This window comes from Heterocephalus glaber, unplaced genomic scaffold (assembly GCF_053883595.1).
Source record: "Heterocephalus glaber isolate CG9 unplaced genomic scaffold, H.glaber_assembly_v1.0 deba00001608, whole genome shotgun sequence".
Lineage (NCBI taxonomy): Eukaryota > Metazoa > Chordata > Mammalia > Rodentia > Bathyergidae > Heterocephalus > Heterocephalus glaber.
The window spans coordinates 33,685,092-33,812,220 of NW_028258379.1; the positions used below are offsets into that span (position 1 = coordinate 33,685,092).

Below are 127,129 nucleotides of genomic sequence, written 5' to 3' on the forward strand. Positions count from 1 at the left end.
GAGAGACTATGTAAAGGTGCAAATTTCCAATGATGAATGTCATTATATTGTATACCTAAAATGTACCAATGATTAGAATGAATAATCGAAAATGTAAAATAGGAAGAAAAGGTCCAAAGGGGTAGGGGTAGTGGGAGGGGCAGGGGAAAGGAACGAAGGGAAAGGAAAAATGCTGAGAAATGGAAAAAATGGAAATAAAGTCTTTGTAAATAGGGAAGGGTGGAGGGGGTGAATGGAGGGCTAGGAATGGGGAAAAAATAAGAAGCAAGATGCATTATGTAAAGGTACGATTCCCAATGAGAAATGCAATTGTGTTGTATACCTAAAATGTACCAACAAAAGAATTTAATTAAAAAAATTAAAGGTGATATCTCCTTTAGTTTATTACAAACTTCTGTAGGGAAAGGTCCACTTTAATATCTAATACTCTCCATAGTAACTGGCAAAGTACCTTGAAAATAATAACTGAAAAATAATTGTGTTGTATACCTACAATGTACCAATAAAAGAATTTAATAATAAAAAAAAAAAAAAGACAAGCTCCAGAGACCAGCAGGGAACACAACCGCAGGCTCAGGGCTCCGTGTCACACTGGCTGCAGCTGCACCTTGGCTGAGGTGGAGCAGCCCTCTGCCCCCGCAGTGTGCCCAAAGGCTCTCACTGTGGGCACAAGAGCAGAGAAAAGGAGCTTTTGAACCCGAGGTGGAGGCAGGACTCCCAGGAGCTAAGGCACCCGCAGGGGTCTGGAGCCTGCTCCCCGCCTCGTCCCAGCAGTGACTTCAAAGAGAGGCTGCCCAGGAAGATGGGCAACTAGGGAGTGACCCCCAGAGCAACTCAGAGCCCCCAAGCCTGGCCCTGCTCTTTGGTTCCCATGCTGTCTAGGTCATTTCGGGAAGTTTGGGGGATTTGTTCCCCCACAAATTGTCCTGGCTTCATCAATATAGCACCACTGTGCAGTAAATGAGCACACTTGTTCCAGAGGCCTCTGCTTTGGTTTCAAAAATATATGATGAATAGAGGGCTTGCATGGCAAAGTAGGTTGCTGACAGAAACAATCCAGATATTGCATTAATTACACCCAGAGAGGGTGTGTGGCTGTGTGTGGCTTTCTGGCTTCTGTGTGGTGTCCCTGCTGAATGTCCTCTGAGGTTGATCTGGTAGGGGGTGTCCACGTGCTTCACACGGGGCATGTGTTCCCATCACCAGGCCCTTGCTGATGCTGTCACACTGACTAAAAGGCTCTGCCTGAGATACCATGTGGCACAGTGGAAAGTGCACTGACCTGAGATCCTGGGGACGGGTCCTTAGCTCGGTGTCCCTGGACAGGCACTTCCTGTGTCAGCCAGAGTTGAGGGAATGCAAGTGACAGAACCCAGTGGGACTGAGTCATGCGGGAAAGGGCAGGCTCGGCAGGGTCTAGGGAGTGAAAGGAAGAGAAGCAGCTGTCTGGAGGCAGGGTAAGCCTGCTGCGCAGTGGAGTGGTCTGGGAGCAGACACCCATAGGAGAGTTCCCTGCTCCACTGTTATCTTCCTTGGGCAAATCAGCCTCTGGCATTTACTGCTTCCATTCCTCTGCTAGAGGTGGAAACTCAGATTCAGAGAGTGCCTTCGATGGGCGGAGCTGCATTCCAGTTCGCTCCTTGGCTGGAGGAGGTGGCACTTTGACTGACAGTTTCCCAGGGTGGCCCATCACCGGAAGAGGCAGTTCCCCCAAAGAACTTGGGGTACTCTCATCAGGAGTGTGAATGGAGGTTGGGTGGGAGAAACCTACACTTCCCCTCTGGAGGCTCAGGCTCCCCCTCTGAAGGTGGACACAGTGGTACCCATCTCTGCAGTCCGTGTGGGACCACAGAGCAGCTGTGCAGAGCAGCTGTGCACCTGTGAATGATGCCCCAGGCCAACAGCCCTGCAGTTGGAGCAGGGTAGGAACCGATGTTTGTGGCTGCCTGTCTGAGCCGGAAGGTGCTTCCTTCCTAGGGAGGGAGAGGGACATTCAGACACCGCTTCCCATCTGATCTTCACAAGCAGCCTGTTGCCCACACAGGAAGCCACCTCAGAGGAGCTCGACTGTCCCATGGCCGTGGACGCTGTGGCATCCACCTCAGATACCTCAGGTATGGGTCCTGAAGACACGGTGGCAGTCACATTTCAGGGGCTGAGGCATATTCCCAGAGAGGCACTGTGTCCCTCACGTGGCCCCCTGTGGAATTCCTCCGCCTGCTCTCTGCCCCCGGGCTACACACATGGTTCTGCTTTTCCCCTGAAAGAGCATCACCTGCATTCACTTGAAGTCGTTTGACAGTGAACAAGGGACCAGATGCTGGGACACGGCTTCCCCCTCACTCTCCTAGAGAGGAATAAGGATTTAATTTTTGCTTTTCTTAAAAAATAATAGTTCTGAGGGCAGGAGGATGTGTGAAATCCAAGGGAAATCACAGGCAATGTGCAGAGAACTCTTGGTTCCCAGATGCCTGACAGGTGACCTCAGAAAACCAGCCCTGCTCACAGGTAGGAACTGCCAGAAACCCTTTGTAGCCAGGGACATTGTGGAGCAGAATTAGCAAGACCCCTGCCTTGTCACCTGGGACCTGTCACTGTGTTTGGCAGCATTTAAGAAACAGTCCCCATCACTGCCAGTTAAGAGGAACATCAATTTTAATAGAGAGGTATTGTCAAAGTTCAGCCGCATGGCCTCAGTGGAAAAGGTCACCCTTCCTCGGAGCATATGCATTCCTCTTCCCCCCCAAGTCAGGCAGGGGTGTGCGGAAGGGAGCAGCTGCTTTCACCACTGAGTGGCAACCTCCTCACTCACAGGCCTGGGAAAGAGGCTTTAGACTGTTGTGGAACTGACGCTCTAAAATAAAAAAACTGAGAAAGATGACCACCTCTCACCGAACCTCAAATCCCCCTCCTGTTGTGTGCTTCCTTGGGCTATTTCGTGACTATGTACATTTTTAGCAGGTGAGCACACTTGGTGCATGCAAATCGCAAGCCGTGAAACCCTAGAGAACAGGGGCATTTGATGGGAAATCAGGTCTCTGCCAATCTTTACCAAGATGCGCTGATGCTGTGGGGAGGAAGACACCAGCTCATGCAGCCCTGGTGCCGGGCGGGACTGTCTCCTGCACCTCCCATGTGTGGCAGCTGGTGCGCGGCTGCTGGGAACACTTCCAGGTGGCCTCTCCACCAGCCTCTGCTGGACTCTTCACATCTTGGCCTCAGAGCCCCACGTGCCACAAAAGCAGACAGAAGTCCACGTGCACAAGTGCTCGCCAAGCCCATGTGCGCGTGACCTTCGCTGCTGTCCCTTGGCCAAAGCCAGTCCCACGGTGGACGCAGAGTGAAGGAACGAGCGGTGACTGCAGGTGACCGCCATCCCCCAGCACCCCGCCCTGTCTCCACTCTCCCCCAGAACAGCTTCTGGTTTGATGGTCCCGAGCTCCTGACCTCCCTCCATGGCACTCAGCACACCTGGGCTCATCTGCATAATGAATGTCCATGTGTCTGTCCTCTTTCTCTGCCACTGCCCTGGGGCGCTGCACAGTGGCTGGCACAAGGCAGCTGCTCTGAGGAGCCCTGGTGAGGGAAGTGGGAAGAAGGAAAAAAGGAGCACAGAGAGGGAGCGAGGGAAGAAGGCCTGTGGAACGCCAAGGGACTTCTCTGACACAGCACAAACATCTGGGCAGAACATCTGGGCAAACCCACTGTCCTCACTTTAGCTTCTGCCACTGGGCTCCTCCTGCTCCCTCTGTCACCTTCCCACCACCCCTCTTTGCTCGCCCAGCCCTAGGTCCCCTCATCTGCCGCTCAAGGCACCCTCAGTTCAAGCACCTTCCTGCCCCTTCCTCCTGAGTGTCGCATGACTCACAAAGACCACCCCCTCATGAGCATGTCCCCCATCATCCCAGCTGAACACCCCACCTGTCCCTCCGGGGATCCAGGACAGGTGTATGGAAATTTCCAACTAACAGGTGAGACTCGGGACTCCAGGAAGCTTTGTGTCCATGGTCACTCCAAGTCCTACCAGGAAGAGGTGGAGCTGGCACACCCCGAGGGCCAACAGCACACGCAACTGCCACAGTCCAGTTGGCCTGCAGGGAAGGTCTCCACCCCTCCCTGGAGTAGGTGGGCTCACAGAGCCTGTAGGGGAGTGCTTTGAATGACCAACCCCATTCTGGGGTTCAGGCACTGCAGGGCCATATTGGACCTGGGCACTGGCAGAGGGAGGGCAGCTGGCAGGACAGAGGAAAAGCCTGTCTTCTCCCGCCTTCCAGAGTGACTGAGCCCCAGGACAGGCGATGCTCCGGTGGGCAGGGAGTGGGTGTGTCTTGTTTAGGGGAGATGAGCCCTATTCTCAAAGGAGAAGGGGCTCCTAAAGTCTCAGGCGAGTCAGGTAGGTCAGCTGGCAATCAGGGAGCCAGTGTCCCTGCGGTCAGGCCCAGTCCTCCTACTGCCTTCGCAGCCCCACCTCCTTGTATAGCTGCCTTCCAGAGCTTTTGACCCACCCAGGGAAGACAACCAACTGACCAGTGAGAGGGCAAGGGCCCAAATTCAGGCCCAGGAGGGAGGGGACTGGCAGGAGCAGATGGGGCTCAGCCCGACCCAGGAGGACCTTTCATCCCACACTAAGACTCTTTAGAACCTCACTTCCGTCTGCCTTCAGATAGGATCCTAAGAGCTTTGTGAGCCCACCCTAACTAGTAGAACTGTACTGCAGGCTTGCTGACTCCCATTGTAGAAAAAGAATTTTCGGGATGCAAAAGAGTTATTTGGCAGAAATGTAAAGGATATGTTCAAAGAAACAGAGCATGGGCCCTCCAGAGAGAGAGCGACCTTATGATCCAAAGCTGGTTTATTTATGGGTTCCTGGGGTGTCTTCAAGATGGGTGATCCAGGCTGTGTGCTCCTGCTGTTGGTCACGGTGACCATCTGGTGTCACCCACCTGGCCGGCGATGTCGGCATGCAAACCATTTCCATGTGTGCTGAAGTCGAGGTCTGCTACTCATGAATAACTGTGGCTTCCTTGAGGGCGGAGGTGTCACCCAATTTACAAACTTGCTGTGCCTTTAAGACTCTTAGAAATTTTTTTGTTTTGTTTTTAGTTCTCTGGAAGGAAAAAAAAAAGCTTAAGAAACTTTCATGTTCCAAAGCTGAAGTTTTTCTTAAAAGCACAATTTAAAAATTCTGATTCATCCTTATCCCCTTTCTCCCTGTCTTTATCATTTCTGTCCTACCTCACCTCGACCCTGCCTGATGTGGATGGGTGTGCTGAGTAGCTGTGACCAGCACCCTGGACCTGAAGTGACATCATCAGGAATCCTGCTCCACAGAAGAGCTGGCTCAGAAATAGCTTGCTAAGTTGGCTCCAGAGGGTCTGGCACAGATGCTGCATGCACATTTGCTTTGTTAAGGTAAGCAGTACTTACACAATGTGGTTGGCCACCTGGACCATGCAGGGCCCTCTTCTCAGGTGAGCCAGGATGGACAGTCCTGCGGGCCCAGGGACCAAGCTCTGAGTGACACCAGCCCTCAGGGCTTGTCAGCTGCCCCAGCACACTGAGTGGCCCTTGCTGTGTGTGCCTGCTCTGTGCCGGGAAAGGGTCTGCAAGCCCCACGTCAAAAGGGCAGGAATTGAGGCCCCTTTGGGGTAAGTTGCTTCCCCAAGGCCTCAGGGAAGGAAGTGGAGAGTCAGGATTTGAACCCGTGCTGGCTGTTTGATTGCCGGTGTGGTGCTCCAAACACCAGGCAGCCTCCTTCCTGCAGGCCAGGCGCTGGGGGCCATGGGAAAAAGGCTTGGTGCAGTATTCCCTCCCAGCTCCCTACCCTTGCAACTGGGCAGTTCTGTGCCCATATTTCTGCTCACCTGCCTCACCCTTCCCTGCCCTTCCTCTCCACCAGGGCTCGCCAACCTCCCTCCACAAGCGAGCAGACTGGAGGGATGCACGCCAGCCTGGGGTGTCTTCCATTTGCTCTGGATTGGCCCAGTGCCCTTGCTCTGGTGACACTGGTCTTGTTCCGATGGCGCCCTCCCCCAGTGTGTTTCTAACTGGAGTGGTCCCACTTAGTAACTTTCACCCATTCAAAGGACCAAAGGTTGCTGCCACTGAACGGAGAGGTCAGACCTGGCTTCTGTGCAGCATCCGGTGTGAGTCCCATCGTGGCTGAACTGCAACTGAAGTGACCTCAGGACGCTACTGAACTTTTCTCTCCTTAGTTTCCTCACCAATAAAACTCAGAATGATAACAGTACTCCAAAAGGTTGCTGGACTAAGTGAGGTAATAAATGCAAAGCATGGACACAGTCCTGGGGAAATGACAGTTCTCCATGTCAGCACACAGGAAGACAAGAGATGCAATTAAATTCAATTAAACTGCACTGAGGCAGTGAGTGGCACTTCAGGGCCGGCCCAGGGATTTTATTTGCATCAAGCGCTGACTTTAAAAGAATCCTGCTCCAGATTATCAGCAACAGAGTTTGCTTTTGATTTCAAAAGGTGAAAAAATTTATACATATTTCTGCAAACATCTCGTCTAGGTAGTTTCTTTCTGCATAGTATCTTCTCCCCTCTACATCTTTATATTGCCAATATCTCACTCTTAATGGGGCAAAAAGTTTATCATTTGCTTCCCTGGAAAAGGTACACTCCTTAAATAGAATTCTCATATCGACCGAAATATTAGCCATGCTGTCTCCAGGGAGGCCGCCTTTGACTGTTCAAACCCTGGAGAAATGAAGGGTTGTATTTGTGGAAACTGCAGCATCCGGTGCTGTCTACTTAGGAAAGCAGAATTTTTAAACCACCCACCAACACCTCCACACTATAAAAGTTAATAAAATCTCTGAGAATACATTACTCTTTTACATTACAGGTACTCGCCCAAGTTCAGGAGCAGTTCTTCTTCCAAATGTGGTTCATCTCGTGCTGTGGAAATGATCTGGCTTTGGCCAAAGCCTGGGTTCTCCATATGCTGGTCTCTGTCCTCACACAATCCAACCAGGTGGAGTCTGGAGACCCCACTGTACCATGGCAGCAATGAGGTTAGGAATACAGCTGAGGCCGCACGGCTCAAAGGAGCCAAAGCAGGACTGGCCCCTCCACTCCTGTCCACCGCGCTGTGTCACAAGCCTCCATCCTTGTGCTGGCTCTTGGAGTCTTGTGTCTCAGCATCTACCATTCTCATGGCCCACGGGGTCCTGGGGGAAGGTGGCAAAGGGGGTGTAAAATTTAGCAGAAAGAAATCAGCAGTCAGGCCAAACCCTGACTCTTCCAGCACAGCAGAGGCCCTGTTGCTCTTTAGGAGTCCAGGGCTTGGGAGGATCAGGAGTTAGTCATGGGGAAAGCGTAAATGGACTTTATTCATGCTCGCAATGGACGCTGGTCAAGCACTGGTCAACATGAGTCCAACAGTTCCGCTTTCAAGGCATCTCTGGGAGGGTACAGCAAAGTGGGTGCTCTGGTTCGGATCTCAGGTGTCCCCCAAACACAGACAGGATGACCGGCTGTGCCCTGCCACATGTTCCTGTCAAGGCAACAGGGCCAACCAATCACAGACTCAGCTCGAAAACCACGAGCCCAGCCGTGTGCGTGATGGCACATGCCTGTAATCCCAGAACTCGGGAAGCTGAGGCAGGAGGAACATGATGAGTTGCAGGCCAGCATGGGGTACAAAGTGAGTTTGAGGCCAGCCTGAACTGCACAATGAGACCCTGTCTCAAAAAAGCCAATAATAATAATATTAATATGCCTGCCTCGCAAGCGCAAGGTCTTGAGTTCAATCCCGGTACAAAATAATAAAATAATAATAATAATAATAATAATAAAGCCATGCACCAAAATAAGCTTTCCTTCTCTCTAAGCTGAGTATCTCAGGTATCTGTAACAGTAAGAGAAAGGTGAGTGGGTGGCACATGGAAGTGTGTACTGGAAGCGGAGGTGTGCAGAGTGCTGCAGAATTCCTTAGCCTGCCTGGCTCCTGCACTTCCGGGCTGACAGGTACAGGCTGCATTGTACCACTCTCCTGTCACTGAGCCCTGCACAGCTCCCGACAGCCGGCCTCATGTTGCCCAAACCTTTCCACACCAGGACTAAAGGACAATGGTAGAGCCCTGTTCCAGTCCTGTTGGGAACCAGGCCACACTGGAGCATAGTCAGGCCATGAATGGATAGTCAACTGATGTTTGCTGAATGAATAAATGAGGAGTCTTTATGTCATAGTGCAGCCTAGTGACATCATAATGTAGAGTGCTCTACCCAGATGTTCTTGAAGAATGATTATTGGTCAACCTAGCTAGGATCCAATATAACCTTTTTTAGACAGGGTCTCACTATGTAGTTCAGGCTAGCTATGAACTCACTATGTAGCCCAGGCTGGCCTTGAACTCAGCACAATCCTCCTGCCTCCCAAGTGCTAGGATATCAGGTGTGCATACCATACTGGCCCCCATTATAACTTCTTTTTTTTTTTCGGTACTGGGGATTGAACTGAGGACCTTGCACTTGCAAGGCAGGTGTGGTGCCATGGAGTTAAATCCCTGGCCCCCCATTACAATTTCTTAATTGGGCATCATTTGAAATTCCTAAAGATGTTTACATGGTGATGAGTTATTATTTTAATGAAATAATACTTGAAAAATGTCACCTACACGTGCCTAATATGACTAATTCCACAGCTAAGCACCAGTCTGGGTGCAGAGTCGGTAGTGAGAACTTCAGGGCAAAGCCAGGTGGCCTTACGCTCCCATCCTGGACAGCTGACTTGGCAGATCTGACCCCTGCCTGCCTGGCCTTGGGGTTACGGCTGCGTGGAGAGGCAACGCCTCTGTCTCAGCCCATCACACTTCTGTCCAGACAGACACCGGGAGGGAACTCTGGGGTTCGCTTCTGTAGTTTCTATTAGTTCCTACAGTGGTCTGGGGGCAGAGATGTAAACCTCTATCCGGGCTTCCTGCCCAAACTCAGTCCTGTACACAAAGGCAGAAGAGCCCTGGGGCCAGGAGTTTCAAAGAGGTTCCGTCCTGTCTCTGACTCCAAGTCCCTCCCTCAGCCGAAATCAGATTTAAACAAGGTCAAGGATTCTAGAAGAACCCAGCAACTTTGTAAGCATGGTGTCTGGAAACCGCCATGAAGCCAAGGATTCGGGCAGCGTACTTTTCCTTCCCCAAAAAAACGTAAAAGAAGAGCACTGTTAGTCCACAAAGAGGCCAAATTCCCGAGTCCCTTGGAGTCAGACACCCCTCCCTCGCAGGCTGTGCACACCAGGAAGGGGACATGGGGGTTGGCATTTGCCTTCCCACTGCAAACATGGCTTGACCACTTCCCAGTTTACTTGGCCCTAGGACATGAGGATCAACTGGTGCTCATTTGGCCCCCACTTCCTAAGTTCAGGCCTAGAATTAGAGTCATTCATTCATGCATTTGTTCATCATGGAGGCGTCTATGTGCCAGGCTAGTACACCAAGTACACAAATGGAGACGTGTGAAAGACACAGCCTTGTTTTCACAGCCTTCTCCGTTTATGGAGGAACCATCAAGTATGCACAATGTGCAATGCGGACACGGGGCCCCAGGGTGAGATTGTATCTAACACCATGGAAGTGGTACCGGGAGGCATTCGGCTGGCCCGGGGTGTCTGAGAAGTTCTCCTGAGGTGGTTGTGATAGAGAAGGAATAAACTAGGCAAAGGTGAGAGGAGGAATCAGGGCATAGCATTCAAGGGGAACACATCAAGCAAAAACCTGGAGGTGACCTGATGTATTAGTCTACTTTCTGTTACTATAAGTAAGCATCAGAAGCTGGGTAACTTGTAAAGAAAAGAGGCTTATTTAGCTCACAGTTTTTGAGGTTTAAAGTCCAAACAGCACAGCACCAGCTCTGGCAAAGGCCCCCTGGCCACACTACATTCACAGTGGCTGGCATCCTAGTGGGGACACGTGGGATGAGACACATCTCGTGGGAGCCAGGAACCCAGAAAGCAGAAGCAGTGAGGTTTGATCTTTATATACCAATCCACTCTTCCAAGGACAACCAGAGACCTCTGAAAACGACTTTACTCTCTTCCAAGGGGAACATCCCCAGCAGACCCAAGATGTCCCAAACACCTTTCAGGGGTCCCACAGTCTCCCCAGTTGCCACTTGGGGGACCCAACTTCCAATACGTGAACGCTTGGGGTCTAAACACATCCAAACTGTAGCACTGCGTGGCCAGGACCTGCAGCAGCTGTTACTGAATCAAGTGGGAGCCAGGGCTGATGGGAGCCTCTGTGCCCCAGAGTTCAGTGAATCCATGTTGGGGTCCACCCTCGTGATCAGGGCTGGCCTCCATGCTCCTCTGAAAACCACCTGAAATTCTTTCCAGACCGCACCTGGCACACACTTGGTGCTCAATCAGTGGCGATGGTCATCCTCCCAGCCCAGGAGCTGCCACTGCCTGTGCGATGTGGCCTCCACCCCAGGAGGCTCTGTCAGTCATCATGGTGTCACACAGAGTGGCCTGTCCAGTGGCTCAAGCCCACAGCACAAGGTCTCAGCCAGGCTCTCTGCCTCCCACTTCCTGATGGACAGGAAGCTGTCTCTGCTCTTAGCTTCGTGAAGAGAATGATTTTCTGTGCAACTTTGGCCCACAGCAATTACAGAAAATAGACTGGAGTCTAAAAACAGGGAGGTGGCTAGCAGATGGGGCAAATTAAGGATGATGCCTGGCTGCAGGAGGAAGAGGCAGCCCTGCTCCTGGAGGGTGACAGGACCATGCTTTTAAGAACCAAGACAGTGACTGGACAGATCCCACCACGCCTCGGCTCCTGCCCTGGCCCCGGGGGTTCTGCTCCTCCTGAGGTCAGTCCCGTGCTGACCTCTGCCTCCACCCCAGGTCCTCCCCCAAGTTGGCTACCCCTTCCCGGAGCTCCTGTGGTGATTCCCACCCCCTCCTCCCCTAGGGTAACCTCACTCCTGGGTGACCAGCTAGCTCAGCACACCCTGACCACTTTTACCCTGTGGAGGAGCCATATTGAAAGCCATTTTCTAGAAAGGGACAGAGCCCTGAGCTCAGAACACGTGGCTGGCACCTCCTGCTCCTAGGTCACTTCTCTGCCTTGGGTAACTTCCACGTCTCCGGGCCTCCCTCTTTCCAGAGACACAGGAGTTGTGGGCCCCAAAGAAGATAAAACCCGGGACTTCTCAAGAGTTAACAGAAGGGAGGGGCCGAAAGGCCTATCCTTGCATTTTCCTGTCAGAGGACATCGGAGGTGAGGGAGGTACCGCAGCTCCTGGGAGTTGGGCTGTTTCTTACCCCTCTCAGAACCTGGGGTCACAACTGGGGCCGGAAATGGCTTCCACCATCCAGAACAAGGAAAAAGGCCATTCCTTCTCCACGAGGCCCCCACTTAGGAGCCCCCAACCCATCTCCAACCACTTGAGTTTGCCCCCACCCAGGCCACTGCCAGTGTCCCAGGCCTCCAGGGGTCAGGGCAGGGCTTGGGCACTGTCCCTCCGCGAAGAGCTGCTTTCCACGGGGTCCTAGGGGACCCGCGGATGGGGGGGCGGGGTCCATACCGCGACGGGAGCGAGGTGCTGGGGGCAGGACCAGACCTGGGGACCAGGTCCTGGGGCCCGGGCTGCGTCCCCCGGCCCACCGCCACCTGAAACATCACAATCCGGGGGCCGGGACCCAGCGCCCCAACAATCCCGCCGACGCACGAGGGGGAGGGAGAAAGTCCGCGGCTGTGGCCCCCTCCTCCAGCCCTTCGGCCTCCTCCGCCCGCCTCCTCCCGCCTCCTCCCGCCGCGGCCGCGCCCCCGCCCCCGCCCCCGCCCCCGCCCCCGCGTGGGGCACTGAGCGCAGGCCAGGCGCCCCCGCCCCCCCCCGCCGCAGCCCCGCCCCGCTCCGCCCCGCGGCGCCCTCGCCCGGTGCGAGCCGCTCGCGCCCGCCGCTCTTCAACCGCCGCCGCCGGCGCCCCGGCCCGCCGCCCGCGCTTCATGGCTGCGCAGGAATGGGACTGGTTCCAGCGCGAGGAGCTCATCGGGCAGATCAGCGACATCCGCGTGCAGAACCTGCAAGGTAGGCGGCCGGCCGAGGGAGCGCGGCCCCGGCCCGGCCCGGGCCCGACCTCCCCTCGTGCGGCCGCCCTCGGCGGGGCTGGGACACCGGCCCCCCGGCCCCGTCACTGGGCCCCCTCCGGTTTGGAGTGGCCCAGGGGGTGGGGCGGCGCACGTGCGTGCGAGTGCGCGCGCGCGAGTGTGTGTGTGTGTGTGTGTGTGTGTGTGCGCGCGTGTGCGTGCGTGTGTGTCTAGGGCTCCTCAGGGGGGCGTCGCCACCTCCCTCCAGCCACAGCAGCGACTTTGGAGAAGTTTGTGCTTGGGCCCATGGGGGCGGTGGCCCAGGTTAGGAGGGGAGGAAAAGTGCAGCTGTGTGCGTGTGTGCGTGTGTGTGTACACTTCCTGAGCACCTTTGCGGCTAGGGGCGTTGAAGGGGGCGCCCCTGGAAGTTGAGCTGGAGTTGGGGGCGCAGAGAAGTGGTGGGAGCCAAGGGACCTTCCTGTGCCCTGCAGGCTGAGGACTTCCGTGGAGTGGAGGGGCCAGGACCTCCCCTTCCTTACCCTGCCTGGCCAAGGGTGCACCTAAAGGAAGCTGCGACCGGGAGAAAGAGAAACCGGGGACCAGCGAGTCTGCCGCGGGCAGTGCCACGGAAGACGCTGTTTCTCTTGCAAAAGAGCGTGCTGGGTGCACACTTAGAAAGCACAGACTTTTGAAGCGGGGAAAACCCACCCGTGCCCCGAGTGCATTTCTGCCCGCTTTCCTCAGGGACTGCAGAAGCAGGCGAAGGTTACTTCTGGCCTCTTCACGTCCTTTGCCCCGTGCACGGGAGTTTCTCCGTCCCATTCCCCAGCGGGTTTGGGCTTCTGGAGGTTGAAGTGGCTGGAAACCAGCCAGGAGTCCGGCCAAGATGCAGTTGCTTCCCTGCTGGGGGCGGGGAAGCCTGGGGTGCAGGCTGGGGCCGGCCAGTGGTCGGGTTTAGACATTACACCTGATAGAATGTGGCCCGGAGCTCACGTGGACCTGCTCCGCCCAGGCTGGGCAAGGACATGCAGGCAGAGGTGACCTGCACAGGAGCGGGACTCGGGGTGGGCACTGGGGACTGAGTGTGCTTTGGGCCTCTCTGCTGTCTTCTGGCTGTGATTTGTGTCAAAGGAGAAGGGTTGGACTGGGCATGTGGAAAACTATCCCTTTTGACAATAAACTGAACCTCAGGTCTTGTTGCCAGAGAAGAATCAACATCGTATTTAGGGGTGGACATTAGTTTGGGCTGTCGGCGGGGCATGAGTGTGTGTGTGTGTGTGTGTGTGTGTGTGTCTGTCCATCCAGGGAGTCACCCAATATTTAATGAGCACATACTAACTAACGGGTGCTTGTTGCAACAAGTTCCTGCAGCATCAACTCCCAGCTGAAAAGCCAGGTGTTGTGAAGGGATATTCAGCCACATGAGCCTCTACTTTGACAGGATGGGGACAACTTGAGGTGGGTCCTGAAGGTTGAGGAGTTTATGAGTTACAATTTGAACATCACTGGGCTTTGCTGTAGAAAAAATAAAGTGTGTACATGTGCTATCATATGTATGTATTACATATGTGTATAATGAACACAGGTGTAAGCTCAACACACGTAGGTATGGGTCCACTCATGTAATTTCCACCATGTGGATTGCCAGCACCTTTGATGTTGCCTTGACTCCCTTCCCAGTCGGTTACGTCCCTTGTCCCCCAAGGTAACCACTGCTCTGATCCGTTTTGCCATGGGTTAGTTTGGCCTCTGGAAGTTGGTATCAAGTTGAGGGTGCAGTGTGTCTTCTTTAGATCCACACTTCTTGGGATGATGACGGATCTGTGTGCTGGTTGGCATCGAAGTTCCTCTTTCTTGCTGAGTTCCGGTCCAGTGTGTGTGGGCTGCTGTTGGGTGGTCTGTCCATCCACTGAGGGCCGAGTGGTCTGGAGGTGTCTTGAGGGGACTCAGCCCGGTCCATGTCCTCGGAGGGGGTCGGCCCTGTGGGGCTGCTGGGGCGAGCGGCTTGCTCTTTCTCCAGTGTTGTGGAGCACAGACTGGGAGCAGAGTGTGAGGTGGGAAGCTAACTTCTCCAACTTTTCCCTGGGTGCTCAACAGACACGTCCTCCCCTTGCTTCTGTGGCTCTCAGGAAGTCCCAGCTACAGGTTCAAGTTTCAGAGCATTTGCAAGACCAGCCGGGGGTGTGGGCCGGCTAGATGCATCTGGATGATCAGATGGGGGCCACTGGCGAATTCAGGTGGGTGACAACTAGGGAGGCAGGCCATGCCCAGGCCAGGGGCCGCTTCATAAGCTTTGCATTGACTCAGCACAGGTAGTAGAGGTCATGGTGGTGGCCGGCCAGGTAGAGTGGGAGTTCAGGAATCTGTAATCATGGGGATGCAGGAGGACTCAGGGCCTTGATCTGCAGGCAGCAGCTGCTGTCAGGGTCAGGCAGTCCTGATGCTTTACAGAAAGTCTGTCTTCTCTCCTGGTCCTGGACTCCTGGATGGGCAGATCTGGGGTCAGCAATGAGAGATGGCCCAGAGGTTATGGCCTCTGGAACATTGCATTTCTGGGAAGAGTGGTTTGGTAATAGACATGTGTCTTCCTGCCTTGTATCTGTCTATGCAAGCTGACTCGGACCTGTGCTGGCCTCTGCTCACTTGTTCATCCAGGGCTTTCGTCTGTCTCCCCCACAACTGTGGGGTTCTGGAGTCCGTGCAGCTGGGGTTGTGATTTGGGTGACCACCCTGCAAGGCGCGCTGGGATGAAGACCCCTGACTTGCCTGTGGGGGTCAGGTCAGCTGGACGAGAAGCATGGCCCAGGATACCTGTTGCTCTGTCACCCCCCTCCCCATGGGACACGCTGCAGACGGAGGTCTCGCAGGGATGGCCATAAGATGTTAGTAAGCAAAGGCTTTCCTGTCCCTCTGGGCACAGACTGCCCATGCCACCCTCACAAGATCCCTTGCAAGGAGATGGGGGCGGCCCAAGCTGCTGACCTTTTAAGAGAAGAGAAGATGGAACTGCAGGATGTTGGTGGCCTATGCCTGGTGGCCCCTGCCTGGTGGCCCCTGGTTCCTTGGAGCCATGTGGGGTGGAATTGAGCTTAGAGGTGTCCAGCAGCTGGTCTGTGCCTCAGCTCTGCTGGCTGTGGCGGGGAGGGCTGCAGCATCCTTCTGAGGCCAAGGCCACTTTGCTGCCCTCTCCCTCTTTGCTGAGTGCTCCACCTATTCCGGGCTCACTCTGCTGCAGGGTGGCAAATGGGGATCAGGCCAGGGTTTAGAAGATGCTCCTGTGCGTTAGGAGGCCCCAGATCCACACCCCTTCCCCGTCCGGCTTCACAGGTGTGGGCCCAGATCGTCACATCTTGGAGACACTGGAGGATGAAAAGCTGGTTGTAGTCGCTGTCCTTAAGAAGCAAAAAGCTGTGGTGGGCACCTGGCCAGACTGGGGCTCGGGTTGCCTGACTCTGGCAGCACAGGGATCAGCTCCGTTTTGGGCTTTTGAGGACGGATGCTCATTCTTGGCCTTCCTGTGCCAGCGCAGCTTGGCCAGGCTGGGCAGGTGGAGGTTCGGGTTTGGGTTGAGCTGGGGAGGGACAGAGAGATCCGCTCCTGGCCCATGGGCAGTGTCCATCAGCCCTGCTGGCTGCTGGTCCCCATGCCACATTCCCACCCTCAGGCTGAGTTTGCCCAGGTCATGGGCCTGTGAGTGGAGCTGGGATTGGAGCCCAGGCCATATGAGGAGCCTGTGAGTTGCCTGTCCTCGGCATACAGAGAAAGGGCTTTAAGTTCATGGCGAAGGGCCTCCCAGGGGAGGGCACATTGGACCTGGGCACACTTGATCACTGACTTCTGCATAGCCCTGTAGGGAGTCACTGGTTTGGCCCGAAGGCAGGCTCTGAGGCAGGACAGTGCTGAGTATTCCAGAAGGCTCTGCAATGGCCAAATTGTGTGTCCCCTCCCCCCTCCCCCATGGTGTCCCAGGCCCTCCTCATGCTGCTTGGACTCCACACTGATGGCTTGGTGCTTTGGGCCTTGCTTCACCTCCTCTGAGCCATCCATCCACCCCAGCCACCTAAATATGCCCCCTGTAAGCCTTCAGCAAGGTGCGTGGTCTGCAGCTGACCCTCCTGCCTGTGAGCTGGAGCACAGTGTGGTGACTGGGTCGTGCCTTGGTTCACTCAAGGAGCAGTAGTATTGTGGGCTTTGAATGCCATGATAAGAAATGGGTAGGGTTGCTTTGGCCTGGTGTCACGGCACCTGTGAGCTAAGTACCTAGAGCCCTCCCCTCTCAGCTGCTCGTGTCCCTGGCCGGAGAAGGGACGGAGCTGAGGAGGGGACCTTTCTGTCCCTCCTCCCCTGGTTCTTGGAGGTCAGACTGAATGCACTGGAGATTTCTTTTAAAACCCTTGAGAAAATCCAATACAGAGCTTCCCAGTCCTCAAGAAACTACGTGCTGGGCACTGCCCTGGGGCCTCATGCTGGGTTCTCGGGGATGAATCATCTTATGTGTGTATGTTCCTAGTAGGTCAGTCCCCGGCTTTGAGTTCGTGCCGGATTGCATGTAAAAAGTGGTGGGTTTGAGGCAGATCTTTCTTGGGGGCTTTGCACATAGAGCACTGTGGATATGAGAAACCACACACAAGATCAGGAAGCCAGGAGCCTGAGCCTGGGCCCTGCTTTGGTTGCTAACCTGCTTCGGGATCCTGGGATGCCCCTTTTACTTGCTGTTTCTGTTTTGTATTTGGAAAAGGAAAGAGTTGGGTTATCAGGGCTCAAACCCTCACCCTGAGAGGGTGATGTGAGGAGTGGCAGGGCCTGGGCAGACTGTGCCACCCGAAGCCATCTGCATTCTAGTCCCTGGCACATGGGAGGGGCTGGCCGCTGTGGGACTCTGGCTCCACTGAGCACTGCTGGCTGCATTCCCAGATTCTTGTGGCTGTCAAGTGCTGGAGACGCACTTCCACCTGTGCCTCTTGTGCAGAAAGGGCCACGGTTCCCAGCTTGGCTGTGAAAGTGCACATCGGCATGGGGTGGGCATCCTTTGATCGGGCTGCGTGGCAGTGAAAGTGCCCAGTGAGTTTAGTGACTGCCCAGGTCAGAGCAGACACAGGGCTTCACGGCTGTGCCTGTGCTGAGCAGCAAGATACCCAGCAAAGCTGTGCTATGAAGGGTTTGTCAGCAGGGAGACGGAAGCCCGAGGTCCCGCTGGCATGGACCTAGGAAGAGGTTTCACCACAAAATTGTCTGCTGGCAGCCAGGCGCCAGGTGGCCTCGACTCCATCCCAAGAGCCTTGAGCTGACCCGGCCGTGCAGCCTCATGGGTAGGTGCACATTGGACCAGACCCCCGCTCGGGGGAGGCGGTCTTTCGCCTCAGCGCCCCAGCTTTCCCGGACTGCCCTTGCTGACCTGTGCAACACTGGCCTTTCATTTCGGGGGCCCTGGACAAAGTCCTCCTGCCCAACAAGCCATAGGTCATGCCTGCCCCACGTCTGAGGGAGAGAGAAAAATAAAGTGATTGTCTTGCTGGTGATCAAATCATTAAAAGTGAACTCCCTGTTCCCATAGAAACCTCTTTTCCTGTCTGCTTCTTCATGCCGTTTTTTTTTAAGAGTGATAGATTGTGTCAGTCATGGAAGGAATTAGAAGCAGCTGATCAAAAATCATAAATAGGGCTTCAAAGAATCGTTGACAGCGTTTTTTTCCTTGCTAGTGCCTTTCCTTTCCATTTATTAATGTTCTCCTATCAGAGTAGGAATTCAAAAACGTCAGTCCACAGGCTAAAAGAGGACCACCACTCATTTTCTGTAAATAAAGTATTATTGGGCCATGGCCACACCCATTCATTTGCATGTTGTCTACGGCTGCTTTTGCACCAGGACAGAGAAGTACGAAGAAAACCAGAAATACTTATCACTTAGCCCCAGCCTTAGCAAAGATGGAGAAACTTAGTGAAGTACTCTCGGCCAAAGGGCGCACGTGTGTGTGTGTGTGTGTGTGTGTGTGTTTAATTTAGGTACTGGTCCAGTCCATTTCTTGGATAATCATTTTCACCAAGTTGGGTGGTCTGTCTTGGAAGTGACTCAGGAATGGAGGTCACCAAGATGCCCTTGAGGCTCAGAACAGAGGTGTTAGCTTTGCACTGCTGCCTGCCCACTGCTGCTGCCTGTGAATGTTGCCCAGGGAAAAGCTGGGTGAGGCCCTGGTGTCATACCAGCACCTCCGGGAGGCAGGGACACCTTTCTTACCACAGCAGGATGTGGATCCAGAGGTCCAAGCATCCAAGGCCTCGAGTTCCTGTAAGATGGTGGAGGTTGTACTTTCTAAACCCAGACTGGGGACATGTGGCAAGGAGGAACCATGTATGGGTACAGCAGCAGAGAATGCTTGCTGTATGTGGCACAGCCTGGCTTTGTTGTCAGAGGGCTGTGCCCGGGGTAGCTTCCGTGCCTCTGGTAGAAATGACAACATGGCCCTTGTTCTTTTGCCCTTCTTGAGCACTGGGATCTGCTACTTCTTGGAGATTATGTTCTAGAGCCCTCAAGGATGAGGAAAAGCCAAGGAGGAAGTAGGGGTTTGTAGAAGCTCTGGGATTGTTTTGGGGTAATCAGTACCCCTGACCCACTCAGCTCCTACAGAGCTCAGGTCCAACTGGAAGGACCCGCAGGGCCCAATGACATCACGCCCCAATCCAGCTTCCCTCTCCCGGGGGCTTCTCCATGCAGCCAGGAGCCTTTGTGATATTTATACACCTCACCTCTTTCAAACTATTTTTAATCCTCTCCTCTATGACATACTTAAAAAGCAGCATTCTGAGCCCTTCCTGAGCTGAGAACTGGGGCGTCCAGTGCAGAGGGGGCTCAGAAATGACCTCCCAGCCGGAGGTGGGGTGGGGTGGGGTGGGGTGGGGTGGGGTGGGGGGGTGGGAGGACATGAACCCACCTCCAGTCCCTACAGTCCTGGCCCTGGTCTGTCTGGGATCTCTCCAGCCTTGGCCTTTCCTTACTCCTCTTTACAGGCGTCCTCTGTGTGGGCCTTTGGAGTGCAGATGTCCCTGCTTCCATGCCTCTGGTCCGGTTTCTGCCCTTCAGCCTGAGATCTCTCTCACCATGTCCTCCTCTATAAGAGATCTCTGCTTGTGGGATAAAAACCCCTCTATTGCCCTTCCTGGAATGAACTGGGCTCCAGCTGCACTGGACGGCCCCCTCCACTCACTGTCATACCCTTTCCCATTGTGGGCCGGGGATTTAGCTCAGTGGTTTCTCTGCCTGCTGCGCAAGTGCAAGGACCCGAGTGCGATCCACAGTACCAAAGAAAACCCCCACAAAGTCAAGAATTGTCTTTATTGGTTGTAGGGCATTGATGTGATTATGGGGCTGGGGAGATGACCATAGTGCAGGATGCCCTTTGAAGTCTTCCCAGTGACCCCAATAGTGGAGATTATTATCTGTACCCCAAAACTAAGGCTGAGTGAGGCTGTCCTGAACACCAGGCAGCTGACCTAGAACCAGAACTGAATAGAGTCTGGGAAGATGATGGTGAGGCAGGGCAGTAAGAAGGGGACTGATGGGGACTTGAACTGGCGGGGAGGGCAAGACTTGGCCAGCGCTAGGTCAAGGACCAGCTGGAGAAGGTGCTTGACCTGATGCCCAGGAAGAAGCTTGGACACAGACGAAGGATAGGAGCAAGACATCAGCAGGTCCAGTGAGTGGGCCAGTTCTGCTGAGAGTCACTCAGGGGCCTCACGGTGCAGCAGAGTCAAGGGTGAATGCTCAACTGATGGTGCCCAGCGGGTGGTGGCCCACGCAGGTCTGAGGAGTGGGGACAGGGAGCCCATTATGAGGCGGAATTCCCATAACCTTGAATGCTGGCAGAAGTGACCACAGGCAGTCATAGGCCACCATCCTGTCACCTCATCCTGGGCTGTGTGATGGCAGTGGCAGATTCTAAAGCATTGTCATCTCTGTTGTCATTAAGTTCAATTCATGTCATTTAATTCTGAGGTTGGTGTTACATCCCCACTGTACAGATGCAGACACTGAGGCCCAGCCTGTCCTGCCTTTCAGCCTGACTCTGATCTAAAACAAAACAGAACTTGATAAGCTTCCAAATCAGAGTCAAAGGTCTGGTTGGGAGAGCAGACTGTTGCCCTGGGTGGCAATGTGTGTTGAGTTCTTCCGAGTACTGTGGCAAGTGCCTTCGAATGCATGTGGGGGACACAGGCTCTACAGTGCCACAGGTCCAGTGATGGACCAGCAGAGTAGGTGAGGAGAGGAAGGGGAGCAGCAGAAATCAGCTGCTACCCTTGGTTTTGTCCTTGGTGGGACTGGGGTAGACCAGAAGTCCCATGGGGTTGGACACTGGCCATTGTGGGTGTTCACTTCCTATCTACTGGATGCATGAATATGGAATCAAAGGCAGATGTGGGCCTTGGGCTCTGGCAGAACTGTCTTGGAGCCTTTTTTTTTAGTATTGTTTGGCTGTGGATAACTACACCTGATAGTTGACTTTTCAATGAAAAGAGATTAAAATCCCTACATCTCCTGGTTGTTAGAACATTCATTGAGTTCACATGCTTTCAACCATGTCTGTTTCTCCTTCCCCATCCTCAGGTTTGTATGAAAAACAGTGGCCCCATTCCCTGGAGGCTACAGCTTGCAAATGCTTTTAGCTGATGGTTTTTGGTGTTTTCTTCTATGTCTCTAAATACTATGCCTGTCTGGCTACATCTGAGTTTGGGGTTCTAGACTCTGGCTTATTTTCTTGCTATGGTAGGTAAGGATGTAGGTTTCCTCTTTACTTCTTTAACCTCAATTCTTCCTTCCTGTCCCATCCCACTTCCCAATATACAGTATTTCCCTCAGAGTTCGGGTAAGATCAGTAATTGAGCTTGCCCTGTTATGACTAGATTGGTGCTACTCAGAGCTTAGCTATGTCGTAAAGCATGATCACGTTCCCCCTCCTCTTCTGCTTTTTGTTTTCCTTGGGGTGGCTTCTGCTGATGTATGTGCTTATGGATTCATCCCCAAATGCTTATTATTCTAGATGTTGCACCAGGTGAATTCTCTCTGCCAGACCTCTCTTGGGCGAGTCGGGGCCTTCCACTGCCCCAGTCTGGGCATATTGCCCTCCACACTGGGGGCCTAGTTGTTCATCTGGTCTGTCAGTCACTCCTCTCTGCTGGGCTCATCAACTGCTTCCTTCTTGCTTGAAGACAGGAGCACATCCTTCCTGAGCAATGGTGTCTGGAGAACTTGAAGCTGAGGAAGTGCATTTATTCTCCTCTAATTCCTGATTGGTGCATTAGCACCAATTGGTTCATCAAGTTCAAGGCTGGAAATCATTTTCCGTTGTGTTTGGAAGGTCTTGCTCCAAGGTCTCCTAGTCTTAGGAGGATGAAGTCACTCCCCATCAACTCATGCAGCCTCCTCTGTTCTCCCTGGAAGTTCATAGGACCCTCTTTGTCCCCAGTGTCCTGAGCCTTCAAGGTGACCTGCCCTGGTCTCTTTTTGTCCCTTATGTCGAATGCTCAGTGAGATCTTTGCATCTAGAGAATGTCCTTCACTGGGACATTTTCCTGGATTATTCCATTACGATTTCTGTTCTTGCTTTTCTCTGACCTTCCAGAACTCCTTCAATTTGATATCAGTCCTCTTGGACTAATTTTCTTATCTTTTCTATTTCCTGTCTTTTTGTTTTTTGTTCTGCTGTCTGGGAGAATTTATCTATTTCATCTTCCGTGCTTTAATCTGTTGCGTTTTTAATTGGCAGGAGCTCTGGTTCTTGGGAAGTCTTCTCTGCCACGCTGACAGCAGTGATGGGCAGTGATGCCCAGGCTGGAGCATGGAGAAGCAATGGTAGACAGCAAGGAGCCAGGCTGCTGGGTCAGAAGCCCAGGCCTGCCACTTACCGACTCGTGGGTTTGGGGACATTGTTTAGCATCTTTCTTCTTCACTCACCTCACTGAGGAATGGGAAGCATGATGCTGCTGCCTGCCTCTGAGCTGTGATGGTTGCGTGAAGTCTGGAGGTGAAGGAGCAGAGCCTGGCACATGCTGCGGGTGGTGCTGAGTGTTCCTTCTTCCTGAAGAGCTGCATCTGTCCTTTGTCTGGTCTGGGGCTTTCACGTTAGAGATTTCTTTCTTTAGCTGCCTCATAGATCTTGGTTGTCTTCTCGTATTTAAGAATTAGGGACTAAAAACTGGATACCTCAAATGAACGGCCAGGTAGGAAGCTGGCGAGTGAGGGTCACAGTCACCCTGGCTTTGAAGACATAAAGTCTGACAGTACCTGTTGACTCTGTTCTGTTTTGGCCATGTCCAGGCAGAAGCCAGAGTGTGGGTTGCATCTGGAGGTGGGGCCCCCTGGGCGTGCACTGCAGAGCAGAGAATTTCTTCCAGTGAACACATCCCCTGCATTCTCCCCAGGCCTAGGGTCATGCATCAGGGCCAGAAGCTCCTCCCAGCTTGGCCAGTGGGGTTTTACCTCAACACTGTCACAAGCCAGTGTGCATTTGGTGTGATATTTGCAGCTGCAGCCTGGGCTGCGCATGGCACATAGACAGCGAGGGAGAGGAGAGCCCGGCTGCAGAAGGCGCGCTCGCTGGCTGGTTGGGTGGCTGGTGGTAGAGGCTGCCTGCTTGCTCTCAGAAACCTACCTGAGCCCTGAGCCACAGGCTGCCGGGGATACATGGCTCTGCCAGGCTTTTAAAGTCAGGCTTTTCTTCTGGCGGGATGAAAAAGTTCCCCTGCCCATCCGTCCATCAGACATGGCCAGGCTGACCTAATCCGATCTGCTAGAGTTGGGCTTGGGTCAGATTTCCCGGAAGGGGAGCTCCAGCGAATCCCGAGGAAGGAATCAGTACACAGCAGTGCTGCTCAAATGATGCCTTTTTATTTTGCAGCCCTCAGTGGATCCGTAAGAACAAAACCTGAGCAAACATGGCCTTTCTGTCTTTGCAGAAAGAGAAGGGGTTCGAAGCCAGGCCTGGACTTGGTTTTAGCTCCTTTCCCTGGTGGCTGCCAACTTCAGCCATCGTGCATGTCCTGGTGGTGCTGTGGTCTCTTGCATTTGCAATGTGAGTTTAAGAAGAGTGATGCCCTCCTGGTACTGTTCAGAGGATTCAGTGAAGTCAGGAATGTTGAACACATCTACTATAGTCAGGGCCTTTTGAATTCTTTAAAGGAAAAGATTTTGTTTTGGGTATAGTGGCTGATGTTTTGTAGGGGCTCAAATGAATGAGGTGAATCACTCAGTTACTGCTTGGGACTCGAGGTCTACACTCAGGAATCACGTTGTAGAGACTGTGTGGCAGTAGCTGACATCAAGTGATTTGTGTGGTCAGAGGCCTGGCATCCTTTGGAGGTGGGAGGGCTTAGGGGCTGGAGTGATGGATCCATTGGGAAGGTACCACAGAGCAGGACTTTGTGTCTGGTGGGGACTTGGTAGGTGGAGCTCTTCAGGGATGCCTTCTGGTGAGGGGGTTGCTGGTAGGAGCCCAGCAAGGTGCAGAGGTAAGAGCCCCCCTGCCAGCAGGTGGGGAGAGGGTCAGGGTATGGCGAGCAGTGATAACACCGTGACCTTTCGGACGCATTTTCCCCTGCATGGCTGTTTTTTCCAGCATGAGGCCAGCACTGCCCAGTGTGTAGCTGCAGAGGGGCCACTGCTGGTCTCGGAGCAAAATGGCCTTGTGGGGTGGGCTGTTCACCTGTGGCAATCAGAATCTCCCCAGCCATTCCACCTGGGTGACACCACTTGCTTGAGAGCTGGCAGAACAGTGTGCAAATGAAGTGCAAGGGTTGGCTCCACCCTGGCACCCAGGGTTATGGCAGCTACGTGTGCCCCTCACTCAAAGGGCCCTTTGATACGAAGCTCCAGAGCTGAGCTCTTGGAAAGCTAGTAGCTGATGTCATAGCTGTCCTATGAATTGTGTCCCTCATAAGTGCTCTCCAGTTGTGGGCAGAATCCCAGAAAGTGACACAATGACACATGATGTTCGGATGACTGCCAGAAGTTACAGAGTGCCTGTCAGGTGCAGATGTCTGACTGTTCCTTGTTTTGCAGACATGGCCCGTTGGAAAGCCCAGCTGGCCTCTGGCTGTTGAGTTGACCCCAGGCAGCAGTACCATAGGCAGGGATTTGCTGTGTCCGCCTGGGTTCCAGGCTGTGTTCACGGCATAGGAAATTAACCTGGTCTCTCCTCCGAGCCAGGCAGTCAGCCCCCTGGAGGCCACTTGGAGGAGGAGGCTAAACTGAAATGAGAATGGATGGAAGGAAAGGGATATTGCTTGTGGAGGGAGTGGCTGGCCCAGGGCTCTGTCATCTTGGGGCACCGGAAGCCCAGTCAGAGGTGTGAGCTCCTGCTGCATGGCACAGCTGGGGACAGGTGCTCCCAGCCGCTGATCACAGAGTGGGGGTCCCCTGTGTGCTTGGGTACTGCAGGGCGTGTGATTCTATTGCCATTGGCTTGTGTCCGCCCTCTCCGTTTTGTATTCTTTTTTCATAGTAAGTCTCGTTAATCATTCTTAAATATCACTTACATGTTCAAGTAGTGCCTTGGATGTAGATGGTTAAATAAAACATCGCTAAGATTAGTTTTGCCTGTTCCTTCAACTTTCAATACTATGACAACTGGAGGTGAACCAGTACACAGGAGGCCCACATTCTGCCTTGGTCCAGCAGGACAGGGTTTCCTATAGTCCCTCTCGGTGTCTGGGAGTGATGGGTTCCAGGACCCCTGGTGGATGCCAAAATCCTCAGATGCTCGGATCCCCAGTGAGATCTTTGCCTTTTAATGCTTGGGCAGGGTACCGGAACAAGGAGGGAGGGAGGGGAAAGAAACCCACCTGCTGTAGTGTCACCTGCCACCCTATGTGAAGGATGTCACCTTCTGAGTCTCAGGCGCCCCGTCTGTAAAGTGAGGGTGGCTGCTGCCGCCCCTCCCTGGGTCAGGGACTATAGCATTGACTTCCCCCGGGCTCAGGTCTGAGACCCTGAGGTTGAAAGTTCAGCATGGGGTGGAGGGTGTGTGGGCTGGGCTGGTGGCTAGGAGGACATAGCCATCACACGGGGCAGGCCGAGGGAGGGAAGGGAAGCTCTACCCTTCACTAGGACGGTCTCAAAACAGAGCCCTCACGCATGTGACCCATACGTGTTCTTCCCAGCCTGTTTTGCCATGTGTACCCCGGGGAAACCAGTGCCTGCTTTATTAGGGATGCACGCGAGGCCCTTGGCAGTGTGCGCTGGTGTAACCCTCAGGGGAGTTACCCGCTTGGCTAGCCATCTGCGCCAAGTACTGCTTTTTTATATAGTTACAGAAGTCACCTGACCACTTCTCTGGGCCACCACCCTGCAGGAGTGCTGCTGTTGCTTTTTCCTCCTTCCACTGGAGCACGTGGCCTTCCCTGTCTCCATCCCCGGCTGTCTCCTCCACACAGAGCAGACTTCGTGCTGGGGGGTGGCCCTCCCTGGACTCCTCCACCCTTGGCTTGGCGTCTCAGCTCTTGTCACTCCACTGTCACTGTGCCTTCGCTTGTTCGGACCCTGCAGGGTCTGGTCTTGGCCACCCCTTTGGTCCTGCACTAGCCCTGGCCCCACGGAGGCCATGAGATGGACACCCGCACCTCCATGGGCACCCACTCTGTGCAGCCATCCCGCCTTGGGCTGCAGTTTCCTCAGGATGGGTTGCTAGAGAAACCAGGGCTGGGATGAGGGTTTCACATCAACTTGTGACTTCAGTGTCACGGATCCCCAGAGGGCTGCTGTATGGAAGGCTTGGTTCCCAGTACAGCAATGTTCAGAGGTGGGGATTTGGGGAAGTGGTTGGATCATGAGGGTTCTGACCTCATCAATGGATTCATCCATTGTTGGGGCCATAATTTGATGGGCTCCTGGGAGGTATAAACAATTAGAAGGTGGGGCCCAGTTGAGGTATGGGGGTGTTCCTTGGGGACTCTATCTGGTCCCTGGTCCCTTTTCTGGCTCCCTGGCTTTCTCTGTCTCTCCCCTTTCTGGCTGCCGTGAGGTGAGCAACTTTCCTTTACCACCACACCCTTCTACCATGATGCTCCTACCTCACCACAGGCCTAAAGCCATGGAACCAGCAGACCATGGACTGAAACCATGAGCCGAAACAAACCTTTCTTGGTAGTGGCAGGACAGGTGTCTGGAATAGACAGGAGTCTCAGGGTGGTCACATGGTCTGGTTTCTGGGGACAGGGACCATCCCACGAGGTGTGGCCATGCCGAGCAGAGACAAGGAAAGGAGGCAAGGGTCTAACTGGGGAAGTGCCGCAGACTGAATGCAGACAGGCACAGCAACAGGTGGTAGTGAAGCCGAGGGCTGCATGGCCTGGAGCCCACAGCCTGGGCTCTGGTCCTGGCTCAGCTCCTGGGTAGCAAAACATGGGAGCCCTGTGTGCTGCAGGGAGGGGTCTCTGGGGGTGCCACGCATCAGAGACCCCTGACTTCAGGTTGGTGGTCATGAACTCAGGCGGATTCTGCCCCTGGCGAGCATTTGGCAATGTCTGGAGACCCTTGGTGCTGTTACAACTGCAGGATGCTTTTGTGGCCAGGGATGCTGCTTACCGTCCTGTAACACATCGGGCACCCCCCCCCCAGTGGAGAATGGTCCAGCCTGATGCCCGGTAAGTGCCTAGTGTGAGGACACTGTTGTTAGGACTCTGGGATCCCTCGGAGGGGTCATTGCTAAGGTGTCGGGGCTCCACCCCAAGGTCCAGCTCAGAAGAGGAGGCTGTCAGAGATGCCCTCTGCAGCGCTGACACATGCCAGGTCCTGCCTGAAGGGTTCTGTGTGCATTTCCAGGCCTTCTGGGGACAGGGGTGCTTTTTTAACTCCTCCATTTTCTACATGGAGAAACTGAGACTCAAGGAAAATGACTGCCCTGCACAGTGCCTGGAAACCTCCCCTGCTGATGGAGGGCTGATCTGGCTCTTGGGGACCTGCCCAGCTGTGGCCTCCAGGTCAGCAGGTTGGATGAGGTCAGTGCACTCCTCCCCGGCCCTGTCAGTCCTGGCTCTGCTGTGGGTCCTGGAGGGAGGAGAGGGGAGGTAGGGAAGGGCCCAGGCCTGGGGCAGGGACAGGGACCCAGGGGGGCACAGAGGGCTCTGCCCGGGACACCCGGCTCCCTGACCTCACCCCCTGCCAGACCAGCAGGCCGAGCTTAGGGCCCGGTGGCCCACAAGTCGGCCTTCATTTCCCCTTGTGTCCGCTTGGGTCCATGGAGCCCACAGAGCTGAAAGAGGCTCTGGGGTGAGATGGTTGTGCTGGGTTGGGGCATGGGTCCCCCTCCTCTGTGCAGCCTTTGGAGGACTAAAGCCAGCAGGGTCAGCAAGGAACCTGCTAGAAATGCAGATTCTCAGGCGCCCAGCTCCCCCCAAGCCGGAACGTCTGGGGCGGGGCCTGGACACCTCAGGCAGTGAGACCTCCCGGGGATCCCAGTGCCCCAAGTTCCTCATGCTGGGCCCTCACTGGGCATGAGTGCCTGGCATGTGGCGAGGCTTTGGGTCCTTCTGGGACTTTGCACAAGGGACTTCACCAGGGCGTGGGCATGGGAGCGTCCTGACTCAGAATCGGGTGTGGATTTACTACTGTGCGTGTGGCCCAGTCCAGGCCCACACCTCCAGAACCAGCACCGTGGCCCACTGAAGGGCCAGGGGTCATAGACCTGGATGTGCCCCTTTGGCTGGAGAGGGCCTGGGGAACACGGGGGTCTCTGGGCAGCCTGAGCCCTGCCCCCACGTCAGACCGTGTGCAGGAGGGCAGGGTGGTGTCCAGTTCCTTCGCTGTTGGGAATGTGTGGTGGGGGAGGTAACCAGATGGGTGGAAGGAAGGAAGGGAAGGAAAGAGGGAGGAAGGCTGGGTGCTGGAAGGATGGATGGATGGATGGGTGGGTGGGTGGGTGGTTAGATGGAAGAGTGATAGAAGGAAGGAGAGATGGAAAGATGGGTGGATGGATGCTGGAGGATCTAGGAGTGGCTTTCTATGAGGCATAGGACCAATGGAACCTGGTGGCAACCCAGAAGCTCCTGCTCGTTTCCCTGCAAAGATGCTTTGGGATGAGCAGAACCTGGATGACATCACCAGTCAGCCACCCTGGCTGAAACCTGAGCAGGTGCCTGCAGGTCTCTAGGCCCCTACGGGAGCCGGGCAGCTGTGCTCACCCTGTTTGCCTCCGCCCTTCTGTCCCTGCTTTGCGGAACAGGGAGGGCTCCCTGCTCAGCTCCTCCTGGGGACACTTGGGCCCGTGTTCAGGCCCCTGGTGTCCAGAGCCTGGGCGGAAGCCTCTCTTCCTTTGAAGATTGTGTGTTGGGAGTGTCACATTCCTGTCACCGAGGTCACCATCTCTGTGTGACTGCCTTCCCCTTTTGGGGATCCCAGGCTAGTGCTTGGGACCCTGGGAGTCTCCGTTTCCTGTACCAGTGTGGTCCCAGGGTTGCAGACGGGATGAGAGGGGCTACTCTTGGTTCTGTGACCAGTGAGTTACAAAGTCCTGTCTGAAATCTGCCCCTCCTAAAACCCCAGGAAGCCCACTGAGCCCCAGGTAGGAGATGTGCCTTGTAAACGAGACTTTACAGGCTCTTTGGAGCCCAGTAGAGTGAGACCAGGCCTGGAGGGGTGCAGGGCGGGGTGCAGGAGCTGCACTGACAGCCACCCTTTCACTTCGGCCCCCAGTGGTCCCCAGCCCACCTGGGAGCACACCAGCCTGCGTCCCTTGGCTTCCTCCGCCTCTGGAGAACATGCTTTGTTGTCAGTGCTCAGGCGAGGGGTGTTCAGGAGCTCAAGGCCTGGCATCAGATCTGGGGGTAACTCTGGATCTATCTCAGTAAGATTCGACTGTGAGTTTCAGAAAACCCACAACAGGGGCCGGGGATTTAGCTCAGTGGTTCCACCACCTACCTCGCAAGTGGAAGGTTCCGAGTTCGATCCCCGGTCCCAAAGAAAAAAGAAAACCCAGAACAGCAGTGTTGTATACAGAAGTGCATTTCTGTGCAGGCAGCCCAGAGCTGTGTGGCGTTTGTGTGCCACACAATCTGCAGGGATCCAGGCTCCTTTTGTACTGACATCCCCTGGCCTAGCTCTTGACCTCATGGTCCCAGATGGCTGCTAGAGCTCCGGCCATTACATTAGTGTTTTAGGCAGCAGGATGGAGGAAGGGACAATGAAGAAGGGTAAAGGGGTGAATGCTAGCTCTCTGTTTGTAGAAGCTTCAAGAAACCAATTCATGATATTTCTGCTTGTACCTGGTTGGCCTGAACTGTGTTAAAACTAACTATAAAGGAGACCAGAAAGTAGAGTTCAGTGATGCTCACCTAATAACAAGAATTTCTGTGTCTGTGGAGGAAAAAGAAAGGATTTTTGGAGTGGGGGAGGCAACCGAGACTTGCAATTCCCAGAGCAGGTTCTAGCCTCACTGGGGCCTAGTTTTCCCACCTGTAAATGGGCACACCCCTCCTTCCTCTCTGGCGCGCTTGGAAGTTAAATGAGATATTATACACATCATCCTGGGGATGCCGCGCATGGTCACTGTGTCTGGAGCCCAGCACTGCTTCCCCCACCACACACACACCCTCTCCAGCCTGTGGCGCACAGGGGTAAGGGACTCGCCCAGGGTCACGCCTAAGGTCTCACTGCCAGTGAGAAAGGACGCTTCCGTCCGTAGTGAGGGCACTGCGAACAGATGGGGGCAGGCCGTGCATCCACTGGGAGTGGTCCAGGTGGTCGGGGCGCTCCATGTGCCCCCATCCCCGCGTCGATCAGGACCCCGGGCAGGCACATCTGCTTGTGAAGCGTGGGAACTGCGGAGCATGGCGTCTGGGCGCCTGTGCACGGCCGGGATCTGCCTGGAGACAGCAGTTGTCAGGTCCCCTGTGCCTGCCCCTGGTCCCCAGCACGACCCCCGCCCCTCTCCGAACCGGGCCACTGTGCCCAGGCGCCGGCATGCTGCCCTGTCCCCTGCAGGCGCTGCGGCCCGGCCCCTGGGCAGGAGCCCGCAGTCCCCGCACCATCAGCCAGCTGCTGCCCGCACCTTTCCTCCGGTTCCCGCGGGAGGGGACAGCTGTGTGCCCGTCCACAAGCAGACGCCACGCCTGCTGCTTCCCTCTTTCCACCTGCATGCATTTTCTGATTTTCTACAAATAATATGTTGCATTTTTCCTAGTAAGAAAAACAAAGCTTTAAAAATGGGCTTCCAAGCTGGGTGTGGTGATGCATACCTATAATCCCAGCTACTTGTGAGGCTGAGGCAGGAGGATCTCTTGAGCTCAGAAGTCCCAGGATACCCTGCACAAGGTAGTGACTCTTCAAAAGTCCGTGTGTGTGTGTGTGTTGGGGGGGGGTCCCAACATTCTCCCTGATGCGGGAGAGCACTCCCATGTCCTTTGAAGTCCAGCCCAGGCCTGCATTTCCCGTGGACACACCCACCCCTGCAGAATGGAAATGGAATTTCTTAAAACTCGTGAATACTTTCCGTTACACGGGGCGCTGGCTCTGCGGGAACTCGCGTGCAAAGATCCCCCTGGAAACGCTGCCTGAGGAGCCTCAAGGACGCCGGGCCAGGGGCTGGAGCCTCGCACGGCTATCCCCTCTGAGGGCCGCTTTGCACTCTCTGACTGGACTTACGTGTCCGCTCTCATCTATAGGAGTGAGGCCTCTGCGCATGTGCGAGCCACGCCCAGGGCTGAGCCGCACTGAAAAGCCGCCGCCCCCGCCCCCCCCCCCCCCCCCAGCTCGCGCCCTGCAGGACTGATAGGACGGCCTGGCCGGACCGGACCTGTCTTTGAGGCCGCGCTGGGCACCTCCCTCCCGCCATCCCAGGCTTGGGGACCCCCGCCTGCCCGCACTGACACCCATGTCCCGCACCCTCGCCGCTGATGCCCTGCCCAGGAAGGGACGTGCTGGCCAAGACCTGGCCTAGGTCGGACTTCTCCAGCTCCTGCTCCCGTGGGTCCCCCTCGCCTGCCCTCCAGCCCTCCAGCACTTCTTATTTTTTTTTTTTTTTTTGAGACAAGGTCTCCCTAAGAGTTACTCATATTTCTCCTCTTAGCCTGGGTGCTCTTCAGCCCCAGAAAACTCCTACAAATCCACAGAGGCCACGCCCAAGTGTCCCTTCCTGGGAGAGCAGACTAGCAGGCGCCCTGCGTGCTTGGCCCTCTGTGGCCCTGCTGTCTGCTCCCTGGGGCCGGGGTGTCCTTTCCTACCTCTCTCCTCATCACTTCAGAGCAGGGGTAGACGGTACCCTTTCCAGTGTGTTGCCTCCTTCCTGGTGTCACAGCCGGGCCCCAGCCCCAGCCTGGCAGGGACGGCTCAGCCCCGGAGCTGGTGTGGTTTATCATTTCATTTCCCACCCGAGGGGTCTCGTGGGGGTCCTGTGTCAGGCACCTCTGCCCCGGAAGCAGCTCGTTCCTCTGCTGGGCCGAGCTCCAGGAAGGGGGAGGGAAGGAAGAATGAAAGAGGAGGGTTCCCTGATGTGCACCTCGCACTCTGCTCTGTCACCGCTTCTCTGTCCTGCGGCTGGGCTGCCACTGCACTGCCCTGCCTGCAGCTGGCTGGGCCTGCAGGACTGAACCCGCAGCGTCCTCAGTGGCCCAGCCTCACCCTGTGTAGGCCGTGCACGGATCTTTGTGCTGCCCTGAGCCAGTCTGTGCTGATTCACGAATATTTCTCCCTGCACCCAGCAAACCCCGGCTCCTGGGAGAGTTGGTGTCCTTCTTGGGCACAAGTGTATGAACGCCAGCCTACCCTGTGCCAGGCCACATGGGGTCCCAGAGCAGGGGGTGGGTGGGGGCCCCTGTGTCCCCAGGGTGTGCCAGGGGCAAGCTGTCCTCAGGCCCAGGACCTAAGCTGTTTCCGGTAAGGTGTTGGGAGATGGGAAATCAATATGGAGGTGGAGGGGCTTTTACCAGGACGCAGGGGTGGGTGGGGTCCTGGGCAGAGCTCCATCACCCCTGTGGTTTTGTGGTGCTGTTATTTTAAACCATTCTAGAAGAGGTTGGGAGCTCTCTGGGGACCTTTAAAAATAGCATCGCTTCTGGTTTTAAACATAGTATATGTCCACTGTCTAAAAGATGGAAAATATCAAAATAACAAGGAAGAAAATAAAAACCTTTGCGAATGACATCTGACAAACAGCATCTTGAGTGCATTTTCTTCCCCGACTCCTTCCCTGGGAATGTCTCGAGTTTCGCTGTGAGCAGTGTAGACAGTGCCAAGGGCGACCAGCTGGGTGACCCTGACACAGCTGCCTCTCTCTTCCCCGCCTCAGCCCCTCACCTGGGAAATGGGCCTAAAGTCAGGCCCCACCCCAGGTTTGCAGTGAGGCTCGGCCAGGTTGTGCGTGTGCCCATCAGGCCCCGGCCCCGTGCCAGGAGCAGTCAGTGTGCCATAAATGCCTGTCCTAGACCTTGCCTTTAGCAGTGTCAGCAGTTTGTGTGTGGCATCTGTACCCCACTTGTCTCACAGTACATTAAGCCCCCAGGTTTGCGTGGTTTCCGGTGTGGCCTGTGTACTGTTGTCATGGCTGCAGGAGGCTTCTCTCCCCATGGCGGCACTGACTTCTGAGAGCCATGAAAGTCATACCCGGCTTGCCACCCTTCGTGGTCCCTCCTGCTGTCCTCACCCTCCCAGAAGCGCACTGCTTCTCGTCCCATTTCTGGCGCTCTCTTACAATCCATCCTGGCTGCAGACATTCTGGTCGCACACCATGGGAATTCATTTCTGGGGCTCTGGCAGGGGCCCAGATTACCTGGCTGTCCCCAGCCAGCTTTGCCAGGGCATCTGGCCCGGCTGATGTTGATCTGCGGCAGTGCCATCCCCAGCCACACCTGCAGCAGGAGCTCTGGGGCTGGAGGCAGCTTGTCTAGCCAGCCGCATACCCAGGGAGGACTCGGAGTCTGGGTTCTTCCCTTTTTGGCACAGGTTGCCTGCAGGGGCCGTTACTAGGCTCAGAAGGGCAGCAGCTGCCAAGATGAGGATCCCGGGGGTGGAGAATCTGGGCGTGTGGCTCTGGTGGGACAGAATCCCGAAACAGGTGGCTTCCTGGATGGCGAGCCAAGCCCCAGATAGACAGGAAGCCTCACGCCTTCGCAGGTGGGCTACATTGTCACCCGTAACCATGGACACAGCCACCGCCTCCGTTTGGCCCTAGCCAGCTAAAGCCTTTTCCAAGGCGGTTCCTTTTTAAATTGTTCCTTGGAAGAAATTAAGATTTTGATGGAAGAGCTTGGTCAGGTGGGAGCCCAGCAAGAGCCCCGGAAGGGTGTTAATAACGACAGAACCAGCAGCTGGTGTTTGTTTCCACCCGGCCTAGCTTGTTTCCAAGTGGCATCCACACAGCCACCTGAGCCACCTGCCCGTGGTGAGCACTCGCTCTCTGCTCCAGCAGCATGGACTGAGCACCTACTGGGTGCCAGCACCCAGGTCAGATGGGGAGCCTGGAGACCCACGACACTCAGACACACAGCTCACAGCGCGGGAAGAAGGGCCCAGCTTCGTGCAGCACTGTAAGGAACTTCGTTATCCAGAAGTTCTGGAGCCAGGACCCCGATGCAGCTAGCTTCCCGGCCGCGCTGGTTCCTCCAGAGACAAGGACAGTCGCTTCCTGCCTTCTTTAGCTCCCAGAGGCTGCATTTATGCCTTGGCTACAGCCCTGTACTCGGCCTGCTTCTCTCCTGCCCCCCATCCCATCTGCAGGGCCCTGTGATGACATTTAGGGGCCACCCTGAGAACCAAGGGGATTCCATCTGTCTTAAGGCCCTTGGTGTAGTCACACCTGTGGAGTCCCTCTGGGCCTGGGAAGGGGACTTTCACAGATCCCGGGGATTAGGGGCTGGATGTCCTTGGGGGCGTTGCAGAAAGCACCATCCACTCAGAGCCTCAGCCCTGGGCTGACCTGTAGTGCCATCGCATTGTCATTGAGGGGACCAAACACTGGGATCCAGTGCACCCCAGAGCCCTTGGCCCCAACAGGTACAAAGAGGAGGAGCAGCCCTAAAGGAGAGGCATCTGGAATGCAAGGATTAAGGAGCTTTTCCGCTTCTGAAGGTTGCGCTGTTCTGAAGGTCGAGGATGGGACAGTTATCCTGCGATTGTGCAAGGTCACACTGTGTTTCGTGTCCCTGCACCTGTGAACCTGGTCCTGCAGGTGTTGCACGCTAGGACGCTGCCATGTAGGGTGGGCTTCGGCCTGGCAGGGACTTCAGAGGGGTGGTCTCCACAGGAAGCGCAGCACTGGGGGCTGACTTTGGGAGGAGCAGGGGTTGCTTCTGTCTTGCCTGGCTGCTGCCTTCCCTGGCATGAAGCCTTGAGTGGCTCCCCACTGCCTTCTCTCTGAACCCCAGACCTCTGCTTCGAGCATTCTGACAGTTAAGTGTGATACTCATCCAGGACAAGCGTGGGTCACAGGAGGCAGCCCAGGGGTTTTACTGAGTGCAGTGCACTAATGGTGAAGTGTGCCACACCCCACCCACACTTAAAGCACATGGTTTGGTCCATGTGGATGTGTGCACACAGTTACAAAACCACCACCCTGGTCCAGTCAGAGGGTAAGGCCCACCACTGTACTGATCCTACCTCTGTGGTCAGCATGATTGCTCTGGAACATGCTTTGAATAGCATTATGCAGTGTGGATTCTTTTGTGTCTTGGCTTCCTTTGCTGTACAGTATATCCACGAGGTGCACTCAGTTGGGGGTTTGTTCTTTTTTCACTGCTATGTAATATTCCTCTTGTGACTGTACCACCGGTTATCTGTCTTCTTGTAGGCGAACGATGGGATTACTTCCTGTTTGGGGCTATTATGAATGGTTCAGTTAAGAATATGCGTGGAAAAAAATAAAGAAAGAAAGAAAGAAAGAAAGAAGAATATGCTTGGAGCTGGATGCCATGGTGAACACCTATAATCCCAGCTACTCGAGAAGCTGAGGCAGGAGGTTCACTTGAGCCCACAAGTTCAAGACCAGCCTGGGCAATATAGTGAGACCTTGTCTCAAAAAAAAAAAAAATAGTTGGGCATCTCATTTGGCAGGCATAGCATCGTTTCTTCTGGTTCATAGTCGGCTAGAGTTGCTGCATGGAAAGTTCAGTGTGGCTCATTGTGTGGCTGCTGACTAATGTTTTTCTGAGCAGTGCCAATTTATGCTTCTGCCAGCCAAGCACTGGGACAAGCTCGGGCCTCATCCTGCACCCGTGAAGCCCTCAGGCACCAGACCTGCCGATCTGGTCCTAGCCAAGTCCCTTGACCTTCCCAACTCCACTTTCCCTTCTGCAAAACGGGCAGGAAATTCATCCTAAGTCACTGTGTCACTGCAGAGTCCCACAAACCACTGGGCCAGAAGCACTTGCAAACTGGTATGCCAGATTTTAGGCCACCACTCTCCTCAGCAGGGTGAGGCCCCAGGTCTCTCCGGGAGCCACACACAGTCAGCAGGCAGCAGCTGGTTCCAGGTTTGTCACTGACGCCAAGAGAAACAAGGAAGCTCTCTGGTCACACCAGTCACCCAGGAGCTGGGCTGGCAGGTGATGAGGACCCTTCCTCAACATGGAAGGCTGGAGAGAATTGTTTGTTTTTATTCTGTGTTTTTCTGCAGTGCTGGGATGGAACCTGGGTCTTCCCACCTGCTAGGTGAGCTCTCTACCACTGAGCTCACCTCCGACTGGGAGGTTTTCTCCATCTGCAAGCATAGTTGTGCATGCTCAAGTCTGTAGGATGTTGCTCTTTGCAGACAGGTAGAAGGAGGCTCAGGGTGGCTCCTGAGCACGGCTGGGTTCCTGGAAGGGGCAACCTGGCCCAGGAAGTGGCTTGGCCGTGGCCACTCAGTCTCTTTTTGTTAGTTGCTCATTCTGCCCCCGGATCCTAGACGTCACTTTTCACAGTGAGCGAGTGTCCGTCTGCCAAGTTGGGTCGACTCGTGGGGTCACGTGGAGAGCAGAGGCTGCACACGTGCGTGACCAGTGGGACCCAAGGACCCCTGCCTGGCTGCTGAGGAGCTGCTCTACCTCTTGCTTAGGCCTGCAAGCTTGCTGTTGTCTCTTCTAGAGGAATGGGGACCCCTGCTCCAGACTGGAGGTCTTCATGTGTTTCATTCACATTCATTTCATTTGAAGAAACAACATTCTTAGTTTGGAGGAAAAACATTTTTAACTGAGCTGAAGTTCATACATTAACCATGTAAAAGCGTAGCACTCAGGATGTTTGCCGTGTGCAGCCACCACCTTTGTCTAGTTTCAGAATCCATCACCCCAAAGAAGACTCTGAGCACCCAGCCCCGCCCCAGCCCCACCCCCAGCCCCTGGGAAGTGCCCATCTGCTTTCTGAGCCTGTGGATTGACCTGTTCCTGATATTTCATTAAAATGCAATCGATAACAGTGACCTTTGGTGGCTGACACCTCTTCTTTCTTTCTTTCTTTCTTTCATTTCGGTACCGGGGATCGAACTCGGGTCCTTGTGCTTTCGAGGCAGGCGGTGGAACCACTGAGCTAAATCCCCAGCCCCAATACCTCTTCTTTGAAAGAATGGTTTCAAGGTCAGGATTTGATCCCTGTTTATGGCTAAGTAATATTCCATTGTGTAAGTTTTTATATCTCTCCCCTTCATTCTACCAACTCCCTGGCTAGGAGTTGCTGTTTTGAACTGAATTCCAGACATGACATCATTTTACCCACAAATATTTGGCATGGACATTCTTTTTTGTTGTTGTTGTTTGTTTGTTTGTTTTTGGTACCAGGGATCGAACTCGGGTTCTTGTACTTGCACAGCAGGCAGCGAAACCACCGAGCTAAGTCCCCGGCCCTGGCATGGAAATTCCAAAAGGGAGTTGGGCATCACTGGGGAAGAAACTGAGGGTCTCATACACCCTAGCCAAGCACTCTACCCTTGAACTGCAGCCCCCAAACAAAACACTTTTTAAACCTGACTGCAACCTTATCATGCCTGGAGAACCCAGCACAAATCCTTCAGTGTCATCAGAGCGAATCAGGGCTCTCATTTCCCCACGAGTGGCTTTGGGTTTTGCTGTTGGTCAGTCAAGTCGGGGTGTTGGTTGCTTAGTCTGTCTTCACAGTGCTCAGAGGCACTTTCGGGGGGAGGGTTGGGAATTCTGCAGCTTACCCGGGTCAGGTGCCTGGCCCCTGCTTCTGGCAGTCCTTTTACTAACCGTGGCAAGCACCTGCTTGTTCCTGTCGGTGGCACCATGTGGCGAGTGTCCTGCAGTGGGGATGGTACTGAGCTAGATGGAGGGTGTGGACGTGAGTCTCACTGCAGAGCCCCACCTGCGACAGGGCTGCTGATAGAACCGCCGTCCGTTGTGACTGGCCTGAGTGGGAAACCAGGCACAGCTCAACGATATGGTCCCCAGCAGAGTCCGCCACTCCTCCACGTGACCGCAGGCTGCCTGGATGACAGTGCTGCTTGGCATCGAGGGACGGGGCCAGGCTCCATCTTGCTAGCCTGGGAAAAGATCCAAATTCCGGATCTGGAGTATGAGTTCTACCTGATTTGTGAAGTTGAAAAACCGTATGTTGGACCGTCCTGAGTCGGTGATGGTCTATGTGTGACCGTCTGTCCGAGTCCGCGTTCACCATCACACGTGAGATCTGACCCATCTGCCACCCTGGTTCCCCTGGGTCGGACTTGGATGTTGCCTGTCGTTGAGACTGTCCCTGGCCACTCTGTGTCCACCAGGGTTCTCAGCCTCAGCACTGTGGCTGTCTGGACAGGGTCACTGTGGTGCGGGCTGCCCTGTGCTCTGTAGATGTTTAGTAGCCCACCTGGCTGGTCTTCCTACTTGTAACAGCCAGAAATGTCTCCAGGAAGTCCCAGATGTCCCCGGAGACAGGGTCACCCCAGGTGGAGAGTGCCTGCCTGTCCCCTCCCACACCCTCCCTCCATCCACTTCTGGTCTTGTGGTTTTCTTAGTGCGCCCCAGGTCACAGCCTGTCTTCTATTTGTGTCCCGCTGGCCCCTGGCCTGTCCATACCAGACTTCCTTCTTCTGCAGGAGACCCATCTTCGCTGTGTCCCCAGGGCCTGGGCCATGGACTGGTGCATTGCTGGGCTCACAGATGTCAAATGAATGAGTGAGCATCTATCTCCTAAACACATCCTGCAGGACAAGCACAGGGCAGGGGAGGAGGAGGAAGGGGCCAGGACTTCCCTCAGGGAGCTGCACAGGGCTTTGTGTTTTGAGATAGGCTTCCTATGTACTTCAGGATGGCCTTGAGCTCACTGTACAGCCCAGGCGGGCCTTACCTTCAGCAATCCTCCTGCCTCAGCCTCCCAAGTGCTGGGATTACAAGTGTCCACTGGCGCTCCCAGCTTGCACAGGGCTCGTCGAGAGACAATCCTATGGGGCAGCCTGCTGTGAGTGGCCAGACCCTGGAGGCCCAAGGGATGCTTCCCTCCCTTTTTGTGGGCCAGGACAGGACGCAGCAGCTGCTGCTGGCCAGAGGAGCCAGCTCTCTGGGGCTGTCTGCTGCTGGCCGAAAGATCACATAACCACAGCCAGTTGTGGACCTGAAGCTGCTGTGCCCAGGCAAGGCAGTGATGAAATACGGACTGGCTTCATGGTGCCCGGGGCCAGGTAGCCCTGGGAAGTTTCTAAGGTGTGATTAGTGCAATGGATCTGATGGGAGGGAAAGATTAAAGCCAAGCATTTCCAGGCAAAGCAATGGAAAGAAAAAAAACGGGAGTGAGGACTGAAGGGTGCAGAGATCTGACATTAAACATTCCCAGGAGAAAGCAAGTGGGACGAGAAGGGAACAAGGGACAGGAGTCGAAGCGAAAGTATAATGGCGGGAAAAAGAAAATCCCAATAAGGGACAGCAGGACGCTGGTCAGTAAGCCAGAGCCCTGATAGTGAAGCAGGGAGGATGCAAAGGTCAGACTCTACCTGCCGTAAACACAGGGACTTGGGAGCTGAGGAACTGCAGCCCGAAGCCTGTGGAGGGGATGCAGGCCCAGCAGAGGAGCGGTCCTGTGGATGAGGGGTCCCAGCGCATCCTCTGCTGTCCACCCCGCAGCACGAGGCCTTCCGAGCCCCTGGCCGTTGTTGCTGCTGTCGACCTGGGCGCTGTGGAGCTCAGGGGTCGGAGCGAGCCCGAGGATATTTACCGAGCTGGGTCTGGCAAATGCTCCCCTTTCCCAGCCACCCTCTTCCACCTCCCATGGTGGTTTAAGAGGCTCCAGCTTGTTGATTCCCAAGTTCCAGCCCTGAGCAGGGAGGGCTGCGGATGAGCCCGTGGCTGCCTCCTCTGATCCCAAAGGTGCAGAGCCCTGAGTGTTACAGGGGGGCGAGCCCGTGTCAGAGGCGGGGGCTACCCTCGCGGACCATGGGCCGGCTGCAGAAGCCTGTGGAGACACAAATGCCACGTCGCCCTCCTTCCTGATGAGCGCAGGGCTGACACCCAGCTGGTGGACCCTGCGGCAGGGTGAGGGGAGATAACTCCAGATGTGCAGCCTCTGGCGTGTGGGGGAGTGGAGGGGATTGAACCAGCTGGCTTGCCCACTGCCCGCTGTGGGCCGGAGCCTCCTCGGAGCGGAGCAGTTCTGGGGACAGAAGTGCACGCTCTCCTCCTCCTGCCACCTCCAAGTCTTCTGCGCCTCCTCTGCCACTCTCCATTTGAGGTTCCTCTTTCTGGAATGTTCTGCCATCACCCTTTACAGGACTGGTCTTCAGGGAAAGAGTGGGGATGCACACGTGTTTGTTTGTAGATGTCTACAGATTGGTCTCAAGGAATCACACAAAGTGTGACAGCATTGCTTGCTTCTGGAGACAGAAACTGGGTGGCTGGGAAGAGGGATGAGGGGACTTTCTTTCCCTTTTCTTTCCCTTTTGTTACACTTTTTGAATTCTGAGCTATATGGGTAGTTATTGAAAAATGGCATTGAAATGAATGAACAAGGGAGGGTTTCTTTACCTCCCCCTGGAGCTTTCCTTGAGCAGTCAGTTTCCAAATGAGTCTGGGCATGTGTCCTCCCCTGGGCTGGGAGGTCCTTGCAGGCAGGGTCCACACCTGCCTGTTCTTAAGTGTCCAGCACGGGGCTCGCACACAGCCGGACTCAGCTACTTGGTGACTTGAGAAACAAGGAGCAAATGCACCCAGGGTACACAGCTGGGGTGCACTGGGTACTGAACATGACCCCTCCATCAAACCCCGTGGTTTGCACATTGCCCCAGGTGTCAGGTCTGTCCAGCAAGCTCTGTCTGCATGCCTGAACTGTCTAGCTCCCAGGACAGGGCCCTGCGCATAGTAGGTGCTCAGGAGAGAGCTGTTGGGCATGGGGCGAATGGCTGATTTCATCTCCAGATGTTCTGGGGCCCCCTTCTGTTCCAGGGCCTCACTGAGGCCCCAGTGTTTCTCTAACAGACTCCTTCCTCATCTGCTCCACAAGGAGCCCATCCACCTGTCTCCCTATCACTTCCCAGCCTCCGGCCTCCTGGCACACTCCCCTCCTGCTCAGCATCTGGCCTTCAGCCTTCCACCCTTCCTGTTTCGCCACCAACAAACTGAGAACCTGCTCTACCCAGGGGCAATTCCTGCTGGATCTTTTTCATTCCACACATTCCTCCATTCAGATACTTATTTTTTTCTCTAATACAGGGGAAAAGGGTAAATAAATTAGGCAACAGTTAGTTGCACCATAGAAAAGGCATAGCAATCAGAAAGTCAGGCTCTTGGAACACGTAATAACATAAATGACTGTTGGAAACATTCATGGAATGGAAAAAGCATTAACCAAGGACTGCGCACTGCAATTCCACGTATATGAAGTCCAAAAACAGGCAGATGTGATTGGTCAGAATAGTACACACCTTCAAAGGATGGGTGGATTTGGACCGCAATGGGCCAGGGAGAACCTTCTGGGAGATGCAGAGGTTTACATTCTTGGTCTGGGTGGAGTGATCTGTTCATACAGATGGAAATGTTTTGAGTTGTACATTTAACTGTTGCACATTTTACTGTTCTAAGTTATTTCTCAAATGGGAGAGATTTTGAAAGATCAGCTATACTTTATGCTGCCTGGAAGCATTTATTTTAAACATACCATTGGGAAGGTGGGCATTGTCACTTTAGTGGCTGTGTGGCATCCGGCTGCATGGATCATTGGGATCTTCAGACCCACTCAGATCCCCAGCAGAAAACCTTTCTGAAATGATGTTAGAGGAGAGAGGAACCCAGGGCTTTGGGTGTCATCTTCAAACCTCTCAGGAATGTGTTGTCTGCAGTCTGGTGGAGACAGCATGGCTGCTATTCTGGATCCAAATTGTTCCGAATAATTCGGTTCACTACAAGTAATTTACAAAACTAAGCCAGGCTTCACCAAAATTAAAAACTGTTGTGTTTCAAAGGACACCCTTCAGAAAGCAAAAAGACACAAATGAGAGAAAATACTTGCAAGTCATGTATCTAATAAGGAACTTGGTCCAGAGTTTATAAAGAATCTTGCAACTCAGTAATAATTTTTAAAACAACCAGTGTAAGAATGAGCCAGGGATTTAAGTAGAAATTTCTCCATACAAGATACACAAATGGGCCATGAGCATGGCTTTGATGAAGTGGTCGCCATTATGAGTTAGTAGGGAAACGAAAAAGAAACTGCAATGATATCCCACTTCATACCCACTGGGAGGACTAAAATAGAAAGCCAGGTAGTTATTAGCGTTGACAAGGATCTGGAGACTTAGGAACCTTAATACACTGCTGGAGGGAACCCAAAATAGTGTGGCTTCTTCGGAGACAGTCTGACAGTTCCTCCAAATGTCAAATGTACAGTTACCAGGCAGTCCAGAAATTCCACTCCTAGATGTATACCAAGAGAAATGAGAAATACACACACACACACACACACACACACACACACACACACACACACAGTACACAAAACGTTCATGGTTTCATAGCAGAATTATTCATAATAGCACCAAAGTGGACAGAACCCAACATCCATCAGCCAATGAATGAATAACTGTGGATATTATTCAGCACTATTCACACTGGAATATTACTCAGCAATGAAAATCAGTGAAGTGCTTTTGTAGCCCTTGACACGTGCCACAACATCAGTGACCTTCAAAAACATTTTGTGGGGCTGGGGATGTAGCTCAGTGACACCACACCTACCTGGCAAGCATAAGGTCCTGAGAATTTTTTTGGTAAGTGAAGGGAGGCAGTCTAACAGGCCACATATTATTTGATTCCACTGATATGAAATGTCTCAAATCTATGGAGACAGGAAGTATATTAGCGTTGGGCTGGGGCTGGAGAAAGGGAGGCTGGGAATGGGGAAGGACAGCTAATGTGTATAGCATTTCTTTTTGACGGTGGTGTTTTATATTGGATTGTAGTGGTGGTTGGGCAATGTAAGCATATTGTCTGCTGTGTAAATTATATCTCAGAGAGAATGAGGCACTTGGCAGAGATAAGGGGAAACAAATGATTTGTAATTGAATGACCTTAGAAACAGTGAGTGCTAAGGGGAGACGGTCCATGTACAGGCACAGTCCCTGGTGCATGCTGATGGCGTTTCCCCTCCCTGGCCAAGTTATTCCTCCTGTTTGGATTCTGTTTATTCATAGGGGACAGTTGAGGGATGCTGGCTGCTATAGCAGGTGAGTTTCTGAGTCCCAGCGATGTGATGCAGTAGAGGTTAAGTTCTTACAGAGACCCACACTGACCTCCTGCAGCCAGAAGATTGAGGTGGGCCGGTAGCGGAAGGGAAGGTGGGCCTGGCCGGAAGTGACACACACACCTTGGCCAGCATGCTGTCACGTGATCCCTTCCAGAGGCAGAAACGGGGATGCAGCCACCTCCCAGCAGAGTCCGCACACTGCAGAGGGAGCAGGCAGCTGGACTGACCAGAGACACATGTTGGGCCTTGGCCATGCAAGTTGGCAGAGCCTGTGGGCTGTGAGCAGTGGGTCACTTTATCTGGTGTGGTCACGAGGGCAAGATACGAACACAGACCACCATGATCTTTGCCACAAGTCATGGGTTGGGGTGGAGTCCTCCTTCCCCTTCTGACTTGGGTCAGGCCATATGACCACCTTTCAGTCCGAGGGGAGGTGTCTGTACTCTCCTGCATCAGGGGACGGTGGCCCTGGTCTAAAGCGGAGGGCGAGGTGGGCTGCTTTCTCCTGCGGCCCAGCGGGTCTCCAGTGGCCTGTGTGTGTGATGTCCCGTCGTACCAGGCGGTGACTGCTCCTGGCTTGCAGCTGCCGGGAGGCCTGTGCTCTGGCGCTGTTGCTATAGAGAAAATCTGATTACAGCTGACTCAGGCTCTTTAAGGCGATAGGCTTATTCTCCTCCATGCTGGAGAATGTCACGGGGAGGCCTCCCCTTCTGGCTGCTGCCAGCTGGTGGAAGGTAAATGTTCAACAGAGCTCTGTCTGTGCATGAAAAGAATGCCTTGTTCCTTCAGATCTCAACCAGTTGCTCGGAATATGACTCACCAGGAAGCGAGGAAGAGAAACTGATGCAGTTGGGGTAGTGGCAGATCAGTGCAGATGGAAGGTCTGGTCAAAGCCAGAGCTTTCTCCTCCCCTGGCTGCACTTCCGTGTGCTTCGGGTCCAGCCTGTGCCAGGGAGACAGCCAGTAGCCTGTGTGTACATAGATTTACTTTAAGGATTTGGCTTATGCTGTTGTGGAGGCAGGGTGTGTCCAGACTGTGTTAATCTGACCTACAAACTAGAATAATGTCTGACCAGTCCCTGGGAGCCAGGGCCTAGCCGGCTTGACACGTGAAGTCGGCCGTCCATGCTGTTTATTCTAAGTGTCGGTGGGCCCGAGGAGCGCACAGATGATGGGAGGCTGGATGTAGATCTTTGGTGCCAAGTTTTCCAGGGAGGGAACTGAGACCTCGGCGAGCCCCGGGGCCTTGAGAAAAGGCTGTCTTTTAGCTCCCTGTCCCGGCCGAGCATGGTGGCTCTGCGATCCTCCCTGGGCTTAAGTCAGGATGCTGTGAGGCACTGACTAGGGTGTGCACAGGCAGCCAGCTGCTGCGTGGATGGGCGGGACCTGGCATCTGGGCCTGAGTGAGAATTCATCGCCCCAGAGGCTGTGCTGGGAATGGGGCATTCGGTCTGGGACAGCAATGGTGCTGGTGACCGTGAGCCCAGCCTCCCGAACTCAGCGCACACTGGCTGCCTGGATTTGTCTGGGCTCTTTTCCAGCCCGGGCCCATTAAGACACTTGCTCATGAGCCCTTCGGGGAGGATGCCGCTCTCTCCCCTCTCCTGGAAACCGAGGCACAGCTCACAGGACACGCCCCAGGCCTCTCTCTTCCCCCAGCGCCCCACGTCACTTCTCGTGGCTGCTCCGGGCACTGTGGAGCCTGTGTCGCCCCCACGCTCACAGGTTCCTCCCTGAAACTGGTGGCGGTGGAGAGCAGATGCTTCTTTGCTCAGCCCCCTTTCTCATGGATGTGACCCCCTCTGCACTCTCATTGACGTCTGGGCCATGCATGCGCGTCCACTGGGCAGTAGGGCCATGCTTCCGGCTGAGCTCCACAGTCCTGGTCACTGCACAGCAGTTACAAGCTGGACCCTGAGGCCCAGCCTCGGGTTTGCTTCTGCATCCAGAAGGGCCAGCTGTGTGTCTTAGGGTGCCTTACCTGACTCCTTAAGTCTGACTTACACACTCAGAAAATGGGGGGAAGAGTCAGCTGACCTTGGGCTTACTGAGATCGGATACAACACTGTCTCTAAAGCCCTGAGCACCGTGCCCGCCGGGCACATAGCAGGTCCTTGAGAAGTGGCATCTATTTTTATTAGCATTTAATAGATGCCAAGTGGATCTTTCCCAGCTGACATGCTCGTTCTAGATTTCTTTCCAGGTCATCACTTGCTGTGCTGTCCTCTGGTCCCTGCAAAGTCTTTATTCCGTTTGCCTTTTGTGGAGAGAGGTGGAGTTGTTCTGTTGAGCAGAACAGCTGGGGGGAAAGTTAGGTTTTCAGTAGCGAGGCCTAGAACTGGGTTAACCATGGGGCAGGTACTGGGACCGGAGAAAGCATGGACCTAGAGTCTCCAGAGCCGGCACTGAGGACGGCTTTCATGCTTTTGAGCAGGTGATGACATTTGGTTGCTGGCTCTGCACATACTGTGGGAGCCACATGGAGAGTGCAGATTGATCTGCCAGGACAGTGGAGCCTTGGGGAGGGGTGAGGCGTGGACGCTGGCTGGGCCCCAGCGCCTGTTATCCTGCCTTTGATGCCGGCTCTCCTGAGCCCAGAGCCGGCTGTCAGGATCCATTCCGTCTCAGAGTGGAGCTGATGGACGTGCAGCGGCTGGGGCAGCACAAAGCTGGTGATGGCTTCCAGGTTCCTGCTGCAGGTGGGACAGGCTGTGGTCTCCCGTGTGACCTGCCTGGTGCAGCCCTCATGACCGACGGAAGGAGCCAGATGCTGGGGGCAGCTCAGCACGGCCAGAGTTGGAAGAGCTGCCCTGCCTGACAGTGCTCATGCGCCCAGCCGAGTCCCACTGCCAGGCCTGGGTCCCCAAGACTCTCAAACTTTGTGGACTGAAAGAGGAAGCTGTCATCACAGTGGACCCTTCTTGTTCCCGATTCCATGATTCATTTTTAACTTCAGAATCAACACTTGTGCAGCTTGTGTGCTCATCATGGACACGCACAGAACCGTAGAAAATTGGGCATGGGGACATGTCCATTCCTTAGCAGGGACCACAAGGGCAGCTAACGGGCCATGGCCTCGTGGGCCTAAATTCCGGTTCTCCTGCATCACCAGCGCTAGGGTGCAGGTGTTGCTCTAGAAATTCTGTGGGTAAGAAGAGTGAGTCTTGGGGAGTCTGCTGGCTTTTAGGGCTGCCGAAACAGAATGCCCTAGACTGGTGGTTTCAACAACAGACGTTTATCCTCCCAGAGCACTGGTAGCTGAGGTCTAAGACCAAGGCATCTGCAGAGTTGGTTCCTGCAGAGAGCTGTGAGGAACAGCTCTGTCCCAGCCGCTGTCCTGGGTTTGGAGACACATCGTCCTCAGAGGGCTCCTGAGGGTTTGTGCACACAGCCATCCTCAGAGGGGCTGTATCTGGGCCCTTTGCTCCTATGGGGTGGCAGGGGTGGAAAGGATTTGTGAGAAAGGAGGGACTAGAGCAGGGCCTTCCCTTTCCTGCAGGTAACCTTCTGTCCTTGACTGCAGGAAAGCTTCCTGTTCCAAACAGAAGCCCCTGAGTGCTGGGGATGCTGTCGATTCTATGACATGTACATAAAGGGAAGTGCTGAGGACAAAGAGAGAGATTTAGGGGCCAAATTCCAGCCCTGAAGCTTTCTAGCACATGGCCTTGAGTGTTTGCCCTGGGCTTCATTTGTTGCTTTGGTGAGATGGGGTCAGTAATGTTTCTGCATTAGGACCCTTTGTGGCAAGTGACAGTCCAGCCAGAACTTCCTGGAGAGGACTGCATCTGCCCAAGGACTTCCAGGGAGAGGTACAGAGCCAGCTGCTGCCAGGCAGGGGGACTACATTCCAGGAGAAGAGGCACCAGGGACTTGAGCACTGCCACCTCTCTCTCTCCTCTAGCATCTAAGTCTCTTTTATTCTGCAGATGGGTTTCCTCTTGAAGTAACCTCGGGTTCAAATCTCATGTCTTCACTCACAGGAGAGACTCCTGAGTTCAAAACTCCCTGGGTCCAGGATCCTGTGTGCCTGAGAGGGGTAGATTGTGGCTTAGAATGCGGAGTTGTAGTAGAACACGGTGGTGCGGCACCCCTGGGAGCCCTGAGACAGGGATGGGAAGCCAAGGAGGCAGTCTCCAAGAAAGGGAGCCTGACCGTGCAGCACTGAGAGACCTAGGCCGATACTCTGGAGCACTCTAACCAACTGCTTGACTCCAGAAATGTCAGCTTCCTTGTTCCCCCACCCCACAAGTAGTGAAAGTTATTGGAAAGAGAGGATTAATTTGAATTAATGAGGTCCAGTTCAGTATCTTAAGGACTTAGAAGGTAATTATTCTCTGAGCAGAACATTTCTACCTGTTGGGTCCATGTCAGAGAAGAGATTCATTCACCAAAGTTGGTGGCCTTTGCTACCACGAGAATGATGCAGGATCTGTTCTTCAAAGTGGAGAGAGAAGGCAAATGAACCAAAGCAATAACAAATCATTCCTCTTCTAGTATTCCTCATACTCAGCAATTGTTCCCTCAGATGAACAGTGTTGTGACAGTTCAGGGTGTCAACCTGGTTGGCTTGAGAGCCCCTGGGGGATTAGTTTCCGCCATGACATTCCTGCTTTGGAGCCAGTCGACTATGGACTAAATCCCCTGAAACCGTGAGCCAGATTAAAGCTCTCTTCCTTTAAGTTGTGGATGTCAAGTCCCAGCAAGAGGAAAGCTGACTAATACAAGTATGATTAATGGCCTCATTTTGTAGTTGGTGCAAAGGAACCTGCGGGGTGGCCTTCAAGGCTGTCTCACTGAGTGCCCTTCCTTCCCCAGCTATTCCTGAACCTTACCCTTCACCCCTGTCCCAGGGAGCTTTGGCTGAAGGAGGCCCAGGACATACCTGTCATTGTCAGCCACTTCCTGCCACTCTCACCATGAAGAATGCAGTCACGGGAGGATTCTCCCCCACTGTGGACACCCACTGCTGCCCGCCATCTGCAGACGCCCTGAGTCTCCAGTGTTGCGCAGTGCACCCTTCCCATTGTCCCCAGTGTCCCCATATCTGCTTCCCTGCAAGGTGTGGGCCAGGCCATGTGACTGCTGTGTGTCCTGTGTGTCGTTATTCAGCTTGCCTCCCAGATGAATACATTAAGTGACCTGAGGCCAGGAGCCACCTGGTTTGCTTCCAAGTGGTTTCTATGTCTTGCACAGCTCTAGTGAGTGCACATGCAGAGCAGTGGTGAGGGGTCCTCAGCCAGCATGGTGACCCCGGTCCCGGGCTGGGAGTGGGTAGGGCTTCACTAGGAGGGGTACAGTGTGCCCCAGGGGGTTCACAGAGGTGCTGAGTGTTGCTGAGGGTTAACCACTGCAGTTGTACATTGAGTCACAGGCCCGCTGCTTGCCATTTCCCCCACAAAGACTCATTGTCACCGACAAGACAAGGAGAGTCCATCCTGTGAGGTTTCATGAAGCCTGGTCACTTTGCTCCTTTGAGAGTAGAATGGGGTTCCCAGTGATGCTGGGAGTGGGTGGCAGGGAAGGGACCCGGCAACCGCCAGAGGGTGCCCTGGGGGAGGAAAATGTGTGGGTGTCATTTCCCTATAGCCACCCTGTAACCATCCTGTGCCCTGGTGGTTGGGAACACAGCTTGAGTTACAGGCCTGCCTTCCAGCTATTGGACTGCAGGCAAGTTCCTTAGCCTCGCTGTGCCTCTGTTTCTGCATTTGTAAAATGATGCAAGAATATGGCTGCTGGATGGGATTCAAATAATTAAGATTAAAGAAATAAGAGAAATAGAGCTGGGGCATAGCGCTCAAAAATGTTATCAGCAACACAATTAAAAGAGAGAGAGAGGACCTCATGTAAAAATACCACCCTGTACGCCTGTTAAGCAGTTCAGATACAGAGAAGCACTGCAGTAATAGGGCACTCAACCTTGGGCAGAGCAGAAAGCCTGCTTGCAGACGTGGGTGGGCCTGGAAAGGGATGTGGCTGCAGTCCAGAGAGGCAGGAGGAGGAGACTGATGGCAAAGCTGCCGGAGGAGGATGAGTTTGAGAGGCCAGTCGAGCAGAGCTCTGGGGCCTAAGCAACAGAAAGGAATTGTCTCACGTGACCTTCCGCAGACTGGAGTCTGGGATCAAGGTGCAGCGGGGCTGGTTTCCTCCAAGGCCCCTCTCTGTGGCCTGGGGATGGCCACCCTCTTGCTGTCTCTTTATGTGGCCATCCAGTGTGCACCTGGTGTTTCTGCATGTCCATGTTTGCTCCTCTGTGACCCCAGTTAGCCCAGTGGGACTTGGCATCTAGATCTGTCTGCGGGACACAGGTCAGCTCAAAGCTGTGAAGTTACATGTGGATGGGTGTGTCTCAGAATAGCACAGTGGACGCCAAGTAGCTGGTGGGGGCTTGAGTGTGTGTGTGTATGTGTGTGTGTGTGTGTGGGAGTGCACACGCACGTGCACCCATACAGCACCATTAAGCCCCAGGCAGCAGGGTGGCTTTCTGTACACATCTAATGTTTTGTGTAGACAAAATTGTGCATCAGCAAATGCCAAGCATGTGTCATGCTTAAATCATTCCCTGATACATCGATGTCACTAGAACCCTTGTGTTTCTGAGCAGCAGGGCTGTGGCACAGCCAGCTGCTCCTGCGGGTACTAAGTGCCGTGTGTCTCCAGTCTCTGGGTGCCCATGGCCCCAAGGCCATGGTGTTGTGGCTGTCCATGCATGTCATCCTCATGCTGCTCTCTGGAAAGCACATCTGTGATTGTTGCCTCTGCCGCATGGGTGGGGACACAGGTCAGGGCCTGAGGCTGCCGGGCAGAGGTCCTGCCCTGACCTTGTCCATCCCAACAGCAGGTTTCAAGTCCACCCTGTGTGAGACTCAGCTGGCAGCGAGATACCTACATGCAGATTCCCAGGCTTCTCTGGGGGGCATTTATTTGTATCCTGCCAGTGGGGCCTGGGTCTGAAAGCTGTGTTTTTTGTTTTTTGTTTTTTTGTTTGTGTTTTTTTTTGGTACTGGGGATTGAACTCGGGTCCTTGCGCTTGCACAGTAGGCACCGAAACCACTGAGCTAAATCCCTGGCCCCTGAAAGGTGTGATAATGAGCATCCCAAAACATTCTTTTTGGGGAGAGAGGTTTGAACCCAAGAACTTTGCACGGAGCTACTGCCCCAGCTCCTTTTTAAAAATTTTGAGACAGGATCTCACTACTTTGCCCAAGATGGGGTGGAACTTGTGATCCTCCTGCCTCAGCTTCCCAGAGTGTTGAGATTATAGGCGTCTGGCACTAGCCCTGCTTCTAGCACATTCTTACAGTGTGACAGGCAGTGTTAAGTGAGATCATCCTAGATCTTCTGCACATCAGTGAGCCTTGATCCACATTTGGAATTGTGATGACTAAAATATATAAAATGGCCTTTCCTGTGTGCAAAAGAGCTCCTTCCAGAAGGAACTTTCTCATCCCAAGCTGACCTCAGCACCCAGGAAGTAATGAAGACTCTCCTCAAAGTGTCTGGGCCTTGGAGTTGAATCCTGTGTTCTTGCTTCCTTTCGGCCATTCAGGGCAGGTCAGAACCTGGAGAGGTAAGCATTATGTGGTAAACTGAGGCATCCCTGAGGTCCTGCCTGGAAAGCACTCACTTTGTGCAGGCGTAAAGTCCCTTCCCCTATCTCCTTGTCTTTGCAGTTTGCGTGGGTGGGGTCACCGTGGGCATGGAGTGTGGAAGGCTTTGTATCGGCGATCTGTCCAGAGTCAGCTGGCTGCCCAGGCTGAGGCACAATCTCCACACAGACCAGCCTCATCTGACACCAACAGCAAGCTCACCGGGTTCCTAGAATCACCCTTGTGTTCAGTAATTTAGAGAGCTCCTAGAAGTGCTAAAAGCTCTGACACTCAGAGCCCATCACAGGGAAAAGCTACAATTGAGATCAGCCAGAGCAAGAGATACCTAGGGCAGAAATGGGCAGGATCTGGAGGAGAACACTTCCGCTGTCACTTCCCCATGGAATCTGGACGCTTCACCTCGCTGCACCACTGACGCAGGAAGCTCTCGGGTTCCACTGGGGCTTCATTACTGAGCATTACTGATCCATTGATGGTCCATGTGGCTGCGCTCTGTCTCAGGTCCCATATAGTCCCCCAAGATTCAAGGCCTCTTCCCTGGGTCACGTGGTTGGTCCTTCTGGTCTGGCCAGCCCCAAGACTGTCAGGTGCGGCCAGCCCCCCACTGAGATTGAGTGGTCAGAGACATCTCTTACCAGGCACGGCACAGATTGCCTCCTGGAAGCCAGGGGCAAAGCCTGGACCCCTCCATAGCCAGTCCAACTTCCTTGCTTTGACGACTGGGCAGGGGACTGTCAGGTGAGGGGCTGGGGTTGTCCACTCCCGTATGCTGCTGAGCGCCACTTCTAACACTGTCCACACTCGCTCTCGTTTCATCCTCGTGGCCCCCATGATGCTGTGGATTGTCATTGTCCCTACTTTGCAGGCTCGCCCACCATCAGGGAGCTAGCCTGCGGTGCTGGCCAGATCACCAGACTCCATACAGAACGCCTGCACCTGACCCCTTCCTCACCCTGGGCTGCTTCGGTTTTCAAGTTTTCAAAACATTAATTAGTGCTGCCCTCCTTCAGATGGCTGCTCAGCACCCTGGTGTGCCTTTGGTAATATCCGGCCCCTTGGAGAAGGAAGGACCACCCTGAAGACTCAGGTCCTGGGGCGAGAATCAGGGAGGGCTGGAGAAAGAGGCGCAAAGCCAGAGCGCAGCCTGGAGGGAAGTTATTTTTCAATCAAGTCAGGCTTTGCATCGCTAATCCTCCTCTGCAGGGGCTCAGGGCAGAAAATTCCTCTTGGCTTGAAAATGGCAAAGGCCTGGGTCTGGCCCGAAACCTGCATTTAGAACCCGGGCCTGCAGCTGTGAGAATGAGCTGAAGGGAAGGAATGTACCTCAGAAGACGGCCAGATCCCCAAAGGTCCTGGTGGCTCCTTAGGAAAGACATGACTGCACAGTGGGGAGGGACAGGGACATTGACAGACCTGTGCGACTCTGCTTCTCTGGGGACAGCTGATGTGCTACAACACTTGAAAGTATCTCCTTTTCCCTGTGTGGTCATGAGCACCCAGTTTCCTGTCTCTGTGAGCCTCAGTTTCCTCCTCTGTGAAATAGAGATAATACCCATCTTACAAGTACCCAGCACAGCGCACAGATCTTAATAAATACAAGTTCCTAGTTTTCACCCCTAAGAGTCCTAGATGACCTCTGGGATTGGATGCCAGGTCCTCCCCATTCTACAGTAAATGAGTTCTGCTTCTAAAATTGAAGACACTCAGAATCGGACAAGCAGGGAAACGTGTTTTAAAGAGCGCAAATACCTGTTGGCTAGGAGACAAGTCCCTTCTACTACAACTCTGGTTTTATTGGCTGTAGTAATACTGGTTGGCTGGTGAGAATATGGGATCCACTTCACAGCCAGAACAATTTGACCCCGTACACAAAACAAATATCAAATGCAGAGCCTTTCAAAATGCAAGATGGCAGACAGGAGTTTCACCGTCACCGTGGAAGAACTGCGAAGATGATCTTTGGCTTTCACTCCTCCCATACACATATGAGATCATCAAGTGCAGACGCCAAATGCATGAGCCTCATCCCATGGGAAATAACAAGTGCACTCAGGAAATCTCGAGGTTAGAGGAGGTGACGTCTGCTCCCCATGGTCCCTGGAACAGATTTCCTGTTCTGTCATTAAGGACCAGCCCCCTCCTAATGCCTTTTCAAGATCTCTGGGTCATTGCCACCTTTATGGGTGCGATGCATTCCACCCGCTCCTGCTCACCCTCCACACACAAACACTGGGCTCAACATCCTGAGATTTTTGTCAATCCCTCCACATTTCTCCAGACCCCAAGCAATATCCATATTTACGAGCTCTTTGTTTGCCTTAATCTCCTGCATTCATTCATTCTTTGCACCCCAAGGTTAGAGACAGGCTTCCTGGTTTAACAGGGTGACCTCCAATGCATTTAATCTGCAGAGGCTTAGAACCTGGAGGACACTCCAGGCTCTCCAGGATATGCAGTTGTTTCTGCCTTTCAACCCTGAAGCCAGTATTTACTGAAGTTGCATGGCTTTGTGACAGAACTGAGATGTTATGGAGGACATAAAGGAGAGAAGACTGGACAGGCAGCCTGGTGCCCACATTTGGCCTGCTGAGCCATCCTGTCTTGAGTCTTTCCTCTGGCTTCCTGAGTGAGTGCAGGTGAAAGAATTTTGCAGATTGTAAAGTGCTGCAGAAATGCAAGGGCCCCTGGGTGTTTATGTATAAAAATACTTGTTACTAGAGAAACAATTAAACCTAGACTAAATATACAGCAATAGGGATAAGGTAGGTTAATGTTCTGTTCGTTGTCACAAATGATGGGTCTTTAGTAACAAGAGGGTGTCTGTTGTGTTAGTTAGGACTGTGTTCAGCTCTAAGTAACCAGCATAAAATAGAAGGCCCAAGTTGGCAGGCTCCATTTCTGGAGCCCAGTAGGCCCATGGAGGAACCAGCGCCTTCTCTTTAGTCCTCATCCTCAGCAGCAGCTGCTGTGTTTTCCAGCCTCACAACTCCATTTGAGGAAGGCAGAGGGTTAAAGGAGCTGAGACACACACCAGCGTTCTCTGCACCCTTGTAAAGAGCACTATGGGAAGCCCTACCCTTTCATTTCTGTTTCTGCCTCATTGGCCCTTGTCTACCCTTAACTGCAAAGGAGGCTGGGGAATGTTCATGTTTACACTAGGAAGATCGCTGACCCCAAATTGGGATTTATTAGGGAGAAGTAGATATTGAGGAGGCAACCAGTAGTGTGCCACAGTCCACCCCATTAGCTGCCCAGCACCCTACCAACATTCCTGTACTCGTATCTGACCCACCTCCCTGCTAGGGCAGGAAAGCACAGAAGTCTCACTCTGTCCTTCAGAAGAGACTGTGCCGGTGTTCCCTCTAAGAGGGGCTGTGTCTGGTGCCTTAGTCTTGTGTCCTGATCTGAGCCAGAAAGCCAGGGAGCACTTTCTTGTACTTTGACCTCAAAGACAAGTCCCAGCAGAGCCAAGCGCAGCAGTGGAGAAGCAGGGAGGTAACTGCTGACAGCCGCTACATCTGCCTTTCAGGACGGGAACCAGTGGAGCCCACTACACGGAGTACTGCATTGCATGTGCAGCATGGTCAAAATATGTCAGGAAAGCAAGCAAAAACAAAAGCACGCAAAAGGAAGGATGGAAAGGAATAAGTTGTCTTACTATAATTTAATCCATGTGGCTTTTTTCTTTCTGTTGTATTTTCCAACTTTTTTCTGTTGTAGGCATTTTAATTTTATAGAGACGATTCCTTTGTCACATATTAATATGGAAACATTTTCCCATGGATGGTATTGAGAACAAAAAAACATTATAGCATGCACAGTGCATAGCAACTTTTTTGTGATAAAATTTAATGTTTCTATCAAATATATGCACAGTCAATGAAATATGCAGGCAAGCTTTTCAATTAGCAATAATCGCGCCTCGGATAAACCTCATTGGCTACGATACTGCCACTGCGTAAAGCTTAGGCAAGCTTTTAATAAGCAAGTGTGGGATGTACTGGTACAAGTACCCGATGATAAATGTAAATGTATTGTCTACCTAAAATGTACTAATAAAAGAATGTAAGGAAGGAAAAACAAAAAAAGCAAGTCTGGGGCTGGGGATCTAGCTCGGTGGTTCTGTCGCTTGCCTCTCAAGTGCAAGGTCCCGAGTTCGATCCCCGGTACCAAAATAAATAAATAAATAAAAATGAAAAACAAGTGTCTTTTGGACTGGAAGACAGATTTCTTTTCTTGCAGAAGTTGTGGGCAAAAACGGACTAAAATGTTCAAAGTTGTGAATAACCTGGTCTCTGAAAGCATGCATCCACCTGTGGAGGGACCCGTGAGGTGGCCTGCAGCACAGCAGAGGGCAGGGAAAGCCTTAGAATAAATAGTTCTGCTAATGGTTTTCGTCCAGGTTTATGGGGAGGTCTGCAAGCCGAGCTGTGCCTGAGCTCTGGTGTCCCAGGCAGGGTGAGGTCAGCAGGCTGAGCCACGTAATGGTTAAGGACCTGAGCTTCGGGGCCCAGCTGGGGTTGTCACTTACTAGGCCGCTGACTTCCTTCCTTACAGCACAGCTGTAAAATGGGGATCAGAAACACTTGGGTCAAGGACTCTGGTGTTGTTTTAAAACAGTCATTGGTTAATCTAAATTCCTCAATTCTTAGCATTTTTTATATTTCGGCATTTTCTATGTTTCTAGGTATTGATTTTAGTTATACTTTCATACTTTCAGGATTCAATTATTTTATTGTTTTTGAAACAGTTTGACTCAGCATCTAAATAACCCATGCAAGGGCTGGGGATTTAGCTCAGCGGTGCCACACCTACCTCACAAACGCAAGGTCCTGAGTTTGATCCCCAGTGCCAGAAAAACAGAAACAAAAGAAAAAACAAAACAACACAAAAAAACCAAATAAGAGCTGTACATTGCTGTGTGGCTCTGAGCCTATTTCCCTTCCTCTCTGTTTACTTACAGTTTGCTTGTTGGAGAAATTTGCAAGATTGCTTTTAGTTTTAACCAATGAAAGCCATGAGAGCAAAATTCAGCTAGAAAGCTGGGTTGGCTGTGGGGACTGGGGTGGAGTAGGCAGGGTCTCCTGTGCATGCCTCTGCCTCTCTCCCTCCCCACCCCTCGTCTCTGTGTCTCTGTCTCTTTTACTTTCTCATCCAGTCTTTTTGCTTCCAACTCAAGTGGCAGCAAATGGCCTTCACACTGCCCCCTCTGTGCAAGGGACCAGCCAGATGGAGGCCAGAATCAGTCCCCTTCTGAATTCCAGAGGAAGCATCTCAGGGCCCAGCCTGGATCCAGTGATTGACACATCTGCCTCTGGAGTGCCCTGTACTGCCCACATGGATGAGTGCAACGATAACACCTGTCTCCTAGGGTGCTGGGTTGGAGCAAAGGATGCCATCTGCCCTGGGTGGGGCACAGTGAGCCTGAAATACATGGCAGCTTTAGCATCCTAGGGCAGCTAGCTAGAGTCTGGAGTTAGGCAGATTGTTCCACGCACAGTGGTGCCCCATGGAGGGTGCTTCTTCTCTCCCCAAGGGCGCAGTGCCAAGGCAGGCGCTGCATGTGGCTACTGTGTGCACGTGGCACTCCTCATGGAGCTAGTCTTGTCTTCTTCATGCCTGAGCTGGGATACTGGCTGGGGAGAGGACCCTCCATGGTGAGGCCAGTGAGGGCCCTTGATCTTGGATTGACACACTGATGTAGCCATAGTGATCTGCCCAGCCAGGGATGAGGTTCAGAAGCCCCCTTGGGCCAGTGCAGTGCAGATGGGGCCCCACAGTGATCCTTGAGCATCACCATCCAGGCCCCAGGGCTCAGGCCTGTGAGTTCCGCCTGGCGTTGTCATGCACGTTGGCAGCACTGGAAGAACTGAGAGCTAGTGTCTGTCCCTGGAATACAAAGAGGGAAGGGACCTCATTCCAGAAAAGAGCTAGGGTGCGTGAGCCCTGCTTAGTTGTCGAATTGGCACAGCTCTGTGCCCTGGCTCGGGTTAGGCAGCCTGGTGTCTCTTGTTCTAAGAAGAAGTTTCCATGACACCTCCAGCTGCCGGAGAGTGTCACTCCTCTTGCCTTTCTCTGTCACAGGTGGCAGTCTGCGCCTCTCCTGCCCAGGAGTTTAATTCACACTGGTGCCACTTTTGCTGGCAGGGAGAAACTGCAAATGGGAATTCCTTTTAGGGTTCCTGTCACCACTTTCTTTGGAAGCAAACAGTAAGCACCTTGTCTTCCGCTGTCTGTCTCCCGTGTGGATCCCTTCTTGCTGTCTCCCTGGGGCCTGCTCTTCTGGACACAGTTAGTGATTACAGACACATCTTGGTTTGCCTAGGACTTCCCCAGCCTTAGCACTGTCCCTCAGTCCTGGGAGGCAGGGACAATTGGTCCCTTCCTGTAGGACTTCTTGTGCACATAAAAACCCTGAAACTGGAAGGGTGAAGGATGCCTGTGGGCTTTTTTTTTTTTTTTTTGGTACCAGGGATTGAACTTGGGACCTTGAGCTTGCAGGCAGGCAGTGGAACCACTGAGCTAAATCCCTAGCCTGGCTGTGGGCTTTTTAAAGACAGCTGTGCTTAAAAATGCAAATCAAGGCTGTTGTCATGCAAGGTTATGTGTGTTTGATTTCTTGTCAAAATAGCTGAGTGCAGGAGGCCCAGAGAATTGGGTCTGTCAGGCTCTGTTCACAAGGGGCAGCCCACCAGATCTGCCTTCGGCAGCCTACCCGGTCGAAGCAGAACAGCTTCCTGAGGAAGGCCTGTCCTGAGATGCCTGCTTGGAAGGGTTCAAGCAGCCCAGCATGGTGTCTCTTGTGCTGAGCCTAGACCGCCACCTGCTGGAGCATGGCTTCCTGCTCTGAGACTCAGTGTCCCCTGTCGGCACAGGAAGCATCATAGCTGGCCTGCCTAGGTTGTTGCAAGGATTAACAGGCTTCGTAAACACCACTCCCTCCCTCCCTCACCCCTCTCCTCTTTACCCAAGGGCTCAATTCTCACCCAGGACAGGTTGTAGCCTTGGTGAGATCTGCTGCCACAGCAAGCCCAGAGGTCTCTGACCTCAGTGAAAACTCCCTTCTCACTCAACAGTCCAATGGTGGCACTCCTCCTTGGGCAGCTGTACTGGTGACCCTTGTCCAGGAGAGACTTAGGATTCCAGACTCCTTCCCTCTGTGGTTCTGCCCTGCTCTGGCTCTTGGAATCACCTCCAGGAAGATGGTGTGGGAGCTCTGTACAGAGCCACGTCAGGAAGTGGCGTGCCTCCATTCCATTGGCCAGAACTCAGTCATGTGACTTCACCCAGCCACAAGGGAGGCTGGGAAATGTCATATGGCCACATGCCTAGGAAGAAAAGGAAATAGAATCTGACAGACACATAGTAGTTAGGCTCTGCCACAGAAAGTATAGTTTTCTAATTTATCATCTGTGAGACATCTCCCTGATAAATGAACATCTCTATTTTCAAGGCAAGATTCTATAAGGATGCTGTGGTTTGTTTTAAACAGAAAAGGGCTTTGGCTTCAAATGAACTTAGTTCACATGAAGTTAAATCAATTTCTTTATTACAGGACTTATCAGGCCCTTAAATATACTGATGATAAACGTTCATGAGAGGGGACAGAGTATCCCATAAGTACCAAACTTACTAGGCTCTTTTTTTTTTGAGAGGCATTTTAGAACTAGTGTTATGCAGAATATGGTTTGGAAAAGATTATTATAGAAGTAGCATTTGTCCTCAGAAGCCAGAGGACATTCATAAAAACATTGGCATGAGAAAAAAATCATCACAATTTGTTCTTCTCATAGGGCATGGTGGCACATGCCTGTAATCCCAACAGTTGGGAGGCTGAAGTAGAAGAACCATCATGAGTTTTGAGGCCAGCCTGGGCTACATACTGAGTTCAAGGTTGGCCTGAACTGCATAGCAAGACCCTTTCCCAAAAAACAAACGAACAAGCAAAAAATTGAGGTTCTCAGCATAGAGTTTAGTCCCCCCAGGATCCTTGTGTCGGAGGCCAAAAACTGAGCCCTCATAAAATGTGAATACTCTTCTTATCTCCTTTCCTTTCTTCCTTCCCTCCCTCCCTCCCTTCTGTCCTCCTTCCATTTCTTTTTTTTTTTATATATATATATCCTTTCCTCCATCCATCCTTTCTTTTCAGACCTGGCAAAGGGATCCCAGGAGGACAAGGTCCAGGTCTTATTGTTTATGGTGGAGTGTAGTCATCACTGTCCACTAGCGGGATGAGCACATGAGCAATTTCTACAGGACCGCCTAAATCTCTGTCTCGGTCATAGCTGGCCACTCAGGGCAGGCTGGCTGGTTTGAGCCTGTTGCCTTGGTCTGCCATTTGGACCCATGTTAAAATCCCTATTCCTCAGCTTAGGTTTTTATGGCTGGCTGGCGTCATCTGTCATAAATCAAGGTGGGCTGAGGTTTAGCACTGAGGTTAGACAGAATCACTCTCAGGCAAAACTAGTATGGCTTAAAACTTAATTTGGTGTGTAATTGGGACTAGCTCTTTAGAGCCCTGGGTTATGTGTTTTGGAGCAGCTGAGGGGGCGCAGTGGGGCAGGACATGGTATGTTAATTGGTGGCCTCTGGGACCTGTGAGAGAATTGGATCTGAGTCCCCAGATTGAATGAGCTTGGCAGTTTTATTTGAGTCTCTGTACTGGGGAGACCACCAATTTATGCTGGCTAAAATATTCACTCTTTGCCTCGATGCCCATGGGCACAGCCCTAGTCTCCGAAAGGGACAGAGAAGGTGGCAGAGGAGCCTGAGCGAGGGTGCCAGGGACTCTCCCAGGGCTAGCCCACCGCTGTTGCACACCCTTATCTGTCATGGTTCCATGCTGCTCGGCCTGTGGTCCCAAGGAGGGTTTTGCATTTTATTACCAAAGTCTCGATAAAAGGGACCTGGGTCAGAGCAAACATTTGGGGAGGAAAAACAAAGGAAATTAAATGCAAAATCGCAGCTGGTGAAAACCACATGGAGGCCTTGACATTAATACCACCAGAGCTGTGGGGGGAAGTAGCCCCCAGGAGTCGGAACCGAAGGACCTTGGCCTGGTATTGCTGAAGCCTGGCCCCTCTCCTTTTTAAAAAGAAATTGCCATTTAATTTGTTTCTGAGTTTTATTTCTCAAGTGGACCAGCATGGGGCCATGGAATGAAGTTGTGTTTCTGGGAGGTGTTGAAAGATGGGGAGAGGAGCGAAGCCGCTGGATGAGTGGGCCCGGCTGCACCAAGAGTAGGGCAAGGGCCTCTTCCTGAAGTGCAGGGGACCTCGGGAGCTGGCATCTTACGCACTGTCTGTGGGATGGGAGAAGGCAGTCAGCCCAAGCAGCTGGAGCGAGCCGGACAGGACGCTCAGCGGGAGGGGGGTCTGAGCCTCAAAGGAAAAGGAAGATGTTAGGCCAGGAAGGAGAATGAGGTTCCTGGACAGTGGAGAAAGTCAGCTCAGAACAGAGTGGGAAAGTACAAGTAGGTGTCTCGGGAGGTCACCCATGCAGTCACTGCTCGGTGTCCCGGGAATGGGTGCCAGGCCCCTTGTGTGAAATGGTGTAGAATTTGTGTAGAACCCACACAACTTCCTGTGTACACTGCCATTTCTAGATGACTTATAACGGCCAATACTTAATGGAAATTGTTGTCATACTGCATTGTTCAGATAAGAAATGAAAGTCTGTATGGATTCAGCACGTGCAATTTTTTTTCCCAAATGTTTTGATCTGGTTGAGTCCAAGGCTGCAGAGGCTGCAGCTGTAGAGGCCCAACTACCTGGAGGCACTTAGGCAAGAGATCCCTGGACCAGGGGGCATCAGAAGAGCCTCTAGTGACTGTCACCAGCGGGACTCTGCTGCCCCCCGTGCCAACGTGGCTCTCTGCAGTGCCGTGCCTTGTGGAAGCAACACCCGAGCATAGAGGCAGATGCTCATCGTGGTCTCACCAGCCCAAAACAGGAGTGAAGGCTGAAAAGAACAAAGCCTCCTCACACCCCACCTTCTTTGTCCTCCGATGACCCTCTAAAAGGGCAGCCACTCCCTCGCTGCCCGATGACTTTGCTATCCCAGTCCCGGCTTAGTGACCCCCACCACCACACACACACCGGGGGTCCAGATGGCATTCACCTTCCCTGCCACCCAAGCTCTGACCAGCTTTGAGGAGCAAACTCTGCAGCTACCGCGTCACCCTATAAAGAGGTTTGGCTCATGAGGATGGCTAAAGGCCGGTCAACGATAGGACCCAACTGTGTGTTTATGACATGCTGCAAGCTATAGGAGTGAATGAGTCTGTTTACTGAGTGCATTTGTCAGCTCACCAGTTGTTAGATGAAATACTCAACACCACAACTGAAGGAGGAGAGGGTTTGTTTGGCTCCCAGATTCAGGTACTCCAGTCCATGGTCACCTGGCTCCAAAGCAGGAACAGCATGGTGGAAGGAAGGGCATGGTGGAGCATAGCTGCTCACCTCATGGTGGCCAGGAAGCAGGGCAGGGGGACGGGCAGAGAAGAGGCCAGGGACCAGACAAAGACTCCAAGGTCCCACCTCTGTGGCCCACTCAGACACACCCAGAAGTGTGCTTTCCTAATCTCCTGGGCAGCTCTGGAGCCAACAAGAAGACAACTGAGCTTAGCTGTCACACTGAGCACCTTCTATGCCCCCAGCACACAGGCTTCAGCATTGCTCTGCAGCCCAAGGAGGGAAACCTTGTCTTCGTTTTACAGAAAACACAGTCTGGCTCAGGAAAGTTGAGTGATTTGTCGAAAATGAACAGGATTAGCAACTGTGACATTTATGAAGCCCATGGCACGTGCCCAGCCTCAGCTAAGGTCTTTGAATGCTTTGCCCCTTGCAGGCCCCATAACTGTCCTTTTCCCTCTTTCTCTGTCACCTGCCTGAGCACCCTCCCTACTGCCTGATGCCCTGAAGAATAACCGTGACCAGCACCCGTTCTCTGTGGCACGCTAAACCCCAAGGTGGCTTGGTAAGGCCAGCTCTGAAAATTCAATCCTCCCAACTCCATAAAGGAGGTCTGTGTACCTCCTTGTACAGATGAGGAAACTGAGGCCCTGAGAGCAAACTAGTCTCATCTCAGGCCACTCAGGATTGTTGGCAGAGCCCTCCAGTCCACTGAAACTTCTTTGTGTCCCATCGGAGGCTGTCCAAACTGGGGGATGACTTTGCAGTGTGAGGTCATCCCCTGAGTCCCCTGGAAGTTCTTCACCCTCAGCCCTGGGGCCATTCTGGGTCAGACAATTCTGGGTTATGAAAGATTGTCCTGAGCCTTTAGGGTGGAGTCTGAGATCTCCCCAGTGAGAAGATGAGGACCTCACCCGCCCCATCCATGGAGCAGGCTCTTCTTATTACAGAAAAGCATTTCAGGACTGCCAGGGAGAGGCAGAGAAAGGTTTATTAGAGTTAAGGTTGTACACACTCAGGACAGAGTTCGGGCCCTTGAGAGAGGCACTTTATGGCCTGGGGCTGGAAGCATTTGTGTGTTTCCTGATGTCCTCAAGACATCGAGGGTGTGTGTTCCTACTGTCGTTAGGTTACCCACTGTGGACTGGGCTAGAATGCAGATGATTTGGGTTTGCGTGTGTGAAGTTAGGGATCTGCAGCCCACTTTGTGCTGCTTCCTTGAGAATGGAGTTCTGGGGTTTGAGAATCTGTAATTTGGGAATTAAAAATGTGGGCTCAGTTACAGGTGACAGGCAGAGGCCCAGTACAGGCTTTTTGTATCTTTAAGACACTTGGGAAAAAAAATTTTTTTGTAGTGAGTTTCCTGGAAGGAAGAAAAGCAATATAACCTTGGATAATTTTGATTGTGTCTTGAAGCCGTGGTTTTCTTGAAAGTACAGTTGTACAGTTACAGCTTTGCCTGTCTCCTTTCTTCTTACCTGTACCTTGTCTGTCGCATCTCCGTAGAATGCTGAGGCACATCCTTGGCCTATACCCGAGAGCTGTCAGCAAGTCGTGACCATCTAAATCCGTCTCCAGATATTGTCACATGGTCCTCGGTGGCAGTCACCCTGGCTGAGAGCCAGCAGGTCCCTGGTCCTGGGGAATCCCAAGCTGTAGCGAGTGTCCTGGCATTGAGAATGGGAGAGGGAGCCAGGAGCTGGAGCGCCTCCTGGAGGTGCCCCCAGGGGACGTGTGACAGCGCAACTAGAGGGGCCACAGGTGATACAGGGGACCATCTGCCTGAGCCCAGGCAGCCGGAGTGTGAATCCTGGTGTTCTTCGGGTGGCCATGGTACTTAAGCGCCCCGGCCTCAGGCTCCTTACCTGTGAAATGGGGCAGCCCTAGGCCGGCTTTATGCACCTGTGGCAGGCTTACGAAAGCCAAAGCTTTTGCACAGGAAGTGGTGGTATCTGCTGGTGGCCCCCCGCCCCCCGCCCACTTCTTTCAGCCTTCACAGCACTGGTTGAGAAAGCAGGCTCCCTGGTTCCTGTCCCTCCTTTCCTGTAGCAGTGTTGGGGGCAGAGCAAAAGCAGCCTTTCTGTCCCCCAAGTGGCGCTGCAGCTCATACCCACCACTCTGGCCTGGTGGCAGGTCTGAGAACTGTGCTGGGGTCTCCACTAACCCTGCCTGACCCCTCACCCCCTCAGCCAAATCCTGCACCCTTACCGGGTGCTAAGGGGAGTGAGCAGCTGGAGATGAGGCCGCAGCCGGTCCCGTTCCCCTTGTCTCCTCTTCACTTCCCACACAGCAGCGTCTCTGAGGCTGGAATCAATGGCCCAAACTGGCCAGTCCAGGCTAGGCCTCCTCAGCCAAACGCCTCTCGGGAGAATCAGATCCGCCCAGCCTGGGAATTCAGTGACCGAAGCCACTCTGGAAGGTACCCATCATCCGGAAGAGCCTTGTGGACAAAGGACAGGAAATGACTTTCTTACCTGGTGCCCCGAAACGTTCCCCATCTGATCTGTCATTGATTAAACCTGAGCACCTCTCCCCATTTTATGGGCCATGGTGGGGCCAGGTCTGGCTCCAGACAGCCTGTCTTTCTCCACCCCAGGCTGACATGCCGCATCTGTGTCTCTGCCCTGCCCAAAGGTCACCCAGAAACAGCAAATTTCCCCCTCCTGCCAAGATGGTATTCAGGCTATGCCATCATTGACCACCATGCTGGGTAAATGCAGTTTCCCAGGCCTCTGTTTCAGAGAGTTTGAGTTGCATGTCTGGGGTGGAGCCCAGGAAGTAGCATTTTAATTGTCACCCCAGACATTCTTGATGTTAGTGATCAGTGGGCCACACTTTAGAAATAGAATCAGTCCTGATCACATTGAAATCTTGTGTGTGAGAACCTACAGGTGTCAGTTGTGTACACATGTGTTCCTGAATTGTGATGACATTTCAAGAGACGCTCGTTCCCTCTGTGCTTTCCTGTAGTATTATAATTTATTATAATGTGCATGTAATTTCTAATAAGCAGGTACAATACTACAGCTTTGTGCAAGGCAGGGAAGAACAGAACTATTACAGAAGAAATACTGTACAGGAAGTAGGTTTGGAGAAATGTGGACATACAGACAAAAGGCCACAAGTATACATGAATCAACTTCAACTCCCAGAGCCGGTGCCTGCCTCTCCATACTCCCCCGCCTGAGCCCGCCCTTGGGGGCTTGCAGAGGGAGAAATAGCCCACTTCCTATTTTCAAATGCTCTCTTCTTGGCGAAGCCAGAGCTGAAGTGGCACCTGGGAGTCTGGCCGGGTGGCGTCAAGCCAGAAAGCAGGCCTCCCTCCTTTCAGCCCCTGTCCCTGGACCCTGGGCCTGGTGTGCTCCCCCTCTGTGCCCCACCAGCTCTCTGACACCGTGGCTGGCCAGGCAGAGCCAGGATGGTGATTTTACAACATGGTTATTAATCTATTGCTGCCCAGTAAACCCACCCTGGCCTCGCAAATACTCCCCGAGAAGGCCAGACCCATCCAGAGAAAGGGTTTCCTACACCTTTACAACGTGATGGGAAAAAAGGGGCCGTTGGATTTATGGAAACTATATAAAGTTTATGGAGTCTTGGCAGGCCAGAGGAGGACCGTCTGCAGGGTGGGGGCGGGTATTCTAAAACAGAGAAGGCCACGCCAGAGCTGTGGCCCTCTGTGTCCAGACACCAGACGCCGCCCCGTGACCCAGGTGCACTGTGTGACCCTGGGGGCCAGGAACCCGGCTGGGGGAGCAGCTGCTGAGGATGCTTTTGGGGACGATCTCGGGGAATCTCTGTAACTTTGCTGTGAGAGAGGCATGGCTGTCCTCATTCTGTTGGGGAAACCGAGGCAAAGGTACTTTGGAAGGCGTGAGCTTGCCCAAGGTTGCAGCGTGAGCGGGATGTGGATGTTCCAGGGCAGCCTGGGGCTCTCATGGTGCCTCTCTCCGGCACACTGAGCGATGCGTCCCTTTTTAGGTCTGGAAATTGAGTCTTTGTAGTTGCAGTCTGAGCCTGCTCTGCTGTGTGTGATTTGCTCTCATGGCCCCCAGAGAGCCCCCAGTCATCACCTATGCATCGGGGCTGATGTGTGGGTGGGTTTGCCCAGCGGTGTTGGCTGGGCTAGAAGTGAAGCCAGCCAGAGGCTGGTGCTGAGTCACGGCAGGTTCGAACACACGGTCTCTGCGTTCTGGACCCCCAATGCCTCCATCTCCTGTGGATCCTCTTAGGGCCCTGGAAGTGCCGCAGGCCCCTCCTCCTGTCCGCAGCACCTTCGGCACTTCCAGTCCATTTCTCCTTGCGTGTGTGCCCTGCAGCATCTATGTGTTCTCTCTCCTGCTTGGCTGTGAATTCTTGGAGTGCAGATTCCATGAATGCTTAATTCTTCATTACTGATTTTGCCTACAGAGCCTGGCATAGTTCCCAGCATATAATAGTCACTGCATAAATATTAGCTGGAGGGATGGATGGATGGATGGATAAACGGACGGATGGATAGATGGATAAACAGATGGGTGGACAAGGGCGTGGACAGAAGAATGGGTGGGTGATGGGTGGATGAATGCTTGGGTGGGTCAGGTGTGTGTAGACCATCAGACATGCCCCTCCACATTCACACCCTTGAGTGCAGTTAAGGCAGCAGTCTGACCAGGTTCTCACAGGCTTTTACTAAATGCACTTCTGTTGCAGGGTGTATACTTTGCTGTCTCTGAGGCCAGATGGAGAAACCAGCCTACGTGTTTGAATGTGTGTGTAAATACTTTACAGTCCCCATAAACTTGCTTAAAGACGGGTGGGGGTGCAAGTATAAACTGGGGCAGCCTTTGGGGAGGGCAGTTTGGAAGTAGCTATTAAAATTTTAAATGTGCCTACCACTAAGACCCAGCAGTTCCACTCTGAGCTGTGAAGGGTAAGAAATGCATTCATGTTTTCTGCACAGAGAGCCAAGGGCCAGGGTGCTCGCGGGAGGGTGGCTGCTGCCGTGTCACTTGTAACGGTGAAAAGTCACACACAGCCTTTGCATCCACCAAGTGGGGGTGGTGACCCCAGACCCTGGAAGACACCGCAGTTGCCAGCGAGAATGAGGTAGATCCATCACTGCAGAGATGGGAAGATCTCAGGTGGGGACCAGGCTTCCGGAAGTCTGAGCCTGTGACTCGTGGGTCGGCACACGGCCCTCCTGCTACCTCCCAGCCCTGCCACCTTCTCGCCGTTCCTCTCTCCCCTTGCTCCCCACGAGGCAGTTTACTGAAATTAGATCTTTAACTCTTACATCTACTTGCCAGTGAGTGACCTTCCCTTTCAGAAAAGGAGAAAAATGAGAGAACAGCAGTTACGTGCACAATTACTGTCTGCCGACTTTTCAGTTAAAAAGATTGAAAGGCATAATATTAAAATGTGATTTACGCAGGCCAAGAAGAGAAAGCACTCTAGTTATGGAAAACTGTAGCTTTTTTCCCCTGCAGGAGATAAATTGGCTCTCACTCTCTTATTGCTAAAGAAGTGTGAAATGGCTTCGGGCCTCTGTGATATGTTCTTCCCGAATGTTAAAATCCAGACGGCATTGATTTGGGAGTCCTCTGACTCAGGCATTTCAGGGAAGCTTCCTGAGAGGTGTGGCAGCTCGAGGCCCTGGGCACCGTGACCTGTGCAGGGAGGAGGTCCAGGTCCCCGAGGGCCTTGAGACAGCTCCAGGCAGCGTGCTCGGAGGGGAGGGGTAGAAGCTATGCAGCCAGCGTCCCTGCTTGGCTGCGTATCGCTCTTCTCTCCGCACTTTCTTCATCTGAACAATACAGATGATAACCCTGCCCTGCCGAGTGCACAACCTCGGGCCAGTATGACATCTCCCGGGGCCTCAGTTGGCTGAGGGTTACCCGTCGCTGTGTCTGCCTCGGGTCACAGTGTAGATCACCTTCAGTAATGCATGGGCAAGGCCGAGCTTGGCTCCGGCCACACAGCGAGTGCTCCTGCCTCTTGCTAAACGCGCAAGTATTCCTGCCTGCCACAGACACCTTGGCCGTGATCAGGAGAGCTGGTGTTCAAACCCAGGCCTTCCATTTCCAGGGCGCCTGCGGATGTGGGAGCCCAGACCTGAGGGTGGCCCAGCTCCACCTCCCTGCAGCCGCCTGTGTCCTCTCAGCCGTTTTGCTCGCCTGTAGAGTAAGAGTTTCCGCTTGGCAGGGCTGTGGTAAGGTTTACAGATTCATAGACACAAACAGCCTCTTGCAGAGCAGAATGGGCTCCAGGGATGCAGTGGGGAAATGAAAGGAAAAAAGATTAAGGCCCTATATGTACATGTACCAACTCCCCCGCAATGAGTGTATTCACTATGTATCTCAAGCATGTTCTAATAAAAAAAGAAATTAAAAACAAAAGAAATAGCCTCAAATGGAGTTGGTGGATGGCAGGGGCCCTGCACAGTGAAAGCTCTTGGCTAAGGAGCCCTTTTGGGCAACGCTGGCCCCTGGACAAAGGGATCTTGGTTTACTATGTCCCCCCATTATGTCCTGGTTTATTAATTATGTCACCATGGCTCCACAGCAGGTGCCTGTAGAACTCTCCCTTCCTGGAAGATGCAAAGACTTACATGGCTCTACAAGATTAGCTACCCAGGAGGGATAAAATAGCCATTGTGCCGGGGACTGTGCTGTGCCTGGTGTGTGGGGTCCCCATGCTCAGCATGCAGATGGGACAGTGTGGGAGGCTGGCCTGAGGTGTCAGATTCGCTCTACCACGCGCGGCTCCTCTGAGAGCGCCACCATAATTCCCAATCCTTGGCCTCATCCCAGCCTGCCTCCCCACTCAGGGGAGCCTGCCCAGGTCCTGAGACCTTTCTTAACCACTAGGCAGCTACTGAGCCCTGCTGCCTGAACGCTCCCTGTGTGTGTGCGCGCACGCGCACGTGTGTTCATGCTCACACACCCGTAGGTTATGCAGGAGCTCTGGGCCTCTGCTAGGAAATGGGTTCAGGGTGCTGCAGGAGGCCTGGCCTGCCCCCTTCTGGGAAGGGCTCTGTGTTCTCACCCAGAACCCCCAGGGCTCTGTCTGACATCTACACAGCATCTCCCTGGGAAAGGGAGGGCTGGATTTTTTTGTTTTTTGTTTTTTGTTTTTTTTGTACTGGGGATTGAACTCGGGACCTTGCGCTTGGGAGGCAGGTGTCAGAGGACGGGATTTTATGTATACAACATCAGCTAACAGCTAACGACATTTCTTTGTTTTCAGTTGAGAGGGAAAATGTTCAGAAGAGGACTTTTACTCGATGGATAAATCTACATCTTGAAAAGGTAAGTGATGATTTGGGGATGAGTTAAGTGATACGTGTCTGTAACTGAGTCTAGAGCTCCTAGGATAGTGTGGAGGAGGTGGCTGTTTTGTTTTGGTTTTTGGTTTTTTGAGAAAAGATTTCACTGTGTAGTTCAGGCTGAACTCACTGTGTGGCTCAGGCTGGCTCAAACTCACAGTGATCCTCCTGCCTCAGCCTCCTGAGTGCTGGGACTACAGGTGGCTCTCTGGTTTTTGTTGGCATCGTCAGTTTAGCATTTCTGTACACCTTACTGCTGCTCCCATGTAGTACACTGCTCTCTGCCCTCCTGCGGTCATCAGCAAAGTTGAGGAAGGGGAGCTTCTTTCTTTAGGCAGGGACGCACAAGCAGATAGCGGAAGACATTGATGCTGAACAGCCCCACACTTCATAGATGAAAGATGGTCACTCTGCACCCCAAACCAGTCCCGGCACATCCTGGAGTCCCTAGCAGGCTCTGTTAAGAGGCACCTGTGCCACTGGACTGCTTTACACGAGAGCTCTGAACGTCTCTCGGCCAAACCAGATCCCCGTCCATCGAGTAACACCGCTGTTGATGGTAATAGTACCTGCCAGGGCTCCTTCCATCCCAGATGGTCCGAATTGCCCCTGTGCATTTAACTCATCGGCTCCTCTCTTCCCGTTTGTTTACTTGCTGTGTTTTGTGGCTGTGCCGTTTTGAGTTGCATTTTGTCTACAGGCTGCTCTTGCACACACCATACAAAAGGAGCAGCTGCAGAGGAGAGCAGAGCAGTGCCGAGCGGAGAGGAGAAGCAGCTCCGAGAGGGAGGACGGAGTGCAGCAGCAGAAACTGAAACCCTCCTCCCTGGGAAGGCTGGGCCCCAGGGCTGTGAGGACTCGGAAGTACCTGGGCTGTAGGACAAGAGGTGGATTTTCTCTTTGTGAGAAAGCTGCTTTATCAGGATTCATTTCACCACCTTTGCCTCTTCTTCCTCCTTGAGCACCTCCAGCTACACCAGCCAGCATCTCACTCCTTGTAGAAGCTGGTTACACCTCACTTTAGGGGTTTCCCGTATGTTTCTGTTCTCCTTTCTTTGGTACCGGGGATCAAACTCTGGACCTTGTGCTTTCTAGGCAGGCGCCAGAATCACTGAGCTAAATCCCCGGTCCCTCTGTTCTCCTTTTAAAATGTTAAGAGTTACTATTGGCTGCTCTTAGAGGAAATCATTGCAATCATTAGAAAGCAGAGAAAATAAATGGGATTTTTGGAAGAGGAGCTCTTGACCGAAATTCTGATTCACACAGTTCACCCTCAGGCTGGTGTATTTCCCAAGCAGGCACCTGACCCTCTGCCCACTGTGCCCCCTGCAGAATGGGTTAGCATGACGCTGTTTCGTAACCCACCAGTGTGTTGACCTCTTCAGATGAACAAAAGTACTCACAGTGCGTGAAGCATTGTCAATCATTTACCAGTTGGTTTGACTATTGGTACATTTTTGACTTTGCTCATAAAGTGAAGTGTTATTTTGGGGGGGAAAAAGAGGAGGGGGGAATCCAGTCCCTAAACTCAAGTTCACTGAAGTCTTAAATTAATGCCTGATGTATGTCAGGGTGGTTGGAAATTCCTACTGGGGAAATCAAGTAGAGCTGTGAAGCATTTCTTTCTTTCTTTTTTTAATTAAAAAAATAAATACAGAAAAGAACAGAGGGTCATATAGCAAATCCCCCACACTCACTCACCACCCAAAGTGAACCTCGGTTAGCATTTATCATTGCAAGGGTTTTCTCCTTGCCAAACTGCTGCCCCTTTCCCAGGGCAGGTGGGCAGCGCCAGCTCCAAAGATAAATCAGATAACACCTGGAGCTGCTGCGTAATAAACAGGGCCAAATTAACAGCCATGTTTCCAAGCCTGAAACTTTCAAGAACAGCCTTTCATGGGAAGGAAACCCAGGAACTCCTTGGTGAATTGGGCTTAACTGCAATTTGAAGGCTGTCAGGAATATTTACTGAGTCTCTGGGCTTCTGGAAAAATTCCCTAATTTACTGAAGGAGTTCGATCATGCAGAAAGCCCTGGGGGAGCTGTTGCTCGAGCCATACCGATCCCCTGAACGCTCAGCCAGAGTGTTTTGGCTGGAGCGGTTTCAATCCCTCCCCCGCTCCCGCCGCGTCCAGTGAGATGGCCCCTGGCCAGGCCCTGTGGAAGCCGTGTAGCTCCTGCAGGAATGGCCAATGAAAACCATACTTCAGGTCTGAGTCCAGAGCCAGGCCGGCCACGGTCGGGGTGGTAACGGGAAATTTTGTTAGTCCATTTATCAGGGGTATTTTGTCAGGGTCTCTCATTTTCTGCCTCGCATTAACGGGAATAACATTTCCGTAAGAGCCTGGTAACCCGATGCCTATGCCGCTGTGCTGTTCGCTGGGGTGGAATGTGCCCCAGGAGCTGCAGGAGTTTGCAAAGAAAATAGTTTGTCTTTTGGTTCAAAGACATTGCTGCCCTTGAAGCAAAGCCCTTTTCTGTGCACCTGTGGGTATAATCGCCCTGTATTTTGACTAACTGGGGGCACAGGGACTCGTATAAAGTGTAAGGAAACGCCACCTTCCTTAATAAAAAATAAAACACAGGCCCACCGAGGCTTCCCTGGGACAGAAGGAGGCTTTCCCAGAGGAAAAGGCAGCTGGATGCCAGGGCACTATGTTTCCAAGATTTTCCTCCTCCCTGGGTCTCTGGGTGGTTAGGGCTGCACAGCCCCAGGGACACTGCACCCCATCAGTCCTGTCTTCTGTGTGAATGCCCAGTCTTCCACTGCCCCAGGAGCAGATAGAGCATCCAGACCAGCTGCTCTAAGCCAGCCAAAGCCCCAGATCCAAAAAGTAGAGGGGGACTTTGCTCAGCATGGGAGTTCATGAAGAGTGCAATGTCTGGGTCCTGCTCTCCAGGGTTCAGTTGAGCCCCAACCATGCTGCGTGAGGGGAGTGATGATCAGGCAGGTATGGTCTGCAGAGCCTGGGGTGGGTTGGTGGGGAGGAAGCCCGCCAGTGCCCAAAGGCCAGAGTGTAACTGTCTCCCAGCCACACCATCGAACTGAGGATCTGGGTGCAACCGTGGTCAGCCAGTGTGGCCTGATACAGGAGGTGGCACTCTTCCAAAAAGCTACCTGACCAAGTGCTGGAGCCATCACCCAGCTTCTTTGAGACTCAGTTTCCCCAAATCTGAAGTGAAGGACTCACACTAGATAATTTCCTGTGAGCCCTAATGGAGTTATTTTATCCTGTGGAAGGCTATCAGGATATACCATTTCTTTCTATCCTTCAGCAAAAACTTGGATGTGATCTAGTCTTGGGGTCTGAAATCTCAAGGTCACTTACTCAGTTATCCCCCTGTGGCTGAATCTTTTGCACAACTCTCCTGCCAAGCGTCCATGTCCCTGCTGCCACTTGTCACATCCGGAAGATGGGCTTCCTGCCTCCCCTGAGGGGATGCCTGGAAGTTTCCTCTTTCACTGAAAGCAAATCTCTGACAGTTTGGGGGATTACACAGGGCACTTGTCAGCTCCTTTCTTTCCTCCTCTTCCACAGTGTGATCCACCTCTAGAAGTTACAGACCTCTTCGTTGATATACAAGATGGCAAAATCCTCATGGCTTTGTTAGAAGTCCTGTCCGGGCGGAATCTGGTATGTATATCACAGCAGGATTGGGAAGAAATAAAATGCAAAGGAAATCACTGCTGCAGGTGGCTTAGCTTTCTGTCTCTGACAAAATACCTGAGATAGACAACTCAAGGAAGAAAGGTTTATTTTGACTCCTACTTGCAGACATTGCAGTCCATGGCTGCTGGGCCCTGGGCCTTTGGGCTGTGACAAGTCAGATCATCATGCAGACAGCATGTAGCAATGTCACTGCTCACCTCATGGGGCCAGGAAGTAAAATGAGAGAGAGAGGAGAGGTCAGGTCCCCAATATACCCTTCAGGGTCACACCCCAGTGACGTCACTTCCTTCTCATAGGCTCCACCTCCTGAGGGTTCTGCTACCTCCTAATCCTCCCATAGGCTGGCAACCAGGCCTGTAGCCTATGGGCCTCAGGGACCATTTAAGACCAATACCATAAGAGTAGACATATATGTACACTCACACACACAGACATGATCCTGTCACGAGAACCACTGAAGGGTGACACTCCTTTATCAGTGACTCAGTGTGATAGAAACACGTAACTAAGCAGTATCTTCTTAAAAAGCAAATATATTTTGGTGAGTAAGAAAACAAATGCCCAATGTCTTTGGTGTGCCTGTGACGGGTAAAAATTGAAACTAGAAAATTAAAAGTTTAGCTAGCCTATCATTATATTAACTGTAATGATAGCTAAGGATCAGAAAGACTAAAGACAAAGGACTCTCTGCAACCAGATTCTGTTATCTGACCTGAGACCAGCTTGTCAGTAGTTGGCTTCTGGAATGTTCCTTTAGGTTTCAATGAAGTTGAATTACACCAGCTGGTGTTGACATTTGCTCCACTTTGGATGTGAGCCAAACCTCACAGTGATGCATATGTCTGCTACATGCAGATTGGTCCTTTTCTCCTCAGAGTCTGTGGTGGCACTGTTGACATTTTGGGTCAGATAGTTCTTTGCTGTGGGGAATTGTCCTGTGCATTGCAGGACCACGAACTGCTATTAGCTCCCTTCGGTGTGAATGTCCCACACATGGCCACACATTCCCTGAGGGGACAAAATGGTCCCACCCCAAATGCCAGTGGTGTCGAGGTTGAGAATCCTACTCTAGACTGAGGGTGTGGTTTGGGCTCAGTGACCCATCATGCCTGTACCGGTGCAGTACAGCTCCCACCATCGCCAGGCGGTAGCTCAGCCATGGCCTCTTCTGACCTGTTTTCAGCCGTTGAACCTCGAGAGCCCCACTTCTGTTCTCAGATCTGGTGTAGCCAGCTCTGATCTGATCGCTCCTCTCACCCTTCCTGCCATAGCTGTTAGCTACCCCAGGAAGGAGCTGCATAAATTGGGTGAGGAATTCTAGCGAAGGGTGAAACCATTGGCTCAGTAGAATAGCACTGGGTTTCTTAGCAGGTCAGAAAGAGCTAGCAGTTTGGTCCCCAAAAAGCTTCCTGAAAAAAGTATGACCCATTCCCTTGTTTTGTGCCCAGCAACTCAGGGTCCCTGCTTTGTTGCCAGAGCACTAGGGTGGCAGCCTACGTGCTCTTGGTGAGCATATGCTGGGAGCCCAGCCAAGAACAGGCCTCCACTTCCCTGCCAGCCCAGCCCTTCCCAGAGGAGCCTGACGGACTTCCCTGCAGGGGGAGTTTACTCCAGGGGCTCGAGTGTGTGTGTAGAGCTGACATTGTCAGAAGCTTCACTTCCTCAGCCCCTACCCCCTCGACCTGAGATAACTGTCCACAGAGCCCTTGGCCAGAACCCGAAACATCTGCTGCCGCAGGAGAGGGCCCAGATGATTTAGGAGCTGAGCCGGGATGAGGATAGGGAATGCTCGAAGCACTAACAAAAGCATCAGGCCAGCAAGGAGAGCAGGTCTCTGGAGAATGGCGTCTAACAAGCCAGGAGCTGGGCTGGAGTAAGAAATGGGACAAATTTGTCCCTTGGTAACCCATTTGGGTCCCTCCCCCATGCCCTAAGGCAGAGAGTTAAGTCCCAGGTACTGTAAATAAGGCAGACCTCCAAGGGCTCCTGATGTCACAGGCGCACGCACTGAGCTGCACGTGCACGGGTTTGGTTGGAGGCCAAGTGGGTTTTAGCCATGAGCCTCTAACTCTGTCCAGAAATTGATGTGAAAGAGATGAAGCAGAAGGACCTCGAGGCCTGCGGCACCCTGGGGCATTCCGAAGGGGCTGCGTGGGCTCAGCCGGCTGGTCTTGTTCTGTTGTTTTACAGCTGCATGAGTACAAATCCTCCTCGCATCGGATTTTTCGGTTGAACAACATAGCGAAAGCACTTTCTTTCCTGGAAGATAGCAATGTGAGTGTTTGAAATACATCTAACGAGCTAGTCTGGGAGGAGGAGGACTGGTTCAGGGTGAAGCGTGGGAAGGGCACCTAGCCAAATGGTCAAACTAACCTAGGCTTAAATGGACCGGAAATGGCTCAGAATCCGCCCATTAGGGAGAAGCCCCTCAATCCGCACCCTCCCCATACCAATCGGGGTCAGGGCTCCAGCCATGGTCAGTCCTGGAGGGGCCGGAGGTGCTAACTAGATCTTTGGAATGAGTTGACTTCCTCTTTTTGGGTCTTGGAGCAAGAGTGAAGTGGGGTGTAGGGTGTAAAGCTTTCTCTTGGGACTTAGAGAGGACATGAGCTTGATGTGCCAGGAGCCTCTGCAGTGCCCTCCCCTAGACAGGGCTGCCTAGGCTTTGCCGCTTTCTCTTCCATGTTTGGAACTCTGCTTTGTGTCCTTCCCGGGTGGCAGGAAGCAGCCCTGGGTGAAATTCCCAACCTCCTCTTCTTTAGACTCAGCAGTGCATCTGGGCTAAAGTCTTGCGCTCACCTGATGCTTCTGCATGTGCAGTAAAGCTTTTTCCTGAAGTGTGAGTCATTCAGGGTTCTTCATGGTGACGGAAGCAGACTGGCTGATTTCAGCAGAAAAGGAATTTGTTAAAGGGACACCAAGTAGCTCATGGATGACCTGAGAATCCGAGGACAGAACCCAGGGGTGCACTGTTCTTTGTAGCCAAAAAGTAGAAACAAACTAGAAGCTCATCCGCCAACCAGTGGCTCAAGAAAATGTGGTCTCTCCAGACCATGGAATATTACCTGGCCTTTAAAAAGGTGGACACTGATACATGCTACATCACAGATGAACCGTGAAGATCCTCTGCTAAGTGAAGAAAGACTGATGCACAGAACCACTGATTTCCGGGCATGGTGGTACACGCCTGTAATCCCAGCACTTGGGAGGCTGAGGTGGAGGATCACTTGGAATTCAAGGCCACCTTGGGCTACATAGTGAGTTCAAGGTGAGCCTGGACTACATAGCAAGAGGCTGTCTCAAAAACAAACAAGCAAAAAACCCACTTAAGGTGTGGTTCCACCCATGTGAAGTGCCCAGGGGCCTCAGTGTAGACACTGCCTTGGGGACAGTGCTACTCAGGACACAGAGGGGCAGCGAACTGAGTGCTGTTGATGGAGTGGGCAGGCGGTGGGAGCCTGAGCAGAGGGGGCCCCACCTGTGCAGCACTGGCTCGGGCTGAAGATGGCTCCGCTCCAGCTCTCTGGGTGGCGGAGGCCTCCTGAACCTCTGCTTAGACGGGACTGCAGAGGCAGGCATGGAAGCTGGAGCCGCCGTGCTCTCAGCACTGGGCTGTCCACGCTCCAGCAGAGGCTGTGGGTGTCACTGCCGCTCCAGAAAGGACCCCTTTCAGTGCACACGGGGAATGCTCTCTTTTCAGCAGTCTCACTGAGACATAATTGATGTTCTGTTCAGTTTGCCCATCAGTGGTTTTTAGTGTCTGCACAGACAGGTGTGGGCCCCCTGCAGTCGATCCTAGGACATTTTCATCACCTCTGAAAGAAGCCTGTACCTCGGGCCCGCATACTTTGTCCCACTGTCTTCCTCAGCACTGAGCTACCGCTCATCTACTTTCTGTCTCCAGAAATTTCCATTTCCCTGTTTCCAGAGAGGGCAAGGGGACAGCCTTGAGGACAGCATGGAGTCTTCAAGCAACTTCGTGGGGACTCCTTGCCCATCCTTCCTCCACAGCTGGCTTCGAAGCACTCCTGCTCTATGGCCGCCGTGCTGTACAGGTGGCGGGTGGACTGTCTCTCGCATGCATCACAAGCACCCAGGTGGTTGAGGCTTGTGTTCAGCAGCCATCCGGGTCACCTTACAGGCATCTTCCATGGGCCTGGGGCTGTGCCCAGCATAGGGGACAATCAGATGCCTTAGGAACACATCCAGGCCTTCAAGGTGCTTAGGCAATGACCTCACACGGACAGCGTGCTGCTCATGCATCCTCCAGGCCAGGAAGATGATCCTGCAGTGGCGAGAACCCACGCCTGGGCCCGGCAGGCTGGGGTGGGAGGGTGCTTCGCATGGGGACGAGCCTGCACAGGAGTATGACAAGGAGGAGCAGGGCCAGGGCTTCTGTCATCCAGGCACAGACCTTTCCCAAACTGTCTGCCGTGGACTGTGAACAGTGCTTCTCTCCCTTTGTTTGGTATTTAAGAATCTGGAAATACCCCAAGGGCGGGTACTTGTCAGCCTCGGGCCTCCTGTTGCCCGGTGTGCCAGGCAGGAAGGACACGCTGAGCCCACGGGAGGGAGACGGAAACAGGCCTTCATGGTGCCATCTTCTCTGTCCCAGCCACAGAACCCACAAAAGGCTTGGGAGCCCTCATTGGTGTCTCCTTGTCTGGCTGTCCCAGGCCTCGGTGGCTCTGCTGGGCAAGAGCACCCCAGACTTGGTGATGGGCCTCCGTGCTGCAGGTGTCAGGGCTGCCTGGGAGCCCCTCCTCTGCCCACAAGTGACACCATGGCGGCTGCCCCACAGGGTAGCAAGCCATGGCTCCCTCATCTATAAAATGGGCACATGGCGGGTTTAAATGATGGATGGCAGGCGGCAGATGCTCCCCAGGGGAACCTTTATGCTGAAGACCTCTCAGTTACCACCCAGAGGGGAGACAGACTCATCTCACAAACCAGTTGGTCCATAAGTTTCCAGCTGCAGAACCAGCTGAGTTAGGAGGAGGTCAAAGATGGTTTCCATGAAGCTCTCGACTTAAGTCTGGCTGTTAAAGTGCCAGCACACCACTGAAAAGGAAAAGTGATCAGGCCCCCAGGGCTTGGGCCTCCTGCTCCACACCTTCCCTCAGCCCAGCAATGGGGCTTCCTTCTGTAAGTGGCTGCTGCCCGCTCAGCCCTCCCCTTTCCCTCTCGAGATGGGCACTGTGATGTCCAAGGGATCCTCACCCGGCAGCTCTGGAACCTCAGCTCAGGGCTGTGGCTGTCCCTTGTCATTTGGGCTTCCTCCTCATGGAGTGAAGACAGGGATGATGGCGATAACTAGCTGCTTTGATCCCTGGGCTGGAATGTGTTCCATAAGCCACAGAAACAGGCAGCTATCAGAGACGGGGTTTCGCAAGTGATTCGTCATGTGGGACGTGTGCTTGTGACGCATGTGGATGGTGTACTGGACCTGAATTTGATCAGCTGTGTAGTTCACAACATTGACAACTTCCTTCCTGCCCTCCCATCTGCCAGTGATGACCCTGTGTTGTCTGAATTATATTCTTGGCATCAGCTCCCAAAACAGACTTCATCCAGGGAGCTTGGATGTCTCCCTCGATTAGGTAAGCCCAGTCTCATGATTGGTGCTGTCGGAAACCCGGGACACACTGATGGGATCAGAGACCCGAGTCAAACAATTCAGAAAGCCAGGATGGAAAGGCAGAGGGAAGAAGTGAAGAAGAAAGAAAAGATTTCGGATGAAATGTTCTTTTCGTTTTTTTCTTCCCTGAGTGTCCCAGGCTGAATTTTGTGGTGTGGATTTCAAAGTTTGTTGGGTGGGACTTACCTGGCTTCGCCTCCATCCCCTTCAAGAGTGGTTTGTTCACTTAGGCAGGGTTGTTCAACAAGAAGAGGTGCCCGAGACCCAGGTGGCCTGCAAAGCCTTCCTTGCGCTCTGGCCTTTTCCCTCCTTTCCAGGAAGGTTTGCAGAGCCCTGAGCCACTACTGAGATTTGTTTTCGGAGTGAAGTGATGACTTGGAGCAATAATCCTCTAACTCAGAGGGCCTGGGAACCAAGTTGTTAAGTGCAGATTGGGGGTGTGAGGGGGAATTTGCATTTCTGATCAACCCCAGGGGATGGTGCACTTGGCCTTAGGGATTTACCAAGGGCGGCACCCTACAGTGAACTGTTAAATAAGTGGGTAATTCCACAGGGTGTCCACAACAGGCACGGAATCTCAGGGTGTAAACCTCATCCCAGCTCACTCTTGCCCCTCAGTGGGCCGTGATGGCAGGTCCCAGCCTGTGTGTGTCCAGGGTGTGAAAATCTGCAGGTCTGACAGCCTTAATGCAGCACACAGATGGATGGCTGGGTACAACTGCTTCCTTGGAAGAGAACAACAGCAACCTCAGGAGCTACATAGTCCTGGGCGTGTTATATTTAACCTCTGGGAAATGTCCTCCCGAGCTTGAGGGATAATAGAAATACCCTCGTTATAGGCATGTGGTGAGGTTAAACTGACTTAATACTTGCAAGAGTTGAGCATAGTGTCTGCTCATGGTCAGCACAGTGTACATGTTTATTCAATGCACATTGGCACACTGGGTGTCCCTGAGAGGTGGCCTCGGGCAGTGTCAGGTGGCACAGGGTGGGTGAGAGAAACAGGGTTATGAAAAGACCATTAAATGCAGAAAGTTCTTCTCCTCAGGTAAAACTGGTTAGCATCGATGCAGCAGAAATAGCGGACGGCAACCCCTCTCTGGTTCTCGGGCTGATATGGAACATCATCCTCTTCTTCCAGGTAAAATCGCTCCCCTTCCATCCTACAAAGTCACCATCTCGAGTCTGCTTATGACCAAAAGAACAGCATGTGTCCAGAGCAAGGGAGACAGGAGACTTAGTTCCTGCAGCTTGACTTCTCACTAAAAAGGAACTGAGAATAGAAAAAGTGTGGCTCATTATTTAATGATTCCCCCAAGAGTAGAGATGAGCCACTCAAGGAATATTTACGGGGACTTTTGACTCAGGCTTGCATGTCACAGAAGCATTGGCATGGTATGTGGAGATGCAGATCCTGTTCTGAGTAAGCATTGAAATTTTTTTTTTTTTAAAGCTGTCTTTATCTCCAGGCCTCTGTTTCCATGTCTGTGAAATGGGAGCCATGCCTCTCGAGTGTGATCACCAAGAAAAGCCATGTTCGAGAGCTCCTGTTTTATACAGGATTCAAGGAAGTTTTTGTCTGTTATCAAACTTCCTGAGAGATGCTAGAGACGTCTGAAAATCGGAGCCTTAAGTCTATCCCAGATCTTCCTTCATTCATTTAGTAGATTAGATGTCTGTTATTTTCTGCAGTTCCAGGTGCTGGTCATATACCACAGCCCTGTTCTAGTAGCCCTCTAGGATCACAGACAAATGGACATGAGGCACGACAGAAAGGAGAATTCCCTGGAGGAAGTGATCAGAGCTAAGGTTTGAAGGATGAATAGGAGTCTGCTAGACCACTCCTTTTTGTACTTACTGTGCATATGAATTACCTGGGAATGGTGTTGAAATGTAGATTCTGATTCTCTAGGTAGGTCTAGGGTTTGGGGTCTGCATTTCTCACAAGCATCCCTGTGATGGCAGAAAGGGCCATCCAGGTAGCTGGAGCAGGAGAAGCAGGGTCCGTGGGGCTTGAAGGATCATGGTGCACTCTGGGATTGATAGGCAAGGAGGCAAGAGGGGCAGGTTCAGTCAGTCAGAAAGACCTTCAGTGCTGAGGCTGGCCCACCTGCAGGTGGGGAGGAAACAGTGACCCCTGCAGGTGTAGCTACAGGCACCCAAGCCACATGCAGCGTCAGACAAGCTTCTCTCCATTGCGCATGACCTGGTCTCCCAGCCAGGGCTGCGTGGCCGCGGGTCGCATGGTGGAGCCGCTTGCTGGAGGCTGTGTGTGCTGCAGGGGTCTGACACACCGTCCTCCTTCCAGATTAAGGAGCTCACGGGCAACCTCAGCAGGAGCTCCCCATCCTCCAGCCTGTCACCCGGCTCGGGGGGCACAGACTCGGACTCCTCCTACCCACCCACGCCCACCACCGAGAGGAACGCGGCCATCGCGGTGAAAGACCAGAGGAAGGCCATCAAGACCCTGCTGGCCTGGGTGCAGAGGAAGACGAGGAAGTAAGCGGCCACCCCTCCCTCCGCACCGTGCTCGGAAATGAGCGCCTTCGAGGCTGAGGGGGGAGCGGGCCTGGCCCTGGGCCGGGCGGAAAGGGGGCAACCACCCACCAGTCTCCATCACGTGTTTGCCCCATGCTCTGTGCAGACAAGCAGGACACACATGCGTGTGCACGCGCGCGCGCGCGCGCACACACACACAGGTGTGCGCAGACTTGAGAGGAATCAGAAGGGCTTTCATCACCGTCACGCCCCAAATGGGCGCGTCCCTTGGATTCTGAGAACATGCATGTTTATTATTAAGCCGCAAAACGCCTTTCAGAGTCTGAGCCTCTTTAAAAATAATAATAAAGGCTGTAACATACTTGCAGCCAAGGTGCCCTTCCCCAGACCCAGACAGGTGAACTGGACTGACGCCCGGCCTCCCGCGGCCCCCAGCCAGGGCAGGGTGCCAGGCCAGTGTGAGGAAGTCATGCCCACGCGGGACGCAGGGCTCTCCAGCCTCACCTTGCTGCCTTCCAGGGTAGTCAGGAGATGATATAGTCTGCAGCGGCTTGCACCGGGCCAGCTCCCAGTAACACTTAACAAGAATGGGTCTCGTCTCTGCCGTGTTGGGAGAGAAGTGGATGAGGAATTGAGGCTTTAGGGCTCTAGTCAAGGCTTGAGTATGAAAGATTAGAGTTGATGAATGAGAACGACTGATACATGTTGGTTAAAAATAAATCAACCAGCGCCAGGTGTGGTGGCGCACACCTATAATCCCGGCTCTCAGGCAGCTGAGGCAGGAGGATCACTGAGTTTGAGGCCACCCGGGCTACAGTAAGTTCAAGGTCAGCCTGGAATACCTAGCAAGACGCAGTCTCAAACAACAACCAAAAAGAAACCAGTTGAGTGATGAGATTGTGTGACTAAGGTGCTGTCCCATGGGGTCCTAAAGCGAGTTAGTGCCTGGTGGAATTCTCTTTCTGAAAGAGTCCCTCGCTTTCAGAGTCATAATTTCATTTGTATTAATAATGATGGCAGCTGCCACTTAGTGAGTGGCTTCCGCATGCCACCTGCTCTGCACGCCAGGCTGACCCCAAGGGGGCCCAGCACATCCTCCCCCATGACGGCTCTCAGAAGCCAAATTCCTTTTTTACAGCAGAGGGGTTTGAGGCTCAGGGAGTGCACCTTGCCCAAGGCCACAGTGCCAGAAGTGCAGAGTGGGCAGCTGAGGGACAAGCTTGGGTCTCTGTCCAGTTCTGTTGCCACATTTCCAGTATTGCCTGCCAAGTGCAGGGTGTGCATTGCTCTGTATGTGGGACTCCAGGTCTGTTTTGCCTCTGTGGGGCCTGCACCCCCGTGTCCTTTGTTTGCAGATGGAAATCCCAGTGCTCAGTGTCGCTGTCCCTGTGCCAGGGTATCTGCACCTGATGAGGTTGGCAGTGCTGAGCCCCCTCCGGGAGCAGTGAGGCTGCTGCACACTGCCCTCTCATCTCAATCCCGTGTCCCAGCCTGCATTGTGGCTGCCACTGTGTTTTCCTCCAGGTATGGCGTGGCAGTGCAGGACTTTGCGGGCAGCTGGAGAAGCGGGCTGGCTTTCCTGGCTGTGGTCAAGGCCATTGACCCTAGCCTGGTGGACATGAAGCAGGCCCTGGAGGAGTCACCGAGGGAAAACCTAGAGAAGGCTTTTCGCATTGCACATGAGGCCCTGCACATCCCCAGGCTCCTGGAGCCGGAAGGTGTGGTGCTTCTCCTCTTCCTTTCTTCCCTTTTAATCTTTGATTGCAGATCTCCCACCTGCCATCTCAAGTTGGAAAATGTAGAAAAATCTAGTGAAGAAATTCTTGTTTCCTGTATCCCAATATTTTTCTATTGCATTTAATTATACCTTTTACATAATTGGTATCACTCAGTGTAAATATAATTTTGTCTGTTTTAATTTAACATAGAAGTATTTTGCATATTGCTATAGGGCCCTTGTTACGTATTTTTCTCGGTGCATCATAGTCCCTCTACTAGGCTTACTGAAATTTACTCAGCTCTTCCATACCTGCTGGCCATTGAGGTTGTTTAAGGACTGACTTTTACCCTGGCACAGTGGCACCTGCCTGTAATCCTAGCTACTCAGTAGGCTGAGGCAGGAGGATCACTAATTCAAGCCTGGGCAACTTAGTGAGACCCTGTCTCAAAATAAAAAAGGGCTCGGGATGTAGCTCTGTGGTAGACTTTGGTCCCGAGTACCACAGGGCCCAGAAGGAGGGATGGAGGGAGGATCACTTTTGTCCACACTGCAGTGGACATCTTACTGCACACAGCTCAGCCTGCAGCTCAGATTACTCCCACAGGACTGGACAGAGGGAGAGAGGACCCATTTTTAAGAAGCTCCGGTTTCTCTGTGAGCTTGGTGAATTTGGGGCTCCCTGAAGCAGCATATGAGGTGCCCGGTGCACTCAACTTGCTGATGGAGCCGGCAGGGAGCTGGCTGCTCAGTGGAAGGGGCTCAGTTCCTTGGTCCATCAGCCAGCTGTGCAATGCCAGCCACGCGCCTTGCCCTCTCTGAGCCCAAGTTCTCTCGAGTGGAAAAGAAAAAGAAAAAACCCTAAATGCTTTGTGGGCCCCTTCACCACCAGGTGTCCCCTTGAAGAGCCGTGCTGTGTGTGTGTCCTGCTAATTCCTGTCTCTCTCCACAGACATCATGGTTGATGTGCCGGACGAGCAGTCCCTTGTGACCTACGTGGCACAGTTTCTAGAACGTTTTCCGGAGCTGGAAGCCGTATGTTCGCTTTCCTTGTCTTTCATTCACAAAGTGCACATTTCCATCGCTGGTCATCAGACACAGCGGGCTTGGGTTCTGTCAGTCTTCTCGGCCAGCAGCGACAATCCCAAGTTGATCTTGAGTTCCTTCCTTGCCTTGCCACATTTTCATTTCAGAATCACACTAGATATCCGCTAAGCTGAAAGTGGGTTGGAAAGATGGAGGGTCACATATCACACAGACCTCTTCCTATACCAAACTTTGTTCAGAGTGTATTACAACTCACTTTTGGGAACCCATTGAGGTCCCATGGCAATGACATCAATTCCTTCTGAGGATGGCACCCCCAGTGACCCCTCAACTTTGCACCCAGCTCCAACCTGCAGTTGTCCTCCCATCTCTCCTCCCCGCCTGGGCCCCAAGCCCTTGGAGGCAAACACAGCTGGTCCGTGGCAGAGAACATAGCGCTTCCCGGACAGGCGCAGAGAGGAACTGCTAATCCTTCTGGTTTTACCTGGGCTTGATGAGATCTGTGTTGCTATTTTCTCTAGTTTCAGTTCTCTGGTTTCGGTTGCTCTGAGGATAAGGTCAGTCCGCTGTCTCCCAGTGCCTGCAGCACGACCAAGATCATGCTTTGCTTTCCAGTCCTGCTCAGTGTGGGACCCTTAGCCAATGACAGGATTTGCTTCTGTGTTTGCAACCCTTCTGGATTCAGTCTCTCATGTCTGCCCACCGGTGTTTGGCTGCTTTTGCCCTGTCTGAGCTGTGTTCCCCACTGGTCCAGACTGGCTCATGGGGACACAGTGGCTGAGAATTTCTGCTCACTGAGAAAGGCTCTGTCTTCTCTGGAATCTACACTTTTAGATTTCTTTCACGCCCCCCCCCCGCCCCGTTTTCAGTGCTGGGATCCAACCTAGCCTCTCACACATACTGCACAAGTGCTCAACCACACACTAGCCCAACACACTGAGATTTCCTTACATCCACAGCTTTTTCAAAGCATAGTGTTTTATATTTGTATTTATCTGGTATTTTCACACTTCAACAGGAACAGAACTGTTTGGTAACCAGTTACATCTTCACCAGAACACTTTGCTTTAGTTTTAAAGTGGCGTTTTCTGTTGGTGATTGTGTTCTGAGAGGGAATCTAGACCGCACTTAAAGGTTGACTTTATTTCCTGTCGCCGTGTGTTTCTCTGCAGGAAGAGTTCGTGGATCCAGATAAAGAAGTTCCCATCGAGTCCACTTTTGTCCGCATCCGAGAAACTCCTCCTGACCAGGAGAGCAAGGTCCTCCTCCTGACACAGAATGGAGAGCGAACCTATACCACGAACCATGAAACCAGCCACCCGCCCCCTGCCAAAGTCTTCGTCTGCGACCGGCCTGAGTGTAGCACATCCAGCAGCATGTCAGACAGCTCCGCCGAGTTCGTGCACCAGATCATCGACCAGATCCTCCAGGAGGGGCCGGGGAAGACCGGTGCCACCAGCGAGTCCACTCCCGAATCTTCCATCTTGTCCACCAGAAAGGACAGCCGCAGGTCCAGCCTTCTGCCCACCAAGAAAACTGTGCACTTTGAGGATGGCACCTACAAGGACACTTCCTATAGCCAGGAGCCTTTCTACAGCCCCGACTTTCGCTTTGAAGGGAGTCCGAGGGCAGTGAGGGAGCTACTGAGGCAGGGCAGGCATGCCTCAGTGGAGGAGGATGTCGAAGAAAGGAAACTGGAAGAGGCAGCCTCGCTGGTCCCAGAAGCGGGCTCCGGTGAGGTCTCTAGGGCCGATGGCACAATGGGTCACACACAGCCACCCCAGGATTCTTCCTCCTTTAATGGCTCCTTAGAGGCTCCAGCCAGCCACAGTGAAGAAAGTCCTTCTCTCCCGCCCTTTGGGGTAAAGACTGTCCTGGCCGATTCTGTAAAGATCGAGGTTGAGCTGCAGACTGCAGAAGCTATGCAGAAAGACTTTCTGGAAGATGTCCCATCACAAGCCGTGATCAGCAGCATGGTAGATTTGGCTTCCACCAGCCAGGCTTTGGGTGAGGCTCCTTCTGGTGAGAAGGCAGCTGGCGAGGAGGAGGAGGCCTCTAGGAACTGTGCCCAGGAGCCACCAGTGAGGTGTGACAGACACAAGCCCCCCACAGGCTCAGGACGAGACTCTCCAGGCTACTCTGTGTCCCCCGGAGAGACAGCTGTGGATAAAAAGCCAGAGACACCTGTGCATGAAAAAGCCAAGAGGAAGTCCCCCCGGCATTGCAGTGAGGATGAGGAAGAAGCCGATGGTCCCCCAGGGCTTGGTGAAGAACTGTCCTCCAACTCCCTAAGGGGCAGCATCAGCTTGGAGACCCTCAGCAGCCCCAGTGAGGAAGGCCTGGATTTCAAGCCCTCGCCTCCCCTCTCCAAGATTTCCGTCATTCCCCACGACCTCTTCTATTACCCGCACTACGAGGTGCCCCTGGCTGCGGTTTTAGAGGCATATGCGGAGGGTAGGGAGGACGAGAGGAGTGTGGACTTGGAGCTGGAAGAGCCCATGGACTGTCTGCCCGACCTGGAGCCCAGTGAGGACAACGCCGAAGGCCCTTTGAGCAGCTGCAGCTTCTCAGGCCCGGGCCAGGGTCTCCCCAGCGCCAGCAACCAGGTGCTGCCTCCCAGCAGGCACACTGTGGTGGCCACACCAGCCTCAGGACCCGCTCCCCCAGCCCTGAGTGGGGACCAGCAGCCACGGGAGGCCAAGGAGAGCAACCCTGTTGGGAGCCATCAGGTACTGGATCAGGGTTCGGATCCCTGGGACCTGCGGGGGGATTCTATGCTTCATCTCTCCTTCCACAGGATTGGGGTGTGGAGCGGCCCCATGGTGCACAGAGGGCCTTCTGTGAGGCCCAGGCAGGGCCACCTGAGGGGCCCCCCCTGAAATTTTGCCCCCGGGCACCTCACTGGCCTTACCCCAGTCCCGGCCCCACTCTGGGATGCTCAGAGGGTCTCGAAGGGTAGGACCATGATCCTTTAGAGTCCGCAATGGTAGCCAGTATCTAGCACGCTCCTGAGCGGTCACACTCTTCTCCTGCGGCTGCTGGGGGACGGGGAGCATCCACATCGCACCCCAGCCACGACTCCTCAAGGCTTCCGGCACATGGAGCACTGATGTCTGCTCGTGCAACCTGGAGTGGGTGTGTAAAGAGGAAGGGGCGGCCTCGCTCTTGAACTCCAGCAGCTGGACACAAACCTGGGGGCCACTCCCGGTCCAGCGTCACTGGAGCCCAGGTTTGCAGGACCCCAGCCCAATACCGAGGGCCAGTGGGTGCCTTGGGAATAAGAGCTCCCCACTGCAACCTGAGGTCCAGGAAGACCCCAGGCCACACTGGCTCTGCCCCTGCTGGGATACGATGCAGATAGGGAGGCAGCCCGGGAGGGGAGCAAGGCCCCTGCCCCTAGGTGCAGCTTGCCAGAGAGCAGCGTGTGTGGCTTTGCCAGGAGGATTCTGCCCACACTGCCAAGTGCTGCAGATGCCGAGGCCCCAGGAGCTGTGTGATGAGGGAATGGCATCAGTCACAGAGCTGGAGCCGTGCAAGGGGATGTAGGGGCCCACTGGAGGGAGATGTCACCCCAACCCAGAAAACCGGTGTGCGGGGAGTCTGGGGCCATGGAGGGAGTTCTGGGTAGAGGACAGTCCATATACTCCACGCTGGCTCGGATCAGGCTGCTCCCACCCTCAGGGTCGCCCTTCCCTACCTGTCACTTGGAGAGCAGTAACCCACTTTTCCGAGCCCCACGCAAAGGCACCTCCTCCCAGGAGCCCTCCCAGCTCCGTCCAGGCAGGACTGTGGCTCGGTACCCAGGCACACTTCCGTGGGCACTCACTGTGTTTGCGAGGGGTTTGCTTTTTCTCCCCAGGAAGACGTGGACATTTGTGGATTAATCTGTGGACTCTGGGCACCGGGATGGCCCCTGGCAGGGGAAAAGGGTCTGCAGTCCCTTGCCCTGCAGTGCATGTTTCAGGAGACTGTAAAAGGCCCACAGGGTTAGAAATGGCCTCTGGGTAGGTCAGGCCTTGATGTCCCCAAGCTGGGCTGGGGGGACAATTGGGGAGATGCTGGGGGGACAATTGGGGATTGTTATGGCCTAAAAAACTCTGAGGATGAAAAGGAGGGCACTGAGTGGGTGGTGGGTCGAGCTCCTGCTGTACGCAGTGCAAGGACAGGGTCAAAGGAGCCCTGGGTTAGTTATGGCGATCAGTCGGGAGAGTAAGAAGCCCACCCTACACTGTCACACCTCCCTCCCTCCCCTGAGCCCACCTCCTACAGGTCCAGGGAGCAGGGGTCCCTACGTCCCTGGTTCTGACCTGCTGCCTCTGCTGTGCCCTAGCTGTAGCTCCCGCCTCTCCTTTAAAAAGAAAAAGAAAAAAACTTGTCCGGGCCAAGAGCACTAGAAAATGACAAGTTTGTCTTCTAGTTTTTTGTGGTTTTTTTGTACTGGGGATTGAACTCAGGACCTTGCGTTTGCAAGGCAGGTGGCAGCACCACTGAGCTACATCCCCAGCCCTGTCTTCTAGTATTTTTTAAAAGTCCTCAGCCAGGTGTGGTGGCAGCTGCTTTTGTAATTCCAGCACGCTGAGAGGCTGAGGCAGGAGGATTCCAAAGCTCCAGCCCAACTGGGACAACTTAGTGACTTAGCAAGACCCTGTGTCAAAAAATAAGGCGGGCTGGGATGTAGCTCAGGGTGAAGGCCCTGAGTTCAGTCAATAGTGCACATGCATACACACTCCATTTTCCCTTTCAGGAAAGGTAGCAGCTGCCCAGGGATGACAGGACAGTGTGGTTTCAGCTTGCTGGGGCCCTTTAGTTCCTGGAAGCGCTCTGTCCTAGACTCAATGGCTGGCCACTCTCATCTTATCTCCAGCCCCCAAGGTGTTCTTGGAGGTAGCCCCATAATCCCCTCACTTCTGGGTGTCCCTGGGGCCACTGCTGAGGGGTTCCAGGTGCCTGGTGTGAAAGCTCGGAGAATCTTCCTTACTGACTAAATGCTAGGGATGTAGCCCTGTGATCTGCTTCGCCAAAGGCAGTGACACTGCGCACGTGCTCATGTGTGTGCCTGTCCACATTCTCGGGCCCCTTCCACACCCCGTGGCTCACCTGGCCACAGGACTCGCTCCTCTGCCTAGGCGGGTGCTGGTGGTGGGAGCAATCAGCCATTGTCGCCTGGAAGGGGTATCTGGGCTATGCCTCCCTGCGGTCCAGTAGAAGAGGTTGACATGATTATTATTTTTTTAGAATAACAAAAAATATTTTACTAAAACGTAAGATTTACAAAAGTTTCCAGACAAGCCATACAAAATGGTCACAAGCTTTTTTTGAAGGGGGGAATCTACACTTGACAGTCATCACAGTGTTATTAGTGAAGGCTGTGATGTTTATTGATGTTCCCATTTTGGTTCAATCAACTTGTCCATGTACAGCGTGCTATAAAGTTAGACTTGGCTAAAGAGGGTATTCCAGAGAACTGGTTAGCTGCTTTTTAACCAATGCAATTAGATCACCATAAAAGGTGGGAAAGGAGCCCATAAAATTTTGAAACAACCTTTCCCCTCAAAAAGTAAAATAAAGTAAAGAACATCCATACCCCTGCAGCTAACCCTGACAACTACCTTCCTTCACAGTGTTTATACTGAAGCCATGATGGGGGAAATGCATAAAAGCAGAAGGCCACTGCTTTTAAACGTTTCACAACAATCCAGATGATACTTCTAGCCTCTGTTCATGCTTTACAATAGTGAAGCAGGACAAGAGATAGATTTGCTAATGTGCATTTAATCACCATAGACTGAAAATGTCTGGGCTTTTATTCTGTAAGGTTTCTAAGATGGTGTCCATTAAATGCAAACAAAAAAAGAAGTCTTGGCAGAAGAGAAGTGACACAAACTTGAGGATTGGATTGGCTTAAATATCATTCATGGCCCACGGCCTCGGCCCTGCCCTGGCTGTTTCTGTGGCCTGTGCTTCCTTGGTCTTTCACTGCTCCGCTATACCATTTACTGATGGGTCATCTGGCTCAGGAGCTCTTAACAAGGCCTGGATCCATAGCAGAACTGCAGATCTGCAGTGCTGGGGACCATTGATCTTTCAGAATATCCAAACATATTCTTCCCAACTTGTCTCCGTTAGGATGATAAATTTAGGTCATGAAAAGCACTTTAGGTGCTGACACTGGGTATTCTTCTGGAAGAAATAGTTCAGGTTTAGAAGTCCTCCCTCAAAGGGGGAATCCTGAGGACCAGCAATGACCACATGAAAATATCGGGCGTTGCTCTCAACTGGTTCTGCTTTAATGCTAGGAACTGGTTCTGCCAGAAAACGCTGAGTTTCCTTGATGAACCTGTGAGGCAGCCCGGCCCTCTTGTCAGATCCTGAGTTTGGTCTCTGATCACGTCTCCAGCTCAGCTCACCTCAGGCACGAGTGGTTGACAATTCTTGTACCCATTTAATAGACAAGAAAAGTGAGGCTCGAAGAGAGAAAGGCAGTCCCTCCAGGCCAAAGAACTGACTCAGCCAGGATGTAAAACCAGAGCTTCCTGACTCCCAAACCTGTCGTGTTTTCCCTCCATCCGTTTGTAGCCTTTAACTTCCGCACGAGGAGCAGGAGCTGCAGTGGGCCCCCCTCCCAGCAGGCTTTGCTGGCCGGGGATCCAGAAGAGGCAGGATTGGAAGCTGTGCCTGGGTCACGGGGAAGCATGCTAGGTGATGTCACCTACTCAGGCAGAAGGTTCAGCTTGTCTTTGGCTGTTTTGTCTTTCAGTCCCCAAAATTCCCAGACTCAGAAAACACAGCAAACTCCTTAGAAGAAAAGGTAATGGAAGAATCAACCAGCAGTAAAAAAAAGGAAAAAAGGAAACATGTGGACCACGTAGAAAGCTCCTTATACAGAGCACCTGGAATTGTTCAGTCCTCAGAAGACCTAGAAGACAACATTGGCGACCACAGGGTCCCTTCCAGGTATCTTAGCAATCTCTCTCCAGTGTGTTTTTGTGTTATGCTATAAACAACATGAGATTGGTGGTAGGTTCGAATCCTGACCTTTGATTTTTCAGCCTTTGTCCCAGGCCCCAGAGGCCACATGGTGGGCTTTGAGGAAACAGAGACCTCTCTGCCAGGGTGCACAGCCCCAACACCGAGTTCCCCTGTTGGCAGCCAAACAGGGCTTTCACCTGTACCAGCACCATTAGCTCCCGGAAGTCGGTGGGGTGGGAATGAGGATCCATTTCACAGAGGAGCAAAACTGACTTGAGCTTTCAGTCCTTGGCTGGCATTGCCAGCTGGTCGGCCAGGAAATGTGCCAACCCAGGCTACGTGGCCCCAGTCCTGGGTTTCCAGGGCAGTGACACTCTCCATGTCTGCCTCAAAGATTTGGTCTGGAAATTAGCATCCTGGGGTAGGGAAGGAAGAGCTGGTGCACCCCAGGGCTAGGCATCCTTACGAACACTGGAGCACTAGGCAGGGACAGGCAGCAGCGAGGGCCAGTCTGTCTCTGCGTCTAGTTTAGTGTTTCTAAGCACATCCCAATGAAGTGCACACTTCCTGAATCTGAAGTCGTCACTTCCTAAATCCATATGGGGAAGGCTTGGGTTGGGGGGAACCGTACATCTGAGCTGCCAGGAGCTGGAGGTGGCACCAATTCAAAACATGTCTTTGTTTTTCAGGACTAGTCACAGTGACTCCAGCATTTACATTCGACGTCATACGAATAGATCTGCGGAGTCGGTTAGTATGTGAATTTCTTCTTCCGTTCAGCCCCTGCTAATCAGTTCCTTTGCATCCTTCCTCCTCCCTACCTAGAGCTTTGAAATTACTGATGTGCAGCAACTAGACTTTGGGATAGAAGACAAACACATTGAAACCTTGTCGTTCATCACAATCCAATTGGATATCCAATTAGGGATGTAAATAAAGTGATGATTTCAAAGTCCAAAGGCCTCTTTGTTATAAAAATGCATCCAAGATTCCCCCCTTCACCCTCGTACTCCAACACACACATCTAGAGAAGTCACATTCAAGGATGGGGCACAACATAGAGCATCCTCTTGACATTTGCAAGCCCCCCAGTCCCTGGTGTGCTTGCCCCTGAAGCCTGGCCCCTGCACCACACCCTGCATCTGTGGGATTATAGAGGTGGGTGGTCTGTCCAGTCACCAGCTTGGGGTGGGTAGAGGAATGGCTATTGTTTAGCAGTTTGATTTATCAAGAAAAGCATGGCGTGCTCTCTGCTTTGTGTGTTTAAAATCATCTTATTTTCTGTTTCAGAGATTTCACCTTTACTAATTGGGTGGCGGGGGGTTTGTTTATAAATTTCACTGTAGGACCATATTAGCTTTGTTCAGTTGAGGAATGCAGCAGATGTGGATGACAGAAGAAACCGAATGTTAATCAGGTTGGTAGCTTTGTTCTACTTTAAGTTTTGTGGGGTTTAAAGTTTTTTTGTAATATAGCCTACCATATGGAGGTGATTATTTTTCACCTGGCCTCTGTTTCCCACACTCTTAATACCTTGGGAGAATATAGGCAAATACTTGTTCTAGAGCAAATGAATAGAAATCTAGTATGAGTGCAAGGGGAGAGTGGGTATTTATTAACACTGGCAGAGTACAGATCAGAAGATGAATCTGTGTAGACAGATCTGGGTGTGAGTCCAAGGGTGCAGGTAAGTAGAGCAGTGGCAGGAGAGAGTTATCCAAGGCAGAGCCAGGCAGCAGAGGGAGGGTCTTGTGATACTGGGCGTGTCCTAGAATCCGGTAGCAGCTGACAACCGTGTTCATTCTGTCGCCACTGCAGGTACAATACTCAGAAGCTCATTGAGCTGATTTTACAGTTTTATGGCATCAGAGCAGACATGAAGAGGGAATGCAAACATGCCGGGATGTCTATGAAAGTATTTCCTACTGCTGGAGAACTAGATGGTCTAGTCTGATGTTGCCAAGTTGCTATAAAATAGCCCATTTAGAGCATGGGAAACCAGGAAAATCTCTCAGATTTTGAGATGTCCCCATTCCTGTTAAAGTCATGGAACTCCTTAATTTTTTTTTTTTTTGCCATGAATTTGGATGGACTGGGAAGGATTCAGATCACTGGAATTGGAAACCTGTCTGAATTTTGCCTAACATAGGAGTGTGGGCCTTAGAAATCCACTCCTCTGGCTCCTAAAAGAGAAAGCCAAACTTAAGCTTGCCTCCCCAGCCTGAAATGGAAATACTAATTCAACTAAGTTTTCAACTAAGCCGAACATGTTCATAGGAAAATAATATGTTTAGCTCTTACGAGCTAAAAACATTCAATGTAGACACTGCAGAATTGACAAATGCAGGCATGTTTTCTACATCAAGTATTTATCACCTTTGTTTACATTTTGTCTGTAGACAGTTTTAGGAAAGAGAGATCCTGCTGGTTGGCTGTTACCTGCACATGAATCATTTGATTTGTAGATGCCGCAGTTGTTTAAGCCTGCCCACCCCTCACCTGCCAGGGGTTCGTTCAGGAATGACGCGGTTTGACCTTCTCCTAGTCTCCATCCCTACTCAGAAGTCACCCTAAGGGTCTTGCGCTCCAGGCCTCCCTCCACCACCCCGCCCCTTCCTGCAGCCTCTGCTCGCCCCTGTTCTGTGCGCTGCTGGGTCTGAGGTTGGTGTCCAACACCACACCCATCCCTGTTATCCCCCAGGAGAAAGCAAACTCATTTTAAGCACCCCTCCAGGGGAATAAAAGGAAGATACACTTGACCAAAATCAAATCTCGTAGTTCCCTGGAAGGCAGTATTGCCAGAAACAACACTTAGAGGTAGCTTTCTATATGTCTTTCTGATGGCTGTTTTGAAATGACCGGTCATAGTGGACTCTGTTCCTTTAGATGGCTCACAAAGTCCCCTCCCTGCCTTACGAATCCCTGAGAGCTGGCAGTCTCTGACCCCGCTCACTGTGGTGCGCTCAGAGGCCACTGTGGTGTTACGGTCCTGAAGACCTGGGTCATGTGCCAGCTCTGTCACAAAGTAATTGTGTGGCCTGGCACAAGTCACAGCCCCATGAGCCTAAGTTTGCCTGTCTGTGAAATGGGGCTGACAGCCCCTGTGTGATGCCAGAGATAAACTGGATATGTGGGAAAGCACTCCTTCCTTGAGTCCATGCACGTGCAATGCCTGACCTCCTGGACATGTCAGGGGCCCTCAGCTCTCCTGCCAGGGGTTGAGGATGGAGGACGGGCTGGGACTTTTGTACAGCACGGAGTATGGCTGTCCTGGTTACTTTTCTCATTGCGGAGACACAATACCCAACACCCACAGGTTAAGCAGGAAAGGTTTATTTCACCTCATAGTTTGTAGAGGTTTCAGTCCATAGTTGGCTGGCTCCAAGGCAGGTGGTGTGGCAGAAAAGCATTATAGAAGAGAAATAGTCCATTGCAGGGCAGGGAGGCAGCAGCAGCCTGCCTCTCCCTTTTATCCCTTCCAAGCTACCTAACTTTTTGTGGTGCCACCCACACCCAGGGTGGGCCTTCCCATTATCCACACCCAGAACTGTGCTAAACCAATCAGTGGACTAATTTAGTAATCACACACCCTTAATCCCAGTATCACACTCTTGATCCCAGCATCACACACCCTAGATCCAGCCACCTTCAAAAAGCCCCACCTGTGACCACATGAGGCTTTGGAGGGCATCTAGATGCAAGCCATAAGAGTGGCCCACTCTCCTAGGGACCCCACTAGTAACTGCTGTCCTCTGTCTTCTGTAGGAAGGCCAGTAGCTCTGGAGAAGCTGAGTCGCTGGGGAGCCAGAGCATGCCGAGTGACTCCCTGACACAGCTGGTCCAGCAGCCGGACATGATGTATTTTATCCTCTTCCTCTGGCTCCTGGTCTACTGTCTGCTGCTCTTCCCACAGCTGGATATCAACAGGCTCTGATGCGTGTGTCTGCAGAATAAAAAAAGACAGGACCCTGACCAGGAGTGGGGTCTCTTCACTTCATTTTATTTTTTGTTCTGGATTGGGCCACTTCTGCAGAGAGTTGAAGACCTCCGAGGAGATGTAGGCCCCCTACCCTGTTGTTTGCTTTTTCTCTAGTTTCCTTTTTCCTGCTGAGAGCATGCTTTCTTCTCTGGCTGTGTGCTCCAAATTCAGGTTTGTGGCTGAATCCTTAGGTGGGTTTTGTCCTGTGTGCCTTGCTTGGTTAGATGGTAAGCATCGATACTAAAAGCCAAAACCTGGGGCTTAGCTTATGCACTTGCAGATTTTTAAGGTCCTGGATGAACCTGAGTTGTGGGCCTCTCAGAGGAGGGTCTTCTTGGTGAGAAAGAGCACAGGTACCTCCCGGAGGAGAACTGCCTTATTTTCCTCCAGTTGGGGGTGTTTGTGTGCAGGGACTCGGGGTCCACAGCCCTGTTGCAGTCTGGTGATTGGTTCTATTCACTGGGGCAAAACCTAGCAGCATGGCGCTGAGGACTCCCAGCAAGCACATCCAGGAAAGGAGAATCCAGGGGAGAGAGTGAAGGCTTTGTTGTGAGCCGCAGCACATTGTTTTTTCACCCTAGCTTTTGGGAGGGGTAGCTGGGGCAGGGAGATGCGTTTTTGCTTTGCCTTTGCATTGATTGGATTGAGGTAGCACTGTGATTTGCAAACCTTCTCTACCCATGGAACGCTTCTGTCAAATGAAACCTGAGATGGGCCAGTCTAGACGATGCATTAAAAGCAGAGGTCTGGCTGGCTGGCTGGGGCCAGCCCTGAGACCCCCTCCCATTTGCCGAGCTCCTGTGCAGAGACCCTCAAGGTCCCATAGGGCACTGCAGAAGGCCTGAGCAGCAGCAGAAGGAACAGGGCTCAGAATGAGCCCCCACCGAAGCCAGAGCTGGCAGGGGTCCCGCAGGCTGCTGTTCGAGAGAGCTTTGTGCACAGCAGCCTCAGGATGCCCTCTCAGCACCCACCAGCATCCTTTGCTTTGGTCCTGATGGGTTTCTTGAAAAGGCTTTCTGGAACATGCCCAGGGCAGGCCAAAGGCGCCTCTGCCGCCCTCCGTCTCCCTTCCCTCCACTGCCCTTTCCCTGCTAAGACCCAGGTCAGCAAAGCCTGTGTGTCATTCCTCCTCTCTCCTTTCCCTTCAAAAGCCCGTACAGTGGACCCTTGAGTTGCAACTGGCCTGACATACGAACAACTTGTGTTATGACCGGAATTTTAGTTTTAACTTGCAAACAGAGTCTTGAGTTACAACCTGAATGCCAGCCACTTGTGCTTCCAGATGGTCTCAGATACAGATTTAACTCTTAAAGAGTTCTGGAAGGAACATGACAGCATCCTCTCCTGTGTGGGGTTAACTGAGAAATCCTGGGCCAGTGTCTCTCCGAGGACACTGAGATCTGCCTATATACAGGAGAGAGACTTGAAGGCTGTGTAGAGGAGCCTGAGCCTTCATTGACCAACTTGAGTTACAACCAGCCCTTGAGAATGAGTTGAGTTCGTAAGTCAAGGGTCCACTGTATTAGGCAACCTGTAAAGTTGTAAAGTACTAGGAGAGCCCTCAGGGATCATTCTGTCCAGTTGAACCCAGAGAAGCAAAGCAGGCTGACCAAAGTCACACTGACTTGCCAGGAGTACCCAGGCCGCCTGATGCCCAGTCCAGAGCGTCACATTTAACGGGAGACCTATCACACACATGAATGTCCCCAAAATGATGTCTGCTAGATAAGATACCCTCATTCAAACAAAACCAAAAACTTTTTAGGCCATCTGTCATTCTTTTGCTCTCGTATTTTGTCCACGAAGAAGTTTCCTTTACCTTCAAGCTCATCCCCTGCTCTTGTCTGGAATATTCTCGTCACAAAAGGAAAGAATCTCGTTCCTTCCGAGCAAGCCGATTTCAGACAGTGGGTTTCAGGCTTACAGGGTTCCAGCATGACTGAAACAGTCTAGGAGCAAGCACATTTGAGTCGGTGACAGCCACAGTCTGGCCTGTAAACCATCCGATTATAGTCTGCCTCCCCTCCTGGAAAGAACTGCAGCCCTCCAAGGAGAAAGCTGTTGGGAGCTTGGAGCAATTCCATCTGGAAGGCCAGGAGCTCCATAGAAAACGAACTAATTAATGAGCTCCCTGGTATCATCCAAAGCTCCAAGGTACAGGTGATAAAGATTATGTGATATTTTATAGCCCTGGGCACCGTGCAGTCCTTGCCCAGATTAGATGCCAAAGAAGAGCTGACCCAAGTGTGAATCATTTCATTTTATGTGTCTAGACCTTGTTCAGAGAAATCTCCGCAGGCCTCTTCTCTCACCTATTACAACTTGTGATAGTCTTTAAAACAGCTCCTGGCAAGATGCCTGAGAGTCATTTGGTTCTGGTTGGCAGTAAACTGATTTTTTTGAAAGAAAAAACAATTTCATTTGAGCATAGGTTTATATGGAAGAAGTTGAACACAGAAGGCTGCTGGACAAACCAGTCCATTACTTGCTTTTCGTTTGTTTTAAGCCCAGCGTGGTAGCACACACCTATAATCCCACCACAGGATTGTGACTTCAAGGCCAGCTAGGGCTACATAATGAAACTGTCTCGAAAATAAACCAAAATAAAGAAATACTATAAAGTTTTTAATGAGAACTAATAGTCCTCCAAGTCTTTCTCCCTGGAAGTAACCACTTTCATCATTTTTAACTGTTTCTTCTAATATTTACATTTGGATTTGTATGTAACATGCGCATGCTTTATTTTTTTAATTAGCTTAGAAACATCTAGTGACCTGCTCATCCCATAAATGGAGGTTTCGCTCTAACCCATGCCCCACATTTGGGGTGTCAGTCCCTATTCAGTGCTGATACTGCCTTGGGCCCTCTTCACTCCTGTCTTCATATCAAAATTTCTCCTTAATTTAAGATGTCTCTCCCTCTCCCTCCTACCTTTCTCTGCCTCCCTCGACATGTTCTTTAGTAGCCTCAGGAGGCGAACATGGGAAGTAAGTATAGTGATTATCTTGAGATTTTTGCATGATTGAAAATGTCTTTCCGCTACCCTTCCCCAGGTGTGGCTGAGTATAGACCTGCAGGTAGAAAGTAACCTCCTCCCGCCATGGTTGCTGAGATGTCTGATTCCCTTCTAATGCCCGTGCCGCCGTTATATGTGACTTGGGTGTTTTCCTCCTCCCTGAGAACATTTAAGATCTCTTTACTCTTGGTGTTCCCCACTGTGGCGATGGTATTGTAGCCTACTGTTTTACCTTGTGTGGGGCCCCCCTGGGAAACTTCTTAATTTTCTTCTAATTATTTACATTCTTTCATTCCGGGCCACCAGCTTTTTTGTTTCTCCTCTCATTTTTTATCTGCTTTCAGGAAGATTGATTCAGTGTTATCCTCCCTATATGCAGGTTTTATTTAGTTACTACTTTCCAAGGATTTTCCTTCATGTTCACGGGTTTTGTTTCATAGTGTCCTGTGCTGGATCCAGGGCTGCAGGTCTGACCTCTGTGGGTGTTAATGGAGTGTTTGGGGAAGGTCTTTTCTGCTCGATGGCTTGTCTTTGTTTCCACTAAGCCTCCTTTCTCTTGCTGGTCTCCGTTTCTGTCTTTCCTGTAAGCTTTCTTCCAGTGGCTGGGGGTGCTGTGGGTCTGCTCCTGTTGAAGTGTGATGTCACGGGGTGGGGGCTTCTGTAGGTCACCAGGGGGCTGGACTCACCTTTGGAGGACCCTACTGGTCAGTACTTCCACACCTTTTCTCTGGGGCTGATTCCACATCTTCACCGATCTCTCCAGTGCTCGCTGCCCGGGAAAGAGGGACACACCCCGGGCTCCTCTTAGACTATGCAGTACCATTTCAAAAAAGGCTCTCCCACTGGGCAGAAGCCACTCATGAGCACTTGGCTTGACTGGCAGAGGGCACCTTTTGCCTGTTTCTCTGGGCATCTACAGCCTGAGCTACGACAGAGCCCGAGGAGCAGCACAAAGGCCAGATTTTAACTCCTACCTGCCCCCCTGACCAGATGCCTTTGTGCAGTGCCCAGACCCGAGGGCTGTACCCAGAGACCCCGTGTCCACCTGAGTGCCCATGTTGGCTGCTGAGCGGGCCTCTCATTCAGCTGCTCCCGCCTTTGCTGTGTCTGACGACCCCGGTTGGAGCTTTTCGTTCTGCGTGGGATAGGAGCAGAGGGGTCACTGGCTGCATGGGGCAGGAGCCTGTGGCAACAGAAGCTCCATCGTCGTCGTCGTCGTCAGCCTGCGTCTCACCCTGTCTTGGAGGCCACGTGGCATCAGGGTCCCTCCCCCGCTCATTCCGCCATCAGCTCTGCTCCTGCTATAGATGGCTCAGGATCAATGGCCCTCGGTTGCCTTCTTTCCTTCACTTCACCTTCATGACTGTGGCTTTCATTCCTTTGCTCTTCTTTCCGTGGGCTTTCTTGATGGAAGAAGCGAGTCCGGGTACCGTCTTGTTGCATGAATCCCCTTTGAGTTTTCTTGCTGGTGAAACGGGGGCTCGCCACTCTGCTGACTCGTGTGTGAACCTGTCCGGCGCATCCCTGCTGTCCAGCTGTGTGCTCAGGGCCTTTGGGTTACGCTGCACCCATTGCAGGCGAGGTTACCAGTGCAAGTCAGCTTTGCTTGAAGGCCATGATCCAGGTGGTTCTTTTTCTTACGCCCTGGCTTTCTCTCTCCGTACCCCCAGCAGATGAGCACAGCTGTCCTGCAGCCCTTCTATTTAGCAAACAAGTAGTCCGCATTGGTGTTTGCCAGCAACAAACAGGGAGGCTCTCTGTGGGTTGAGGTTTGGAACTTGGGCAAGATTCCCTTTGAGATGTTTGTGCCTTGCCCTGATTGCTGATTACAGGTTGTCAGGGGCTGTGGGCCACACCTGATCTTTATGGGGAGATGTGCTCCTGCCAGGGCTGGGGACCAGAAGGACATCCTCTCTGTCTTGTGGACCATGCCCCCCTTCAGGGCATGTGCTTCTCCATCCTCGGCTTCTCCATAGTGGCCCAGCTCTCTTCCCCCTTCAGAGCCTGGCTGCTCTTTGCAGAGGTGGAATGCTGAGAAGACAGAAGCATTTGAGGTTGCCCGTACAGGCAGCCCCCACAGGTCAGGTTGTCTGACAGCCATGGGGTCGTGTGAGGGTCTGGCACCTTCTCTAAGAGATGAGGAGGCCGAGGCGGGAGGATCCTTTGAGCCCCTGAGTTCAAGCCCAGTATGGGCACCATAGCAAAACCCTCATCTCAAAAAAAAAAAAAAAAAAAAAAAGACAAAAACAGAAAACCAAAGCTGAGAAAGGGGAAACTCCTCATTGCCCTGCTAGCTAGTAATTTGGGGATGGCCCTCTCCATTCCCAATCACATTTTCTACCAAACTACAGCCTCCGGCCTCTTCACCAAGGACTCAGGACATCGTGGAACTTGTCCCTCCCACAGAAGTCAGGGTACTCGCGTAGAAAGGGTGTCTTACGAATGTCCAGAGTAGTCATGGCTTCCTCAGTGGGGAACCTCGCTCTTCCTGTGGGTATGTCACTGGAGTGCCATCGGGTGATGTGGACTCTCACACAAGCTCAGTTTTTCCTACACCTCTAGAAGGCTACTGGAGTTGTGAGACCCGGCCTCGCTCTCCCTCCTGTGTGGAGATGCCGTCCTGGGGTCTGTGTCACAGGACCCACCTGGCCGCATGCGTGGAGCTCCATTTTCTTGTCCAGGAATGGGCTGTGCTGGAGCTTCAGGCCGACATGGCTTCTCAGAGCTTTCTCTGTGATGTTTCTGCCAGGAATTGAGCACATAGATCTCGCAGGGCCTAGACTCATTGTTTCTCTTCTCTGACATTGCATAATCCCTGCCTGCCGACATGGCCTTTGGGGCTGGTGGAACATCTTGAGCCTGCAGCTGCCGACTGATGCCGCCTTTGCATAGCAGCTGGTGAGGGGGCTGGTTTCATGAGAAGGTGGGTGAAAGCTGAGAGGCAGAACTACTGTTTCTATCTTGTTTATTTGCCGAAGAACTTTCCCCTAACTTATTAGCGAGAGGAGTAGAGCCAGGCATGAGACATAGGGCATCTTTGCCACCTGGGAGCCGCTGGCCTTTGACCCTGCCTCTCAGCAGGCATTGTCTCGAGAAATGATAGCCAGCAGCTCACGAAAGTGACCCTGCCGGTGAGGATCATGGGCTTCGCCTGAGTTGCATGTTAGCTCTCCCATTGCCATCCTATGCCTATGTCCTAAGCCTCCATGTGAGCATGCAGCCCTCGGCGCTTCAATGGGTACAAGTCCCCCTGTGACTGTGACCTTGTCATTTCTTACACACTGTGTGCAGGAGAGGGCTTGTGATGAGCTTGGTCAACTGAGAGCTTCTGTTTTTCAGAGAGTTGGCAGAAGTCAGCAGAGTTCCTGAGCTGACCCTTCCAGGCTGCCGTACCCTGCAGTGGCAGGATGACAGACTTGTTTCTAAGAGCCTTACTGGAAACCTATCAGGCAAGCAGTTTCTCTCAGTCAGGGATGGACCGGCAGTGTGCCAGAAAACATTCTTGTCTATGGGAAATAGGCAACCAGTGTTCTGTGCTCTTTGACCAGTAGTTATTAAATATTCACAGGACTCAACAGTCTATGGCTCCCTGCTAACTTGTTTAAAGCCCTGACACTCAGATGTCACATCTAGCGGCGTCTAGTAGGTCTCTCCGTAAAGGAGGCTTTTCATTTTTTCATTTGTTTTTGGGTTTTGGTACCAGGGATCGAACTTGGGACGTTGCGCCTGCAAGGCAGGTGGTGGAACCACTGAGCTAAATCCCCGGCCCCTTCATTTGTTTTTTGATCAGTCCCTTCCTCCCTCCCTGGGAGGTACTGTGGGGTGGAGAAATAGGGCAGGTTTGAGAGTCCCAGCTCTGGCAGCTGACACCTAGGTGATCATAGGCAGATGAACCTCCCTGAGCTTTGCAGTATAGACACGCAGCACATATTTGTCCATTGAGCAACACCTGCCTCAGGCTTGTTATGAAGTTGTAGACTGCTTAGTAGCCTAGTCCATTTCCCTCCTCCAAGCACTGAATATACTTCCTTTCCTCACATTTCGTTTACCATGGCTTCTGCCAACCTCTCTCCAATCCTGCACCTTTGTGCCAGCTATCCTGTCTAATGTAACGCTATTTTTTTAATATAACACTTTTTGCAATAGGAAGTTTAAGTCACTGTATACTCATTAATTCACCTGACTCCTTTTCTTCAGGGAGGAAATGAAAGCCCAGGACCAAAAGATAACAAGGTCACAGCCTAGAACTAGTAGGTGGCAGAACCTGAAATATAGGACTTACTTTCTGATGTTGATTTTCATTCTAAACTTCACTACTTAGAAAATGAAGTGATACCCTGAGATTCGGATTCTTGGTAACATTGGGCTGGTTGGCAAGTTATGGGTGGAAATTCTCTGTCCAGAAGGTGACAAAGGTTATCAGTCACATTGCATTGCCTTCCCTGGCATCCTCCCCTCTTCCTAACTTCCGCACACTTGGACTTCTATCCCCGTATCAAAACTGCTTGACTCTCTCCTTCGTGAGCACATGAAATTCATGTTTTAGCCTATAATTGCAGAATCGCAACCACGTTTCTGCCTCCAAAGAGCCTTTAACAATAAAAATCTCATTATCTAGCATTATATGCAGTTCTTCAGTGACTTCAGTTACCATCCCACGCCTATTGGTCCCCCTCCCCAGCTCCAACGCATGCTTCTCAGAGTAGGAAATCAGGCTTTCTTCCCAAAGCAAGGCTTGAGAACAGCATGTTTACAGTGGCAGCTGGAGAGCATGAATTACATCCATAAGTCGTAATTGGTTGGTCTCTCAGTCAGGGATCATTATTTTTCTTCAAGTTTAAAATTATGATTTTAGGGCTGGGGATTTAGCTCAGTGGTTCCACTGCCTGCCTCGCAAGCGCAAGGTCCCGAGTTCGATCCCTGGTACCAAAAAAAAAAAAAAAAAATTACGATTTTAGCATTGTAATCAAAAAACTAAGAAAAATAAGATAAATCCCTTGGTGAGTTTATTCCATTTGTAACAACCACCATTCTTTAGCTGCAGCAGAAATCAACAGGTGTATATTGTTTCTGCAAGATTATGCTGTGAGGAAGGACAGCCATAAAATGCCCATTTCCCTAAAGGTCAGGCAACACATAAGACACTTTTCAAAGGAAACTCCGGTGGTGTCTGCAGTCCTGAGAGCGGACAGCACTGGGCTGGGCACCAGGGACTCACGTCCTAGTTCTGACTCGCCTGCATAACACGTTTACTTCTCTGGGTTGGAAGTTAGAAGACCTCTTATAATAAGTCCTTTCTAGGTTTAAAAATCCAAAGGTTAGCAAGATAAGTTTTTTGTTTTGTTGTTGTTGTTTATCTCAATAAGTGGCTTATTTGCTTAAATGCACTTCTGTATATACGTGAACTCCAAAGCAAAGAACGTTGCTTCCTGATTAGAGTTGCAGAAAGGTGCCTTCGCAGAGTTTGGTAAAGCGGATGGAAGTCTGACTTTTTTGATTTGGAGTAGAACCCGGGAGATCTGCTTCCTGGGTCTCCCAGAACTAAATAGGTCTCCTGAAGTTAAGACAGCATCAGAGCCAGTTTCCCAGAGGAATTTCTTTTCCATTTAGAAATTCAGCTCCAGGAATAAGTACCTGCAGACAGCCGGACCTTTCCACCCCTCCCATATTTTTCCCTTTCTCCTAGCAGTAATCAGAGTAAAAATGCACAGAAATTCTGCTCGCCTCAGGGCCGCTTGCATCCCAACATGAGATCTCCTGAGCCAAAGGCTGGCAGGTTTGTGTGAGAGGTCCTCAAGCAAGGTGTGTTACCTGGCACTGGGCATTGTGAAGAAGATACCCGCTCCTTGCCCTTGAAATGGACCCTAAGACTCTGCCAGCATGGTTTGCTTTGGTGCTGAGAATATCAGCGAAAGACAAATAGGAAGAATGATTACTCCCTACCATACAGTGTTGGGACAAATTATTAAACCTGCGGACAGTTTGCTAAGAGCACAGCATTTTTGCTAAGAGCACAGTAATAGGTGTTTTATTTTGAGGGAGTCTTGACATAATTAGATTAATATTTCTTTAATGTCATGGCAAGACTTAATTGACTATGTGTGAAGTTTTTTACTGAGAGCTGCAGAACTATTGATGAAAAAAGAAAGCGAAATGTTATTTTGTAGTACATTTTGTCTATTTAGTATATACCTAGCTGTAGCTTTGTTTAAAAAAAAGGATCTTTGTAAAAAAAAATCGTGTGAATGTGCACTCTTATTTATTGATTATTGTAAATGAAGATATAAGTGGCTATTTGCATAATTTATACCTGTGGGAGATTAACTGGAGTGTTTGTTGAGTGTTTTCTGTTAAGGAATATTGGGCTTGGTGCTATGATGAATGATCTTGTAAAATTCCATGTATTCTTAAGAAAATTTTTGAATATAAATTTCTGGAATTGACTGTCTCATTGCTAACACTTTCTTCCATGTGTGTTTGTGTTTTTACCAGCCAGAAATGACACTGTCTGTCCTTTATCCCATCAAATAGTACTTTTAACAAGGTCAAAGTGAAGGCACTTGACTTTAGAGTTAGAGATTCTAGGCAATGTGGCCTTTGGAAGCTGTACTAACTTAGACTGAACCTTTGCATGATAAACTCCAAAAAGAAGTAGGAATAGTAGTATACTGCCCCTCAGTTTCTGTGGGGCATTGGATCCAGGACCTTCTCAGTTGCCAAAACTCTTGGTTTTTGCTGAAATTCCTATTTTTTCAGTTCCTATTACAAATTGATACGGAATTTCCACACTCCTTTAAGTAATTACTTGCAATTATTTTTATACTGTATTCAAGGAATAATGACAAGGAAAAGTTTTGTGCATGTTCAGTACAAACAATATAGATAACCACAGAGAAGGTAATTGAAATATATGGTGAATGTTTAAATTTTTAATATTCATTGCAGTAACAGACACACTGACATTAATCCCCCTCAAAATCCTCCTCCTTTTCTTTGAACACACTCATCCCATCATTCTTGATTTCACTTTTGAAATCAGTTCTGGAAGTCCTCTTTCATTCATGAGTGTCTTCATGAGGTGTGATGAAAAATACAGTGAATGCTGTTGCCAAGTGCCATGCATGTAAGCATGATAGGACCTCCTCATGTACCTGTTCACCAGACCTGGCACCATGGGACTCCAGGCTCTTCCACAGAGTCAGAATGACCACAAAAGGTAAACGTTTTAGATGGTTTCAAGACACTGAGTCAGCCATGACAGTCCAGCTGAAGACACACAAGTGGACTCCAGAACTGCTTCAAACAGTGGCAAGAGCAATGGGATACATGTGTTCAAAGTGAGGGGGAATGTTCTGAGAGAGATTCATGGCAATTTTAGTATAATTTTTTTTTTTTTGGTACCAGGGATTGAACTCAGGACTTGCAAGGCAGGCATAGTGCCACTGAGCTAAATCCCCAGCCCAAGTATAGTAATTTTTAATGTAAAGATTCACATTCACTGTAGTTTCCAGTGACACCTCTGTGTGTGTGCATGCATGTGTGTACATTGTGTACATGTGCCTGTGTATGTGCGTTGATCCCCATTTGGTTGAATCTGCACATCCAGAGCCCACAGGTGCAGAAAGCAGCTGCTGTAGCGACAGTATGTGGCTCTGGAGGTAAACTGCCCGGGCTTAAGTCCTGGCTCTGGCTTCTACCAGTGATGTGACCCACACTAAGTATCCCGATAGTCGAGAGTTTTCCACAGGACAGAACCTGACTGAAGCGTATGTGACAAGGTGTCACTTGTGGGGCCCAAAGCAGCAGAAGTGAGACAGGGAAGGAAGGAAAGCAAGCAAAGGTGCAACACATTTACTGTGCACCTAGTTGGCATCAAGTGTTGCTGTGGTCACTAAAAATACAGTAGGAAACCAAAATAAAGTCTTTATCCTCCTAGAAGTTACATTCTAGTGGGCTTAGACAGAATAAATAACACACATGGCACTTCAGAGACATCAGACTGCGCTACAAGGAAAAGGAAGGCGATCAGACTGGGGCAGGCGGGGAAAGCTGCAGTGTCAGTGGAGTGGCCCAGACAGGCTGCTTGGAGGGGACTTTTTTCTAAGGACCAGAAGGAGCTACAGGGACATTTCATTTAGATGTCTGGGGGGAGAATTTCCTAAGCAAAAGGTGCCCAGGATCACAGCTGGTGTCTTTAAGGGACAACCAAGAGTCTGGTTTGGCTGATGGGGAAGAGGAAGAGAGGAGTTCAGGTGAAGGAGGCAGGTCAGGTGGGGCCAGGTAGAGGATGGCAAGGACTTCGGCCTTCACCCCAAGTGGGCTGGGGTGCACTGAAGGGGTTTGAGCTGTGACGATGACACTTAGCAGGGTAGCCCTGGCTGTCACGATGAGGACAGACTCCAGCGAAGTGGGGAGCAGAAGCTCACTGCACCAGTGCAGGAATAGAGGACGGTGGCCCCCATTGGGTGTAGGACGGTGGAAATGCTGAGCCCTGACGACTCCCAGGCACATCCTGAAAGTAGGCCCTCTATATTCACTGATGGATTGGGCACAGGGTGTGAGAGAAACGGAAGTCAAGAAAGGCTCCGGGATTTTGGCCTGAGCAGCTGGAAGGATGTTGTGATTATCTGAAATGGGGAAACTCGAGAGGGGTGGATGTGGGGAGGAAGACGAGGAGTCTGAATTTGAGGGGTTAGGCTCGGGATGTTGGCCACATACTGCCTTGCCTTTCACTTTCCCTGCCCAAGGGTCCTCAGTAATGAGAGGACCTGGGGCAATAGCCCATCAGTCTACACTGTGTTTGGCCCAGCCCCAGTGACCCTTAACTGCTTTGCTGCTGGACCAGGATTCAGCTTGGGAATCTCAAGCAGGTGTGGAAATCTCAGGTCTCCAACAGACCCCAAGGCCATTCCTACTGCTACCCCATACTGCCCCCACCTGACCTCTCCGTCTCCACTGCAGCCTCTGTGTCCCACCCCAAGACCAGTCTGTGTCTTTCTTTCCACTCACCCTGGAGTAATTTTTCTGATACAGATGCCAGAAGCTCTTCCCAGCCTTCCCATAACATTGTGCAGAGCCTGCTTCTTGCATGAATGGAGGAAAAAAGGAAACAGAAAACATATCAGACTCTCCGGCCACATTTAAGAGAGGCATGGATGGGCTGGGTAGCATCATAGAAAGATAACCGCGCACTTGGGTTTCCAAAGCCTGAAACCAGCTCTGCATAATCACATTTCAACTTGGCAGTGTGAGTCTCATTTTAGATAGGGTGTTTATGCCATGCAAAGCTGCAGGTGTGAAAATAAGGTGACATTTGACTTTCTATTTATTGTTTGTAACATTTAAGATTCATTTTAGATGGGGATTTAGCTCAGTGGTTCTGTCGCCTGCTTCACAAGCTTGAGGACCAGAGTTCAATCCCTGGTACCAAAAAAACACAAAAAAACAAAGTACTAAGATTCTTTTTAGCTTCATGTGTTAGAAAATCACAAAAAAGTAACAATTTAGACCTAATAGGAGTTTGTTTTTCTCTCTGCTAAGAGAGAGGCACAGGGCTGCCCTGCTGTTCTTGCTGTGCCCAGAGTCCTTCTAGCTGTCTCCTCCTTAGACAGCCTTCCTTGTCCCCATGGCCTGAAATGATGACTGCACATCCAGACAGCACACCCACGCTGTGCTGCAGAATGGGAGAGGTGGCAGCAATGAGCTTCCCCTGCCCGGGACAACACATCAGCCTTCATCTCATTTTCTGGGCTAAGCACAACCACAGCCCCTAGGGAGGTAGGAAGTTGTCCTCTGCCTGGACATAGAGTTAATGAATTACAAAAGGGGAGAGGTGGAGCTTGCAACTGAGTGGTGCTTGCCTACACCGTGCTTGTCAGGGGCTGGGCCAGCCGGGGTCCACTTGTTCCTCCAGCACAGCTGAGTGGGGCCTGCTGGGTTCACAGGGCTAAGGTGCGGTGACCGGGACAGGAATGAGGTAACATCCATCCTGGGCAGGAGCTCTGGAGCTGCTGGGGAGGAAAGCAATGCAGCATCCTGTGTGGCACACTCCCAGGTGCTGGGCCACACGCTACAAGATCAAAGGACTCAAGAGTGTTTCGGGGGATGCCCGCAGCCTGCCCATGAGGAGGTTGAGGCTGAAAAGAGTGAATGAAGATAGGGAGTAAGACAACTGGTATAGAGTCCTGCAGTCACTGGAAATTTTCCAGCACGTGAACCTGCTTTCTGTGCCCTCAGAGATGGCACCCAGGGCTATGTGACTAGGGGTGTAGAATCCATGATTGCTCATGGGCTGAGCTCTCAGAAGCCCCAGGGAGAGGGTGGCCACCAGAGTGCTGGTCCATCATCTGTCGGGACCAGCAAGGAAAGCTGTGGGCTGTGTTGTTTTCAATTTGATCCTTATTGGTTGATTAGATGTCGGGGGAGGGAGTAGTGTTCAAACTGCTTGGGTGCTATCGGTGGTGCAGCTGTTTGCTGAGAAGCATTAGCTCACTCCCTGGAGATCATGCGAGGCCCGAGGTGATGCATGTAGGGGAATCTACCTCTGGAGATAGAGCTGAAGTAGGACCATAGACTGCAGCTTTCTAAAATCAAAACCCTTGAAATCAGGACTTTCTAGACTGAGTGGGATGAAGGGCTTTCAGGAAAAAAAAAAAAAAAATCCAGTTTGACACAGCCCAATACTTTTATAAAACACAATAAAAATTAATTATCCAAGGGCCAGGGATTTAGCTCAGTGGTACCATGCCTGCCTTGCAAGCTCAAGGTCCTGAGTTCGATCCCCAGTACTGCAAAAAAAAAAAAAAATAATAATAATATAATAATTATCTGAAACATTGAAATTAAAAAATAATTGAATACAGGGCCAGAGATTTAGCTCAATGGTTTCACCGCCTGCTGCACAAGCACAAGGACCCAAGTTTGATCCCCAGTACAAAAAAAAAATTGAATATAAATCCCACATTTGTCTTATTAGGTTTGATGTACATAAAATTATGCCCTTAACATCCCAGAAAGGTGTCTAAATGCTCCCAATTGTTGAACCTACCTTGCAGAGGCCCAAGACCTACAGCAGCCAAGAAAGCATATTGTAAGAGACATTGAAATGAACTGGCTGTGCTATGGGCTATTGGCTATTTCTACCTTCTAAAGGGAAATGATTATCTTTGTTTTGTTTTAAGGCAACCAGATCATTAATTATGTATCATAGTTAAGTCACCACCTATCTAATTTCCATGTCTCAGCTCACTGGTTTGTTTGGTAGTAATTTTCAGTTTGCTCCCAAAAGGTGCAAGGCACTTGCCAATATGGGGTCTAGTTTTGTTCAGGTGACATCTCCGCAACAGATGTGTCACTTTCTTACTGATGTATAACTGGACCAAGAAAGCTCATTCGATGACAGGGTGGGAGGGGCAGAAGAGGAGTCGCCTCCTCCCTGCAGCACACTGCAGCCCACCCTCAGCTTGCCAAATGCCCTAGCAAGTGCCTGGAGCAACCACAGGAAACAGAGTTTCCCAGGCAACAAGAACAGAGTTAAACTAGAATGGAAAGGAAGGCACAACAAGGAGTGTGTAATATGAAGATATTTAAAAACCTTTTATTATGGAAGTTGCAAGTAAATAAAAAGTGTGTAATGAACCCATCATAAACCTTCATCATCACCAACATTTGTCTACTGGTTTTCATCCCTTCCCTAGCTCCCCTCTCCTTACTATTTTGTTTTGTTGTAAAATATACATCATATTAAAATTTGAATTATTTTTAGCATGCTATTTGACCCATAAATACTTCAAAATGTGTCTCCAAGAATGACTTTTTAAACATAACCATCTTCCACTTTCACACATAAAATTAATAATAATTTATTAAGAAAATCTAGGTCCGGGGATTTAGCTCAGTGGTTCTGCCACCTGCCTCCCAAGGGCAAGGGCCCAAGTTCGATCCCCAGTACCAAAAGAAAGAAAGAAAATCTAATTTCCAGTCCATATTAAAATTTACTCATATGTCTAAAGAAGTCTTTCTACAGTTATGTATTCAAATCAGAATCCACACACCGCCCTGGGTTATGGTGTCTTGGGTCTCAGTTGGCCTGTCATGTCTCCCCACCCCCACCTTTGAAAATGTCTCCCATTTATGAGAGAGACTCGAGTATTTTTCCTGAACAACATTTCACAGTGGGACTTCACTTCCTCACATTAGCTCCCTGGGAAACATTCTTTAGAGGGAATTTCTGGAATTACCTGTACAGAGAGGATGAATGTCTCTGTGGCTGTTGCTCGCCACTCTGACAGGAGACGGTGTCATCACGCACACTGCCACCAGCTGGGTCTTGTCACACACCCTCCTCACAGCTTGGTGAGTATCACCCGGCAGGCTCTTCAATTGGGTGCTAATTTGACATGTACAGAATAGCACCTCAATTTGTATTTTAATTTGAGATGTGTAAAGAAGCACCTTTAACTTACATTTCCTAGATGCCATTACCACCCTTGTATTTACTCATTTGTGATAGGACTTGGCTAACCATGTCTTTTCACTAGGTAAAGGCACAGCCCTCTAGGTAATTCTGTGGCAACTTCCTTTTTTAGCCATGATTTACTCTTTTTTAAAAAATATTAAACTTAGCAGGATGCAGTAGCACACTTCCATAGTGCCAGCTACCTGGGAGGTTGAAGCAGGATATTCACTTGAGCCCAGGACCCTGAAACCAACAAGATTCTATCTCAGAAACAAACAAACACTAAAAATTTAATGGAATTTGTTATGGTTTACATCTAAGATGGTCCCCAAAGCCTCATGTGTTTGGAAAGTGATTGGATTATGAGGTGTTCTAGCTGGCTTCTGTTAGGAGGTGGGGTCTGGTTGGAAGAAGTGGGCCACTGTGGTCATGACCTCGGAGTGTGCATCTCCCTTTCCTGAGCCTCCCTTGACTCTGCTTCCTGGGCACCATGATGTGAGCAGTTCTCCTCTGCCGTGCCCCTGTGCCCTGCTGTTTCTCTGTGGGAGCTGGCTGACTGAGGACTGAACCGTGAGCCAAAATAAGCCTCTCCCCCTTTAAGATGCAGCTGTCAGGTATTTTGTCCAGTGAGGAGGAAGGTGACTAAGACAGAGTTAACAAAATGTTAAGCACAGTGTACAGAGGGTTCTACTTCTGCCACTCTACTCACAATTCCCTCTATTGTTACAACTTGTATTAGGGTGGTACATTTGTTATAGCTGATGAACCAATATGGATATCTTATTGACTCAATCCTAGTTTGAGCTAGGATTCACCCTTTGGGTTGTATTTTCTAGAGGCTATGACAAATGCACCATTATAAAATAGTTTTGCTGTCATTAAAATCCCGTGTTCTTGGGCCAGGGATTTAGCTCAGTGGTTCTGCCACCTGCTCTGCAAGTGCAAGGAATTTAGTGCGATCCCTGGTACAAAAAAAAAAAATCCTGTGTTCTTCCGATTTGTCCCTCCCCAGTGGACCTTTGGGATTACTGATCTTTTTATCACTTTTCATAGTTTTGCCATTTCTAGAATGTCATATAATTAAAACCACATTCCATATAGACTTTCCAGACTGTATACTTTCCAGACTGGCTTCTTTCATTTACCAAAAGAATACCAATTATTATTTACTATGAATATAACACTTTCATTAAAACTTATTTAAGGCCGGGGATTTAGCTCAGTGGTTTTGCCACCTGCTGCACGAGCGCAAGGACCCAGCTTGATCCCCGGTACCAAAAAAAAAAAAAGAATAAAACTTATCTATATTCGGGTATTACCATTTACATGTTTGGTTAAGTCAGAAAATGCATGTTAGAAATCTACTTATAAAATAACACCTATTTCTTTTGCCTTTTATTTGTGAGTTGTCTGCCCTCGGGTGAAGTGTAAATGTCCTTTGCACATTTTATCTACTGGGGCCTTGAAGATGACATTGTATCTCTGGCTTTTAATAATGTGCTCTACTTGTGCAATTTTTAGGGGAATTCTTTAATAACATTTTTTGGTATTTTACAGCTCACAGGGAAACATAAGGCAAGTGAATCCTATAGTTTATAATATGCTTAAGAAAAAATGCGTGATTAATAACTGCCAAAATGTTCCTAATTTCACATGATACACGAAATACACAGCAGGTCACAGGGAAATATATAGCTCCATCTACCGTAAACACTTTGAACTGGAGATCTCAGGTTTTGTCTTCACTGCTGTCCTTTCATAATGAGTTTAGGAGTTTTGAAAGTAATGTCACGCTCACAGGATTTTGCCAGGCTTGAGGGATATAGTACAATGAACTTGAACATGTTGCCAACAAGGGGCTCCCGGTGGAATGGTCTGAAGGCAGCCCTACTTTAGGCTAACATTTGGCTCTGCCAACCTTGTGCTGGCTCAGAAGGGCCAAGGATTTAGGAGATAAAAGGAGTATTATGTACTAGAGCCTCACTCACTGGATGGGATGAAACTGAGTGATGAGTGGGGTGAGGACTTTAGGAAAGTGTGGGAGAGGTGAAGAGGGAAATAGAAGTGCGGGACAAAGGGTAATGCGAGGCCAGTGGCTCTGCCACTTCTCTGGACTGACCAGTATTTCAGGGTGGTGAAAGGCCATGGTCAGAGGCAATGGCCCTGTGATAAAACACGTCATTCCCCTCCAGCAGTTATGCCCAACACAGGCCGGATACCACATTCTGAATTGTGAGAAGCTTTAAGCAATTATTTATCCTCTGCCAGACAAATAGGATACTTAAGGGAAAACCAGAACCCAGGAGAAGTGCCAGGATAAATGTATATGCAGTATACCTTGGGAGTAGGAAGAAGGAAAAATTGTTTCTGCTGCAGGGAGTAGGGTCCAGAGCAGCAGGGAATCTGGTGGCAGAGTGGGGCGATGTCACTAAGGAATATATGGTTGAGATAAACACCCAAGAAGGATGGATTTCCAAGGCTACAACAAGAGAGGAACACAGTTAGGGCAAGAGGAACAGCGTGAATGACTGCATGGAGGTGTAAAATTTCATCATGAGTTTAGGAAACGGTGGAGCCTGATGTGGCTAAAGCATAGTAAGGTGGCAGGGCAAAAAGTTACATAAGCAGGGACCAGCTTTTGAAGACCTTAAACTCTAGGGTAAAAAGTTGGCAGACACCAGGGAGCCATTCAGAGGCTTCTTTCTTTCTTTCTTTCTTTCTTTCTTTCTTTCTTTCTTTCTTTCTTTCTTTCTTTCTTTCTTTCTTTTTTCATACTGGGGATCAAACTCAGGTCCTTGTGCTTGCAATGCAGGCAGTGGAATCACTGAGCTAAATTCCCAGCCCTCAGAGCTTTGAATTGAGGCAGTGGCAACAGAACAAACAGCTGGAAGCCAAGCAGAGGGTAGATCGTGAGGTTAAAAGAAAGACCTAAAAGGAGAAGCAGAGGACCCAAAAAGAGCAATGACTGTTTACAGAAGAGGAAATAGAATCACACAAAGAAGTTCAAACTCACCTGTGGAGTTCACTTGCCTAAGCCACTAGCTGGACTTGCATGGCACCTTTAAAAAGTCTGGACATTTGGAAAAAGGAATGCTTGGGTGATGATGACCCACCTGCTGCTGATACACTGAATGGTACATAGAAAATACTCCATCCATGTTGTCTATCATTATTACTATTAATATTCATCTCAAAAACTAAGTCAACCTTTGTTGATTTTTTCCAGGCACCCATCTTCACAAATAATCTTTAAGAAAGTTATATAACTAGGTTTATTCAGGTGAAGCAAACCACCAGAGATCACTAAGAAAACAGATTTATTGCACTTACCATCGCTGGTCCCTAACTCAAAGCTTTTGTAATTATGTCTGTTCAATCTGTTCAGTGTTAGCTCTAAGATGCAACTTCACATCATGAGGGTATCACTACATCCAGTTTCCCTGTCTCCTGTTCTCAGGGGGGCTGTGGACTTCCAAAGTCAGACACTAAGTCTCACTGTCCATTGTATCCTCAGCCTCCGGGGGAGTCTTAGGAGGCACCTGCTGCTCTATAGACATTTGTTGAAGACTGAAAGGATGGATGGATGGAACAATAAAGAGAATAAAATCCCATGGGGTGGGGTTTTCTTCTGAATTGAGAGACTTGGAAAGTGGTCAGATGATCCAGCCAAGGGAAATGGAAAATGAACCCTTGACAGACGCTTAGATGTGCTGGAGTCTACAATGAACAAAGGCGAGTCAGAATTCTACCCGGAGGCAGCTGAGGTTAAGCAACCCACATTCTCCTCTCAGGAGCAACTATAAATTCATTCAAGAAATTCAGGTTGAAGGGTCGTTTGGACAAATTAATGCCATAGGAGGTCTCAAAAATGAAGTTCAACTTAAAATGCTAAGTGTACGTTCACATATTCATTGTGAAAAACGAGTGAAGAAAGTGAACGATTGTGGGTGGGGTTTTATATTTTGCAAACCAAGGGGATAGGCAGCTTTTCTGAGAAGGGTTTGAAATGTGAAATCCAACTTAGCTCCTGACCAGGAAGTTGAAAGCTTGGTAGTTATCTACTTATCCTAGCCAATCTTGAAAGATTAATGACAATTTACACATACAACATTTATCTCACTATACATTCTTTTTTCTAATGGTTGACTGAAAACAAACAGGAAATCTACCACTGATTCAAGCCAATTTGTATAGATAGACCATCAAAGGCCAAACACTGATTATAAAATGCATCCTTATTGTACGGATGTAGAATTCATACCTTTTTTATAAACAATCCTCTAGAGATTTTGAAGGCAGGGGTTGACAAGAGGGTTTGTCACACTGCTTGAAAAAACGAACTGTATTCCAGCTCAGTGAAGCTCCTGTTATATGCAGGCATGGTGGCCAGAATCTCCAAAGACAAAGTTTGGTATAAAAGACAGGGTTCTGGCCTTCAAGCAGCAAATACTAAGGGGGAATTCTCCTTTCTGTTTCTGTGAATTTTCCCATTCTAGGTACCTAACACAAGTAGAATCATGTAATACATGTCTTTCATAACTGGCATATTTCACTTAGCATAATACTTTCAGGGTTTATCTTTGTTGTGGCATGTATCAGAATGTCATTCCTTTTCATGGCTGAATAATATTCCAATGAATGATTACACCACATTTTTTTATGCATTCATATGTCCAAGGACATTTGGGTCATTTCCACCTTCTGGCTGTTACGAATAATGCTGCAAAGAAACTGGCATACATTTATGAGTTCCTCTTTCAGTTATTTTGGGTTTACAGCTATCTCTTGCCTCTGCTTTTCTATTTCTTGGCTTTATTTACTTCTTAAATGGGCTCTCTTCAGACCTGGGACTATGGCTGCCTGGAGCTTCGAGGGCCATGCACTTATAGCATCTTCACCAGTGAGGCAAAGGGGTTCACAGTCACTAATTCTAGGCAAAACAATCCTAGAGGAAGATTCTGATTGATCTAGTTGGCCATGTGACCAGGAAAGTGGTGAAGAATGGTTGCTCCAGCCTTCCAATGCCCACCTCCAAGGTTAGGGGGTAGTGGCTGTGACCAGAAGACCCTTAGAACCGACTGCACTGTTGGAGGTATGATCCTGTGGAAGACTTCCAACTTACAAAAGGGTGTGTGCTGACACTGAGACAGAACAGTGCGTGTGTGTGTGTGTGTGTGTGTGTGTGTGTGTGTGTTTAGGACACATGGGCCACTGCCTTCTAGGAGGTGTCTCTAGGGATTGCTGTTGCTTTGGTCCCATTCTTTTCTATCATCCTATTTGTACTTTTTGGAATGGGAATGTTGATCATGTGCTGCTGAATGTTGGAAGTGTTTAACCTTCTTTTCATTTGTACAGAGGCTTACAGCAAAGAATTTGCCTTAAATCTCAGAGGACACTTCAGACTTGGGCTTTTCAGCAATGCTGGAACTGTTAGGACTTTGGCAATTCTTAGAGATGGACTAAATGCCTTTTGCATAAAGGAATGAGCATGAGTGTTTTGGGGGGCAGGGACAGAGTGTTGTGGTTTATATCTAGATGTCCCCCTAAAGCCTCATGCAGTCAGAGGTGGGGCTTTTGGGAGGTGGCTGGATCTAGGGTGTGTGATGCTGGGATTAAGGATGTGATGCTGGGATTAAGCAAGGTCCACCCTGGGTGTGGGTGGCACCGTATAAAAGGCAGATAGCCTGGAAAGAATAAAAGGGAGAGGCAGGGTGCTGCTGCTGCTGCTACTTCTTCTTTTTTTTTTTTTTAGTTCTTTTATTGGTACATTTTAGGTATACAATTCATTTACATTTATCATTGGGTGTTTGTACCTGTACATGATATATCTTGGTTCTTATTTTTCTTTCCCATTACCTGTGCACCCTTCACCCCCTCTGCCCTTCCCTATTTACATAGATTTCATATCCATTTTTTTTTCTTTTCTCATAGTTTTTCCTTTCCTTCTTTTCCTTTTCCCTTCCCCTCCTTTCACTCCTTCATCTTTGGACCTTTTTTCCTATTTCAAATTATCAATTATTCATTTTAATCATTTAACCCTTGTTTACACTATCAGTTTCTAACACTAGTGAAACTATTTGGTATTTACACGTGTGTCCTATTTATTTCACTTAAGAGTAAGTCCTTGATATGCATCTATTGAGCTATAAATGACTCTAGTTTTTCATTCTTTATGGCTGAGTAGTACTCCATTTTATTAAAAAACCACATTTTCTTTATCCAATTTCCTGTTGATGGGCATTTGGGCTGCTTCCAAGCTTTAGCTATTACAAACTGTGCCTCTATGAACATGGGTGCACATATATCACTGTGGTATGATTCTTTAAATTCTTTTGGGAAGATACCCAGCAGGGGAATAGCTGGGTCAAATGGGATCTCTAGTCCTAGTTCTTTGAGGTATCTCCATACTGATTTCCACAGTGGTTGCACCAGTCTGCACTCCCACCAGCAATGGAGAAGGGTTCCTTTCTCCCCACAATCCTGCCAGCATTTGTTATTTGTTGATTTCTTGATAGCAGCCATTCTTTCTGGGGTGAGGTAGAATCTCAGTGTTGTTTTCATCTGCATCTCTTGAATGACGAGTGATGTTGAACAGTTTTTCATATATTTGTTTGCTGCTTTTACTTCCTTGTCTGAGAAATGTCTGTTCATTTCAGATGCTCATTTTTGAATTGGGTCTTTGAATTTGGGGGGGTCTGATTTTTTAAAATTCTTTATATATTCTAGATACTAGTCCTTTGTCTGAGGTACAGCTGCTAAAATTTTTTCCCACATTGTAGGTTGTCTGTTAGCTCTGTTGGTGGTTTCTTTTGCAGTGCAGAAGCTTTTTAATAAGATGAGATCCCAGTTGTTGATTCTTTCTGCTAGTTCCTGTGCTGCTGAGGTTTTGTTCATGAAGTCTGTTCCTATGCCAATGTCTTTGAGAGTTCTACCTAACTTATCTTCCAGCAAGTTTAGTGTTTCTGTCTTAATATTTATATCTTTAATCCACTTCGATCTTAGTTTAGTGCATGGTGATAGGTATGGGTCTAGTTTCAATCTTTGGCAGGTTGAAATCCAGTTTTTCCAACACCATTTATTAAATAGGCTATCTTTCCTCCAACAATGGTAGTTGGCTCCTTTGTCAAAGATAAGGTGGCTGAGCATGTCTGGAGTTGTTTCTGCATCTTCTAATCTATTCCACTGATCCTCAGGTCTGTTCCTTTGCCAGTACCATGCTGATTTTATCACAGTACCTTTGTAGTATAGTTTCAAGTTGGGGATTGTGATACCCCTGCCATGTCTCTGTTGCTTAGAATTGCTTTAGCTATTCTAGGTGTCTTCTGGTTCCAAATGAATTTTTGGATTGTTTTCTCTAGTTCTGTGAAGTATATTGTTGGAATTTCAATTAGCATTGGATTAAATCTATATAGTAGTTTTGGAAGTATGGCCATTTCCACTATATTGGTTCTTCCTACCCAGGAGCAAGGGATGTCTTTTTTATTTTCTTGTATCCTCTTTGATCTCTTTTGTCACAGTGCTGTAGTTTTCAGTGTAGAGGTCTTTTGCTTCCTTTGTTAGATTGATTCCTAGATATTTCATTTTTTGGATGTTATTGTAAAAGGAATTGTTTCCTTAATTTCTCTCTCAGTGAGTCTGTTATTTGTGTACAAGAAGGCTATTGTTTTTTGAGTGTTGACCTTGTATCCAGCTACTCTACTGAATCTGTCAATTAAGTCTAGAAGTCTTTTGGCAGAGTTTTTTGAGTCTTCTATGTAAAGTATCATATGGTCAGCAAATAATGACAGTTTAACTTCTTCTTTTCCTATCTTTATTCCTTTTATTTCTTTCTCTTTTCTAATTGCTGTGGCTAATGTTTCCAGAACTATATTGAACCAGAGTGGTGATAGTGGGCATCCTTGTCTTGTTCCTGATTTTAGCGTGAAAGTTTTCCATTTTTGACCATTTAGTATGATGTTGGCTGTTGGTTTTTCATAGATAGCCTTAATCAGGTTAAGATAAAGACCTGCTATTCCAATTTTCTGTAGGGTTTTTATCATGAATGGGTGCTGGATTTTGTTGAATGCTTTTTTTGCATCTATTGAGATGATCATGTGGTTTTTGTCCTTAACTCTGTTAATATGGTGTATTACATTTATTGATTTACGAATGTTGAACCATCTTTGCATCCCTGGGATAAATCCGACTTGGTCAGGGTGTATGATCTTCTTGATGACGCTCTGTATTCTGTCTGCCAGTATCTTGCTGAGGATTTTTGCATCTATGTTCATTATGGAGATTGGCCTGTAGTTCTCTTTTTGGGTTGAGTCTTTTGCTGGTTTTGGAATCAAAGTAACACTTGCTTCCAGGAATGAATTTGGAAGTATTGCTTCCCTTTCAATTTCCTTGATGAGTTTAAAGAGTAATGGAGTTAGTTCTTCTTTAGATGTCTTGTAAAATTCAGCAGTGAAGCCATCTGGACCTGGGCTTTTCTTTGTTGGTAAATATTTTATTACATTTTCAATTTCACTCATTATAATTGGGCTGTTTAGAATTTCTATATCTTCTTCATTTAACTTTGGTGGTTTGTATGTAACTAGGAATCTGCCCATTTCTTCTGTGTTTTCCATTTTATTGGAGTAGAGGTTCTCGAAGTAGGTATTGATGATCCTCTGGATTTCTGTTAGATCTGTTGTGACTTCACCTTTTTCATTCTTAATTGCATGTATTTGTGCCCTTTCTTTCCTTTTTTGATAAGGTTGGCTAAAGGTTTATCGATTTTATTTATTCTTTCAAAAAACCAACTCTTTGATTCATTGATTTTTTTCTATTGTTCTCTTAGTCTCCATTGCATTGATTTCTGCCCTAATCTTTGTAATTTCCTCTCTTGTATGAGCTTTGGATTCATTATGCTCTTTTTTTTCTAGGAGCTTGAGGTTCTGCCTTAGGTTATTTATCTGAATTTTCTCTGTTTTCCTAATATGGGCATTCACTGCTATGAATTTCCCATGTAGAACTGCTTTCATTGTGTCCCATAGATTCCTGTATGTTGTACTGGCATTTTCCTTTACTTGTAGAAACTGTTTAATTTCTTCTTTAATTATTTCTGTGACCCATTGGTTGTTCAAGAGGGTGTTATTCAGTTTCCATGTGTTTGTTGGGGTTTTGCAGTTTCTTATGTTATTGATCTCCAATTTTATTGCACTATGGTCTGATAATATACAGGGGGTAACTTCAGTTCTTTTACATTTACTTAGATATGTCCTATGAGCTAGCATGTGTTCTTTTCTGGAGAATGACCCATGTGCAGCCAAAAAGAATGTGTATTCCGATTTTGTGGCATGGAACGCTCTGTAAACATCTATTAAGTCCATTTGTTCTATAGTTTGGTTCAGTTCTAGAATTTCCTTGTTAACTTTTTGTCTACATGATCTGTCTATCTGTGATAGTGGGGTATTGAGGTCCCCCACTACAATTGTGTTAGTGTTTATTTGGCTTTTCATGTTTGTTAATATTTGTTTTGTATAGTTGGGGGCATTTGTATTTGGTGCATATATATTTAGGATTATCATCTCTTCCTCTTGGATTGTTCCCATCACAAGGATGTAGCGACCATCTTTGTCTCTCTTAATTAATTTTGGTTTGAAATCCACTTTGTCTGCAAATAAGATTGCTACCCCTGATTTCTTCTGGGTTCCTCTGGGGTGGAGAACTGTTTTCCATCCTTTTACTTTCAGTCTACGAGTTTCTTTTTGAGTTAGGTGTGTTTCTTGTATACGGCATATGGTTGCATTTTCCTTTTTAATCCATTCTGCCAGTCTATTTCTTTTGATTGGTGAATTGAGGCCATTAACATTGATGGTTACAATTGATAGATATTGATTTATCCTTGTTCTTGATGTTTTACTTTTGTTGGCTCTTTTATTTCTTATTTTTCCCTCTTTCCCTTTAGTGTCTTACCTTGCCTGGTGGCTTTCCTCTGTTGGGCCTCATGGAGTTGTGGCCTTCATTGCTTTTTTCTAGGATATTGTTTAGAATTGCTTGTAGTGCTGGTTTGGTGTTCATGAAATTTCTCAGGTGTTCTTTGTAGTGGAAGTATCTAATTTCCCTATTGATTTTGTTTGTTTTTTTTTTTTTTGGTACCAGGGATCGAACCAGGGTCCTTGTGCTTGCAAGGCAGGCAGCGGAACCACTGAGCTAAATCACTGGCCCTAACATAACAAGCATTTTTTTTTTTTTTTTTTTTTGGTACCGGGGATTGAACTCGGGTCCCTGTGCTTTTGAAGCAGGCGGTGGAACCACTGAGCTAAATCCTCAGCCCAACTCCCTATTGATTTTGAAAGATAATTTTGCAGGATACAACAGTCTAGGTTGGAAGTTATTTTCTTTTAGGGCTTGAAATACTTCACTCCAGACTCTCCTTGATTTGAGGGTTTGTGTTGAGAAGTCTGCTGTGATTCTGATGGGCTGTCCTCTGTAGGTGATTTGTTTCTTTTCTCTAACTGCTTGTAGGATTTTGTTTTTCTGTTGGGTTTCTGGGATTTTGATTATTATATGTCTAGATGTAGATTTTTTTGGATCATGGCTAGTCGGAGTTCTATATGCCTCACTTATCTGTATGTCCAATTCTCTACCTCTGTCTGGGAAGTTTTCCACTATTACTTCTGTGAAGTTTGTTTTTATGTCAATTGTGCTTTCTCCTGTTTTTTCATGGACTCCTATCAGTCTTATGTTATTCTTCTTTGCATCGTCTAGCAGTTGTTGGATTGACTTCTCATGGTCCCTTACTATTTTTAAGAAATCTCTATTTTCACGGTCTCTAACCATGATCCTGTCTTCTATATCTGATATTATTTCTTCAGATTCCCTTAATCTGCTGTGGATACTTTCAATGGAATTTTTGATCTCCTGAATATCTGTTTGAATCTGTTTCATGGATTCCATTTCTTTCTTATGTTGGGCAATCATAGTTTCCATTTCTTTCTTATGCTGGGTATTCATGGCTTCCAGCATGTTTCTGAGCTCATCTATTTTTTTAATCTGTTTCTGTTCTAGATCCTCTAATCATGTCTTTCACTCTGCTCACCATCTCTGTGGATATCTGGGAGATTATTTCTGCTTTGAATTTTTCTAGAGCCTCATTCATCTGTTTTGTTACTTCCTGTGCTATCAGTTCAGGGTATTCAGGTGGTTGGTTATGGGACTTTTCCATCTCATTTCCCTGAGGATTTACCCTTGGTGAGGTGAAAGTCTGAGTTTTTGCCTTGCTTAAATGTCTTCTCATTTTTGTTTTTGGTACTGTCCTTGGTTTAACGCCTAGGTTGATAGTTTGAAATTGGTTATTGTAGGTATCTTTGTTGCTTGTAATTAGAACACTTATAGAATGATTGCTTCTCAGAGGTGTCTTTCAGATATAGTTGGTCTTTAAGTTTTGAGTCTCTAATGACTCTAAGGCTATCTCATTTTCCTTATACTAGGAAGGTTCATTGACTAGATCAAAACCAACACCTTAGCCCAAGTGAGACAATCAGCAACACCATTGCATCAAGTACATCTTTGAAAATGACATTTTGTGGTTGTTATTAATCTATCACCTTTAGCTGTGTAAATTAAATCAAGATCGAGGACCAACCCAACATACAGTGAGTAAACTCTTCAATATAACAACTTTACTCTTTGGGATGGGGAGTTAGAAGGGGTTGGGGAGGGAGGGACAGGTCAGAAGAAAGATAGGGGAAGGTTAGCAATGTGGTCAGAGGACACAGGTGAGAAGGAAAAAGAGAATAATAGGAAAATAAAGAAGAACTCTGAATGAGGACCAAAACAGGGACAAAAAGGGAAGATGAACAATGTGGGAGAGCAAGAGAGTGAGGGTAAGAGAGAGAGAAAGGAAAGAGAAAAGAAAGAATAAAAGAAAAGAAAAAAAGGAGAGAAAAACAAATATTTGGAAAGAGTAGGGAAAAAAATTAAAGATAAGCAGAGCAAAAGAAAAGAAAAGAGAAAAAAACCAAAATAATAAAACTAATTTTGGGAATGAAAAATAACCATGAAGATGAAGGGCCTCTTTCAGGGTATGTCTCTGCTGTCACAATAGACAATGTGGGTTGCAGTGTGCAGATATAAGTCAATGAGTCTCAGGAAGCTAGTCACAGACCCATGAGATTCAGGCAGATTTCTGGCTGCAAGTCCCAAGTTGAGCTCCTTGTCCTCCTGTAGGGTTGAACTCTGTAGAGTTGTATTGCAGGTTCCAGCTGCCCTTCCCCTGAAGATAGTCCTGGTCCTAATGAGAGGTGAAGATCACTTCAACTTACCCAGTACAGTGGTCTGGTGATCTGGTGTCCTCTGCGTCTTTGTAGTGTGGAAACAGGTGGCCGTACAGAGGAGCGGGGCGGGGGGGGGGGTGTCCAGTGGATTGCTGCTGGGGTGTGGGCTGATTTGGCATGTTCCGTGCGACTCACGACCTTGGTACGGTGTCCTCAGACCTGCCTGTCTGCAGCGGGCTGATTCGGCGGGTCTGCTGCTGCTACTTCTGCTGCTGTCATTGGTTGCTGCTTTTTGCCTGCTGTTTTGCCACGGATTGTTATTCTCCCTTGATGCCTGTCTGCCATGCCACCCTGCCTTGAAGCCAGCAGACTATGGATTGAAATTTCTACAAATTGTGAGGCAAAATAAACCTTTCCTCTTTTAACTTTGGGTGTTGGGTATTTTGTTTCAGCAATGAGAAAAGTCAGTCCTTATGTCAACACCACAGTGCCTTACCAATTGTAGCTTTATACTAAACCTTGAAGTCAGGTAGTTGCAGCCTCCAACTTGTCAAGTTAAAAGTTTCTGCATGTACATATACACACACACACAAACCTGTTGGGATTTTGACTGGAATTGCTTAGACTTTATACATCAATTTGGAGAGACATGACATTTTTGCAATACTGGGTCTTTGATCCATGAACATGGTATACTGTTCCATTTATGTAGGTCTTCTTTACTTTCTTTTATCAATGTTTTTATAGATTTCAGCATAAAATATTTACACATATTTTGTTAGATTTATCTATATGTATTTTATATCTTTTATTTATTTATTTATTTATTTATTTATTTGGTACCAGGGATCGAACTTGGGACCTTGCACTTGCGAGACAGGTGCCAGAACCACTGAGCTAAACCCCCAGCCCTATATCTTTTAATGCTGTAGGGAAAACAAACTTATTTCCTCTGCTTTTACACTGCCACAACACACAAGTCTTGCGACTTCAAAAGGTGTGGGAATTTCCTTCTACCAACAAGCAATTAATTCTATAGTGGACACTAAGTGGGTGTCCTTTAATCCAATTCAGTTCTGACACTGTATGGTGAAACCAACTGATCCTACAGATCAAGAGCTCAGTCCCAAGACTGCCCCCACCTTACTTCAGATGCCAATTACAAACTCCAGGTCAAGTTACTTGCGCTTCTGACCAACCAACTATAAATCAGGGTTCCCACAACCTCTTCTTATGTTTTATTCACTAGGGCAGCTAACATAACTCAAGGTAACATGTCTAGCAGTTTATTATAAAGGCTATTACAAATGGTACCAATGCAGATAGTCACAGGGTAGGGTATGGGAGGAAGGGTGTGGAGCTTCCATACCCTCTCAAGGTGACCCACTTTCCAGGAATTGCCACACATTCAGCCATCAGGAAGCTCTCCAAACCTTGTTCTTCAGAGTTTTTACGGAGTCTTCCTTACGCAGTCATGACTCGCTAATCACTGGCCACTGATGATCAACTTAACCTTCAGTTCTTTTCTCCTTGGAGGTCAGAAGGCAAAGCTGACAGTCTCAACCCTCTAGTGCTGCCTTGGTCTTTCTACTGAGCAGCACTCATCCTGAAGCTGTCTAGGGGCTGCCATCCATCAGTCAACCCATTAGCTACAAAAACATATCACTTTGAAGAGTCCAAACATTTTAGGAGTTGTATGCCAGGAAATGGGAATGAAGACCAAATACATACTTCACAATACTATAGATGCCACTGTAAATGCTTTTTTTAACAAAAGCAATTTCCAATTGGTTATTAATACAATAGAGAAATATAGCTGATATTTGTATTGACCTTACATGTAGTGGTAAACTCATATATTAATTCTGGTAGTTTTTGTGTAGATAATTTAGTCTTTTGTACAGTTTTACTTTTTTCCCCCTTGTTTTTAATTTTCATTTTATTTGAAAGTAATGCCAAACATAGAAGCTGCAATAAGGTCTCCCATATGCCCTTCATCTGGAAAATCCATTTACCTTTCCCAACTCTACTTACAGTATTTTTTTTTTTTGTACCTGGGATCGAACTCAGGTCCTTGTGCTTGCACAGCAGGTGGTGAAACCACTGAGATAAATCCCCAGCCCTACTTATAGTATTTTTCAGGACAAAAAGAATTAAACCAAGACTACACATATTGTCATCTATCTCCTGTCTCCTTCATTACGAAAGCATTTCTTAGTCCTCCTTTGATCTTCATATTTGAAAACTTTTGACAATGATCATCCAATTATTTTATAGGTTATTCCTCAATTTGGGTCTGCCTGATACCTCTACATGATAAGATTCAGGATATGAATTTTTGCCAGAAATACTACAGAGAGAATGCAGTAGGACCTTCAGTGATTTGTTCCATCATTAGTGACATTAATGACAAGAGATAAATTGGCTCATATCCTTGCCTGTTGGTAGCAGAGCTGAAAGTTGGCTAAGGTAGGCCAGGCAGATCTGTAAAGAGATGAGACCTTGGGCCAGGGTGAAGATCCCTGGTGAGCAAGGCTGTTCCCAGGGCGATCTTGGCCCTCAGTGTGCGTAGTCCCTAGAATTGTACACAGGTTTCCTTAGATATATTTATTACTTAGAGAAACTAGAATTCCTAAACCCAGTTAGGCTAACACATAAATATGTAATTCTGTGGGGCTGTGGCTTGTCTGGCCACTGGCCGCTGAAACCTTGGTACTGATACAGATGTATCTGTGCTCTGCCTATGCTATGTACTGATGAGAGCTGGGGGTAAGTGCAGACTCCACCTCCCTGCACTTAAGCTTCCTCCAGTAAAAGCCATGTAATGGCTGCAATTCCCACTTGTCACTCAGAAGTTTCTAAATTGCTAAGCTGGAGAATGTGACACTAATAGGGTGTGTTATGATCCCCTCCCAGGATAGTTCTCTCTCATTCCTGGATTAGGGTGGTTTCTGTTAGTTTTTCTTGTTACATTCTCGTGTTTTAAATAAGAACTTCATGAAGGGACTTCCTTGTCTAACTTGCATTGACCAGATTCAGCAAACACTGTTCTTGCCTGATGATTGCCAAATGGTCATTTTATAATTCAGTATTCTTTCTAAATTTATCATTATATGCTACTATAGGGAAAAAGTTTATTTATTCATTTTCATATCAGTGTGGACTCATAGATTTCTAAGAGAAAATGAAAATTAGCCCATAGGAAATGCATGCCCCTTACTATTGTATCTCTGCTTAATATAGGCTGAAACATCAGCTCTGAGATTTCCAGTGACCCAAAGTGTGAAACACTACCCGTTACAAGATTTTATTTCACCAGATTTAAAACAAACCAGCAAACAGAGCTTGAATATATAGACCACTGGAATGGAGTCCAGAAGTAAAGTATTCAACAAATGGCCAACAAAGGGGCAACTATGTAGTTGTCTGGAAGAAAGATGATTTGGAATGATGCCTTATCCCTGCATACTGAATCAATTCCAAGTGGATCAATGTTTAATTGTGGAAGACTGAAAGGCTACCTGTCCCTCAGTAGAGAAATGGTAAATTACAACATATCCCTACAGTAAAATGTTATGGGGTTTGAAAAAGCAAAAAACAGCGAGGAACTCTGAATATCTTCTGAATATATAAGTTTAAAAAAAGGGCAAAGTACAGTAGAGTAAATCGGTAAGTGCTGCATTTTGTAAACAAGGAACAAAGGATAAATGTATTGGCTTGTTTTTGCATTCAGATTTCTGAAGAATAAGCAGGAAACAACGGTTACCTATTTGGGCCTGAGGAGAGGCTGGGGGGAGAGACTTTTCTTTTTCGTTCCGTATGTATTCTTCACTGATACTGATCATAATCCTGAAAGATGTAGTCCCAAGTGCTATAATCCTGAGGTCTGAAATCTTAAAAGTCTACAATCCTGAAACTCAATCACAAATGATGAAAATCCTGAACATTGAAATCCCGAAAGCTGAAATTCCCACTGAAAAAAAGATGAGTATAGAGAATTGAATCTGGAGAAGAAAGGGGTGCATTTTGGTTGTACACAGTCTAGCTGCTTCATGTCAGCTGGGTGGGAAACCTGGAAACGTGGGAAAGCGTTGTTTTGGGTGCATGAGTGGTGGTGTCTGCTGAGGAGACTGGTCCATGCATCTGAGATGAGGTGGGGGGAGCCTTTTTGCACAGCTGTGTTTACGGAAAATGCTGTTCTCAGGACTTGAGCCCTTTGTGTGATTGTACGTGCAAAGGCGATCCATTCTGGCATTTTTATTTTTTTTTTCAGTACTGGGAATGAATCCTTTTCATTTTTTATTTTGCAACAGGGTCTCACTAAGTTGCCCAGTTTGGACTTGAATTTTGACCCTCCTGCTTCAGCCCTGTACAATGCTGAGATTCCAGATGTGTGCCACCACGCCTGGCTCGACTGTGGTTTTTGATCAGTCTCACCAGGAGACTCAAGTTATCCATCGAGGTACAGTATTTCAGATGACCAGTGATAAAGCTGGGTGTACAACTTCACCATGTGTGGTCAACTGTTACTAGTATTCCTGAGGGTCTATGCTTGGAAAAACATGATTTCCTATTTTACTGTGTGAAGTGTCCTACAAAGTGTTCTGTTGTGCCTTCATGTTTATTAAATCCTCTTTAAAAATACAAATAAATGTCTTTAAAAGTTTTAAAATTATTTTTTCCAGAAAATTGTTTTTTGAGGGGACGATTTTGATCTTTCAGTATTTTAAATGTCAGGGGCTTTTGATCTTCTGAGATTTCAACATTCGGGATTATGGCATTTGGGATCAAGTCTTTTGAGACTATGATCCAAACCCATCTTTTGTATGCTTTCTTGATAGAGGAACCATATGTTATATACTACTTATTTTAAAATATCAGTGAAAAATGTGACAAAGCTGCTAGTGGAGCCACCCAACCGGCCTCCACAGACTGTGAAAGGACAGCAGGAAGGGCTGCAGGTTTGCCCGTTGGGCACCTCAGTGGGCCCCCACGCTGAGATACAATCCTGCGCCTCCACGGGGATCTACTGCACGTAGTCCTTGACATACAATAAACATTATTTTTTCCGGAAGAAGTAGGTCTGTCAAAAGCATTATCACTTCCTCCCTAATTTTGCCCATGATGATGATTCTATGTTTAGGTAAAACTTCAATGATAATTATGATAAATATCTGATCAAAATTTGAGTATCACAGTGATTTGAGGACACCAGGCCCAAAGCCAGATTTAGGTTCAAATCTCAGTTGCTCACTTACTAGCTTACGAGCAACAAGCTCAATAACTTGAAGGTTATTCAGTTTCCTGATCTGTTACAGTGCAGGGCAATTTCAGCACCCAAGGGTCCGAATGTGGATCGAAAGCCCCAGATCACCCTGGCCAACAGCAATATGATGGCAGATATGTCAGGTTTAACATTTTTCTAGTACTGACAGAAAAAAAGACGGATGAAACTAGTATTTATCCTAATATATCAAAACTATCACCACTTCAACTTGTAACAATACAAAAATTATTAGTGAATGGTTTTACATTGTTTTTTGGTAGCGAACACTGAAATTTCATCTCTGATTAGTCGTACTCTCCATGCCCGATTACCACATGGGGCTGGCAGGCGTGGTGCCCATTACCGGGCACAGGGCTTGAGCGTGTGTGTGCAGCTCAGTGTTTTTGAGAGCAGAGAGCAGCGGCTGCTGATACCAGACCTCACTAGAGTGAGGCAATCCATCAGATGCCTTCTGGAAAAGATGCCTGTATTCCCAAATAAATTAAGAGTCTTCATTAAATCAGGCACTTCACATCTACTGATAATTTCAATTCATAGCTACAAGGTACGATGGAAGGTTCTGATTTATGCAAACGAACAACTGCATAACCAGGGCCATTGTC

General features: G+C 50.4%; 1 protein-coding gene, 1 long non-coding RNA gene and 1 pseudogene across 8 annotated transcripts; 1 reads left to right on the plus strand and 2 right to left on the minus strand.

Moving 5' to 3' along the window:
- Nucleotides 1–4,773: 4,773 nt before the first annotated feature.
- Nucleotides 4,774–12,944, minus strand: LOC110345851 (uncharacterized). 3 transcript variants are annotated; one of them, XR_015445127.1, is made up of 3 exons: nt 12,762–12,944; nt 6,880–7,196; nt 4,774–5,107 (listed from the first exon to the last, which is right to left on the minus strand). It is a non-coding gene; the product is annotated as an uncharacterized LOC110345851 (long non-coding RNA). The 3 variants fall into 3 exon arrangements; XR_015445128.1 differs by lacking the exon at nt 12,762–12,944 and adding an exon at nt 7,834–11,543; XR_015445126.1 differs by lacking the exon at nt 12,762–12,944 and adding an exon at nt 11,551–11,752 and having other exon boundaries at nt 4,775–5,107.
- On the plus strand, nt 11,889–102,985 carry Clmn (calmin). Of its 5 annotated transcripts, XM_087195524.1 has the most exons (15): nt 11,973–12,054; nt 67,927–67,988; nt 68,706–68,892; nt 71,545–71,640; nt 73,867–73,950; nt 78,363–78,455; nt 79,623–79,813; nt 81,338–81,531; nt 82,483–82,565; nt 83,750–85,306; nt 89,335–89,531; nt 90,236–90,296; nt 90,893–90,963; nt 91,365–91,461; nt 93,316–102,985. In XM_087195524.1, the coding sequence occupies exons 4-15, from the start codon at nt 71,605–71,607 to the stop codon at nt 93,478–93,480; spliced, it is 2,829 nt and encodes a 942-aa protein (XP_087051650.1). In that variant the 5' UTR covers nt 11,973–12,054; nt 67,927–67,988; nt 68,706–68,892; nt 71,545–71,604; the 3' UTR covers nt 93,481–102,985. The 5 variants fall into 5 exon arrangements, with proteins under 5 accessions (XP_012922107.2, XP_004837066.2, XP_087051650.1 ...); XM_013066653.3 differs by lacking the exon at nt 68,706–68,892 and having other exon boundaries at nt 11,889–12,054; XM_087195522.1 differs by lacking the exons at nt 11,973–12,054; nt 68,706–68,892 and adding an exon at nt 66,511–66,889.
- LOC147822821 (U4 spliceosomal RNA) lies at nt 54,122–54,253 on the minus strand (annotated as a pseudogene).
- Nucleotides 102,986–127,129: the final 24,144 nt, after the last annotated feature.

What these genes read in the sequence shown, in the direction of transcription:
- Clmn (XM_087195522.1), top strand. Translation starts at nt 66,622, where the DNA reads ATGCATGGGCAAGGCCGAGCTTGGCTCCGGCCACACAGCGAGTGCTCC. An exon ending in GTGCAGAGGAAGACGAGGAA is followed by an intron (nt 79,814 to 81,337) that starts GTAAGCGGCCAC and finishes GTTTTCCTCCAG; the next exon opens with GTATGGCGTGGCAGTGCAGG. An exon ending in ACCCTGTTGGGAGCCATCAG is followed by an intron (nt 85,307 to 89,334) that starts GTACTGGATCAG and finishes TTTGTCTTTCAG; the next exon opens with TCCCCAAAATTCCCAGACTC.